The 144179-nt window shown below is 45.4% G+C and overlaps 1 protein-coding gene across 1 annotated transcript; it reads right to left on the minus strand.

The window, feature by feature from the left end:
* Positions 1-18395: 18395 nt before the first annotated feature.
* On the minus strand, positions 18396-55783 carry DLD (dihydrolipoamide dehydrogenase). Its single transcript, XM_073573547.1, has 14 exons — positions 55634-55783; positions 52430-52508; positions 48394-48473; positions 46960-47028; positions 46490-46559; positions 46276-46376; positions 29713-29856; positions 29526-29627; positions 28863-29053; positions 28484-28654; positions 27674-27863; positions 19128-19265; positions 18832-18921; positions 18396-18753 (listed from the first exon to the last, which is right to left on the minus strand). Exons 1-14 carry the CDS (start codon positions 55664-55666, stop codon positions 18688-18690), a joined length of 1524 nt encoding a protein of 507 aa, XP_073429648.1. The 5' UTR covers positions 55667-55783; the 3' UTR covers positions 18396-18687.
* Positions 55784-144179: the final 88396 nt, after the last annotated feature.

Below are 144179 nucleotides of genomic sequence, written 5' to 3' on the forward strand. Positions count from 1 at the left end.
AGTATGGATTGCACGTCATTGCACAAAGGTTAGAAGGGGTACCGTATCCCCGGATAACATGTATGGATAGCGTACACATTCAAAATATATGTCTATACAGCATGAGGCAGGCTCAGACGGTGTTAGGCCCAGTATGGATTGCACGTGATTGCACAAAGGTTAGAAAGGGTACCGTATCCCTGGATAACATGTATGGATAGCGTACACATTCAAAATATATGTCTCAGGAGGCAGGCTCAGACGGTGTCAGGCACAGTATGGATTTGACGGCCCAGATTACACAGCGGAGGAGCAGGGAGAGGTAAAGATTGCAAATGCTGGGGCCCTGGCCAAGCAAGGGGGGCCCACTCGTGGGCGTCGGTACTGGCACTGGGCCCCTCATAGTACAGCGGTGTGTCTGACGGCGGGTGTGCACCACCACCGTCAGAGACACTTGATTGCACTATGAGGGACCCTGTGCCAGTGCCCGCGCCCAAGAGTCAGCCTACCCACCTGTCCAGGGCAACGGCACTCGCACGGTGTCGTGCGCTAGGTGGTGACCCCGGCCATGGGGGGGGAGGCAGCACAGTTAGGGAGTTTTAGAAAGTGGCATATGTTGATGTTGGACATTCAACTGATGCAAAAGGCGAAATAGGTGAAGTACCAGGAAGAGGTGGACCAAAGCAAGCCATTTTTCTGTCACCCTATGTGTCATCAGGGGAAGGTGGGACAAAATCCTTGGAAACCCATGCGTGGTTCATTTTAATGAAGGTTAGATCATCCACATTTTGGGTTGACAGACGGGTCCTTTTTTCTGTCAGGATTGATCCAGCTGCACTGAAGACTCTTTCCGATAGCACACTTGCAGCTGGGCAAGCGAGCTCCTGTAAGGCATATTGTGCCAATTCAGGCCAGGTGTCCAGTTTAGCTGCCCAATAGTCAAAGGGGAATGACCTGTGTGGGAGAACATCGATATGGGAGGAAAAGTAGTTTGTAACCATAGTTGACAACTGCTGTCTCCTGTCACTTTCCATCGATGCAGTATTACCAGTTGTGTGAGCGGTATTTGAAAAATCAGTCCACAACATTGTCATGAAACCCCTGTCTCCAACGCCACTTCTGCTGTGTGCACCACGAACACCTCTGCCAAGCTGCCCCCGGCCCGTACGGCTCGTGTGAGAACCATCACCGCTGCTGTGTGCTGGGAATGCCTCAAGCAACCGATTTACCAGAGTTACTTGTTTATTAGCCAATATTAGGTCAAGGTTCTCCTGTGGCATGATGTTTTGTAATTTGCCTTTATAGCGTGGATCCAGGATGCTGGCCAACCAGTAGTCGTCATCGTTCATCATTTTGGCAATGCGGGGGTCCCTTTTTAGGATCCGCAAGGCATAATCTGACATGTGGGCCAATGTTCCCGGTGTCAATGATGCACTGCGAGTGCTGGGTGGAGGAGCACTTTCTGGCAAATCCACATCCCTCCAGTCATGCACAAACCCTGTACCAGACCTTGCCACGCCAACATTTTCACTTGCCCCACGAGATGCATCCTCCTCCCCTAAGTAATCATCCCCATCATCCTCCTCCTCCTCCTCCTCTTCTTCCTCCACCTTGTCCAGGAGCGGTCCCTGAGCAGACAATGGCTGAATGTCATCAAGGATTCCCTCCTCCTCTTCCTCCTCATCAACATTGGCTGCAGACGCCTGCTCCTTAAGGTGCGTCAAAGTTTGCATGCGCAGACGCATAAGTGGGATGCTCATGCTTAGGATGGCGTCGTCTGCGCTTACCAGCCGTGTGCATTCCTCAAAACACTGAAGGACTTTACAAAGGTCTTTCAGCTTCGACCACTGCACGCCTGTCAACTCCATGTCTGCTCTCAAAGTGCCTGGCCGTGTATCCTCCCACAAATGCATTATGGCCTGCCTCTGCTCGCACAGCCGCTCCACCATGTGCAGGGTGGAGTTCCACCTTGTTGCAATGTCGATAATGAGGCGGTGGTTGGGAAGGTGGAGCAATCGCTGCAGCTTCTGCATACGAACGGAGTGTACAGGCGACCGGCGGATGTGCGCGCACAGTCTTCGCACCTTCTGGAGCAGGGCTGTTAACTCCGGATAATTTTTGAGGAAGCACTGCACCACCAGGTTCAAGGTGTGAGCCAAGCAAGGTATGTGGCTGAGTTTTGAAAGGGCTATGGCTGCCACAAAATTACGGCCGTTATCACTAACTACCTTGCCTGCCTCAAGATGTACACTGCCCAGCCATGACTCAGTTTGTCGCTTCAAGTACTCGGCCAGCACCTCGGCGGTGTGTCTGTCGCCCAAACACATCATCTGCAACACAGCCTGCTGACGCTTTCCACTAGCTGCTCGATAGGGGGACACATCGTGTGCAACAGTGGCAGCTGCAGATGGAGTGCTCGTACGACTGCGCTCTGTGGACGAGCTGTCGCTTCTGGAGGAGGAGGGTCGAACGCCTACAGCCAACTGTTTCCTATACCGTGGGCTAGGCAGCACTGTCCCACCACCGCTGTCCCCTGTGGACCCTGCATCCACCACATTAACCCAGTGCACAGTGATGGACACGTAATGGCCCTGGCCATGCCGACTGGACCATGCATCAGTTGTGAGGTGCACCTTTCCGCTCACTGACTGCTTGAGTGCATGGACAATGCGGTCTTTCACATGATGGTGGAGGGCTGGGATGGCTTTGCGAGAGAAGTGGCGACTGGGTAGGTCATAGCGTGGTACTGCATAGGCCATGAGTTCGCGGAAAGCTGTGCTTTCCACCAACCGAAAGGGCATCATCTCAAACGAGATTAGTTTGGCAATGTGGGCGTTCAAACCCAGTGTACGCGGATGAGAGACTGAGTACTTTCTTGACCTACTCAGTGTCTGGGAGGGTGAGCTGGACTTGAGAGCTGCATATGGTGGAAGTAGCGGTGGACAGGGCGGACTGAGAGAGGGTTGATGATGGTGATGGAGTTGTTGTTCTTTCTGATGGCCTAGAATCAGTCTTTCGTTGATATAACAGTGGGATTCCCTGACTGCTGTGGCCTTGCAACGACACCTCAACATTTGCTGCTGTGCTAACCGGTGGGCTTACAGTGGGGGAAACAATGTAGCGTTGCTGACTACCTTCGTTGTGATCAGTTGCACATGTGGCACTTGAGGTTTGGTGTTGTGTCCACGCTTGCAAGTGCATGCTGGTTAAATGTCTAAGCTTGCAACTGGTATTCACATTTTTCAGATTTTCCCCTCGGCTAAAGGTCTTTCCGCACTTCTTACAGATAACCTTGGCCTGATCATGAGGATTTTGTTCAAAAAACTGCCACACTGCACTCTTCCTACTTTGGCAGACATTTTGCGGCCTAGCACGCTGTGATCTTTTGACCCTCTGGACAAGCTGTCCAGCAACTCTTTTGATGTTTGGAACCTGTCTTTGGAGTGCTCCGGGCCTGCCAGATAACAGCTGTTGCGATGTCGATGTCTGCTGTGGATGCTCCTCATCTGAGCTATTGGAAGCAGCACCCTCTTCCCCCAATGGATGCCAATCTGGGTCAACAACTGGGTCATCCATCACCTCCTCTTCTATGTCATGTGCACCTTTCTCTGTGTCACCGTGTATGGTGGTATAGTGTGCGGGAAGGGGCACCTGAGTCTCATCAGGGTCAAAATCTGGCTCTGTACACTGCGAGGACAATGTAGTGCTCTGAGTGAATGTACCAGCAGAATCATCCATCAGCGGCTGTGCATCAGTGCACTCCATGTCAGATTCATCTTGGCCTGGGTAATTCACCATTTGACTTGATAATCCAGGCATGGTATGTGAAAACAGCTCCATGGAGTAATCAGTAGTATGGCCTGCGTCATCCTTCAATCTTGGTTGGGGTGAAGGACACAAGGAAAGGTGTGGTTCATGAACATGAGCCTCCAATGACGACTCAGTGCTTTTACTTTTTACAACTGAAGAAGAGGAGGCGATAGAGCTGGAGGCTGAGTCAGCAATGTAAGACAAAACTTTTTCCTGATGCTCTGCCTTTAAAAGCGGTTTGCCAACTCCTAGAAAACTAAGCGTTCGAGGCCTTATGTAGACAGACGATGACGCAGGGTCAGCACCTCCTGCATTCGGTCCTATTTTGCTCTTGCCACTACCATCAGATCCACCACCAACACCATCATTACCAGCTGCCAACCCCCGCCCAATTCCACGGCCTCTTCCACCAGCCTTCCTCATTTTTGGTAGAAATGTAGACAAAATCCAACAAACTATATAGTAATGTAAAACAAGGTACAAGGTGTCTATAGGACAGGGGAGTTTTAGAATTTCTGCACACACTTGTGGACAGTGGACACTTGTGGATTGTGTGCGGCCCACTGACATCTGAGCGCTATGTGACACGCTCGATGGCACAGCTGCCTGTGACCAAAGTGACGAGAGGATAATGGAGATTTTGAATCTCTGCGTACACTTTTGGACACTGGACACTTGTGGATTGTGTGCGGCCCACTGATATCTGAGCGCTATGTGACACGCTCGATGGCACAGCTGCCTGTGACCAAAGTGACGAGAGGATAATGGAGATTTTGAATCTCTGCGTACACTTGTGGACAGTGGACACTTGTGGATTGTGTGCGGCCCACTGATATCTGAGCGCTATGTGACACGCTCGATGGCACAGCTGCCTGTGACCAAAGTGACGAGAGGATAATGGAGATTTTGAATCTCTGCGTACACTTTTGAACACTGGACACTTGTGGATTGTGTGCGGCCCACTGATATCTGAGCGCTATGTGACACGCTCGATGGCACAGCTGCCTGTGACCAAAGTGACGAGAGGATAATGGAGATTTTGAATCTCTGCGTACACTTTTGAACACTGGACACTTGTGGATTGTGTGCGGCCCACTGATATCTGAGCGCTATGTGACACGCTCGATGGCACAGCTGCCTGTGACCAAAGTGACGAGAGGATAATGGAGATTTTGAATCTCTGCGTACACTTTTGAACACTGGACACTTGTGGATTGTGTGCGGCCCACTGATATCTGAGCGCTATGTGACACGCTCGATGGCACAGCTGCCTGTGACCAAAGTGACGAGAGGATAATGGAGATTTTGAATCTCTGCGTACACTTGTGGACAGTGGACACTTGTGGATTGTGTGCGGCCCACTGATATCTGAGCGCTATGTGACACGCTCGATGGCACAGCTGCCTGTGACCAAAGTGACGAGAGGATAATGGAGATTTTGAATCTCTGCGTACACTTTTCGACACTGGACACTTGTGGATTGTGCACGGCCCACTGATATCTGAGCGCTATGTGACACGCTCGATGGCACAGCTGCCTGTGACCAAAGTGACGAGAGGATAAGGGAGATTGGATTGCTTTTAAAAAAGCAGTTTGTGGAGCAGTGGGTAAACAGCAATGCCAGCGTGTCAGGAAGCCTTAAAAGGCAGCCCAACAACCAACACCACTGATACACCACAATATAGCCTCCCCTTGCACTGCACACACAGTGACTTGTGTGTTGTGCAGGCCAAATCGCTAGCAGCAGAAGCAGTTTTTTTGTCTTCTTCCCTGCCTAACGCTCTCCCTACAGAATCAGCAGCAACCTCTCCCTATACTAAGATCGGCAGAAGTAAGATGGCGGTCGGCGTGCACGCCCTTTTATACCCCCTGTGACGCCCACCAAAGCAAGCCAATCACTTGCATGCCCTTCTGAAAGATGGTGGTGACCCGTGCCTATGTCATCACGTTGCCCACAGTGTCCGTGGATCCTGATTGGCTGAAAAAGAGCGCAAAACAAACTTTTGAAACGCGACTTTGGCGCGTAAGTCGCCGACCTCGTGGCCGACCTCAGCCTAGGGTCGGGTTTCGTTTCATGAAACCCGACTTTGCCAAAAGTCGGCGACTTTTGAATTTTTTCGACCCGTTTCGCTCAACTCTATTCCTGACGTATTCATTTAATTTTTTCAAATTTATAATCGTCCAAAAGGTGCTGTCTGGTATGGTTACCAGAAAGAGAGGGGAGTAGAACCCTCTGCCCATTTCCTGCAGGGGAACCTCCTGGAGGGCTCCTTTTTTTTACTAGGCCTAGGACCTCGCTTTCTAGAGCTTCCTGCTCTTGCGTACTGGATCTCAGTGGCGTTATTACATACTTCTGAGGTGGGAGAGAGAGAAAGTCTATCCTTAGGCCCTCCTGGATTGGGTTTATTATCCATGGGTTGTTTGAGATTCTCCTCCAGGCTGGAAGGAAAAGGGTTACCCTTCCCCCCCACCCTGGGCGAACTGTCACTTAGAGGGCTTTTTGTCTCAGGATGAGTTACCAAAGAAGAACCCTCTATCTCTTCTTTGGTCATCCCACTTTTGTTCCCTCGGTGGTCTCCTTTGAAAAAACCTCCTATTCCGAAAGGGCCTCTTAAATGCTGCCGGCCCCAAATATGGGAACCCTTTCTTCTTGTCCCCTGCTTTCTGGAGGATGTCATCTAATGTCTCCCCAAAAAGGAATTTCCCCTCACAGGGGATTGAACACAATTTCATTTTGGTTTTTAGGTCCCCTGGCCAACTTTTACGCCATAGTGTTCTTCAGGCTGCGTTGAAAGTGCCGCTGTTTTGGACGATAACCGGACTGAATCGGCCGATGAGTCCGCTAAGAAGGCAGTCGCTCCCCTTATTACTGGGATAGAGTCTAAGATCTTGTCCCTTGGTGTCCCTTCCCTCAGTTGTTTTTCAAGTTGTTTCACCCATACCATTAGGGCTCTTGAAGTACATGTCGCCGCTATGGCTGGCCTGAGGTTGCCTCCTGCTGACTCCCATGCCCCTTTTAGAAAGGTATCTGCCTTTTTATCTAGGGGATCACTGAGGGTGTCCATGTCCTCAAAGGGAAGGGCGAATTTCTTTGAGGCCTTTGCGACTGCTACGTCGAGCTTCGGGGCTTTATCCCAAGATGTAGATGCCTCCTCCTCAAAGGGATATTTTCTTTTAAGGGAAGGGACTGTAGTGTTTTTCCTGTCCGGCTTGTCCCATTCTTTTTTGATTAGGCCCTTAACAATTTCGTTTAGCGGGAATACTCTGTTTTTTTCTGGCCTAGTCCCCCGAACATTATGTCCTGGACTGTTTTATCAGGCCTCGGGTCCAACACCCCCATGGTAGACCTAACAGCGTTCACTAGTTTGTCTACCTCTTCTAGGGGAAAGCAGTGACGTCCTCCCATTTCCTCGTCTGAGGATGAGGAACCGGATTCCGAGGTTTTAGACGTGATTTCTCCCGACGTCGAAGAGTCCGACTGGGAAGTCACTATCATGTCTTTCTTCCTCGTATCTCTTAAGCATAGAGACAAAACAAGGGCACTCTGAACCTCCGATTTAATTGCGGCCCTTAGGTCGGATGCGAAATCCAGAGGCTCCTGACAGATATTTTCTTTTGTGCAAGACTCGCATAACTTTTTCTCCCACGATATAGGTAGGGGACTAGTGCAAGTGGGGCATTCCCTGTTCTTTTTCCCCCTCTTCTTTCCCTAATAAGGGAAAGGAATTGTATTACAATGGAGAACATTCACGCAGATCACTTACCCCAAAAGTACGCGGATGCAGGTACCAATTCGGGAGATGAGTCAGGTTCTGTATAGGCTGATCTCCTGGTGGCGATTTGCTCCTTGCCGCTGGCGTACTGCGCCGCGTGGAGTGACTGCTGGAACAGCCATCCCTGTTTCGTTCCTTTTGTCTGTGTTGGTGGCGGTGCTGCTGCTGCTTAAGCTGCTGCCTGGCATGCTGCTCCTGTTGCTGGTTGCTATCCCCCATTGCTCAGGATCGCTTCCAGCCAGGAGCGTTTCTGAGTCCACCATTTTAAATTCTGTGACATCACCGCTCCTATCCTGCACCTCGTCTGCCCAGGGAGAGCGCTCCTGCGCATGCGCCGGTTCTAGGGACCCGGAAGCCGGGCCTCACTTCCGGGGCAGCGGCCATCTTGGTACACCTCTGTACCCTGGCGCTGCCCCACATTTACCGGGTCCCCGTGAGCTCCGATCACCTTTCCGGAGCGGCGGCTCCGATGTCTCTCTCCCTCCGCTCACCCGACAGCCCGCATTAGCCCCAGCTTCGGGCACCGCACCCGCCGCGACAGGGGCCTCCCCGCTGCCATGTACCGGTCGTCGGCCCCGGACTTCATGGATGCACACAGGTACCGCCGTACTGTGGGTCCCCCGTCAGGGACAGGAACCCAACTGAAGGCGGAGGAGAGGTACCGCCCTTTTTATCTGTAGGTTCCTGTCCCTGAAGGGCGGATCCCCTCTCTCCATGGTGCTGTCATGGGTGAGAGAGAAATACACTATATACATTGTTAATGTGGTAAATGACTATTCTAGCTGCAAACGTCTGGATTGTAATGCAAGATGTTCATAGGTGTATAGAGGCCCACTGCCAACAAGCATCACTCCAGTGTTCTTATGGTACTTTGTGTTTGCTGTGTAAGAAGGCTAATGGATGGTTAGAATGCCCTTGTGCAAGTATGCTAGCACAGCTGAAAACAGTTTAGCTGATTAGAGAACCTTCCTTTGAGCTAGTTGAGAATCTGGAGCATTACATTTGTTGCTTCCATTAAACTCTCAATGGTCAGAAAAAAAAAATGTCATGTGAAACTCTACAGTCTATCCTTATTCTTAGAAATGAAGGCAAATCCATGCGAGAAATTGCCAAGAAACTGAAGATTTCCTACAACGGAGTGTACTACTCCCTTCAGAGGAGAGCACAAACAGGCTCTAACCAGAATAGAAAGAGAAGTTGGAGAGTGCCCACTGCACAACTGAGCAACAAGTACATTAGAGTCTGTAGTTTGAGAAATCAAAACCTCACAGGTCCTCAACTGGCAGCTTCATTAAATAGTACACGCAAAATTCCAGTGTCAAGGTCTACAGTGAAGAGGCGACTCCGGGATGCTGGTAATCAGGGCAGAGTGGCAAAGAAAAAGCCATATCTGAGACTGGCTAACAAAAGGAAAAGATTAATACTTGTAGATTGAGCCCTCACAAGCAGGGTCCTCTCTCATCCTGTACCAGTCGTGACTTGTATTGTTTAAGATTACATGTGAGGAGGGGTATACATAAATACAAGTACAGTAAAGCGCCATGGAATAAATGGCGCTATAACAATAAATATAGGCAAAAGAACACAGACATTGGACAGAGGAAGATTGGAAAAAAGTGTTATGGACAGATGAATCCAAGTTTGAGGTGTTTGGATCACACAGAACATTTGAGACACGCAGAACAACTGAAAAGATGCTGGAAGAGTGCCTGACGCCATCTGTCAAGCATGGGAGAGGTAATGTGATGGTCTGGGGTTGCTTTGGTGCTGGTAAAATGGGAGATTTGTACAAGGTAAAAGGGATTTTGCCTGTCTAAGGCTAGTTTCACACTAGCGCTTTTGAGCGCAGCGACGGCCTGCGCACGGCCGCCGCTAAGCCCCGCCCCCTGCCGCACCTCCGCCGGTAGCTCCGCCTACCGGCGCATAACGCTGCATGCGCCCTGCGTCCCCTATCTTTATCACTGGGGGCGCAGGCCGTGCGCAGTATGCGTTTGGCGGCGCATGCGCCTTTTTGACGGTGCGCCGGCGAAACCAAACTGCAGCAGGTTGCATTTGGCGCAGGTCGGCGCACCGTCAAAAGGACGCATGCGCCGCCAAACGCATACTGCGCACGGCCTGCGCCCCCAGTGATAAAGAAAGGGGACGCAGGGCGCATGCAGCGTTATGCGCCGGTAGGCGGAGCTACCGGCGGAGGTGCGGCAGGGGGCGGGGCTTAGCGGCGGCCGTGCGCAGGCCGTCGCTGCGCTCAAAAGCGCTAGTGTGAAACTAGCCTTAGACAGGCTGATTACATGTGAGGAATGCCTGTTTGTTAGGGAATTCCCACATGTATTCAGCTTGTCCAGCAGCCATAAATCATACAGTTGAGACGATGAAAACAATCTCCGAGCACGCCAAAATACTCGGAGACCACCCAAGCATGCTTGGAGGAAACCCAAGCAACGAGTATACTCGCTCATCACTAAAGGCTATCACTTCATTTTGCAACGCCATGCCATACCCCTGTGGACAGCGCTTGATTGGAACCAATTTCATCCTACAACAGGACAATGACCCAAAGCACACCTCCAAATTATGCAAGAACTATTTAGGGAAGAAGCAGGCAGCTGGTATTCTATCTGTAATGGAGTGGACAGCGCAGTCACCAGATCTCAACCCCATTGAGCTGTTGTAGGAGCTTGACCGTATGGTATGCAAAAAGTGCCCATCAAGCCAAACCAACTTGTGAGAGGGGCTTCTGGAAGCATGGGGTGAAATTTCTCCAGATTACCTCAGAAAATTAACTGCTAGAATGCCAAAGGTCTGCAATGCTGTAATTGCTGCAAAGGGAACATTCTTTGACGAAAGCAAAGTTTGAAGGAGAAAATTTCAAATAAAAACCTTTGTTTTGAACCTTGTCAATGTCTGGACTAGATTTTAAATTCATTTGGCAAATCATTTGATTAATAAAAGTATGTGTTTTCATGGAAGCCAAAATTATCTGCGTGACCCCAAACTTTTGAACGGTAGTGTATACCAGGGTTCCCCAACTCCAGTCCTCAAGGCCCACCAACAGGTCATGTTTTCAGTATTGCACAGGTGATAATTGTTTCACCTGTGCAATACAAAGGAGATCCTGAAAACATGACCTGTTGGTGGGCCTTGAGGACTGGAGTTGGGGAACCCTGGTGTATACCATAGATACTGGCATGTTAACAGCATCCAATAAAAAGACAGCCAACACAATTTGATCTCAATCAGAGGAGACATCTATTCAGTACTTCCCCTGTCTTGGGGCAAGGTGATATCAAAGAGTCAGTAATAATTAGCACCTCCCGACACGTTTCATCCACAGAGGAATCATCAGGGGACTGTAAAAAAACAAACAAAAAAAAAAAACAAAACAATTTTCGCTTGCTGCGGTCTGCAGACTAACCCGCCTATCAGATTTAAAAAGACCCAGAGGCGCATCATCTTATCTCCGCCCCCAGCGTGTGATGCGCTTCCGCTCCTTGGACCACATTTCTGGCATGTGGCGTGCACATCCGGCCACTAGAGCACAAAGCTGCCGGCGGTGACACTCAAGCATACACCCCAGAAACCACGCTGCACAGACCTGGATCATTAATCTATTAACTCCATTCCGGATACATGAAGGGAGTAAGAATTACTACCCTCTGTAAGTAAAGACCAAATACATTCGGTATCTAGTGTGTTATACATTTAATTCCATCTGAAAAAGTATAACAGATTCTGGAACATGAATGAGACACACTTAGCAAAGACAGCTTCAATTTTCTCATGGCCGGCTTATTCTCCATACGGTATGGTACAGTTTTCAAACCGACAATATGATTGTACAGCCATACGTATCTGAAGACAAGGTATAGACATCCCCTCCCCCCTCCAAAAAGGATACACGCATGAAACACTTTCAAAGAGATGGAGTGGCATAGATGAATAATGAATAGATGGTGAAACAGAGGATGGCAACTGACAGGGGATAAATGCAACATTACAGGAAAGTACATGATACCACCAATCACCCATCTGTCCCTGCATTCTCTCCCCAAGCTAAAAAACAATCAAATAAATAAATGATAATGTAGGGTGAAAGTAAGTGGACATAATTGTTAGATAACTTTTAAGTATCCATTACCTGAATTGAAGGAGGGCCCTTTAAGATGTACAGGCTGCCACCTCTAGTTTTGCAAATGCTATCCATATCACGTTACCCTAAAATTATAGAAATGAGCTATAGGACAGTTGTTCATTCAGCCCTAGGGGATGTACCGTTTTTAAATTAAAAATCCATTGGCTCTTCGGCTCTCCCTTTGAAGAATCTGTTACACCTCTTACTGGGGGTGTAATTCTATCCATTCCCACAAAAACAATCTTTTTTGTGTCAAGTTGATGAACATTGTTTGTGTTTAGCCACCGGTGTATCTCTCGTTGATAATGTCCCGTAGGTGTTCACCCACCCTTTTCCGGAATGCTTCTGGTTTTTCCCCCATGTACTCCATCCCGCACTCACATGTAGCCTTATATATTACCCCTTTCGTGCGGCAATTGATGAGTCACTTTAAGCAAGGGATTATAATAATCTTCCAAACTAATAGTGTAGGGCAGAATTACAAACCGCTGCCAGTAACATCCCAAAGAACACAAGGTAGCCTTGCAGCATCACATCTTATGATCGCTGATCAGTTGTACAGTTACCTGTGAACCAGCATAACTAATGTGGTATTTACAAAAATCCAGTCATGTCAAATTTTGTTTGCAGGCTGCACAAAAGCTTGCCATCAAAGTCCGCAGAGCAAGGACGTGGCTGTTTATTTTAGAACTACAGTGTTGCTGTAAATTGTCATGTAGCTGTAGCCTTTTTTGTTGAACCTGCTTAAGAATTAAGAGTCCCGTTTGAACATATGTGAGTACACAGCATGTCTTAATTATGCCAGACGTAAAGTCAGTAGGCCCAGAGACAGACTATTGTCTGAATGTTGACTATGGCAGCTAATTTGGGCTTTTCTTTCCTCGGCTGATCATGAAACATGGACTATTTTCATATTGTCTGAATGTTGACACGAGTTGATTTTTGCAGTAACTTATTGTCTTATCTCTGCACGACAGGAACAAGAGGATTGTTAACATGTTGATTACACATTATACCAGCCTATCTAGTTTGTTGACCTACAAAACAGAGGATTAACTATGCAGACTGAGTATTTAATCAAACAATGAGAGTTACTCATCCCACCTCCCCCCTGACCTGTGGATGATGACCTGAACCACAGATATGAGTATAAAAAAGGATTTCTATCGTTCTGCACGGAGAATTAGAGAGACTTTAGAAAACCACAGCCAGGAAGATTTTACAGGATGTCGGCTAAGGGGACCATGGACCCTGCTCAAAGAGCACAGATCTGCTCTATTGACCATCGCTGAACCCTCAGGAGCAGTCTAGAAGAATCCATGTTGGGACAATCAGGACCAAGGGAATGCAGTGGACGTGGTGTACATGGACTTTTCAAAAGCTTTTGATACGGTGCCACACAAAAGGTTGATACATAAAATGAGAACAATGGGGATAAGGGAAAATATGTGTAAGTGGGTTAAGAGCTGGCTCAGGGATAGGAAACAAAGGGTGGTTATTAATGGAGCACACTCGGACTGGGTCACGGTAAGCAGTGGTGTACCACAGGGGTCAGTATTGGGCCCGCTTCTTTTTAACATTTTTTTAATGGCCTTGTAGAATTTCAATATTTGAAGATGACAGTAAACTCTGCAGAGTAATCAATACAGAGGAGGACAACTTTATATTACAGGAGGATTTATGTAAACTAGAAGCTTGGGCTGCTAAATGGCAAATGAGCTTTAATGGGATAAATGTAAGGTCATGCACTTGGGTAGAATGAACAAGATGTATAATTATGTGCTTAATTGTAAAACACTGGGCAAAACTGTCACTGAAAAAGACCTGGGTGTATGGGTGGACGACAACCTCACATTTAGTGGCCAGTGTCAGGCAGCTGCTGCAAAGGCAAATAAAATAATGGGATGCATTAAAAGAGGCATAGATGCTCAAGAGGAGAACATAATTTTACCTCTATACAAGTCACTAGTGCGACCACACTTAGAATACTGTGTACAGTTCTGGTCTCCGGTGTATAAGAAAGACATAGCTGAACTGGAGCGGGTGCAGAGAAGAGCGACCAAGGTTATTAGGGAACTGAGGGGTCTGCAATACACCAAGACAGGTTATTACACTTGGGGTTTAGTTTGGAAAAATCGAAGGCTTAGGGGTGATCTTAATACAATGTATAAATATGTGGGGACAGTACAAAGACCTTTCTAATGATCTTTTAACTCTTAGACCTGTGACGGGGACAAGAGGGCATCCTCTACGTCTGGAGGAAAGAAGGTTTAAGCACACTCACAGACGCGGATTCTTTACTATAAGAGCAGTGAGACTATGGAACTCTCTGCTATATGATGTTGTAATTAGTGATTCCCTACTAAAATTTAAGAAGGGTCTGGATGCCTTTCTTGAAAAGTATAATATTACAGGGTATATACACTAGTTTCCTTAATATTGCGTTAATCCAGGGAGCTAGTCTGATTGCCGTATGTGGAGTCGGGAAGAAATTTTTTCCCCCCCAATATGAAGCTTACCGTTTGCCACATGGGTTTTTTTTGGCCTTCCTCTGGATCAACATGTTAGGGCAAGTTAGGATAGGATATGGGTTGAACTAGATGGACTTAAAGTCTTCTTTCAACCTTAATAACTGTTACTATGTTACCTGGACACATACCTCACTGCTTTCAGTCAGCTTTCCCAAGCTTATCGTTACCTCCTCTTTGTGGGTGACCGCCAAAAGCAGGTTGCTCTTGGTGGGGGTAGTCTGCCCTGGAAGCCCTAGCCGCTCTAATCCTGGCGAGTCAGTGGAAGTGTGAGACTCTAATTTGTACCACCTTGGGTATTTGCTGGGACTGTTGGTGGTACAATAATTTATTGCTACACTGGTTTACCCTCACCCTGTGTTGTCCGAGTAATGTTCTGCCCACGGGAAAAGAGGGGGCTGTCAATGGAATGAGCCCTGGTCCATGGAGTCTTTCTAAAGACAGCCGAGCCAGCGGACAAGAGCAACCACTGACCCCTAAGTCTCCACAACATGCAAGAATAGTTATTTACTTGTTTTACAGTGTTACAGCCAAACTACAACATTTCTCATCGCATGTATTATCTGAAGCCAAATAATTATAGCGTGAGGAAGAAATTGAATTCAAATCTTGTGCTTGGTTTAGGTTACACACAAAAAAAAAAAAAAAAATTCCATCCCAATTCCACATATGGTCATCAAAACTACTTTCCTGGATCAGAGGACAGTAACCAAAACCTGCAATATATTTTTCAAAAATGGCATCAATGCCCTCCTTGAACTTTTTTTTTCCCCATTTAATCGAGCATTACTACCAAAGCGCTGCATAGTCTACTGCTCTTACAGTAAAGAATCTGTACAACTGTGAATAAACCTTTTTCCAAAGTCGCAGTACATTATGATGACCCCTTGTCATTGTTGCTGGGTCATAAGGGAAAAAAAACAAACAAAAAAAAAAAAAAAAAAAAACACATCTAAGGCTAGTTTCACACTTGCTTTTTTTTTGCAGCGCGTTTTTCCCGCAAAAAAACGCATTGAAAAAACGCATACATAAGCATACAACTGCTGCGTTTTTTTCCAACATTTTTATGAGCATGCATGAAAAAAACGCAGCGTTTTTATGCGTTTGTATGCGTTTTTAGTGCGTTTTTACCGCGTTTGCGTTTTTTTCCAACATTTTTAGGTGGCCCCTCACACTACCCAAACCATGACTTTACTAACCCTAACCCTGACCCTGACCCTTAACCAAACCATACTTAACCCTAATCCTGACCCTAACCCTGACCCTAACCCTTAACAATACCATACTTAACCCTAATCCTGACCCTAACCCTGACCCTAATCCTTAACAAAACCATACTTAACCCTAACCCTGACCCTGACCCTAACCCTTAACAAAACCATACTTAACCCTAATCCTGACCCTAACCCTGACCCTAACCCTTAACAAAACCATACTTAACCCTAACCCTGACCCTTAACAAAACCATACTTAACCCTAATCCTGACCCTAACCCTGACCCTAACCCTTAACAAAACCATACTTAACCGTGACCCTAACCCTAACCCTGACCCCAACCCTAATCCTGACCCTAACCCTGACCCTAACCCTTAACAAAACCATACTTAACCCTAACCCTGACCCAAACCCCAACCCTAACCCTGACCCTGACCATAACCCTAACCCTAAACCCCCTTAACTAACCCTAACTCTAACCCAAACCCCTAAATTCCATGGTTAAAAAAAAAAAACGCATATGCAAAAAAACGCATACATGAGCATGCCAGTGCGCACATATGCGCATCCATAGGCTATAATGGCCATTTTTAGCGCAAAACGTGCGCATGCGCTTTTTTGCAGGGCCAAAAAATGCAACATGCTGCGTCTGGAAAATACCAACGCACACCCCAAAAAACCGCAGCGCATGAAAATCGCATACATGCGCTTACCAGCGCGCAGGTATGCGCACCCATGTTAAATATAGGGGAAAAAACGCATGCGCAGGTATGCGTTTTTTTCCAGCGCTAAAAAACGCAAATGTGAAACCAGCCTTAGGCTAGTTTCACACTTGCTTTTTTTTGCAGCGCGTTTTTCCCGCAAAAAAACGCATTGAAAAAACGCATACAAAAGCATACAACTGCTGTGTTTTTTTCAAGCATTTTTATGAGCATGCATGAAAAAAACGCAGCGTTTTTATGCGTTTGTATGCGTTTTTACCGCGTTTGCGTTTTTTTCCAACATTAGGTGGCCCCTCACACTAACCCAAACCATGACTTTACTAACCCTAACCATGACTTTACTAACCCTAACCCTGACCCTAACCCTGACCCTAACCAAACCATACTTAACCCTAACCCAAACCCTAACTAACCCTAACCCTGACCCTGACCCTAACCCTTAACCAAACCATACTTAACCCTAACCCTTAACCAAACCATACTTAACCCTAACCCAAACCCTAACTAACCCTAACCCTGACCCTAACCCTTAACCAAACCATACTTAACCCTGACCCTAACCCTGACCCTAACCCTTAACCAAACCATACTTAACCCTAACCCAAACCCTAACTAACCTTAACCCTAACCCTGACCCTAACCCTTAACCAAACCATACTTAACCCTAACCCTGACCCTAACCCTTAACCAAACCATACTTAACCCTAACCCTGACCCTAACCCCAACCCTAACCCTGACCCTAACCCTAAACCCCCTTAACTAACCCTAACTCTTACCCAAACCCCTAAATTCCATGGTTAACAAAAAAAACGCATGTGCAAAAAAACGCATACATGAGCATGCCAGTGCGCACGTATGCGCATCCATAGGCTATAATGGCAATTTTTAGCGCAAAACGTGCGCATATATGCGCATGCGCTTTTTTGCAGGGCCAAAAAATGCAACATGCTGCGTCTGGAAAATACAAACGCACACCCCAAAAAAACGCAGCGCATGAAAATCGCATACGTGCGCTTACCAGCGCGCAGGTATGCGCACCCATGTTAAATATAGGGGAAAAAACGCATGCGCACGTATGCGTTTTTTTCCAGCGCAAAAAAACGCAAATGTGAAACCAGCCTTAGGGGGCGTTTTCTTTACAAACTAAATGACCTCCAAGTGTGATAATCTGTATTGGTACCCATTCTCTTATTAACCTTGGTCGCCCTTCTCTGCATCCACTCTAGAATATATCTATATATAATTGCCTGTCATCCACTTCCGTCTGGATGTCCCCTGATATGGCACACAGAATGCATGTGTCGCCATCTTAATTGTCTGCTTTCAAATTGAATGTGGGGTCTTACGGCCGGAGAAATCGGGACAAATGCCAGCAATTGTCTTTCAAATGATTTCTGATTTATTTCCAGAAGTGTACAACATTTTATAGCAAAAATCGAGCTGTCTCATGGCATTACATCATAAATTCTTTCCAAATTACTGATTACCCCAAATAGCAAATTATTATTGATCTTATATGATCTCATATGTCCTATATCTACTATATAATCATTACACACATTTATTGTTTCTCTCCTAATCCACCCTAGTCCACCCAGTTTCGATGAAGCTAGGTAGGTTCTACAATACAGAAATAAGTCTTAGAAAATCAGAAATATCTTAAAGCTACATGATTCTATTATTCAGCAAAGTGTCCAAATAGGGGTATAATTTTTGATTCTTGTATATAGTCATATGCCATATGTTCTCCCCTTAACAGTCCCCCCTTGGAGATATGCAAAATCAAAAACCCTAATCTCGTCGAGCCCATCGATCTGTCCTCCGCCGGGAACCTCCACCACCGCCGGCCCCCGCTGTCGACGGACCCCCCCCCCGCCGGTCCCGCCGCTGCCTGGCCACCCACCTCAGTCACAGCCGGCAGGAAAGACCGCAAGCCGCGGTCTTTCCTGCCGGCTGGCGGCCGCCGCCAGGACCCCCACCGCCGCCTGCCCACCATGTACACACACATACACACACGTACGTACGTACTCTGACACGTACTCCCATCTCCAGCACAGGCCGCAAACCACCCCCTTTCCTGCCGGCTGTGAGTGCACGGAGGTGGGTGGACAGGGAGCTGCGGGACACACACACACACAAACTTCCCTCCTGCAGCGGGCACACCTCTAGTCTACTATAAGCACTTTATTTTGTGTATTTTTTTTTTAAACAAAGAATAAAAAAGACACAGACGCTGTATGAAGTATGAATGTAAATTCATTAGACAGATGAAACAACTAGTTCACAGATCTTTCGCATCAAACAATCACCTTAGACTTAGTGTATCAGGTTCTCAGTATAAACCAACATTTATATTAAGTGCTTTGTACACGGGCCTTAGTCATGTATATTTCTAATTCCAAACATTGTCCAATGGGCGCTTGTCAGATCCAAGTATTGAACAGAGTATGAAACATTGACCGATATCTAAATCGCCTGCCTCTGACCCTTATAAGAAACCTATGTACACACAACCGCTTTCTTCAGCCACTTAAAAATTAATGGCTTTTCCAAATGACGCAGCTAGGTTTGCTTCTCTGAAGGCTTCTGATACCGTCTGCAAGGAAGAGACAACTTATGTATTATTTGGGAAGAGAATGAAACTTTAAAAGAAAACACAATGCTGAACACTTACTGGATGGGCATGGCATACTCTGGCTACATCTTCACATGAGGCGCCATATTCCATGGCAAGTGTGGCTTCATTAATCATCTCACCGGCACCCTGTAATCAGCGAGAATTAATAGCCACATTCACAACACAACTATTTTTTTTCCTTTATAACACTTTGATTTTAAACAAGAACACGTCATTGAACAACATTGGACCTAGTGCTGTCCACATCATTTTGTTTCGATCATTGACAGCACATGGGCCAAGTTCACATGACCATATTTTCAGCCCATGTTATATGATTGAAACAAACTTACTGATCCCAGAATATGTGCTCCCAGCAATCTGTCAGTTGTCTTGTTACTTAGGATTTTCACCAAGCCGTCTGTGTCTGCATTTGTTTTTGCCCGGCTGTTGGCAGCAAATGGAAACTTCCCAACTTTGTACTCCACACCCTGTGGAGAAACTCTTATTAGCCGACAATGAAAGATCCCGCCATTTTTTTTTTTTTTTTTTTTTTTTTAATAATGCTTGTTTTCTTTAAAAGATGGCCACCACCAAGAGTCTACCCTTCCTCCTAATCTGGTGTGCACTGAGTGTCTGGCCAGATTAACGCACCCATGTGTCACGGTTCAAGTGCGGAGCACGATTTATGGGGTGTCCGTGGGTCTCAGGATCTGAAAGACCGCTTCATATGCCTATGAAGTGGTCGAGTTTGGATCAAGAGACACAGCGAGTGTATTAATAATGGACCACAACACATGTTTGAATGCAACATTAGGACATATCAGTCTTTGGCAACAGATACAGAGGCAAGTCTATCTGCACTAGAGGGAGCATCCAATCAGTTCATGGGAAACCTGCTAGCAAACAAAGGCCACTGATCACTGTCAGCCTGTAAAGAAACAGCACTGTAAAGATTGCAGGCCAGGAGCGATGTAACCCATCACCTGCCTCTCTACCAAGAGATGCAATGACCATAGGAGGAACTGGAGAAGAAGTCAGGAAGGTGCAGTACAAGCAGATTCTAAAAGACTGCACATGATCCCCTTTAAGGGCAGAGGCAATGGGGTTCCAAAAGCAAAAAAGATCCTGTGACAGAAGAGGGCCCATCATAGTTGCATATTTTACCCCCTACACTTAAAGAGCATGGAGACCTTTTTTGGAGCAGAAGCTCTCCAAATCCTCCCAAGGCACTAAACCCGAGCGTCTGTGCCGAAAACTCAGCAAAAGGACTTAATACAAACAAAGTAGCTTCTACACTTTGTCAAATTTTGAATGAAAAGACATATACACAAAGAAATTCAGTGGGTGACCTTGTTAATGTTAGAAAGCTCCCCAGTGACAAGCTCATCACAGATGCTCCAGATTCTGACATATGATACAGTGGGTACGGAAAGTATTCAGACCCCTTTAAATTTTTTCACTATGTTTCATTGCAGCCATTTGGTAAATTTGAAAAAGTTCATTTTTTTTGCTCATTAATGTACACTCAGCAAAAATTCTACATTTGTTTTTTTTGTCAAGATGGGGTGCAAATTTATTAAAAAAGAAAAGGTAATTAGACCTACCGGTAATTGTGTTTCCAGGAATCCATCCTGACAGCACATTGGAGGACGTCCTTCTCATCCGTAGTGGGACAGGAAACCACGAGAGTTTAAAAGGATCCTCCCCTTCCCATCCCTCAGTGATTTCACAAAGTAACACCTCTGGATGGATGCAAACAGATTTTATTTAAACCAACATTCTCCATACACATGTTACATCACAGTTGTATGAAAAGTATTATCGGGAGGGATCTAACAGTGCTGTCAGGATGGATTCCTGGAAACACAATTACCGGTAGGTCTAATTACCGTTTTCCAGGTCACCACCTGACAGCACATTGGAGTAGTACCAAAGAATATTGGTCCTAGGGCGGGACTACTGCATGGAGTACCTTTCTCCCAAATGCCAGCTGTGTGGATGCTATGTCTAGTTTATAATGTTTGGAGAAAGTACTAAGACTAGACCAAGATGCTGCCCTGCAAATCTGCTCTGCCGAGGCGCCCCCCCCTTTCTGCCCATGAAGCGGCCATGGCCCTGGTTGAGTGGGCTCTAAGGTTCCCTGGGGATTTTGACCCTGTGATTTGTAGGCTATGCTAATAGTGGACCTAATCCACCTTGCTATTGTCGATTTTGATGCTTTTTTCCCTTTATTAGGACCTCTAAACTGGACAAAAAGATTACTATCCTGTCTCCAGGGTCTGGTTGCATCCAGGTACGTGAGCACAGTTTCCTTTACGTCCAAGCTATGGTAGCTTTTTTCCCTGCTATTTTTGGGAGACTGGAAGGAAGTACTACTTCCTGATTCATGTTGGAGTTTGAGACGACTTTGGGTAGGAAGGCCGGGTCAAGTCTTAACACTAACCGGTCACTGAACACCTGTAAGTAGGGCTCCTGGGTTGATAAGGCCTGCAGTTCTCCTAACCTCTTGGCTGAGGTAACTGCCACTAAGAAGGCTGTTTTAAGAGAGAGATTACGAATATTTATCTCCGTCCCTATCTGATATGGCCGTTTGCAAAGCGTATTGAGGACTAGGTTAAGGTCCCAAGGTGGTATGCTGTTCCTAATTAGGGGTTTAAGCCTTTGCACCGCTCTCGAGAACCGGGCTACCCATGGGTGTGATGATAGGGCTGTGTCATAGAATACACTCAAGGCTGATATTTGTACTCTCAGAGTACTGGGTCTAAGGCCTTTCCTGAACCCTTCCTGTAAGAAGTCGAGTATTTTCGGGATGTCAGGCTGGTCAGTTCAGACTGTCTCCTCCCCACAAAAGCTGCAGAATTTTTTCCAGATTTTATTATATATTGCCGCGGTCACGGGCTTTCTACTTGCTTGTAGAGTAGAAATGACTTCGTCCGATAGACCTCTTGCCCTTAGGACCTGCCGCTCAGGATCCAGGCTGACAACTGGAAAGCTTCCGGTTTTTGATGGAGGACCGGACCCTGATGGAGGAGGTCTTTCCCTTCTTGGTAGAAAAATGGGTTCCTCGCCCGCTAGCTTCCTGAGTAGGGGAAACCAGCTTCTTCTTGGCCAGTAGGGAACTATCAATATAACGCTGGCTCTGTCCTCGCAGATTTTTCTGAGGACCCGTGGAACGAGGGCTAGGGGCGGGAAGGCATACAACAGACCCCTGCTCCAAGACTGTGATAGGGCATCTATTCCTGCCGGATTTCCCAGGGGGTTCAGGGAGTAGAAGGTCGTAAGCTTTGCGTTCTTTGTCCGCGAACAGGTCTACCGCTGGTTGTCCCCAACGAGCGCACAGGCTGCTGAACACATCGTCGTTGAGCTCCCAGTCCGTTGCTGTTACCCTTCTCCTGCTGAGGAAGTCTGCGATCTGGTTCCGAGAGCCCTCCAGATGTACGGCCGAGATTGAGAGGACTTCCCTCTCTGCCCATCCGAAAATCTGATCTGCTAAGGCCTGAAGTGTGGGATGTCTTGGTCCGCCTTGATGGCGGAGAAAGGCTACTGTTGTGGTGTTGTCTGACAGGAGTTTGACGTGTTTGTTTCTCACGTGGGGCCTGGCGACAAGCAGCACCTTCCAGACCGCATGTAGTTCTCTGACGTTGGAGGATCTTCTGCTGTCCTCTGGACTCCATTGCCCCTGGTAATACTTTCCTGCGACGTGTCCGCCCCAGCCGAATAGACTTGCGTCCGTCACTACAACCTCCAGGGACTGGACCCATGAGACACCCCTTTTTAGGTTTCTCGGAATGGTCCACCATAGAAGCGATCTTCTGGCTCGGAGGGTTAACCGTATCTTCCTGTCCAGAGAAGTCTGCCTTCTGTCCCAGGATGTTAGAATTGCGTGTTGGAGGTCGCGGGAGTGGAACTGACTCCATCTGACACAGGAAATGCAAGAAGTCATCAGCCCCAGGATCCTCATTGCATCTCTGACCGATACCTGATTTCTCGAGAACTGACAAATTTTCTTCGGCATTGAAGTCTGTTTCTCGGCTGGTAGATACGGCATCCTTTTTTCTGAGTCTAACATGACCCCCAGGAATTTTACTCTGGGTTTGGGTATGAGATCTGATTTTGCCCAATTTATTATCCATCCTAAACTCTGCAGCGTGGAGATTGAGGATTGACAGTCGATCCTGAGCTGGGCTGCTGAATCGGCTATAAATAGGAAGTCGTCTAAGTATGGGACCACCGTGAAATTTCGGGCCCTTAGGTAGGCCACCACCTCTATTATTACTTTTGTAAAGACCCTCGGGGCCGATGCTAGGCCGAAGGGCAGGCAATGAAACTGATAGTGGTATATTGTGCCATCTTTTTCGACCGCAAACCTGAGGTATCTCTGGTGATCCGGGTGGATAGGGACATGATAATATGCGTTTTTTAGATCCAAAGTGCACATTACCACATCCCTTCCCAGAAGGGGAATCATGGATCTTATAGATTCCATTTTGAAGCACCTGTAAGACACCCATTTGTTCAGAGGTTTTAGGTTTATTATTGTTCGGGTTTCCCCCGAGGGTTTTTTTATTGCAAAGAGACTCGAGTAGTGTCCTCTGCCTTCCTCCTGGGCGGGGACCGGAGTAATTGCTTCCATGTCTAGATCTTGGATGTCCAACCACATTGGGGAAGCTGCACTGAGGCGTGAACTGGTAACCAGAAACCTGTTCGGGGGTAGGGAGCTGAATTCTATTTTGTACCCCTTTGAGATGACTTGTAATACCCAGGGGCTGGAGGTGACCTTTTGCCACTCTCCCGGGAACTTGAGTAATCGCCCCCCTACTCTGGTGGCGTCATTTCCTCCGGGAGCTGGACCCTGGGCCGGAAAAGATGTTATCTCTATTCCTATTTCTACCTTCGCCTCCTTTGGGGTAGCTCCATCTACCCGTTTTACCTTTCCCCCTGTAGTCCGCTCTCTGGTTGTAACGGGGCCTACGAAAGGGCTGGTATCTTTTACGTTTCTCCTCAGGGAAACCCTTTTTTTCATCCGACGCTTTCTCTAAAATGTCGTCGAGCACGGGCCCGAAGACCCTGCCTCCCGAGAAAGGAATTGAGCAGAGTTTATTTTTTGACTGCATGTTGCCTGTCCAATTCTTCAACCAGATAGCTCTTCTGGCTGTGTTGGACAGGGTCTGGCTTCTGGCCGAGAACCTAACTGATTCTGCTGAGGTGTCGGCCAAGAATCCCGTAGCCAACTTAAGCAAGGGGAGTGATTTTAGGATTGTTTCCCTCGGGGTTCTGTCTGACAGATGCTCCTCTAGGTCATCTATCCACAGATGCATGGAGCGTGCTACCGATGTCGTGGCTATATTTGTCTTTATGACCGCTGCTGAGCTTTCCCAGGCCCTATTTAAGAGCCCGTCTGCCTTCCGATCTAGGGGTTCCTTCAAGCTTGAGGAATCCTCAAACGGAATTGCCGTTTTCTTTGATACTTTAGCTACTGGAATATCAATTTTAGGGATCTCTTCCCAGATTTTAACCTCCTCAGGGTCGAATGGTAGACGCGACCTAAAGTCCCTGGGAATAGTTAATCTCTTCTCTGCCTCCTCCCACTCCTCCAGTATCATTGCCCGTATGTGGGTGTTTACTGGGAAGACCATCGAAGTCTGGGAGCGTAATCCCCCAAACATTTCGTCCTGTATTGAGAGGGAAGGAGGGGGTTCCTCAATCTGCATAGTCTGCCGCACCGCTCCCAATAGTTCGTCGTCCGTATCCCCAGACGAAAACAAGTATTTTCTCCCCCTTTCTGGGTGTTCTCTAGTCTCCTCTTCCTCTGCGTCAGAGTCGGACAGAATGCCTTCCGATGACGTATCAGACTCCCTCTGTCTTTTCCTGGATGGCTGGGGGTTCGCCTGCGGGGCCTGGGAGGTGGCTAGGCCGGATACCGAGGCCTGCACTTCCTCCCTAATTATTGCTCTCATATTAGACATAAACGTAGCCTGCTCCTCCCCCATTATACGCTTTGTACATGCGTCACAAAGGGTCTTCTGCCACGTGTCCTTTAGCTTTTTAGAGCAGACCGGACACTTCTTATCCTTCCGTTTAGTCTCCTTTTTCTCAGAGGTAGAGGTTCCCCCCTAGAACATATAAAATACGGGTTCTATGGGGTTTATTCTTACGGGGCCCTCCAGTGACCTCTTCAGAGGTTACTCACGTGACCCTGGCACTCTGCTCCTGCTTCCGTCTTTGCCTGGTCCTCCATGCTGGTGGTGATGGAAGTCGCTGACTGCTGAGGAGACACATACATGTGAGTGGTGACGGGCTCCCCCTGCCACCTGCCTTGTGGAGCAGAGCTGCATACCGCCTCTATTGTCGCTGCCGTTCCAATCTCCGGACGCCTGCCCTTCTCCTGATGGGACGATGCCGCCGCGGTGTGCTCAGTACCGGGTGGTCACTGCCTGAGGTGTCCTGACAGCGGCGCGGCCGGAAGTACTGCGTCCGGTCGGCAGTGACGCGCCCGTGACTCGCGCGCCGGAAATGACGTGCCCCCGGCCTCTGGCCTGTCCTCCGGTGGGGCGGGCGGCTGATGAGCGCCTGCTACAGCGCGCTCCCGCCCTCCGGACACAACGGCGTCACCCGGCGGTAGTCTGTTGTAGATGGACCGCTTGCGGGCTCTGGAACCCCAGTGGCGGTCTGCGGTGGTGGCGTCCAGGGTCGAGAGCCCCCGTCAGGGGGAAGCGACCCTGCGTCCGGGAGCAGCGCTACACCGGAGAAGCTGAGGGACCCTACATCGGGTTTCAGACGCAGATCTTATCAGGTAGGAAGGGTGAGGCTGAGCCCCCCCGATCCTGACCATCTGCATGGAACGGCCCGGATCCTCTCTCGTCGTTCCCATCCGCAGTGGGACAGGAAAAACACTGAGGGATGGGAAGGGGAGGATCCTTTTAAACTCTCGTGGTTTCCTGTCCCACTACGGATGAGAAGGACGTCCTCCAATGTGCTGTCAGGTGGTGACCTGGAAAAACAAATATCACATGGTCATAAGTATTCAGACCCTTTGCTCAGACACGCATATTTAAGTCACATGCTGTCCATTTCCTTGTGATCCTCCTTGAGATGGTTCTGCTCCTTCACTGGAGTCCAGCTGTGTTTAACTAAACTGTTAGGACTTGATTTGGAAAGACTTGATTTGGAAAGACACCCGTCTATACAAGACCTCACAGCTCACAGTGCATGTCAGACCAAATGAGAATCATGAGGACAAAGTAAATGGCTTAAAGAGCTCAGAGACAGACTTGTGGCAAGGCACACATCTGGCCAAGATTACAAAAGCATTTCTGCAGTACTCAAGGTTCCTAAGAGCAAAGTGGCCTCCATAATCCTTAAATGGAAGAAGTTTGGGACCATCAGGAGTCTTCCTAGACCTGGCCGTCCATCCAAACTGAGCAATCATGGGAGAAAAGCCTTGATGAGAGAGGTAAAGGATAACCCCAAAATCACTGTGACCGAGCTCCACAGATGCAGTAGGGAGATGGGAGAAAGTTCCACAAAGTCAACTATCACTGCAGCCCTCCACCAGTCGGGCCTTTACGGCAGAGTGGCCCAAGGGAAGCCTCTTCTCAGTGCAAGACATATGCAAGCCTGCATAGAGTTTTCTGAAAAACACATGAAGGACTCCCAGACTATGAGAAATAAGATTCTCTGGTCTCATGAGATAAACATAGAACTTTTTGGTGATAATTCTAAGTGGTATGTGTGGAGAAAACCAGGCACTGCTCATCACCTGCCCAATACAATCCCAACAGTGGGATGAAAGTCTCTTCCAGAGTGCTCTGGTCCTCAGACTTGGCCAAAGGTTCACCTTGCAACAAGACAATTACCCTAAGCACTCAGCTAAAATGACAAAGGAGTGGCTTCAGAACAACTCTGACTATTCTTGACTGGCCCAGCCACAGCCCTGACCTAAACACAGTTGAGCATCTCTGGAAAGACCAGAAAATGGCTTTCCATCAGCGTTCACCATCCAACCTGACGGAAGTGGAGAGGATCTGCAAGGAAGAATGGCAGAGGATCCCCAAATCCAGGTGTGAAAAACTTGTTGCATCATTTCCAAGAAGACTCATGGCTGTACTAGCTCAAAAGGGTGCTTCTATTCAATACATACTGAGCAAAGGGTCTGAATACTCATGACCATGTGATATTTCAGTTTTTCTTTTTTAATAAATTTGAAAAAAAAAACAAAAAACATTTCTACATTTTTGTTTTTTTCAGTCAAGATGGAGTGCAGAGTATACATTAATGAGAAAAAAAGTTAAACTTTTTTGAATTCACCAAATGGCTGCAATGAAACAAAGAGTGAAAAATTTAAAGGGGTCTGAATACTTTCTGTACCCACTGTATATGATCTGTGGAGGATACCTTGTGAAGTTACCTTCCCTGCAGCTTTGAAAGAGGAAATTAAAGAGAACCTGTGATATACAGAAGTTCCATTTATCTGCAGGTAAAGAGGATAAAATCCTGTTATGCTGGGCAGGGAACGGTGAAAGTTAGTGTACTCACCGTGTAGTGACCGACAGTCTGCTCTGCATTTATGTATACAAAACAGGTTGTCAATGCACCGGGGAGGGATTACAGCACGTCATGACTGGAAGCGAATAGCTGCAGGGAGGGCACAAGTTTGTCTCCCAGTAGCCACTGCTCTAGTAAAGCAGGCGAACATGATTTTAACGCCATTTACCTGCCGATTAACCCTACATCTGCAGGTAGATAGCCTTTCTGATTCCCTTTAACCTTTATATGCTTTTGCTGCCTCTAATGTAACAAGTCAGAATTTCTAATGGGAAAACAGTCTTTTTAAAGCAGAGAACAAGTCGAAAAACGTGAAATCTTAAAGACTAATTTTATGTAAATACAGCAATACCTCTTCTTTTAACTGCTCTTCTGATTTTCCAACCCAAGCCACCTCAGGGTGAGTATAGATCACCGATGGCACACAGTTGTAGTCAATGTGGACTGCTCCACCGGCCATGCCTTCAACACAAATTATACCTTCATCTTCAGCTTTATGGGCCAACATTGGTCCAGCTACGACATCACCAATTGCATATATGCTGTGCAAAGTAGAAAGAAAGAACTGAGAGATAGCTCAAAACAAGCTAAGCTTGGGGTTCCAATCAGTAGACACTAAGCTCATGATTGTGTTATAGAATAGTAAGATTTAAAAAGAGCACCCATGACTGTCTTAAGTGGCGAGTTTTTGCCCCTTTATTTCCACTGCCCCCCTGAATTTCTATAATCTTTGGTAATCTCAGTGGCGCTGCTCACAGGGCAGTACAACAAAAGCAAAAACTGGACATTTTTGACCCAGTGACATGTGCTCAAAGTTACAGCTGAAACTCAGAAACCAGCAGACTAAGAGAGGTGTTCCAATCAAACCTTCTAGTCTTTTTGGTTTTAATTCTGCACACAGCTGATTGTGTTAAAGTGATGTGCAGAAACCTGGCCCCATTCTCTACTAATTTTCAGTTCCATTATTTACCGGAATCATATGTTTCAGATGCAAACCATATAAGCTAGCAATCAAAGCCGTGATTTCTATATAGCCTCAAAGAACAGCTGGATATAACACAATCCTAGAACCCGCATCCGGCTGCTAGCAATATTTTCTATGCACAGTGTCCACTGCATGGAAGTAATTGAATAACGGAACTAAAAATAATGTTTTCCTTACTTTGGGATTTTTGTCTGGAATCTACTGTTGATTGGGATCCTCCCCCTGTTATCTAGATCAATTCCAAGCTCTTGTACGCCAAGGTTTTGTGTGAAGGGACGACGACCAATGCACACAAGCAAAACATCGCAGGTTATTACTTCGGCCTTCCCACCAGCTGCTGCTTCAATGCTGTTAACAGAAATGAGAATGAGGTTTTGTTATAGAGCAGAAATAAAAGGACCAGCTTTCCCCCTGCATTTCATTGCATAAGCCAATCCCTCCTTCACGCTGTGCATCACACACATCCCTCAATCTCTCTCCATTATGAACATTCCTGTTTAATATCACATTACATAGTGCCAGGGATGGCATGTTATAGGAAGCATGCCACACTTACAAAACATCAATTTTCCCATCTGCTCTTCTAGTCGCACCAGTGACCTTTGTGTTCAGCTTGAATTTGAGACCCTGCTTTTGTAGAATCCTTTGGAAGTTTTTGGAGATTTCCATGTCAATTCCTATTCCACCAACATGTCCCAAAAATTCAACTGCTGTAACATCTGCTCCCAATCGCTGCCACACAGATCCCTGAAAAAGATGATTAGCCAAAAATATCAGGTAGAGGTAATTGTACATTAGAATAATTACATCATTCTGCAGTACTGCACGATAGGCAAACGTGACCTGCAACAGTAGTTTGGATTTTACAAAGTTTCTTTGTAATAGTTTCAGTCTGTGCTAAACTTTAAAGAGGTTGTCCACTATTAAGACAACCATTTCTCACTCTGAAAGTTTGCCTGTTAAAATAAGGACACCTATACTCCCCTCCCATGCCGATGCTGTTCCAGGAAGGAGGAGACCGACACCAGCGCTGATTGGGTGCAGGGTTCAAGTGACAAAAACAAGCCCGTGTTAGCACCTAGTACGCGAGCGTGGACACCGCTGGAATTTTAACAGGGCATACAGTCAGACAGAGAAGGGGGTTCTCTTAGTAGTGGACAACCTCTTTAATGATACTTGTTACCAAATTGTAAGAGTCAATATGTGTGTGTCATCTTACCAATTCAACACCAATTACTCCACCACCAATGACCACCATCTTCTCTGGCACTTTCTTCAGGGATAATGCACCAGTGGAGGATACTACGGTCTCTTCATCAATCTGTAACGTGACAACTAGATTACTAATGTGTAAAAAAAAAAAGCATTAAATACTTTATCAGATCTGCATTATAACAATGCAATACCTCAATTCCTGGAAAGGGAGTAACCTCGGATCCCGTCGCAATAAGGATGTTCTTAGTGTTGATAACTTGTGTGCTGCCATCTGCTTTTGTTGCAGTCACTTGGTTTTTCCCTGTGACTTTTCCAAAGCCTTGAACATGTGTAACCTGCACAAGATACACTGCAAATGAGTACGGAAATGTGCATGTATACACACAATTATCATGCAAGCCATGTTGTAGCAGTATAAAGCCACTGTATCAATAGTTAAATAGAAAACAACTAAATCAGTGGCTCTCCTGGACCATCACAGCAGCCACTTGCCTAAAAGTTGTGTGGACTTCTACAATAACATGGAGAATGTAGATGCCGCTAACAAAAACTATGTGGGCTTTTTCTCATAGTGAAAAATGTAGTAGATTTTCCATTTTATTATTTTAAAATCTGCAGTGTTTCAGAGTAGCAGAGTTGTCAGATTTTAAGAAATCTCATGCAAATGCTGCAAAAAAAAGTCTACAGCGGAAAGTTGACCAGCCCTGCAGATCATCAATTTCCGCTGCAGATGGCAGTTTAAAATGCATTTTTCACATTGTATTTACTGCTGCGAGTTACAGGGCAATATTCACCCTGTAGATCAATAGAGAAAAAAATAGGAGATTTTTGTGTACTCACCGTAAAATCTCTCTTAGCCTCTAATTGGGGGACACAGAATCATGGGTGTTATGCTGCTGTCCACTAGGAGGCGACACTATGCATAATCTGAAAAAGATTAACTATGGCTCCTCCTCTGCAGTGTACACCCCTGGACGGCGTCAGCCTTCTCCAGTTTTGTGCAAAAGCATTAGGAGAAAGTTAACAGAAATAACATAACCATGCCTGTAATAAGGCCACCATGTACGAGCTCAAAGAACAATATGAGAGCTCAACTGTAACAACGGCCCGTAAGGGCAACAGGGTGGGAGCTGTGTCCCCCAATTAGAGGCTAAGAGAAAGAGATTTTACGGTGAGTACACAAAAATCTCCTTTACTCTGTCGCCTCATTGGGGGACACAGAACCATGGGACGTCCTAAAGCAGTCCCTGGGTGGGAAGCAATGGACGAATATTGTGCAGACAGGTCCCTAAACTTGTGGCACTGCCGCCTGCAGAACCCGTCTACCCAGGCTCGTATCCTCTGAGTACTAGGTATGAACTCTGTAGTGCTTCGTAAACGTGTGTAAGCTAGTCCAAGTGGCTGCCTTACACACCTGTTGTACCGAAGCCTGGTGCCGAATGGCCCAGGAGGCCCCTACCGCCCGTGTAGAGTGTGCCGTGATACCGGCCGGAAGAGAATTGTTAAGGCGGTAAGCCTCTTGAATGGTGGACTTGATCCACCTGGCAAGGGTAGCTTTGGAAGCCGGCAGACCCTTGCGAACGCCTTCCGGAAGAAGGAAAAGGGAATCAGACTTCCGGAAGGGTGCAGTCCTAGACACGTATATACGCAATGCCCTGACGAGGTCAAGCGTATGCAGACCCTTCTCCACTCTATGAACCGGAACTGGGCAAAGAGATGGCAGTGAAATTTCCTCATTGAGGTGGAAGTTGGACACAACCTTCGGAAGGAAGGATGGGACTCTACGGAGAACCACCTTGTCCTGGTGAAAGGCTAGGAAGGGCCGTCTGCAGGAGAGTGCTGACAATTCAGACACCCTGCGAAGCGAGGTGATTGCCACCAGAAAAACCACCTTCTGTGATAGAATGCGGAGTGGGACTTCCTTAAGGGGTTTGAAAGGTGGTGCCTGCAATGCTGTCAGGACCAGGTTGAGGTCCCACGTTTCCAGTGGACGTCTGTAGGGGGGAACCAATCGGGAAACCCCCTGGAGAAAGGTCCTTACTTGCGGCTTGTTAGCGATGCACCTCTGAAAAAGCACAGAGCGCTGTCACCTGGCTCTTAAGCGAGCCCAGGGATAGCCTGGCATCCAGGCCCGATTGGAGAAAGCCAAGGACTTTTGGGAGCGAATAAGGGAGTGGAATCTGGCCGCGAGATTCGCACCAGGTGAAGAAAGCTCTCCAGGTACGGTAATAAATCTTGGCGGAGGCTGGCTTCCGTGCCCTGATCATGGTTCTAATGACGTCCGTTGAAAGTCCTGCCTGGGTTAGAACCCAGGTCTCAAGGGCCACGCCGTCAAATTGAGAGCCCCTGAGTTCTGGTGGTAGAACGGGCCTTGTGACAGAAGATCGGGACGGTCGGGGAGACGCCAGGGGACGTCTGCTGTAAGTTGTACGACGTCGGCGTACCATGTACAGTGGGGCAAAAAAGTATTTAGTCAGTCAGCAATAGTGCAAGTTCCACCACTTAAAAAGATGAGAGGCGTCTGTAATTTACATCATAGGTAGACCTCAACTATGGGAGACAAACTGAGAAAAAAAAAATCCAGAAAATCACATTGTCTGTTTTTTTTTCATTTTATTTGCATATTATGGTGGAAAATAAGTATTTGGTCAGAAACAAAATTTCATCTCAATACTTTGTGATATATCCTTTGTTGGCAATGACAGAGGTCAAGTCTTCACAAGGTTGCCACACACTGTTGTTGGTATGTTGGCCCATTCCTCCATGCAGATCTCCTCTAGAGCAGTGATGTTTTTGGCTTTTCGCTTGGCAACACGGACTTTCAACTCCCTCCAAAGGTTTTCTATAGGGTTGAGATCTGGAGACTGGCTAGGCCACTCCAGGACCTTGAAATGCTTCTTACGAAGCCACTCCTTCGTTGCCCTGGCGGTGTGCTTTGGATCATTGTCATGTTGAAAGACCCAGCCACGTTTCATCTTCAATGCCCTTGCTGATGGAAGGAGGTTTGCACTCAAAATCTCACGATACATGGCCCCATTCATTCTTTCATGTACCCAGATCAGTCGTCCTGGCCCCTTTGCAGAGAAACAGCCCCAAAGCATGATGTTTCCACCACCATGCTTTACAGTAGGTATGGCGTTTGATGGATGCAACTCAGTATTCTTTTTCCTCCAAACACGACAAGTTGTGTTTCTACTAAACAGTTCCAGTTTGGTTTCATCAGACCATAGGACATTCTCCCAAAACTCCTCTGGATCATCCAAATGCTCTCTAGCAAACTTCAGACGGGCCCGGACATGTACAGGCTTAAGCAGTGGGACACGTCTGGCACTGCAGGATCTGAGTCCATGGTGGCGTAGTGTGTTACTTATGGTAGGCCTTGTTACATTGGTCCCAGCTCTCTGCAGTTCATTCACTAGGTCCCCCCGCGTGGTTCTGGGATTTTTGTTCACCGTTCTTGTGATCATTCTGACCCCACGGGGTGGGATTTTGCGTGGAGCACCAGATCGAGGGAGATTATCAGTGGTCTTGTATGTCTTCCATTTTCTAATTATTGCTCCCACAGTTGATTTCTTCACTCCAAGCTGGTTGGCTATTGCAGATTCAGTCTTCCCAGCCTGGTGCAGGGCTTCAATTTTGTTTCTGGTGTCCTTTGACAGCTCTTTGGTCTTCACCATAGTGGAGTTTGGAATCAGACTGTTTGAGGGTGTGCACAGGTGTCTTTTTATACTGATAACAAGTTTAAACAGGTGCCATTACTACAGGTAATGAGTGGAGGAAAGAGGAGACTCTTAAAGAAGAAGTTACAGGTCTGTGAGAGCCAGAAATCTTGATTGCTTGTTTCTGACCAAATACTTATTTTCCACCATAATATGCAAATAAAATGAAAAAAAAACAGACAATGTGATTTTCTGGATTTTTTTTTCTCAGTTTGTCTCCCATAGTTGAGGTCTACCTATGATGTAAATTACAGACGACTCTCATCTTTTTAAGTGGTGGAACTTGCACTATTGCTGACTGACTAAATACTTTTTTGCCCCACTGTACGTCTGGGCCAGTCTGGAGCGATCAGGATTTTTGGAACTCCCTCGTGTTTGATCTTCCCCACGAGTCTGGATATCAGGGGGGAGAGGTGGAAAGATGTACAGAAGCTGGAACTGGGTACAGTCCTGAACCAGATAATAAGAGTCAGTGATAAGCGGTCATAGAGGAGCGCTTAGGAAGCAACCCAGGGGCAGACAAAAATGTCAGGTCTCCACCGCAGCTCCAGCCGAAAACCTCCAATGGAGGATGGGAGCAATGAGAAAATCGAAATGGTCTTAGGAGCGCAGGAAAGAGACTCAGACAAGAGATGGGGTTAAACCACCACGCGTTTTGACGGAGAATCCGTCTTCATCAGGTGGAAGTTTATTAATGACATAGGGGATGGGGTATTTAAATGGGAGGCAGCCAATCACAACAGTCAAAACAGTCACATGTTACGACAAGATGAAATATTATAAAAAAAAAAAAAAAAAAAGAAATAAAAACAACTTTTTTTATGTAAGTTGTTTTTATTTCCTTTTTATTTTTTAGAATATATGATGTCATCTTGTCGTAACATGTGACTATCATAACCATCACCTGATGAAGACGGATTCTCCGTCGAAACGCGTTGTGGTTTAACCCCATCTCTTGTCGGAGTCTCTTTCCTGCGCTCCTAAGACCGTTTCCATTTTCTCATCAGTCCTGAACCAGGGCATCTGCTCCGAGCGACCGCGGATCGAGTGTCCTGGCCATGAAGTTGGAGACCTTGGCATTGAGATGGGATGCCATTAGGTCCACGTTCGGGGTCCCCCAGCGATGGCAGATCTGTCGAAAGATTTCGGGATGGAGAGACCACTCTCCCGAGTCCATTCCTTGTCTGCTTAGGAAGTCGGCTTCCCAGTTGTCCACACCCAGAATGTGGACCGCAGAGAGTACCAACCTTGTGTCTTCCACCCAATGGAGGATATGTGCCACTTCTCTCATCACCTGGGTACTGCGGGTCCCGCGTTGGTGGTTCACATATGCCCCTGCCGTGGCATTGTCCGACTGTACTCGGATATGAGAGGCTGCCAGTAAGTGACGAAAGGCTCTCAATGCCAGGAAGATGGCCCGAATTTCCAAGACGTTGATGGGCATGTTCGCTTCCACTGGTGACCACTTGCCCTGTGATGTAGGTGCACCGCACCCCAACCTGTCAGTCTCACGTTGGTGGTCAGGACCTTCCATTGACCTGAGAGAAAGGATTTTCCCGTTGCCAGTGAGGTTGGCTTGAGCCACCAGTGCAGGGACCTCCTGGTTGCCGATGTTAGCCGGAACTCCCTGTCGAGGGAGAAAGGATTCCTGTCCCAGGACTTGAGGATGGCTAGTTGAAGAGGCCTGAGGTGAAACTGAGAAAATGGTACCACCTCCATTGCTGCTGCCATCCTGCCGAGGACTCTCATGGCAAACCGGAGATCGGGGGGGGGGGATTGCGGAGGAGTATGCGAACTCCTAGACGGAGAGCCAGTGCCTTGTCTCTGGGAAGGAGCACCAGACCCCAGGAGGTGTCGAATAGCATCCCCAGGAAGGTCAGAGACTGACTCGGGGTAGTCGATGACTTCTGTAGGTTGACTAACCAGCCCAGGCGACTCAGTGTCGATTGTGATTGAGACGCTGACCTCGCAGTCCTTGAAGGTGGAAGCCTTGATGAGAAGGTCGTCCAGATATGGAACGACTACTACGCCTCTGGAGTGTAGAACGTCCATGGTGGCAGCCATGACCTTGGTGAATGTTCTGGGAGCCGTGGCGAGTCCGAACGGGAGAGCCACAAACTGGTAGTGGTCCTGGTCGATTGCCAACCTGAGAAATCTCTGATGGGCGGGAGCAATCGGTATATGCAGGTATGTGTCCTGTATGTCTATGGAGGCGAGATATTGTCCTTGCTCCATGGACGCAATGATGGACCGAAGGGACTCCATCCGAAAATGCCGAACTCGTACATACTTGTCGAGTTGTTTTAGGTCTAGTATGGGCCGGACGCTGCCTCCTTTCTTGGGGACTACGAATAGATTGGAGTAGAACCCTCGGAAACGTTCGGCCGCGGGAACCGGTACTATGTCTCCTGTTCGAAGGAGAGGAAACCGCTTGGTGGAAAGCATGAGCCTTTTCTGGCGGTTTTGGTGGAACAGAGAGGAAGAATCGGTTCGGTGGACTGGAAGTGAACTATCTTCTATCCGGAAGACACTATTTCCCTGACCCACCTGTCTTCTGTAATAGGCAGCCAGACTTGCTGAAAGAGTAGAAGTCGTCCGCCTACGGGTGGGGTGTCTTCCGGAGTTCGTGAGTCATGATGAGGAGAAATTCTGAGGTTTTCCTCCTTTGGGCTTCGCCTAGCCTGTTTTCGACTGCCAGTTCCTGTCTGGCCTCTGCGCCGCCCGTGGGTTGTCCCTGCGTGGAGAGCGGTTACAATTTTGTGCTGGACGCGAGGCGGACCAGCCCGAAGAATTCCGAAAGGATCGGAAACGTGTTTGGTTACGCCGTTTGAACGTGCGTTTAGGTTTTAGTTGAGGGAGAGAGGTACTCTTACCCCCAGTGGCATTGGATATCATTGTGTCCAACTTTTCACCGAAAAGCCGTCCACTGAGGTACGGAAGATGCGTGAGGGACTTCGAGGCCGCATCCACTTTCCATTCCCGCAGCCAGAGGATACGCCGAATCGTGATGGCGTTTGATGCTATCCCCGCTACACCTCTTGCGGAATCCAGGGCTGCATAAAGCATGTAATCTGCTACCACTGCTATTTGAACCACTTGGTTCGACAGCTCAGGATTTGAAGCTTGGAGGCCAGTTTGCAATTTTTTGGCCCAAGCCAGAATGGCCTTGGCCGCCCATACTGAAGCAAACGCGGGAGCCAGGGAGGCCCCTGCCGCTTTGAAAACTGAACGAGCCATGCGTTCTACCTGCCGATCTGCAGCGTCCCTGAGGGTTGAGCTATCTGGCAGTGATAGGAGGGTCTGTGCTGCTAGCCTAGAGACTGGGGGGTCCACTTCGGGCAGATCTGTCCACTCCTTGGTGTCCTTTTGTGGGAAGGGGTACCTAGCCTCCAAATATTTGCGATTGGTGAATTTCTCAGGCTGCAAAAACTGCTTAGTAAGGATCGCCTGAAATTCCGGGTGGTTGGAGAAGACCATAGGTGGTTTCAGAATACCTTCAAAGCAAATCTTGTGTTCTGGGGCTTCCGGGGTTGGATCGGAAATGTCCAGCACCCGATGGATGGAAGAGATTATGTCCTCAACTAGCGCTGTATTGCTAGGGGGGACAAGGGACTAGAGACCGCTCCGTTTCGTTGTCTGAGTCGGAGTCACAGATGCCTTGCGAATCCTGCGTATTGCTGAGGCGTTCCCTGGTGGGCGAGCTGGGGCGAAGGCCTTCTGTCGTCGGGGGATCGCTGTGTAGATCTGCGTTGTCTGTCTCTGGTAGGGGACGGTCTAGGTGACCTGGAACTACGGTGTCTCTCCCTAGAGGGGGATGACCGTGTGCTATGGGATGATGCAGAGGAACGCGACGTTTGGGTGTGCTTACGTCTAGGAGAGCCAGACACGGCCTGTCCCTGAGTGGAGCTGTCCCTTTGCTGGGTAACGCTCATAGCCGAGACATGACCCTGCAGAGCCTGGAGCAATGTGGAGGTTAGGTTATCTATGGACTGCGTCATAGACTGCGACATCTGAGTAGCCCATTCCGGCGTGGTAGCAGCCGCTGAAGCATTGGTAGGAGCCTCTTGGGGTTCTGACCCAGTATTCTGGATTCGAATATATTCAAAAGTGCGGGTACGTGCTGCCACTGGGGAGAGTGGTTTTGCAGGCTGTGCAGAATGCATAAAAGCAGTCCTGCCTGGTTCTCTTTTAGCCCGGCATAGTGCACAGAGTGCGGAAGGGCTGGCTTTGAGAGGGCCCTACAGGGGTGGCTATGCAGGGAAAAACCTATAGGAGAGCCTTACAGGGAATCCGGATTTACAGCCGAGTAAAAAACCCGAGCTGTGATCTTACCCCACCAGCGTGCACCTAGGTCCAGCGCTGAAGATCCACAGTCCTGTGCCCCCCGGAGACTGGCTGGCGTGGTGCTGCTGATGCCTGCAACAGAAATGGCCGCCGAGGGGATGAGGAGGGAGAAGGGGGCGGAGAGCTGAGAGAGCGCACAGAGATATGTAAAAACGCGCCCTTTGTCTCGATCCGCCCCCTTCTATGACACTGTAGAGTGTCATATTTGTCATCCGGGGGTGGGCCGGGGGGGCGGAGAGAAGGCGGCGACCTCAGCTAGGCCAAAGCTGCGGCCTAAATTAGTTACCGATGCCCAGAAAGGGCTCCAGGCTGGCGCGGAAGTCCGGGAGGGGGGTCAGATCTGAACCGGACCCCCCGGATTGAAAAGCAGGATAGCGGTGGGGCCACAATCGGAAGCAGGGCCCTGTGATGGGTCCCACTGAGGCGCTATGGTGCTGCCGCAGAGACAGGGGCGCAGGGAGCCCTGTGTCTGTATGTGCCATGCCTGCCCGCACTCCCCCCCCCCCCCCCGGCCCCGACAGGAGCCCGCAGCTGGGCTGGGGTCCCTGGATACTGTGAGCTGCAGATTGCCATGGTACAGACCCTACCTGAGGCGTCTCAACCTAATTCCCCCAGAGGGGGATTAGGGAGGGTGCTGCTGTCACCATCAGGGGGCTTCCTCCTCGCCTCGACCTCAACCCAAGACCAAAAGGAATTGGGGAAGGAGGGGGGGGGTCTCGACTCAGAACCAGCACCCGCAGGACTGGGGAAGGGACATGGGGAACAGCCATCTCAACTTCAACCGGGCACCCCATAATAGGGGGCCGAGGAAGGAGCCATGCCGTGAGTCTCACAGGAGACCCACTTTTCTTCATCTGTCATCCGGAAAAATAAAAACGGAGTGAAAAAGAGAAAAAAAATTCTTTAGGAGTGCCTCCTATGCGACACTAAGCAAAAACTGGAGAAGGCTGACGCGGTCCAGGGGTGTATACTGCAGAGGAGGAGCCATAGTTAATCTTTTTCAGATTATGCATAGTGTCGCCTCCTAGTGGACAGCAACATAACACCCATGGTTCTGTGTCCCCCAATGAGGCGACAAAGTAAAAGTCGTACTTACCGGTAACGGGATTTCTCAGAGCCCTTGACAGCACCACGGAGAGAGGGGATTCGACCTCCGGGGCAGGGAACCTACAGATAAAGAGTGGTACCTCTCCCTCGCATCAGTTGCTAACAGAGCATCGGAGGACCTCCAGGTTAATGACAGCAAATGATACACATTATCGTACTGCTTATCAAAAGATAAACACACTACAAAGTGAAAAAAACATGCTCACCACACACGTGATGGGAGGGAATAAACGGGTGCTGTCATGGACTCTGAGAAATCCCATTACCGGTAAGGTAAGTAACTACGCCTTTCTCTATCCCCCATGACAGCACCACGGAGTGAATTACAGAGATTTGTAACTTAGGGAGGGACCACAGCCTGAAGACTCCTCCCGAAGGTCAAGTCAGAAGAAGAGGCTAGGTCCAGCCGATAGTGCCTAAAAAAGGTTGACTGTGATGACCAGGTGGCCGCCTTACAGATTTGTTCCATTGATACCGCCGACCTTTCTGCCCAGTAGGTTGCCATTGCTCTTGTGAAATGCACTTTCAGACCCACTGGGACGACAATTCCACAGGATGAGTAGGTTAAACCTATAGCATTTCTTATCTACCTCGCCAGGGTACTTTTGGAAGCCTTGAGTCCCTTTCTAGGCCCCTCAAAACACACAAAAAGAGAACCTTCCACCACCTCTGGGTGGATTCTAGGTACTGAACCAGACATCTAACATCTAAGGTGTGGAATCTTTGTTCTTCCCTATTCCTTCCTAGGGTAAGAGCAAAAGGAAGGAAGGATTACCTCTTGAGACCTATGGAAACGAGATGCTACCTTTGGTAAGTAGGCCGGGTCAGGTTTTAGACTAACCCTGTCATCCAGTACTCTGGTGAAGGGAGGACCTGCAGATAAGGCCTGTATGTTGCTTACCCTCCAGGCTGATGTTAAGGCCACAAGGGGAACCGTTTTGAGTGAGAGGATCTTGAGGGACCGAGTCTAGAGGCTCAAACGGAGGACCCATTAGAGCTGAAAGGACGAGATTTAAGTTCTAAGGTGGTAGTTTCTGACTGACTCTTGCTCTAGATCTTGCACAGGCTCTAAAAAAATGTGCTACCCACGGGTCGCCGGCTATATCCCGATTATAAAGTGCTCCCAGGGCTGCTACCTGTACCTTTAAGGTGCTGACTGCCAGGCCCCATTCCAGTCCCTTCTGTAAAAACTTCAAGAACCGCAGTGATTGAGACCCCATCCTGAACTCTTACCCCTGTGGTGGACAGGAATTTTCTCCACCATAAGCTTTTGTGGTGACAGTTTTCCTACTCTAATAGTGTAGAAACCAAATATTCCGAAAAACCTCTTTCCCTCAACAGCACCCCCTTAAATTCCACACTGTTAAATGAAGGTTCGCTGCCTGAAAGCAGAACCCCGATCCCCGAGAAAGAAGGTCCGGAAGTTCCACCAGAACCCAAGGATCGGTGATCGATAGCATCCTCAGCCAGGAAAACCAACTTTTTTTTGGCCAGAATGGGGCTATTAATATTAGTCTTGTCCTGTTCTCCATGACCTTCCTTCTGGAATGAGGACTGTTGGGGGAAAAGCATATGCCAGGCTGAGTCAATGGAATCATGAAAGAGTCTATGACCTGAGGACTCCCCCGGATCTAGAGGACAAAAAGCTTCCACCTTTCTGTTGTTGAAGTTGGCAAACAGATCTATTACCAGGCCCCCCCACATTTTCACAATCTGCTCGAAAATGGACTGTTTCAGAACCCATTCGCCCTGTCTCAATTGAGTGTGGCTCAGAAAGTCTGCCTTCTGATTTTTCCACCCCCCAAATGTGCAATGCGGATAGGGACAGAAGACTGTTCTCTGCTAATCTGAATATTATTATTATTATGCATTTATATAGTGCCATTTATTCCCTGGCGTTTTACATGTGAAAAGGGGAAATATAGACAAGTATAGTAAATATGTGTAAGACAAGTGACACACAAGTACATAAGGAGAGGGGACCCTGCCCGCGAGGGCTCACAGTCTACAGGGATGGGTGAGGATACAGTAGGAGAGGGTAGAGCAGGTCATGCTGTGGTTCAGTAGACCGAGGATCATTGCAGGCTGTAGGCTTGTCAGAACAGGTGGGTCTTCAGGTTCTTCTTGAAGGTTTCCGTTGATGAGAGTCTGATGTGTTGCGGCAGGGAGTTCCAGAGTATGGGGGAAGCACGGGAGAAGTCTTGTATGCGGTTGTGGGAATAAGAGAAAAGGGGGGAGTAGAGAAGGAGATCTTGAGATGATTGAAGGTTGCGTGCGGGTAGGTACCTAGAGACCATGTCACAGATGTATAGAGGAGACAGGTTGTGGATGGCTTTGTATGTCATGGTTAGGGTTTTGAATTGGAGCCTCTGGGCGATAGGAAGCCAGTGAAGGGCCTGGCATAGAGGGGAGGCTGGGGAATAGCGGGGAGACAGGCGGATTAGTCGGGCAGCAGAGTGTAGGATGGACTGGAGCGGAGCCAGAGTGCTAGAGGGGAGGCCAGAGAGTAGGAGGTTGCAGGTTGCAGTTGTCGAGGCGGGAGATAAGAGCATGCACTAGTGTTTTTGTGGTTTCATGGTTGAGGAATGAGCGGATCCGGGAAATATTTTTGAGTTTGAGGCGGCAGGAGGAGGTGAGGCTTGGATATGTGGTTTGAAAGAGAGCACAGAGTCGAGGATCACCCCAAGGCACCGAGCGTATGGGACTGGGGAAAGAGCAGCCGTTGACATTGATGGATAGGACTGGTGGAGGGGTAGAGTGAGATGGGGGAAAGATGATGAATTCTGTTTTGTCCATGTTCAGTTTGAGAAAGCGAACAGAGAAGAAGGCTGAGATAGCAGACAGACATTGTGGGATTTCAGTCAGTAAGGAGGCGAGGTCGGGTCCAGATAGGTAGATCTGCGTGTCATCGGCATAGAGGTGATACTGCAAACCGTGGGATTCTATGAGCTGTCCCAAGCCGAAGGTATAGATGGAGAATAGTAGGGGTCCTAGGACAGAGCCTTGGGGAACACCGACAGACAGGGGGCGAGGTGAGGAGGTGGTGTGTGAGAGGGAGACACTAAATGTTCGGTCTGTTAGGTATGATGAGATGCAGGTCTGTGATGCCAAGAGATGAGAGAGTCTGTAGCAGGAGGGAATGGTCTACGGTGTCGAAGGCAGAGGACAGGTCCAGGAGAAGGAGGACAGAGTAGTGTCGCTTGCTCTTGGCGGTTAGTAAGTCGTTAGTGACTTTAGATAGGGCAGTTTCAGTTGAGTGATACGGTCGGAAGCCAGATTGTAACCGGTCAAAGAGGGAACAGGAGGAGAGGTGGGAGGACAGTTCAAGATATACATGCTGTTCCAGTAGTTTTGAGGCGTAAGGGAGAAGAGATATTGGGCGATAGTTAGACACAGAGGATTGGTCAAGGAAGGGCTTTTTGAGGATGGGTGTGATTGAGGCATGTTTGAAAGACGAGGGAAAGACGCCATTTGTAAGTGAAAGGTCTGGGAAGTTGCGTCCATTAGGGTCTGGGACCTGGTTGACTCCTGATTGTTCGAAAACACCCGAACATGATGACCCTGTAGAATATGTAGGTGCGTGACCCACTGCCCAAAGCTCTTTCTGATTTGAGGATGCCTCGAGCTCTCTGCCTCACCTCACCCCGAGTAATCCTGTCACCCAGGTGAGCCCCCCCCATCCTGTGGGGCTTGCGTCAGTTGTAACCACCCGGGACACTTCTATTACCCAGGAGACCCCTTTGGACAGGTTGTTGACGCCTTTCCACCAATTTAGGGAACGAATAGTGGTTAAAGGTAGAGTCATGTGGCCTGGTTCTTTAGTATGTCCCACTGGAGATCTCTGGTGTGGATTTGTGCCCACTGAACTGCTGTAAACAAGCGGAAAGGGATCCCAGTAGCGACATGGCCTTCCTCAAAGTCATAGAGGGGTTTTGTGAGGCTCGACACCAGGTCTACGACCTTCCCTTTTTCCTGTATTGGGAGACGGCGTTCCTGTTTCCGAGAGTCCAATATTAACCCCAGGAATTCCTGCACCGTACTTGACTCTAGCCTTGATTTTTTTAGGTTTAGAACCCTGCCCAGATCTACTAAGGTATTCATTACTCTGTCCAGCTGCTCCCTGCAGTGTCGAGCCGATTCGCTTGTTCTCAACAAACCGTCCAAATAGGGGACTATCAAAAGGTCCTGTTCCCTCAGATGAGCCATCATTTCTACCACTAATTTGGTAAACACCCGAGGGGATATTGATAACCCGAAGGGGAGGACTCTGTACTGAAATTCCCTTATCTCCCCATTTATGGAAACAGCTAGCCTGAGGAACCTTTGGGATGCTTTGTGAATGGAGACATGATAGCAAGCATCGCCGAGATCCAGAAGAGTCATGAAACAATTTGGAAACAGAACTTTGATGGTCGATTTTATTGATTCCATCTTGAATTTCTGTACTCTCACATAGCCATTTAGTTATCGTAAGTTTAGGATTTCCTCGCAAGGTCCATAACCTCGCATTCCAGGGCCATTTGTTCCTGTGGAGAGGACCTCAAGTGAGTTACTACAAAGTCGTGGGGAGGGAATGGAAGTGTATCCGAAGGCCTGTCCTGACCAGATTTAGTATCCAGGGGCTGTTCGAGATTTTATCCCAGGCCAGAAGGAAATAGGATAATCTCCCCCCCAACCTGGGAAAAACCGTCACTTTGGAAATTCTTCCAGAGATAAAAAGTCCTCAAAGAGGAACCCCCCTATCCTTCCTTTTCCCATCTTCCCATCTACTCTGTTCCCTCAGGGGCTTTCTATGGAAGAATTTTTTGTTCCAAAAGGATCGTTTAAGTGATGGAGGGCAGACCAGATTAGGGAATCCCTTCTTTTTATCCCCTGCTTTTTGAAGCATATTGTCCAGTGTTTCCCCAAATAAAAATTTTCCCTCACATGGGAAAAAAACTTTATGCATCTTGTGCTCTAACCTCCCAAACATTATGTCCTGCACCGTTTTGTTAGGGAGAAGGTCCATCAACCCCATGGTAGATCTCACCACTTTTACCAGGGTATCTACATCGTCTAAGGGAAAGCAGTGACACCCCCCCTTTTCATCGTCCACGGATGAGGAGTCTGATATACCTGAGCCTATTCCCCCAGAGCTAGAGGAATCAGACTGGGAGTATACGGTGGTTTCCCTCCTCCTAACATTGTCCCCCTGTGTGAGGGACTTAGAGACACTTTCGACCTCAGCTCACAGGCAAAGTCTGGGGTTTCCTTGCATAGCACTTGTCCTATGCAAGAATGACAAAGCTTCCTATCCCAGGACTCAGGTAATGCTTTGTCGTACATGGGGTAGCATCTGCGCTTCGTCTTTTCCAATGTCTTCCTTCGTGGAAAAAAAAAAAAAAAGGGGGTAGAGAAGGGAACCCCAATTACATTGGTGAACTTTCATGAAGATTACTCACCCATCAGACGCAGCCGCAGGTACCGGGTAGGATCTAGTAAAGGGCTTTTTGGTGTCTTGTCCGTCGTGCCAGAATTTCTGCAGCGCTGCGTAGAGTGGTACTGGACCGTCCATGTCACTTGTCTGCAGAAGGGTGTCTCTAAGGCTGGTTTCACATTAGCGTTGAAACAACGCTGCGCACTGCGTCGGTAAGCCCCGCCCCGGCTCCCTGCCCGCCCCATCCGGGATCACCGCCTACTATCGCATTTGCACGCATGCGATCGGCGCACCCTATCTTAAGCATAGGGTGCACAGATCATGCGCTGCCAGAGTGAAAGTAGCGTGCTGCGCACTTTTGACGGTGCGCCGTGCACGCCAAAATGCAACATGTTGCATTTCGGCGCGCACGGCGCACCGTCAAAAGTGCGCAGCACGCTACTTTCACACTGGCAGCGCATGATCTGCGCACCCTATGCTAAAGATAGGGTGCGCCGATCGCATGCGTGCAAATGCGATAGTAGGCGGTGATCCCGGATGGGGCGAGCAGGGAGCCGGATCGGGGCGGGGCTTACCGACGCAGTGCGCAGCGTTGTTTCAACGCTAATGTGAAACCAGCCTTAGCCTGCGTCTTTGGTTGTTGCTGTCCTCCATGATTCACAAGCAGTGCATGCAGCAGGGAGCGTCTGCACACTTTTCCCCCCAGTGTCCTGCGCTCATTTCAGGTCCATCCCTCCTGCTGCGGCCGCATCACCGGGGAGCGCCTCAGCTGCGGGGCTTCCGGACGGCGCTTTACTTCTGGAGCAGCGGCCATCTTTCTTCATATTCAGAGTGCACGCTGCCCACGCGTGCACCCCCTGGGAACCCTGAAGCCCGCTTCCCCCCCGCTCACCCTGCAAGACCTCTCGGTCTCAGTGGTGGCAGCCTCAGGCACTGCACCAGCCGTGGCAGGGGCCTCCCCGCTGCCGGATCCCCGAACTAGCTGGCTCTGGATTTTCATACTGCATCTTCCAGGTACCGCAGAAACTGAAAGTTCACAGTCAGGGACAGGAAACCAACTGTTCCCTGTCCCTGAAGGGCGGATCCCCTCTCTCCGTGGTGCCGTCATGGGGAATAGAGAAAGTTGAACCCACTCATTGTCATGAAAGTTATGTATGCCTGCAGCAAAAGTGCAACATGGGAACATACCCTTAGGGATATCCATGCCCCCCCATACCCCAAAGCAAAGTATACATTGTTTCTTTGGCTGCCAGGAAACCAGTTAGTTAAAAGGGGCTGTCCACTACTCAACAACCCCTTGTCAATAGTTATACTCCCCTGTATAAAAATAGCAGGCTATATTCCCCTCCGGTGCCATTCCTGCAACATTGGTGCCTGTCTCCTGTGATATTATTCCACATGAGCCCTGCAGACAACTTGTGAATGCTAAAGGGAATCTTTACTTTCACTTTTTTTGGATGAAAATGACAGCCAAAAGTAGTGAAAGACCAAAGAAGTGAGTGAAATGGCTGCTGATATGCAATGTGAACCCTACAGTGCCACATGATCCCAGGGAGAACCGACATTGAAGTCACAGGAATGGACCGGTAGACAGTATAGCCAGTTTTTATTTTATACTGCGGAAATAACAAATAAGATGGGGTTGCCCCAGTACTGTAAAGCCCCTTTAAAGGGGTCTTGATAATCTATCCTGAGGATGGGTCATCAATATCAGGTCAGTGAGGGTGCAACACCCGTCCACCCCACTGATCAGCTGTTACAATTCTCTTGAATAGGCAGCATCTGCTACACAGTGAATGGAACTGTAAGGCCAAGTTCACTCATTCAGTATTTGTAAGTCAAAAGCAGGAGCTGAATGAACAATCAAAGGAAAAGTATAATAGAAACACGTCACCACATCTGCATTTTTAACCCACCAATTTAAAATACTCAACGTGTGAACGTGGCCTAAGATAAATGCCGATCAATGCAATTACATCTGTTAGCGCAAATAGCTGATCAACAGAGTAACAGGTATCAGACCACAAATTATCTGATACTAGTGATCCATCCTAACAATGGGTCAAATATCACTTGCCAGGAAAACGCCTTTCATGCTGACAATATTAAATTTATACTCAAAGAATAAATGCATATATTATGGTTTCATACAAGTATTATAATCAGACCTTATTCTGTTTGAACAGATGTGCAATGCCACCTGTAAGTGACTTCACGGCTCCACTTTTCTGTTCCATCATCTTCTCTAGATTTAAACTGATGCCAGTAACTAAAATAAAAAATTAGTGTCTTACAGCAAAAAGACAACAAACAAGTCATAATGACAAGACACGTGACAGGAGAACAACATGCAAAAAACAGTGACGTAAATATTTAACCTACCTTCAATTCCTCTGCTCGCAAAATCTTTTCCATGAGCTAAATGATACAGGTAGGAGTTATTCAGCAAGGCCTGGGACAAGACATTGGAGAAGATTCATTATTGGCTTAAATTCAGGCAAAGAGCACAATACATCCCAGCGGTGTATGCTGTACGAGAAGTCAGGTGGATCTTCAGTTTACCATTGAAAACAATGGTACTGTACAACGCAGCTAAATCTGCTGTGGACCCGTCGGAAACGCTGCAGATCCGCAGCAGAATCCGCAACGGGTGCACATAGCCTCACAGAGGAGAGATTGTAGCAGCACCTTCACTTCTCACCTACGATGTGGAATGGAGCGGTATTGGACATGGCCGGATAATACTTTTAAAGCTGCAGCCAGATATAGGTAATTCTATACGGCAGAGTCTAAGGCAAAATCTGCACGTGTCATTTGTTATACGAGCAACCAGCAGAGCCATTCAGACCTACCTTAGAAGGAATGCACCCAACGTTCAGACAGGTTCCACCAAGAGTTTCATTCTTCTCCACACAAACCGTCTAAAATAAGTTGAATAGATGTCAGTTACTTTGGACATGCCAGGCTTATCAGCCAGCAAAGCCACCAATGATCTCCATTAAATATATCCACTGTACATTGCAAGCCAAGAACGGGCCCACAGGCTGAACCTGCCCCATACCCAGCTGATAATGGTTGTGTGGGGGCTCACTCACACAACCATATAAATTGGATGAGTGCACTATATAATTTTTTTTTGTTCATCCTCAGATGATATTGAGCATGTTTGGAAGTGGTTATTCCTGAAAGTTATATGACTAGCAAAATAGCATGACTTAATTTAAAAACACAAAAAAATTGGACAGGCAGGGAAAGGGTTCCCACAAGTGATGAGCAAACGTGCTTGGATAAGGTGTCATATGAGCATGCTTGGGTGCTAACCTAGTGTCTTCGGTGTGCTGGAAAAATATGTTGTTCGAATCCCGGCGGCTGCATGTGTCGCCACTGTTCGACAGCCACAACACATGCTGGGATTGCCTGTCACACAGGCGCGAAGACACTCAGTAAGTACCCAAGCATGCTCAGATAACACCTTATTTGAGCACACTTGCTCATCACTAATTGCTACCTCTTTTCAAAAGTTGCCATAGTAAAGCAAAGACTGATGTAAAGAACTAACTTATTCACCTCTCAAACTGCCACTACTTCAGCGGCTGTCACCATGAAGTATTGTTTGTGCTGGCCATAAAGTCTACTGACTACTAAGGCCACTGACTGGGTGCAACACCAAGTGGGCCAACATCACTCCTGGCAGAGGCAAGAATTTTTTTATATAAACTTTTCCCTTTGGCCAGTTTTGAAGGACAAAATACCCCATTTAATAAAAGCTCTGGGGAATAACCCTCATTCCATATAGTAAAATCAGACATGTAAAATACAATAAAATATACTACAAGTGTAACATCCCAAACTTATTTTCTGCATTGATGCCTTTTGCTTTGCTGCAACCCCCACCGATCCTGAAAACGGGGCTCTAACACGCCATATTAGAATGCAGCAAAGTCCGTGAATCAGCGCTATCACTTCATTCATTGCCTAAGGAACTGCTAAACACAGATGGGAGCACTTGGTTGTGTTTCCATCCCACAGACAAGTTGTGTTCCAATTTGAAAACGCCATATCACTGGAAACTGCGGAAATCAGCAAGTTGGCACCTATTCATTTGCCAAGTGATAAAGCGTTTTTTTCCCCATTTTAGCAAGTTATCGTCGGTGGGTTTATACTGCTGTGGAGGAGACAACTCTTTTTTGTCTAGTGTCAGCCTCCTAGTGACAGAAGCATACACCCATGGTTACCAGTGTCCCCCAATGAAGCGATAAATATGTATTGGTGCACAACACACTCACCTGGAAGCCCAGCTGGGCGGCTTTGATTGCGGCAACATAACCTCCGGGACCAGAACCGATGACCGTGACATCAGCATCCACTTAAAGACAAAATTTGTACCAAAGGATTATTAATTTAAAAGCAAATAAGTCAATCCAAATGGTTTGACATTCTTTCAGGAAATTAATACGACTCACAGTGAGGGTTAACCTTCTCCTGGATATAGTGGTCTGTCCCTACATCGTCACTGATTGGACACTATACTGACACATCCAACTTTCTGCTTATTCAACGTGGTCTAACAGAAACAACAATACTGACAGTTCTAAGAAAGAAGTGTTCTAGAGTTACTGAGATGTCATATTTAGGCGGGCTGTGCCGCGGGAATAAAGAGCCTTGGAATTCCAAACTGGTTTTTAGAGTTGTCATCAATAAAAACAGATTTGGACTCCCAAGGCTCCTCATTCCTGCAGAGCAGCCCCCATGACAGCTCCATTTCTGCCATTAAATCTCAGTGTTTCTCAACTCCATTCCTCAAGACCCACCAACAGGTCAAGTTTTCAGGATATCCTTACTATTGCACAGGTGATAATTTCACCACCTGCTCAAGCATTAATTCCATCACTCATGCAATAAGGAAATCCTGACCTGTTAGTGGGTCTTGAGGACTGGAGTTAAACACTGTACTAGAAGAACCTTTCCACCAGCCATAAGGCAGCAGCTTTCCTGCTTTTATAGGTGTTGCAGACAACACTTTCAGGTGAGCACCACCATCACTTATACTCATCCTCTACCAGACAATATTGTCCCATGTTGTGTGCGCTTCTGTCCCCCTCCAGAGCTTCTCAAAGTAATAAAATATACATCAATATTTAGGAAAGACCACAAGAGTTGCCAATGGAAGCACCACCATATTACAGTACATATCTGCATCACAACACCAGATGGAAAGAAGTCACAATGCAGTGTATTTGATGAAGAAGTATTTGGTCATTAACAAAAGTTCATCTCAATATTTTGTTATATATCCTTTGTTGGCAATGACAGAGGTCAAATGTTTTCTGTAAATAGTTAAAAAAAAAAAACTTGCACTCAACTTGTGCCTTAATCTGTAAGTTTTTATTCTGCAGTCCGTAAAGAAACGTTTCGGTCCAACATGGACTTTCTTCAGTCTGACTGCTTGAAATAGAAGAAGCAAGGATGGGAACAAAGATGAAAAGACAAACTGGTAGAAAATATTCAATTGCCTTCTAATTATCAAGCCAAAAAAACAGGCAGGTGTGTATTAAATGGAGATGAAATGCCTTTGCTTGGTTAGTTTTTTTGCTAGGTGAAGAGAATGGGGCATCAGACTGCTCTGCTCGCTTGTCAGGATGATGTACCAGAGGAGTCCAATTGTATGTAATAGAAAATAGACTTTATTTCTATGCGTTTCGTGGTGATCACACCACTTCCTCAGGACAGTCTATCCTGACAGGCGAGCAGCGCAGTCTGATGCCACATTCTCTTCACCTAGCAAAAAAACTAACCAAGCAAAGGCATTTCATCTCCATTTAATACACACCTGCCTGTTTTTTTGGCTTGATAATTAGAAGGCAATTGAATATTTTCTACCAGTTTGTCTTTTCATCTTTGTTCCCATCCTTGCTTCTTCTATTTCAAGCAGTCAGACTGAAGAAGGTCCGTGTTAGACCGAAACGTTGCTTTACGGACTGCAGAATAAATTTACAGATTAAGACACAAGTCAAGTGCCAAGTTTTTCTTACTATTTATCAGGTTTGGGTAACCTACTTGAGCACCTACACAGTAGTGCCATGATATATATTGAAACGTTTTCTGTAAGTCTTCACAAGGTTGTTGGAGGTATGTTGGCCCATTCCTCCATGCAGATCTCCTCTAGATCAGTGATGCTTTTCACCTGTCGTAGGGCAACATGGACTTTCAAATCCCTCCAAAGGTCTTCTATGGGGTTGAGATCTGGAGACTGGCTAGGCCACTCCAGGACCTTCATATTCTTCTTATGAAGCCACTCCTCCGTTGCCCTGGTGGGGTGCTTGGGATCATTATCATACTGAAAGACCCATCCACGTTTCATCTTCAATGCCCTTGCTGATGGAAGGAGGTTTGCACTCAAAATCTAACAATACATGGATCGATTCATTCTTTCATTTACACGGATCAGTCGTCCTGGTCCTTTTGCAGAGAAACAGCCGCAAAGCATGATGTTACCACCCCCATGCTTCACACTAGGAATGGTGTTTTTTGGATGCAATTCAGCATTCTGTCTCCTGCAAACACGATGAGTTTTGTTTCCACCAAACAGTTCTACTTTGGTTTCATCAGACCATATGACATTCTCCCAATACTCTTCTGGATAATCTAAATGCTCTCTAGCAAACTTCAGACGGGCCTAGACATGTACTGGTTAAGCAGGGGGACACGTCTGGCACTGCAGGATCTGAGTCCCTGGCGGCGTAGTGTTACTAATGGTAACCTTTGTTACTGTGGTCCCAGTTCTATGCAGGTCATTCACTAGACCCCTCTGTGTGGTTCTGGGGTTTTTGCGCACCGCTCTTGTTATCATTTTGACCCCGCAGGGTGAGATCTTGCGTGGAGCCTCAGATCGAGGGAGATCATCAGTGGTCTTGTATGTCTTCCATTTTCTTATTATTGCTCCCACAGTTGATTTCATCACACCAAGCTGCTTGCCTATAGGCGATTTCAGTCTTCCCAGACTGGTGCAGGGCTACAATTTTGTTTCTGGTGTCCTTCGACAGCTCATTGGTCTTCACCATAGTGGAGTTTGGAGTGACTGTTTGAGGTTGTGGACAGGTGTCTTTTATACTGATAAGTTCAAACAGGTGCCATTACTACAGGCAATGAGTGGAGGACAGAGGAGCCTCTTAAACAAGAAGTTACAGGTCTGTGAGAGCCAGAAATCTTGCATGCTTTTAGGTGACCAAATACTTATTTTCCACCTTAATTTGCAAAATAAATCTTGCCAAATCAGACAAGGTGATTTTCTGGATTTGTTTTCTCATTTTGACTCTCATAGTTGTGGTCTACCTATGATGTCAATTACAGGCCTATCATCTTTTTAAGTGGGAGAACTTGCACAATTGGTGACTGACTAAATACTTTTTTTACCCACTGTACCCTCTAACAGAAACCCGAGTGACATTAAAGTGCTGTGAGCCCTTTAGAAAATGTGAATGGTGAACCTAACCAGTGGTCTTCCTTTACTTATAACATAACTACAAAAATAAACCCACGAATAAAGTTAGAAGGCACATGAACTAAATCAGATACACAAACAATAGAGAGCTACAGTATATACTGCCAGTAAAAAACAAATTTTATTTTGAATTAGATTAAAATTGTATATGTTACACATTAGGGGCTCTATTTACACTGCATTGTGCAGGCACCTATATTATCTGATTACACAAAGTGTGTTGGTCCTCCCCGCTTGGTATGCAGTTACCTTGTGTTCATTAGTGTTATATACAATCTTTATTTATAACATGCTGACAAAGAAAGTGTTACTATATAATGAACATTTACTGAATTATAGTTCTAAATACCCCAACAATAAATCACATAAAACATTAAGAGAATCTGTCACCAGGTTTTGTTCCCCCGTCTGAGAGGAGCATGATGTAGGGGGCAAAGACCCGGTTTCCAGAGATGTGTCACTTACTGGGCTGTGTGTTGCCGTTTTGATACAATGCTTGTGTTTCAGCTGCAGATCTAGCAGTTCTCAGAATGTTAAGCTCTGTATAACCGCCCCCACCACTGATGGGCAGTACACAGAAGGTAGCTAAAGCAGAAAGCTGCCAATCACAGGTGGGAACGTGTTATACAGAGCCTCGAAAGTTAGAAATCTACTTCACATTTTTCTACTCTTATCTGCCTGACAAGAAAAGTTAGTGACGTGACAGACCTTATTGATGCTACTTCCCAATTATTCCCCACAGGCAGGTTTAACAGGAACATTAGTTATTTACTAGATCACTGATCAAGATGACAGCACCGCCACAATTCCACAGAACTCACATGGTTGGTCTGCGTAGGACCGGAGCGGAACAGCGCATATTCTTTTCAACCCAGGGGTGATGTGACTTAGGTGGGTCTTCTAAATACAAAGATACAAGAACATCAGTATCTAACACATACATATTACATTGTGTGTCCTCTCTTTGAACACATGTAACACAAACCTAACTTACAACCAGGGCTGTGGAGTCGGAGTCGGTATAAAATGGACCGACTCCTAAAATATATAATAAATTGGGTACAGTAGTACAATGCAGAATGTGCTGAATATTTTTTCATAGGAATTTGGGAAAGTTATGAAATGTCCTATAAATGGCTGTTCTATTCCTGATCTAAGGCTACATTCACACACAGCGCTTTTCCTGCATTTTTTGAGGATACGTTTTTCAGGTGCAAAAGCAGATCAACTTTTTAAAAAACCGCATCACCTGAAAGGTTTTTGAGCTCATAGATGTTTTCAATAGCAAAAGCAGATTAGAAATCTGCTCTATCCATCCATTTATCCTTATCTGTCTATCCATATCTTATCTGTACCAAAAAGAATGAAAGCCCGGATATCACATAGACTAACACTCCTTTTTTTTTTTTTTTTTTTTTGCACTAGTCAGGTACACCTCATAGCTGCCCAAAAGGACGCCCAGGACAGGCATTGCTCGTCTTCAGTAACATCAACATCAACTGATAGTTGGAATAAATAGACTGCATTCACCACATCTTAAGGTGCAGGCTATATTTTCAAGTGTAGGGGTGTGCAGTATAAGGTTCTGCAGCAGCTGAGGTGTGCAGTATGAGATTCTGCCGCCTCTAGTTTTGATCCTGGCTAAAACCGTTTCTTATAGATATGGCGAACCCTCAGGTAACCCTAAATGAAGGTCAACGGACACAGGTGGCTGAATTGAAGGAATTGCTTTATCACCTATTTACCGTGACTAAAAAATTACAAGCTGAGGATTTAACTCCTGGCATTTTCAAAAGGGAGTGGAAGAACTTGCTATTTTGCCTGTCCCAAAGAGGAGATTTAATCACAGATGGCATTTCTGCTTCAATGAAACGGAGAGAGACACAGCTATTGGAAAATAAAATTTTTCTGACAGCTGTTTATGTGGACCCAAGTCATCGTATATTGCTTGATGATCAACAGCTTACTAAAGGAAAAGAAGCTCTGACTGATGTAGCAGTTAGGATGAGTGGCCTACAGGAGGACTGCCAGGCGCAAGAGGACTTGGGTCCTGACAGTGCTACTGCTGCCATATCGTCATCCTCATCAGATGAGGAGTTTGACTTTGACAAGTATTTGAATGATATGGAGCAGGCAAAGCGTTGCTGCAAGGAAAAAGATTTCACTCCGTCTCCTATAGCAAGCAGATTGACCATATTTCAGCAAAATGTTTCACTTGCTCTCAAAGAAAAAGAAAAATTCAACCGTTCATCAAAACCGACTGTGCATGAGGCAATTCCTTTATACCCGGAAATTGTTAGAGATGTTGCCCATGTTACGACTTTGCCTCCAACCCAAGTTACTGTAGAGAGGTTGTTCTCTGGCCTTAAAATTATTAGGTCAGATTTGAGGTCATCTATGAAGGAGGATCTGATGGAGGAAATTCTATTTCTTAGAACAAATTCATAGACCGCACAAATGTTATTTAGTATGTTTTTGTTAAACTGTTTTTTGTCACTTACATAGTTTATTACATAGTGAGATATATATATATATATATATATATATATATATATATATATATATAAAATCGATATTACATAGTGTATTATGGAAGGGAAATCGCTGGTGCATCGCTAAATGATCGCTAGTGAGCTTCCACACAGGAAGATCTCACAGTGATGCAGCAGCGACGCAGCGCACGATACTCACCTTTCACACACAGCGATGAAGACATCCTCCCACCCGCGTCCAGGCGTCGCTCGTCGTCACAGCAGGAAGCAGACGACGAGAAATGGAGCCGGACATTCTCACGCGATCAGCGATGGACAGCGGGGGAGCCGGTCAGAGGTAAGTATCACACATAGCGATATCGCTATGTGTAAAACCCCTTTAAGGCTTCCTTATAGATAACACAAAATACACAAGTGATGGAGATGTATCAGAGTATTGTGATGAACGACACGTATGACTCTAACACAAGCAGTTGTCCCAGCAGAGTCCAGCCTCCAGCAGTCATCACCGAGAGCCGCAATGGTAAAGGGGCTGCTCTAAGCGAGAACGCCTTTAGGCCATGTGCACACGTTGCGGATTCTGCTGCGGATCCGCAGCGTTTCAGGCTCTGCGGGTCCGCAGCAGATTTAGCTGCATTGTACAGTACCATTGTTTTCATTGGTAATCTGAAAAAACCTGTGCACATGCTGTGGATTTTTCCGCACGGTTTTTCCGCGGGTTCAAATCCGCAGCATGTCCATTCTTTGTGCGGAATCCGCAGCGGTTTTACACCTTCTCCATTGTAGAGGTGTGAAACCGCAGGGCTAATCCGCAGGTCTTTTGACCTGAGATTTTACCTGCAGATTTTTCAAAATCCGCAGGACCTAAATCTACGTGTGCACATAGCCTTAAGCAGTTTCCCTCCACAAGCCAGAGTAGATTTTGTGACCCCCGTGGGATTGTGTGATGGAAGGACAGAAAATCTGTCGACTCTGCGGGACATCAGACTTCATAGACAGAAGCTCAGCCACAGAAATGCTCTGAATGTGTACAGGATGCCGTAGTGGGCACGTGGGGGTGCAGGGGTCTCATCACCAACCTGCCCCTGTCCATGAACTAATGTGTAACCTGCAGCGGGTATCCAGCTATACACTCCCAGATGTAAGAGGCTGAAGAGAACATGAAGACCCCCATATTACAGGAGGCTGGGCCCCTGTTGCCAGTCTGCGCCCCACACTACAGTAATTAGCTAATGGAGCAGATGGCTGATTATTCCCTTTGGGGCCCTATAGATGAAGTATTGCAGGGTTCCCCTTTAACAATTGCAGAGCTACAGGGGGTACACGACCAGCTCCTTACTCTTGGGGGCGCCACACCACTGACTCCACCAAGCAGTGGCGACTGCAGACTATAGGGGAACTCTGCACTGAAGGTCAGCGGCCAGGCAGCACCAGTACTGAGGCCCAGCTGTCACACACACTGGCCGGAGGAAGCACTGGCACTGCTGTACGGACAGGGTGGCCCGACAGTGGCTGCCTCCAGTCTAGCGTTACCTTGCTGAGGGTGCAATAAACGCGGCTGTGCATTTTGCTTTGGTAAATGTGACCCACTCCGCTCCCTGTCTGAGCTTCCTGCGATCAAGGACTCCACGAGCTGCGCAGGCGCAAGGGGAAGTGTCAGCCGCAGTGCAGCCTGGGAAATGTAGTCTTAAATTGCTCACGCGTTTCGCACGTGATAATTGGTTACTGTACTACAGAGACAGTGTTGAACGCTCACGCTGGGGGTTTACTGTGAGGTTTTGTGTGTAGACCAGAAGTTCCTTTTGATTCCAGGCTACCATGGCAACAGGGGAGATACCTAAAGGCCCCTTTACATTTAGCGCTGCACCAGTGATCCTGACCAGCGATATGACGCGGTCAGGATCGCTGGTGCATCGCTAAATGGTCGCTAGTGAGCTGCCACACAGGCAGATCTCACAGCGATGCAGCGATACCGCGGTCGTTACTTACCTGTCCTTTCGTCCGCGTCCACGCGTCGCTCATCGGCGCCAGCAGGAAGCCCAGCAGGTAGTGGCCGACAAGAAATGGAGCTGCGCGTTCTCGTGCGATCAGCGATAACCAGCGGGGGAGCCGGTCGGAGGGAAGTATCACACATAGCGATATTGCTGCTGCGTCACCAAATCAGTGATGCTTTAGCGATATTGCTGGCGATATCGCTATGTGTAAAACCCCCTTAAAAGGTAGAGCTGTAAAGTGTGAGCTCCCAAGAGCAAACACATGTTGTGTAAAGAAGCCCTCCCACTATGTTTTGTTTTTTATATACAAAACCTGTGTATATGTGTATGGTTTGCAGTGTGTGTAAATAGTCTCTTCAGAGAGGAAGAGGACTAGAACACTAGTGCCACCTACTGGAAGTAGCAGTCCTAAGGGTGTGTGCACACGCTGCGGATTCTGCTGCGGAATTTTCCGTGGGGATTTTGCAAAATCCACAGGTAAATCCTATCTGCGGATTAGCCTGCGGTTTTCCCCTGCGGTTTGACACCTGGACAATGGAGTAGGTGTAAAATCGCTGCGGATTCCGCACAAAGAAGCGACATGCTGCGGTTTTGAAACCGCAGCAAATCCGCGTGGAAAATTCCTCACCGTGTGCACTGCGGTTTTTGTTTTCCATTGGTTATAATTTTACTATACACCGCAGCACAAACTGCTGCAGATCCGCAGGACCAAAACCGCTGCTGATCCACAGCACAATCCGCAGCATGTGCACACACCCTAAAAGTCAATGTTGACCCTTTAAGGCTGTGTGCACACGCTGCGGATTTTGCTGCGGTTCCGCGGATTATCTGCGGTTTTCAATCCGCAGAAAGAATTGACATGTGTGCCTGCGCAGGAGCCGTGCCAGGAAGCAAAGAAGAGGATGTCATCGCTAGAAGATGGGAGGCGCCGGACCGGCCCGCAACACCCTCCGGACCCAGACCGCCCCTGGGTGAGTATAATGTAACTCATTTTTCTTATCTTTCAGGTTACATCAGGGGCTTATCTACAGCATTACAGAATTCTGTACATAAGCCCCTGATGGCTGTGGCCGCAGCTTATAGTCGAAAAAAGGGGTGACAGATTCCCTTTAAATCACAGAGATATGTCACACAAAATACTTAATAAGTAACATTTCCCACATGTTTACTTTACCTCAACACAATTTTAGAACCCAAATTTTTTTTGTTAGGAAGTTATAAGGGTTAAAAGTTGACCAGCGATTTCTCATTTTTACAACACCATTTTTTTCTTAGGGACCACATCGCATTTGACGTCACTTTGAGGGGTCTATATGATAGAAAGTACCCAAAGTGACACCATTCTAAAAACTGCACCCCTCAAGGTGCTCAAAACCACATTCAAGAAGTATATTAACCCTTCAGGTGCTTCACAGGAATTTTTGGAATGATTACAAAAAATGAACATTTAACTTTTTTTTCACAAAAAATTTACTTCAGATCCATTTTATTTTATTTTTATTTTCCCAAGGGTAACAGAAATTGGACCCCAAAAGTTGTTGAAAAATTTGTCGTGAGTACGCTGATACCCCATATATGCAGGTAAACCACTGTTTCAGCGCATTGGCAGAGCTCAGAAGGGAAGGAGCGCCGTTTGACTTTTCAATGCAAAATTGGCTGGAATTGAGATTGGACGCCATGTCACGTTTGGAGAGCCCCTGATGTGCCTAAACAGTGGAAACCCCCCACAAGTGACACCATTTTGGAAAGTAGACCCCCTAAGGAACTTATCTAGATGTGTGGTGAGCACTTTGAACCCCCCAAGTGCTTCACAGAAGTTTATAATGTAGAGCCGTAAAAATAAAAAATCGTATTTTTTTTCCCAAAAATGAGCTTTTCACCCCCAATTTTTTATTTTCCCAAGGGTAAAAGGAGAAATTGGACCCCAAAAGTTGTTGTGCAATTTGACCTAAGTAGGCTGATACCCCATATGTGGGGCTAAACCACTGTTTGGGCGCATGGCAGCGCTCGGAAGGGAAGGAGCACCGTTTGACTTACTCTGTCGCCTTATTGGGGGACACAGAACCGTGGGTGTTATGCTGCTGTCCACTAGGAGGCGACACTATGCAAAATCTGAAAAAGATTAACTTTGGCTCCTCCTCTGCAGTATACACCCCTGGACGGCGTCAGCCTTCTCCAGTTTTTGCTTAGTGTCGTAGGAGGCACACCTAAGAATTTTTTTTTTACTCCGTCTTTTTCCTGGATTTTTTTCCAAAGGACTACAGATGAAGAAAAGCGGGTCTCCAGCGAGACTCCCGGCATGGCTCCTTCCTCGGTCCCCCATTAGGGGTACCCGGTTGAGGTCGAGGTGGCTATTCCCCATGTTGCTCCCTCCCCAGTCCCTCGGGTACTGGTTCGAGGACGAGACCCCCCTCCTTCCTCAGTTCCGTTCGGCTCAGGGTCGAGGTCGAGGCGACGATGAAGCCCCCTGACGGTGACAGCAGCACCCTCCCTAATCCCCCTCTGGGGGTATTAGGTTGAGACACTGCAGGTAGGGCCTGTACCAGGCACCAGGGACCCCAGTACACCTGTGGGCTCCTTTTGGGACCGGGGGAGGTGCAGAAAGGTACGGCACTTATCAGAGACCGGGCTCCCTGCTCCCCGGTCTCTGCCGCAGCAGTAGCTTTATAGCGCCCCAAAGGGACCCTCCACAGGGCCCCAGTCACGCGCATGGCCCCACCGCCAGCCTTCCTTTCATTCTGGGGGGGGTCTGGTTTAAATCCGACCCCCTCCCCGGACGACCGCGCCGTCCTGGAGCCCTGCTGTCGCCGCCCCATTCCCGCCCCCCGGCCCGCTCCCCGGATGACGAAAATGACACTGCAGGGGCGGATCGAGGCAGGAAGGGCGCGCTTTTACATAGTGCAGCGCGCCCTTTTCCAGCTCTCCGCCCCCTTCCCTCTCCACCTCAGAATCCGGTGGCCATCTTGCTGCACCTGAAGGAAGGCAGCACAGCAGTCTCTGGGGGGCACAGGACGTGGGACTTATCAGCGCTGGACCTAAGGGGGAGCACCTGTGGGGTAAGATCACAGCTGGGTTCTTTGTACTCAGCTGTGAATTCCTATGACCTATAGCGCTCTCCTTCTCCTTTCCTCTGCGTAGATACCCCTGTAGGGCCTCCACTAATCAGCCTAGGTACTATGTCAGGCTCAAGGAAAAGAACCAGGCAAGACTGCTTTTATGCAGTCTGCACAGCCTGCAAGGCCACTCTCCCCAGCGGTAGCACGTACCCGCACTGCCGGGATTGTACCCAAAAAACAGGATCAGAACCCCAAGAAGTCCCTACCAACGCTTCTGCGATCGCTACTGCGCCGGAATGGGCGACTCAGATGTCGCAGTCTATGACACAGTCTATAGATAACCTGACCTCCACATTACTGCAGGCTCTGCAGGGTCATGTCTCGGCTATGAACGTTACCCAGCAAAAGGATGTCCGGTCTCATGAACAGGGCGCTTCCGACAGTTCGAGGCGTAAGCCGTCCCACAGGTCGCGTTCATCTGCGTCCTCACATAGCAATAAGTCTTCCCCCTCCAGGGAAAGACACAGTGGCCTCAGGTCTCCGAGGCCGTCCCCTGATAGAGAAAGACAATGCGGACATCCACAATGATCCCAGACCACGGGAAACCTCCGCTCTAGTTCACCCGCTAAGGAGCTCCTTAGCGATGCGCAAGACTCAGAGGGCATATGTGACTCCAATTCAGATAACGAAACAGAGAACGTTTTGCTCCCTTGTCCCCCTAGCAATACTGCGATAGTTGAGGATATCGTCTCTTCCATCCTTCGGGTGCTGGACATTTCAGATCCAACCCCGGAAGCACCAGAACACAAGATTTCCTTTGAAAGTGTTCAGAAACCATCGAAGGTCTTCCCTAATCACCTGGAATTTCAAAAAATCCTTTCTAAGCATTTTTCGCAGCCTGAGAAAAAATTCGCCAATCGCAAGTATTTGGAAGCAAGGTACCCCTTTCCACAGAAAGACACCAAGGATTGGACAGATCCGCCTGAAGTGGACCCTCCAGTCTCTAGACTAGCAGCACAAACGCTTCTCTCGCTGCCGGACAGTTCAACCCTCAAGGACACAGCAGACAGACAAGTAGAACGCATGGCTCGTTCAATCTTTGAAGCGGCAGGTGCCTCTCTGGCTCCCGCATTGGCTTCAGTTTGGGCAGCCAAGGCCATCATGGCCTGGGCTGATCTATTGCAAAAGGGCCTTCAAGCTTCAAATCCTCAGCTGGCGGACTAGGCGGTGCAAATTGCAGTAGTGGCAGATTACATGGTCCATGCAGCGTTGGACTCTGCAAGAGGGATAGCGGGAATAGCATCAAATGCCATCACAATCCGGTGTATTCTCTGGCTAAGGGAATGGAAAGCGGATGCGGCCTCAAAAAAGTCCCTAACAAATCTCCCGTACTTCAGTGGCCGTCTTTTCGGTGAAAAGCTGGATACAATGATATCCAATGCTACCGGGGGCAAAAGTACTTCCCTCCCTCAACTAAGACCAAAACGCACGTTTAAAAAACGTAATCAATCTCGTTTCCGATCCTTTCGGAATTCTTCAGGCTGGTCCGTCTCACGCCCAGCACAAAACCGTAGTCGTTCCCCCCGCAGGGACAACACACGTGTGGCACAGAGGCCAGACAGGAACTGGCAGTCAAAGGCAAAATCTAAAGGAGGAAAACCTCAGACTTTTCCCTCATCTTGACTCATGCCCTCTGGAAGACACCCCACTTGTAGGCGGACGACTGCTACTCTTTCAGCAGGTCTGGCTGCCTATTACAGAAGACAAGTGGGTCAAGGAAATTCTGTCTTCAGGATACAAATTCGAGTTTACTACCAGCCCACCGCCCAGGTTTTTTCCCTCTGTCCCTCCAAAATCCCCGCTCAAAGCTCAGGCCTTCCGTCAAGCGGTTTCTTCCCTCCTGCAAGCAGGAGTCATAGTGCCAGTCCCAGCAGAAAAGCGCTTCCGAGGGTTCTACTCCAACCTGTTCGTGGTGCCCAAGAAGGGAGGCAGCGTCTGACCCATACTAGACCTCAAGCAACTCAACAAGTATGTTCGAGTTCGTCACTTCCGCATGGAATCCCTCCGGTCAATCGTTGCGTCCATGGAAAAAGGAGAATATCTCGCCTCCATAGACATACAGGACGCATACCTGCATATACCGATTGCTCCCGCCCATCAGAGGTTTCTCAGATTCGCAATCAACCAAGACCATTACCAGTTTGTGGCCCTCCCGTTCGGTCTCGCCACGGCTCCCAGAACATTTACAAAGGTCATGGCAGCTACCATGGACATTCTGCACTCCAGAGGCATAGTGGTCGTTCCATACCTGGACGACCTTCTCATCAAGGCCCCCACCCTCAAGGACTGCGAGGTCAACGTTTCGATCACGATCGACACTCTGAGGCGCCTGGGATGGTTAGTCAATTTACGGAAGTCCTCGACTACCCCGAGTCAGTCTCTGACCTTCCTGGGGATGCTATTCGACACCTCCAAGGGTCTGGTGATTCTCCCCAGGGACAAGGCACTGGCTCTCCGTCTGGGAGTTCACACACTCCTCCGCAAGTCCCCCAGATCGCTCCGGTATGCCATGAGAGTACTTGGCAGGATGGCAGCAGCAATGGAGGCGGTACCATTTGCCCAGTTTCACCTCAGACCCCTTCAACTGGCCATCCTCAAGTCCTGGGACAGGAATCCATTCTCCCTCGACAGGGAGTTCCGGTTATCAGCAAACACCAGGAGGTCCCTGCACTGGTGGCTCGAGCCAACCTCGCTTGCAAGGGGAAAATCCTTTCTCTCCGGTCAATGGAAGGTTTTGACTACCGACGCAAGCCTTATGGGTTGGGGCGCGGTGCACCTACATCACAGAGCGCAAGGCAGGTGGTCACCAAGGGAATCGACCATGCCCATCAACATCCTGGAAATTCGGGCCATCTTCCTGGCATTGAAAGCCTTCCATCACTTGCTAGCAGACTCTCATATCAGAGTACAGTCGGACAATGCCACGGCAGTGGCATACGTGAACCATCAAGGTGGCACCCGCAGCATCCAGGCGATGACCGAAGTAACACGTATCCTACAATGGGCGGAGGCTGCAAGGTCGGTACTCTCCGCGGTCCACATTCCGGGTGTGGACAACTGGGAAGCCGACTATCTCAGCCGACAAGGAATGGACTCAGGGGAGTGGTCTCTCCATCCCGAAGTCTTCTGTCAGATCTGTCATCGTTGGGGGACCCCGGACGTGGATCTGATGGCATCCCATCTCGATGCCAAGGTTCCCAATTTCATGGCCAGGACGCGCGATCCGCGGTCGCTCGGAGCAGATGCCCTGGTTCAGGACTGGACCCAGTTCCAGCTTCTGTACATTTTTCCACCCCTCCCCCTGATCTCCAGAGTCCTGAGGAAGATCAAACAAGAGGGTGTTCCCACCATTCTGATCGCTCCAGACTGGCCCAGGCGTACATGGTACGCCGATGTCGTGCAACTCACAGCAGACGCTCCCTGGCGTCTCCCCACACGTCCCGACCTCCTGTCACAAGGCCCGTTCTTCCACCAGAACTCGGGGGCTCTCAATTTGATGGCGTGGCCATTGAGACCTGGGTTTTGACCCAAGCAGGTTTTTCACCGGATGTCGTTAAAACCATGATCAGGGCTCGAAAGCCAACTTCAGCCAGGATTTACTATCGTACCTGGAAGGTTTTCTTCACATGGTGCGAATCTCGTGGGCAGATCCCACTTCCTTATTCTCTTCCAAAGGTCCTCGGTTTCCTTCAGTCAGGCCTGGACGCCGGGCTATCCCTGGGCTCGCTGAAGAGCCAGGTGTCAGCGCTTTCAGTGCTCTTTCAGAGGTGTATTGCTAACAAGCCGCAAGTGAAGACTTTTCTCCAAGGGGTTTCCCGATTGGTTCCCCCCTACAAACGTCCGTTGGAGACGTGGGACCTCAACCTGGTCTTGACAGCACTACAGTCACCTCCTTTTGAACCCCTTAGGATGGTCTCACTCCGCTTTCTATCACAGAAAGTGGTTTTCCTGGTGGCAATCACCTCGCTACGCAGGGTGTCTGAACTTTCAGCTCTTTCCTGCAGACAACCCTTCCTGGTTTTTCATCAGGACAAGGTGGTTCTCCATACAGTACCATCCTTCCTTCCGAAGGTCGTGTCCAGCTTCCACCTCAATGAGGAAATATCACTACTGTCTCTTTGCCCGGCTCCCGTTCATAGGGTAGAGAAGGCCCTGCATACGCTTGACTTTGTCAGGGCATTGCGTATTTACGTGTCTGGGACTGCTCCCTTCCGGAAGTCTGATTCACTTTTCCTTCTTCCAGAAGGCGTTCGCAAGGGCCTACCGGCTTCCAAAGCCACCCTTGCTAGGTGGATCAAGTCCACCATTCAAGAGGCTTACTGCCTCAACAATTCTCCCCTTCCGGCCAGTATCACGGCACACTCTACGCGGGCGGTAGGGGCCTCTTGGGCCATACGGCATCAAGCCTCGGCACATCAAGTGTGTAAGGCAGCCACTTGGACTAGCCTGCACACATTTACAAAACACTACAGAGTGCATACCCAGTCCTCAGCGGATGCGAGCCTGGGTAGACGGGTCCTGCAGGTGGCAGTATCCCAAGTCTAGGGGACTGTCAGCACAATATTCGTCCACTGCTTCCCACCCAGGGACTGCTTTGGGACGTCCCACGGTTCTGTGTCCCCCAATAAGGCGACAGAGTAAAGGAGATTTTTGTGCACTCACCGTAAAATCTCTTTCTCTTAGCCTTTAATTGGGAGACACAGCTCCCACCCTGTTGCCCTTGCGGGCCGTTGTTACGGTTGGGTTCTCATATTGTTGTTTGAGCTTGTTTATAGTAGCCTTTTTTACAGGCATGGTTATGTTTCTGGTATATTCCTCCTAATGCTTTTGGACAAAACTGGAGAAGGCTGACGCCGTCCAGGGGTGTATTCTGCAGAGGAGGAGCCAAAGTTAATCTTTTTCAGATTATGCATAGTGTCGCCTCCTAGTGGACAGCAGCATAACACCCACGGTTCTGTGTCCCCCAATTAAAGGCTAAGAGAAAGAGATTTTATGGTGAGTACACAAAAATCTCCTTTTTTCAATGCAGAATTGGCTGGAATTGAGATCAAATGCATGTCCCATTTGGAGAGCCCCTGATGTGCCTAAACAAAAGTTTATAATGTAGAGCCGTAAAAATAAAAAATTATATTTTTTTCACAAACATTATCTTTTCGCCCACAATTTTTTATTTTCCCAAGGGTAACAGGAGAAATTGGACCCCAAAAGTTGTTGTACAATTTGTCCTGAGTACGCTGACACACCATATATGCAGGTAAACCACTGTTTGGGTGCATGGCAGATCTCGAAGGGAATGAGCACCGACTTTTTCAATGCAGAATTGGCTGGAATTGAGATCAGATGCATGTCGCGTTTGGAGAGGCCGTGATGTGCCTAAACATTGGAAACCTCCCCAATTCTAACTCCAACCTTAACCCCAACACACTGCTAACCCTAATCCCAACACTAACCATAACCCTAACCACAAACCTAACCCTAACACCCCCCTAACCCTAATCCCAACCCTAACTTTAGCCCCAACCCTAACCTTAACCCTAATGGGAAAATGGAAATAAATACTTTTGTTTTATTTTATTATTTTTCCCTAACTAAGCGAGTGATAAAAGGAGGTTTGATTTACTATTTATAGCGGGTTTTTATGTTTGGCAGCTGTCACACACTAAAAAACGCTTTTTATTGCAAAAAATAGTTTTTGCATCACCACATTTTGAGAGCTATAATTTTTCCATATTTTGGCCCACAGAGTCATGTGAGGTCTTGTTTTTGCAGGACGAGTTGACGTTTTTATTGCTACCATTTGTGGGCACATGATTTTTTTGATCGCTTTTTATTCTGATTTTTGGGAGGCAGAATGAACAAAAACCAGCAATTCATTAATTTCTTTTTTGGGGGGGGGCATTTATACCGTTCTGCGTGTGGTAAAATTGATAAAGCAGTTTTATTCTTCGGGTCAGTATGATGACAGCGATACCTCATTTATATCATTTTTTTAAATGTTTTTTATGTTTTGGCGCTTTTATACAATAAAAACTATTTTATAGAAAAAATAATTATTTTTGCATCGCTTTATTCTGAGAGCTATAACTTTTTTATTTTTCTGGTGATGGAGCTATATTGTGGCTTGTTTTTTGCGGGAAAATATGACGTTTTCAGTGGTACCATGTTTATTTATATCCGTATTTTTGATCGCCTGTTATTCCTCTTTTTGTTCGGCGGTATGATGATAACGCATTGTTTTTTTGCCTTGTTTTTTTTTTAATTGTGTTCACTAAAGGGGTTAACTAGTGGGACAGTGTCAGCTGTGAGAATCAGTGCAAGGTGTCAGCTGTGAGAATCAGTTGACACCCAGCCACTATCAGCCGCGCTTCCCCCATGAGTGCGGCTGATCCTGTATGACGTACTATCCCGTCCATGGGCATTAAGGTCCAGGGCACGTGGATGGGATAGTACGTCATATGTCAGAAAGGGGTTAAGAAAATGAGTCACATACTTTTTTTATCCTCTTTCCGACATCGGGCGTAAATGTACACCGATGTCGGCCTCCCCCTGCTTGGTGCAGGCTCCGGCGCTGAGTCCGCACCTTTCCGGGCACATGTCAGCTGATCTATACAGCTGCCTTGTGCCCACATCAGCCGTGGGTGAAATCGTGACAGCGGCATTTAACTTGCCCTCCCGACGCGGGTCACCAATGAGTTGGCATTACAACCAGAGGTCTCTTGCAGACCTCTGTGGTTGTCACTGCCGGATTGCTATAAGCAATTCATCGCATGTATGTAGCAGAGCCTATCAGGCAACTGCAGCTTCTACTCTCCCATGGAGACTATTAAAGCATGCAAAAAGTAGCAAAATATATTTTTAAAAATATTAAAAAATAAAAGTTCAAATCACCCCCTTTTCGCCTCATTCAAAATGAAACAATAAAAAAAATCAAACATACACATATTTGGCATCACCGCATTCAGAATTACCCAGTTAATATAAAAAAAGAATTTACGAGATCGCTAAATGGTGTAACGAGAAAAAAAGTAAAAAAAGCCAGAATTTAGTTTTTTTAGTCGCCACAACATTGCAATAATGGGCGATCAAAATATTGTATCTACATTAAAATGGTATCAATAAAAACATCAGCTCAGCGTGCAAAAAATACGTTCTTACTCAACCCGAGATCACGAAAACTGAAGACGCTACGGAAATCGGAAAATGGCGCATTTTTTTTAACGTTGAATTTTTTTTTCACCACTTAAATAAAAAACCTACAATGTTTGGTGTCTAGGAACTCGTAATGACCTGGAGAATCATAATGGCAGGTCAGTTTTAGCATTTAGTGAACATGGTGAAAAAAAAAAAACAATGTTGGATTGCACTTTTTTTGCAATTTCACAGCACTTGGAATTTTTTTCCCCGTTTTCGAGTGCACAACATGGTAAAACCAATGGTGTTGTTCAAAAGTACAACTCAACCCGCAAAAAAGCAAGCCCTAACATGGCAATAATGACCAAAAAATAAAAAAGTTATTGGGAGGGTCAGGGTAGATCTTTTATAGTAAATCAGAAAGAGGAAATGAACAAATATGGATACTTCCGTAATGTTGTGTAACAATTCAAAATGGTGGATAACTTGGCAAAAATAATAGTTATATAACAGAAATGTCAAAGTATATTAATGGGAGTACGTGGGTTTTATGGCATTTCCCTTATGTCAGTTTAACGATTCGTGGAACCATTTCCGCTAGTACTTTTGGCCAGATAACTATTTGGCCTTGACATTCTGAGAATAAGAGGGGAATTTGGAACTGACCACTTGGCAGAATTATCTAACCACGTAGACAGATGATAACAATTAAATGGTGTCATGGGTTACAAGTTGTTTTTCTAGAGTTTAGAGAACTAGGATTAACCATTTCTTTGACAGGCTCTGGGAAGAAGGGGAGCAAAAAATGAAAATGCAAAACCAAAAATACCTCTCGTCATTAAGGGTTAAAATTACCAATAATACTACATACAAGCGACAACATTACCACACCATGGCCAGACCACATATTACCACCACATAGTGACTGAATAATACCACATATAGGGGACAAATACCACCACACTATGACCAAATCACTTATTACCATCAAATAGTGACTGAATAATACCACATACAGGGAAAAATACCACCACACTGTGACTAGATCACAAATTGCCACCATATAGTGACCGAATAATACCACATACAGGGGACAAATGCTGCCACACGATGACCGGAGCACATATTACCACCTCATAGTGACCAAATACTACAATACTGATCATTGACTAAAAAAAACCCACAATACTAATTATTACTATAAGTGGCATTATACACAGGAGCTCTGCACATAGAATACAGTGTATAGCGTAAGTGTATAGGTAATACAGGGATCACCAGTGACATTATACACAGGAGCTCTGTATATAGGATACAGTGTACAGGTAATATATTGATCTACAGTGACATGATACACAGAAGCTCTCTATATGGTATTTAGCATACAGGTAATACAGTGATCATCAGTGACATTTTACCTAGGAGCTCTGCATGTGTCTCATTCCTGGCCTCCTTGTCTCATTGCCCTCTTGTGTCTCATTCCTAACACTGTTGTGTCTCATTCCTGGACCTCCTGTGTCTCATTCCTGGGCCCTTGTGTCTTATTCCTGGCCCCATATGTTCTCCCATCCTGGCCCCATATGTCCTCCCATCCTGGTCCCATATGTCCTCCCATCCTGACCTCATTTATGTCCGCACCCTGCCCCATGCCCTATTTTTTCTCCCATTCTGGCCCCATGTCCTTCCAGCCTGCCCCTGGCCCCATACGATCTTGCATCCTGCCCCCATGTGTCTCCAACTTGCCCCAAGGCTACATATATCTTCCCATCCTGCCACCAGGTCCCATATAATCGCCCATCCTGTCCCCATTCAAAAAAAAAAAAAAATTTTTTACCTGACCGCGGTCCAGTGGCATCCTCTTCCTCATCCATTTGAGGTGTGGACGTTCCGGCGTATGGCAGTGACACCAAATGCCACCGCCCTCTGATTGGCTGTCAGCTGTTAACTATTGCCGTACAGGAAGCCACCGGCAAAAGATTTTAACTGAACGTGCATCCAAGGACGCGCCTTCAGTTACTGACCTGGCTGAATCCTGCCCCTGGGAACCAGTGAACAGAAGCAAAATGACAGGGGCCCATTTACCATTTCTTTCTGCCCTTGCAGTTTCAAATACGGTACTTATTTTCCACCATAATTTGCTAAATAAATCTTGCCAAATCAGACAAAGTGATTTTCTGGATTTGTTTTCTCATTTTGACTCTCATAGTTGTAGTCTACCTATGATGTCAGTTACAGGCCTCTCTTATCTTTTTAAGTGGGAGAACTTGCACAATTGATGGCTGACTAAATACTTTTTTCCCCACTGTATACTGTGTATGGAGAGATAAGGGTCAGTGGCTGCTATCGTCTCCTGACATGGCTGTCTTTACAAAGACCGCAAGGACCAGGCCTCCTCCTACTGAACACCCATACTCCTTTCCCATGGATAGAATACTACGCAGACAACACAGGGTGAGGAAAACACAATGTGGCAATACTTAAACCACCAATAGACAATAACATATACTACAGATCCAGCAGGTACATGGTGGAAATTACAGAGTCTCAGTCTTCCATTGGTCCACCAGGATTAGAGCAACTGTAACTTCGGGGCTTCCAGGGCCAACTGCCCCAAACATTGGCACCCCGCTTTTGGCACGCACCCACAGAGAGGAAGTAGTGGCAAGCTTTGGAAGCTGACAGTTCATATATGTATATGTGTTATGAATGGGTCACCGAGGAGGATAGCAGGCCCAGGCTAAGCCACAGAAAACCAGAGAGGTTGGTAACTAAGTGGATTGCAGACCCCTGATCGTATTCACACAACTAGCAGTAGCCGTGGAGCATACCTATGATGATCCTAGACACCTCAGCACAGCCGGAGAGCTAACTAAGCCTAAAGCAAGAAAGGGGAAATCTAAACTGCCCCGGAGCAGACCCCAAAGGAATAGATAGCCCCCAAACATATATTATCGGTGAGACAAGATGAAATCACAAACACAGGCAGGAAAATAGACTGAGCAAATGATGGGGCCCACACTGACTAGACAGGACAGGAAAGGAAAGACACTGTCTGCAATCACGCAAAAAAACCTGCAAAAGGTCCTACAAGTCTGATGCACAAAAAACACTGACGTCACATGACTTCGCCCCCACTATATCAGCACTCTGGTATATTCTGAAAGCAAAGCAAAGAGAGACCAATATAACAGGGGACAAAACAAACTGGCACAAGCAGTCCCATATGGGCGGTGATTCAGTACAGCCCCAGCCGGAGCTGGCTGCCCGCACAAAGCAGAGATAGACAAAACCAGATCAAATGCAAACAGAATAGCAAATGAACCACTTAGCTGAACCATGCAGGGACAGAGCAGGAGACATCAGACCTCAGGAAGCACAGGAAGAAAATCACCAGCAGGGATAGAGGGAGTCGGCTGTCTTAAATCCCAATCTGAAACCCCAGATCTCCAATCGCCATCCTCATTATCAGGTGGCCAGCCTCTGTCAATCAGATCAGCTCCACTACCTCCAGTAACCACCAGAGGGAGCCCAGAAGGAACTCGAAACCCCTCTATCAATCTGACCAGCTCCACCACCTTCAGTAATAACCAGAGGGAGGCCACAAAGAGAATTCACAACATATATGGTTAGGTGACCTGATTGTCCCAACCTGGGTGTTCCAAACGTCTCCATGGGCTCAGTGATGGACAGTAGATCAAATCTATCTTCCTCCAGTTGTATCCATAGTGCTGGCTGATGTTCTGTAAAGCCTTTCTGCAGAAGGATAGAGGTCTCTTTTTATTCCCACAGCTTTCCTCCAGGCCATCATCCACAGGTCAGGGGAAAGATGGGATGAGGTCAACTATCATTGTTCAATGAATCTGCATAGTTTGTTATTCATTGTTTGCAGGTCAACAAGCTGCATGGACTAATACAATGGGAATTAACATATTAGCAAGCATTATTCAATTACCCTGTCTGCCTGTCTTCCAAGGATAACAGCACAATAAGTTGCAACAAATGACCCACCGAAGAAAAGCATGTCTGGCCCAATCAAGAACAAATGCTGTTTTATCACACTGTGTTTTTTGTTTCCTGCACCAAACTACACAATGTCAATCGTCTATGATTATTGCTGCATTTGTTTGAGGCCTTTTCCCCTTTATTTGAAGCATTTTTGGTGCAGATGTGAAGAAGCATTTTAAATATGTTTTTTATAATACAGGAAACTTTTCATTCTGCACTTAATAAAGTAACTGCAGTTTTAACATGCATTTTTTTTAAGGTTCCACATAGAAGCCTTCAGAGAAAATAAAACACCAAAACCGCACAGTTGAGCAGTATTCATGAAAATCACATCCACTTTGGTTAGACAGTTAAACACAGCAAAATTTCAGTGCAAAAAAATTACAAATTTACAAAAAAAATGACATTTTTGTAATTGTTTCTTGTTATTTTTAATTAGATTTATAGCAACAAAAAATATGTCTTTTCTTCACCTTAGTATACAAGCATAAAGAAATACAATGTACATGTCATGTAAAGCTGAATCTAGGTTCACTGCATGCAGTACAGGTCAAAATCTATTTATCATAATGAGCTGTAGCTCATAGATAAATCTGAATAATAATAATCTTTATTTTTATACAGTGCTAACATATTCCACAGTGCTTTACAGTTTGCACACATTATCATCACTGTCCCCGATGGGGCTCACAATCTAAATTCCCTATCAGTATTGTCTTTGGTATGTGGGAGGAAACCAGAGTACACCAACGCAAACACGGAGAACATACAAACTCCTTGCAGATGTTGTCCTTGGTGGGATTCGAACCCAGGACTCCAGCACTGCAAGGTTGCACTGCTATCCACTGAGCCACCGTGCTGCCCCGGAGCTGTAGCTCGTAGATAAAGCTGAAAATAGAAAAGCACGTTTGAGACCTGATGGCAGGAGAAGTGAATGAATTTAATTTATGCAGGGAGCAGAGAACCAGCCCTGCCCCCGAGGAGGAGCTATGGGAGTGATGAAGACCTCGGAGAGGTGAGTATAGAAGCTGGGACAAAATCAATGATGTGTCGGGATGCGGGACAGTCCCACTGAATCCGGTAATGAGTCATGTTAATGCACTGATGGTGTTATCACCCTTTTTGATATTCCTTTCCTGGCCGCATACATTATTGTGCCCCCAAAATACCCCATACACTGTATAACACACTGCATGATAACCCACAGTGATTTCCCCCACATGCACATCATGATACCTCAATATTGCCGCAAACACCGCATGATGCCTGCACAGTGCGCAACACAGAATGATGACCGCAAAGTGACCTTCCCACAATATGAGGCACCAAATTAAATCCACAGATCATACACATAAAATCACTATTTATTGGTATTCATTAAAAGTACCAAAAAATTCAAAAATCCCCTCAAAAAAGTGACCATAGTCAAAGTGATGATAAAAGACCAGATTGTTCAAAACAAAGGGACCATTACCCTATGCTGTCCACTAACCTTGTCCCTACCTGTCAGCGGAGGTTGGCACCCTCTAGAAACGTAAATGGTGCCCCCGGTCCCAACGGCTCTCCTCAGAGGTCGCTATGAGACCCTATTTGGATAACATACCAGGGAAAGTGAAGAAAACTTAAAAAACAAAAATAATGAATATCTCCACACCGCCTGCAGCTAGTGTTGCATTGTTACATGGGGATGGTAAATTGCCAAACACTTATTCTGGACAATGATCCAAACAGACTCAAATTCGGAGACATTTTCAGTGCATGTGATTTGTCCTAGAGAAGCTGAAGGAGTAGGTAAGGGAGCAGCCTTAGCTCCTGTATATAAGAAACCCCAGCCTCAGCTTCAGGACAGCTGTGTGATCAAGACTGTGTATACATAAGCAGAAGTTGGTGCTCAGAAATCTCTGCACTATTTATATATCTGCATTACTATATTGGAAAGTAACTGATTGCTGTATAGACATTGCATCTCTCTATTCAGTCATCGTTTATCTAAATGTACCTGTATATTCATGCCACAAGTGTGAACTGCGCTGCATACAGACTTTTTTGTGCATCAATATGTCAAACAACTGCCCCTCCATGAATTGGCAGGCTGTGAGTGGTTGTCTCATCGGCATTTTTGCACCTGTGTTAACCTTCGTCAGGCTGCATAATTTTACAACGTTAACAGGCTGCAGAGGTACAATTGTACCTTCATATATACAGTACCTCCACTGTGGGAAGACTTTCTCCTTTACTTGGTTTCAGAAACTAAAGTTCATTCAGCTACAAATGTTATGCTGATATCTATTGGCCAGTGTTGTTACTGCTCACTTATGTTGCTGTCAATTAAGTTGATTCAAACTGGGAGTGGCTTCTACTTCTCTTCCTGCCTCCCTCCTCTCAGTAGCCATTTTGCTGTTCATCTCATTGCTGTGAGCACACACATTTCTAGGCTTGTGAAGTCTTCAATTTCTTGGATACGAAGGTAGGAAAGTCTCACAGCATCTAACAGACAGTTATACCTTCATTCGCCTTATGTGGGGACAGAACAGTCAGAAATTGTCTTTGAGCCTGGACGTGGCTTAGGCTAGTTTCACACTTGCTTTTTTTTGCAGCGCGTTTTTCCCGCAAAAAAACGCATTGAAAAAACGCATACATAAGCATACAACTGCTGCGTTTTTTTCAAGCATTTTTATGAGCATGCATGAAAAAAACGCAGCGTTTTTATGCGTTTGTATGCGTTTTTAGCGCGTTTTTACCGCGTTTGCGTTTTTTTCCAACATTTTTAGGTGGCCCCTCACACTACCCAAACCATGACTTTACTAACCCTAACCCTGACCCTAACCCTAACCCTAACCCTGACCCTAACCCTAACCCTAACCCTGACCCTAACCCTTAACCAAATCATACTTAACCCTAACCCAAACCCTAAACCCTAACTAACCCTAACCCTAACCCTAACCCTGACCCTAACCCTAACCCTGACCCTAACCCTGACCCTAACCCTAACCCTAACCCTAACCCTGACCCTAACCCTAACCCTAACCCTGACCCTAACCCTTAACAAAACCATACTTAACCCTAATCCTGACCCTAACCCTGACCCTAACCCTTAACCAAACCATACTAAACCCTAACCCTGACCCAAAACCCAACCCTAACCCTGACCCTGACCCTAACCCTAACCCTAAACCCCCTTAACTAACCCTAACTCTAACTCAAACCCCTAAATTCCATGGTTAAAAAAAAAAAACGCATATGCAAAAAAACGCTTACATGAGCATGCCAGTGCGCACATATGCGCATCCATAGGCTATAATGGCCCTTTTTAGCGCAAAACGTGCGCATATGTGCGCATGCGCTTTTTTGCAGGGCCAAAAAATGCAACATGATGCGTCTGGAAAATCCAATCGCACACCCCAAAAAAACGCAGCGCATGAAAATCGCATACATGCGCTTACAAGTGCGCAAGTATGCGCACCCATGTTAAAGATAGGGGAAAAAACGCATGCGCAGGTTAGCGTTTTTTTCCAGCGCTAAAAAACGCAAATGTGAAACCAGCCTTAGATATATTTTGTATGAAAGTTATCACTATAGGTATGATTTTTATACGAAAAATGGATAATAATTAGTATCTACATATTGTTTTACGATGTTTTACTTATATTCAGCACAAAATAAAGATGGTGGCTCTGTTACAATTTTCCTGTTGGTGAAAAAAACAGTCGAGGATGGAGTGAAAATTCTGAAACCGTATACGGTTTACATAATATATAAATGACATTTATAAATAATTATCACTAGAAATAATTTACTTTTTTATCTGCACTTTAGAATCGAGTTTCATTCTACTTGCCACGTGTTACTGAACTAAATTACGAAGCCAAAATTCATCTACCAAGTCATCATGAGTGATAGTGATGCTGGATCTAGTTTCCGCCATAATCCAAGAAAACGTGTTTGCAGGTTAGTATCATTTTGTGAAAAGCCAATAATGTAGTATTGTGTAGTATTTCGGAAAATTATTTATTTTTCATTTTTTCATATTTACAGATTTACGTCTGACGCAATAATGCGAATACTAGAAGAATCTGATTCTGAGCATGGAAGAACCATATGTTGCATCTGATGATGAAAACTATGTACCACAAGTGGATGTTACTGAAGAAGATTCAGACATTGAACAAGAAATGGTTATAGAGCAGGAAAAAGAATACGACTCAGACGAAAGTGTTGAGGATGAGTCTGTGCCTCAAAGTGCAGCCGACATTTGGACTGATAAGGATAAAACTCAATGGTGTAGTGATCCACTGCCAAATGCACAAACAAAATCTCATAATGTCCTACGACAAAGAGGTGGCCCTGCAGCAATCAGCAACCTGTATACAGCAAAAGAGATATTCAAGTCAATCATGACTCCCGAGATGTGTGACATCATATTACGAGAAACGAATCGAAAGGCCAAGAGAGTTTGTGATGCTTACAACAACGAACTGGTACAACGTTTTCCTGATTCTTCGGAATGGCCACCGCAAAAAACATTCAAGCAATTTACTGAAACTGAACTCCATGCATTTTTGGGCATACTGATTGCTGCTGGTGTGCACAGAGACAACAAAGACAATCTGGAGGAAATGTGGAATGTTGATGCTCTGCCTCTTATACGTGCAGCCATGTCTCGTGACCGCTTCAAGATGATACTCAGATTTATCAGATTTGACAACGAAAATACATATGCAGAACGTGTGCAAACAGATAAAGCTGCACCAATACGGGACATCTGGACAATGCTGAACAGAAATCTGAAGAGAGCCTACAAGCCATATAATTGTATCACCGTTGACGAGCAGCCATATAATTGTATCACCGTTGACGAGTAATTATTTCCATTTAGAGGCCATACTAAATTTACCCAGTATATACCTTCAAAACCAGCTAAATATGGCATAAAGATTTTCTGGGCTTGTGACTCGTCAAACGCCTACCCATTACAAGGTCAGCTCTACACTGGGAAACCAACTGATGGTCCTCGACAAGTAAACATTGGTGAACGAACAGTATTGGACCCAGTCAGCTCATATAAAGGCTCTGGAAGAAATGTCACCACCGATAACTTCTTTACAACCATGGAACTAGCTAAGGTGTTGAACTCCTGGAACATGACACTAGTTGGTACAGTGAGAAAAAACAAAAGGTTCCTACCTAGCAACATACAGCCTGCCAAAGAAAGGCCTGTAAACTCGACAAATTTTGCCTACAATCATGATGCAACAGTCTGTTCATATGTACCAAAGAAGAACAAATCAGTCGTGCTTCTATCATCTATGCACATGACGGGAGAAGTTGAAGAGACACTAGCAGCCAAGCCAGAGATAATAAAATACTACAACAAAACAAAAGGCGGAGTTGATGTTATGGATAAACTGTTGGGAGAGTACACTGTGAAACGACGAACATTACGTTGGCCTCTGGCATTTTTCTACAATATGATTGACGTCACTGGGTTTGCATCCTACATCATCTACAGAGAACACAATCCAAGCTTCAGGACAAAGGATCAACGAAGAAAGTTCCTGAAAGATCTCGCAAATCAGCTGTGTATGCCTGCAATTGAAGATCGTAGTACAAACCGAATGATGATGAGAAACCATTTTCTTTGAGGTGCAGTAGAAATGGTGCTTGGACGATGCATTCTGGTAGCATCGCAAGCAGCTGCTGGCCCTCAAATACCTCATGGTAGTCGTGGACCCTCCCCTGTTGTTGGTAGTTGCTATGTCTGCCGAGACCTGAGGCGAAAACAACGTAAGACTAGAAAGTCTTGTGTTGTTTGTGTGACACTCATTTGCGATGAACACTCGGTAGCAAAGACAACATGCATTACTTGCGAAGAAAATCAATAAAAAAGTTTCTTACATTTTCTTTTATAATGTAAATGAACAGTTTTTTTACTTGTTTATAATAATAAAATAGCATTATCATTAAAAAAAAATTATTCTTTTTTCCTTGCATTATCTTCATTCAAAATGTATGAGGGTACATTTGTACCTATGCAGCTTGTTATGGATGCAAAAATATCTCGACCCCTTATCTCGGAAGGGGGTGGAGATATTTTATTGAAATTTGGCCAATATATTCTGGACCAAAACTGCAGAGATGTCACGAAATTTCAGCCCTCTACGGCTTTTCGAAAAAAAGTTATTGCAATTTTAAAACGTAATAGGTACAATTGTACCTACTCAGCCGGACAAAGGTTAAATGGGTCCACTGCATCCTGTGAATGCATTTGTTTGGAGATTTGGGCAGGTAAACATCTCTGCCTTTTCTCTGATGGTTTTTCAACAAGTAAAGATTATCAACAGCCCCTCTGGCCTCTCTGTTTTCTGGACTATTTGGAGTGCACCACGTTACATCACATTACCAGGAAGCAGGTGTTAATTAAATGCACCCTGTCATCACAAACTTTCATTTCATTTATTTTCTTTGTCACTGCTATGGCAGAGCAGAAACTTTCATACACCACGTGGCATATTGTATGACACATGTCCCTGTCCCTGCCTTTTAACATTGTATCAGATCAGCGGGGGGTGTCAATGTCAGACCACCACTAATCTGATACTGATGACCTATCCTAAACTGTATTCAATTGTAGCCAGATGCAAACAGTCATCAGAGCTGGAATAGCAAAGCACTATACACTGTGTGCTGCCTGTCAGACCTTAACCCATGTGATAAGGGGGTTTTACACTAAGCAATATCGCTAGCAATATCGCTAAAACGTCACTGGTTTTGTGACATTATAGCGATATTGCTAGCGATATCGCTATGTGTGATACTTACCAGCGACCGGCTCCCCCGCTGTCCATCGCTGATCGCGCGAGAATGTCCGGCTCCATTTCTCGGCGGGCGCTTCCTGCTGAGACTTCCTGCTGTGACGTCCAGCGACGCGTGGAGCCGGGCGGGAGGACGTCTGGATCGCTGTGTGTGAAAGGAAAGTATCGTGCGCTGCGTCGCTGCTGCATCGCCGTGAGATCTTTCTGTATGAAAGCTCACTAGCGATCATTTAGCGATGCACCAGCGATCCTGACCGGGTCGGATCGCTGGTTGGATCGCTGGTGCATCGCTAAATGTAAAAGGGCCTATACTGATGACCTCTCTGAAGGGAACAATCCCCTTGTAGGTTAATGATTAGTCCAAAAGGAGTAAGAGAAATATTACTGTAGAAAGAGCTATGACAAAGTCTCATATTTTCACTTGTACTGTACTATTCATTACTGACGATAAAGTAATATAATGGTTACTGGTTACTCTGAAGAGTCATTGATTAGAAAATAGTTTTACAGATTATACCTGTTGTTCTTAAGAGAGGTGTGGTTACTCTTCTTGTTTTCCTCATGATTTCCATAGATAGCAGCTGATACAAACAAACCCTATTCAGTTGTAAGGAGGACTGCCATATTATGCAGGAGCCGTCCATTGTTTTGCTGGAATCTTCAATGCAAATATTTAGAAAGCCTTATCTGGTAATAACCACCATGGTAACTAGGTTTATGGTGGTTGTTTGGGGCTGGAGTGTCACAGTTCCACCACTCAGGGTGTCTGGGATGCAGTTATTGACAGCTTGGCCGTCCAATCCAGAACAGGGGTGTGCTGAAGCTGTCAGTACTGTGATTGACAGCACGGCCATCTAGTCTGATTCAGGGGTGTGCTGAGCTGTTGGTGTGTTTATTGACAGCTCAGCTAGCCAATCTGTGACTGCGGGGCGTCAGCTGTCTCGTATGTTCATTATTCCTATTAATGGCCATGCTTCTTAACTGAGCCGAGTTTCCCAGAACACTGCTTGATGTACATTCATCTTGTGAGGTTTGTGCTTTGTGCTCCTCTGTGTCTTGAGTTCTATATGCTTGATCTGTTGCCTGACTTTGGACTTTGTTCTGACAATCCACCTGTTTAACCCCTTCAGCTCTGATCTGTTATTCTAACGGTATTCTGACCTCGGAATGTTACTTGACTACGCTTTTGTCTCTTCCTTTTGTTTATGACATACCCTCCTGGCTTCTGACCTTGGACTCCTTGACCACTCTGACTCACGGCTAGGCCGTGAGAAGTGACTATTGTCACATTGAGAAAGTCTACTTTAATCAATAGATCTTGGAGCTTCCACAATTGGATATTATTAAATAAAATGTTCCTGTGCTGAGAAAATCTTATAAATGTGCCCCTGCTGTGTATTGTGTAATGGATGTGTCTGACTGAGCAGTTGCAGTGATGGCATTAAATTTCCAGTGATATCTTACCTCAGGATACATGACGGCGGCGTCCCGTTGGGTGACGACACTCCCCCACAACTGTGATCGCTGTGATTGTCTCTTCAATTCTGAGCAACCGATCACAGCGTTTCTCAGTGTTTCAGGCAATGAGATTTCCTGAAACCCTGATGTCTAGCATAGGATCGGTGCTGTAAGAGCATCGATCTTTGGGTGGTGCCTCACAATGCCAGGATCACCGACGATGACATTTATCCCACCAATCAGAGCGCACAGACGCATTGTGTCCTACAAGTGACCGCCCTGTACTTTCTCGTCTCACCTTCCTTTATATTTCCTCCATATATCCTCAAATGAAGCTGAACCACCAAGCTCTCGCCCCAGGACAGAAACTGAACCAGTGCGCACTGTTACTGCCCCATATGGACCTCACTCCTCGGAGATTATGAGCCACTAATTCCTGGTTTTGTAGCACAATCATGAACTAAATTTGACACGACCAGCCTCACAGAAATGAACTTTTTCAAATACTCTGCATGGATGACTTCTTAATCCATTTCAAGAGGAGTCTCAATTTCTGACAAGAAAAAAAAGTTGTTCGATCACAAAGCTGAATAACAAAAAGCAATTCTTTATTTCACACCATCATAAAAACGTGTAGATATATCCACAAATAGATAAAAAAAGAGTCACATTCTTACGTGTTTCTGGCTATCAGCCCTTAGTCATAGAATGTATCCTAAAATTCTGACAGTACCTGCCAAATAAGGCCTGTTTCACACTTCCGTTTGATTCCATCAGTCAAAATCCGCCTTTTTGAAAAAAAAACGGATCCGTTTTTTTTCCCATTGACTTGCATTATCGGCGGATTTTGACGGATGGTCATCCGTTGGATCCGTTTTTTGACGGAAACGCCAAAATTTTGGCATCCGCCTACTTGAGTGGATGGTCAATGAAACGTTTTTTGTCTGCACGGATCCGCTTTTTTACACTGAGCATGCCCGGAAGAATTTCCTTTCCAGAAATGTAACCCCAAATCCCGTTCTGGCGGCTGGAAAAATTCTCTCTCTCTCTTCTTTTCCAGGCAGCGGTTCCTTTAAATTTCCGACTTCAGCGGAACCGTGTCACAACGGAAACGGAACCGTCTTTGCATTTTTTCATGGATTGCAACTGACCAAAAAACGGAAGTGTGAAAGAGGCCTAAGAGGGCCAGTAACGGAATTAAGCTGTACAAACTGTGAAAGTACCTCAGGGTACACTGACAAGTTTAGGACTTATGAAGGGAAGGACTCCTGGATTGAACCCCCTGAATGCCCCCCCTCTCCTGGAAGTGAGTGGGAAAATTGTGTGGGATGTGGTGCACGCACTGCTGATTCAAGGTGCGTAGATAACTTTTATACCAGCATCCAACGCTTCAGTTCCCTTGCTACCACAGTCTGTGGTACTGTCTGCAAAAATCAGAGAGGCCTCCCTAAGATGCTAAGTGGGCAGCTGCTCAGAGGGAGCAGAGCCCAATGTAGCGACAACATGCTAGTGGGCAAGTACAAGGAAAAGAGGGATGTCCTTTTCTTGACTACCAAAGATGGTAACGGCAGCACCCCCAGCACTGTGTGATGTACCTCTACACAGGTCCACAAATCACACTATGTACTGGGGTACAGATTGCAATGCACAACGCTTTTGTGCTATCACAATGTGCAGGCCAGACTGTTATGCTTCACCTTCAGTTCCAGGAGGTAGTGGTCAAGGCCTTAATCTTTGGAGATCAGGAATTGAAGGTGCTCGTATCGTACCAGGCCAAGTTTAGACTGTACCACACATCCATGGATTACTAAATTCATTTATGTCATACACAATTCACTTATGCCAACCTGACAAACACTACACAACTCACATTTGAGGTCTATTTTCATCTGTTACCCTTGTGAAAATAATTTTTTTTAGCTCAAATAACATTTTTGTGGAAATACTGTGATTTTTTTTATTTTGGCGTTTTCTCTCAATTCCAGACAATTCTTCATTGAAAAAGTCAAAAGGTGTTTGTTCCCTTGCGAGTTCTGCCGTGCACCAAAACAGTGGTTTTCCCCACATATGGGGTATCAGCGTATTCAGGAAAAATTTCACAACAAATTTTGGGGTCCAATTTCCCCTGTTACTCTTGTGAATATAAAGCATTGGGGCTAAAAGATCATTTTTGTGGAAAAAAAATGATTTTTTATTTTCATGGCTCTACGATATAAACTTTTGCAAAGCACTTGGGGGTTCAAAGTGCTCACCTGACATCTAGATAAGTTCCTTGAGGGGTCTAGTTTCTAAAATGGGGGGTTCCACTGTATAGGCACGTCAGGGGCTCTCCAAATCAGACATGTCATCCGCTAATTATTCCAGCAAATTTTGCATTCAAAAAGTCAAGTGGCACTCCTTCCCTTCCAAGCCCTGCCGTGCGGCAAAACAGTAGTTTCCTTTCACATATGGGGTCCAATTTCTCGTGTTACCCTTGTCAAAATAAGAAAATTGGGGCTAAAAGATAATTTTTGTAGAAACTTGAGTGTTCAAAGTGTTCGCCACACATATAGGTAAGTTCCTTGAGCAGGCTACTTTCCAAAATGCTGCCACTTGTAGAATCATAGAATCATGGAATTGTAGAGTTGGAAGGGACCTCCTGGGCCATCTGGTCCAACCCCCTGCTCAAAGAAGGATTCGTTAAATCATCCCAGACAGATGTCTGTCTAGCCTCTGTTTGAAGACTTCTATTGAAGGAGAACTCACCACCTCTCGTGGCAGCCTGTTCCACTCATTGATCACTCTGTCAAAAAGTTTTTTCTAATATCTAATCTGTGTCTCCTCCCATTCAGTTTCATCCCATTGCTTCTAGTCTTTTCTTCTGCAAATGAGAATAAAGATGATCCTTCTACAATGTGACAGCCCTTGAGATATTTGTAGACCGCTAATTAAGTCTCCTCTCAGTCTTCTCTTCTGCAAGCTAAACATTCCCAAATCCTGCAACCTTTCCTCATAAGACAGGGTTTGCAGACCGGTCACCATTCTGGTCGCTCTTTTCTGAACTTGCTCCAGTTTGTCGATGTCTTTTTTAAAATGTGGTGCCCAAAACTGGACACAGTATTCCAGATGAGGTCTGACCAAAGAGGAGTAGAGGGCAATTATGACTTCACGTGATCTAGACTGTATGCTTCTGTTAATACAACCTAGAATTGCATTTGCCTTTTTTGCTGCTGCATCACACTGTTGCCTCATATTCAGTCTGTGATCTATTAGTATACCCAAGTCTTTTTCACATGTGCTGTTGCTTAGTCCTATTCCTCCCATTCTGTATATGCTTTTTTCATTTTTATTGCCCAGATGTAGTACTTTGCATTTTTCCTTGTTAAAAATCATTCTGTTAGTTGCTGCCCACTGCTCCAGTTTATTTATATCTTTTTGAATCCTCTCTCTCTTCTCTAGTATTAGCTATCCCTCCTAGCTTTGTGTCATCAGCAAATTTAATCAGTTTACCCTCAATTCCTTCATCTAAATCGTTGATAAAGATGTTGAACAATACAGGGCCCAGGACAGAGCCCTGTGGTACCCCACTTGAGACATTCTTCCAACTGGATGTGCAGCCATTTACGACCACTCTTTGGGTCCGATGTTGTGAGTTCATTTTTCCCTTCACTATTGAGGTCTGATGAACTCCCTCCTCTGGTGAAGGAAGGTAGTGAGGCTGATTATCAGACACCTGGGCAGCTAGATGATGACTGGGTGGCTGGAATTGAGGACTGGATATAAGACTGCTGACGCCCTTCTTCCTGGCTGGTGATTTTCCTGCTGGATTCTTGGAGACCAGTCTGAATCCTGCATCTCAAAGCTAAGTTTTTATGCTCTGCTTTGTACTCTTCTGTTTTGTTTTTGTGTTTTGCCTTGTTTTTTGGGAGTTCTGCCATCCCCGGCCGGGGGTGAGCTGAATTCCATTTTTGTCTCTGATCTGTTGATCTTTTGCTCTGTCTTCAGAATATACCTGAGTGCTGATATAGTGTTTTGAAGCCTAGCGACTTCAGGGCCTGTTTTTCCTATCAGTCGGTTGGCTCATTTTGATAGGGTTTTTGCGGATGGCAGACAGCAGCTTTCCTATCCTGTCCTATGTAGTTAGCTTGGGCCCCATCGTTTGCTCAGCCTATCTTTCTATCTGTGTTGGTGTTTTCATCTTGCTTCACCGTCATTATATGTTGGGGGCTGCCTATTGCTTTGGGGTCTTCTCTGGGGCAGTTAGTTTTTCCCCTTTCTGTCTTTAGGCTATCTAGTTCTCCGGCTGTGATCGAGGGGTCTAGGGCACCGTAGGAACACCCCACGGCTATTGCTAGTTGTTGTGGATAGGTCCAGGGGTCTGCAATCCGATAGCTGCCAACCTCTCTGGTTTTTCTGGACTTAGCTGGTATTTTGTTTTTTCCTCCTTCGGTGACTCATCATAACAGAATCACCAGCCATACTGCAGATCCTATGGTACTCAATAGCAGGAGAGAATTGTAAAAAAGAAAGGGGAAAAAGAAAAAAAAGAGTCAGAATTTTTTTTTTTTTGTCTGCATATTTTTTCCTCTATATCTCTGAGGCCGTAGGGGGAATTTTTCTCTCAATGGAGATGATGCAATTGTCTGATCGTGTGGAGCAGCTCGCTGCTGAAGTGCGGGGAATTTCCGCCTATCTTGCTCGTTCACATGCAGCTGAACCAAAGATTCCCACTCCGGATGTGTTTTTTGGGGATCGGTCTAAATTCTTGAATTTCAAGAATAATTGTAAATTATTTTTGCCTTGAAGCCTAACTCGTCGGGGAACTCCGCGCAGCAGGTTAAAATTGTCATCTCTTTGCTGCGCGGCGATCCCCAGGATTGGGCGTTTTCTTTGAAACCTGATGATCCTATTCTGAATAATGTGAACGCATTTTTTCAGGCCTTGGGGTTGTTGTATGATGAACCTAATGCTATTGATCAGGCTGAAAAGACCCTGTTGGCATTAAGCCAGGGTCGGGATTCGGCAGAGTTGTACTGTCAAAAATTCCGAAAGTGGGCGGTCCTTACTACCTGGAATGATGGTGCCTTGGCAGCCCTCTTTCGGAAGGGTTTGTCAGAAACTGTAAAAGATACTATGGTGGGATTTCCTGTTCCCTCTGGTCTTGACGATTCTATGTCATTAGCCATTCAGGTGGATCGGCGTTTACGTGAACGCAAAACTACACGAGAGATGTTGCCACCTGTTGAACAAATGTCTGAACCTATGCAATGTGATAGAGGTTTGTCTAAGGTGCAACGTCAGGAGTTCAGAAGGCATAATAAGCTGTGTTTTTTTTGTGGAGATGCCTCGCATAGTATTTCTGTCTGCCCTAAACGAGAGAAACGTTGTGCACACACGTTTTCTGTGGGTGGTGTTCAACCTATGTTTCTTCTGGCAATTACTCTGATTTGCTCCCTGTCCACATTTTCTGCCAAGGCTTTTATGGATTCAGGAGCAGCACTTAACCTGATGGACTTGGATTTTGCTAAACGTGGATTTCCTATGACACCTCTGCGGAAGCCTATCCCTTTGAGGGGTATTGATGCTACTCCTTTGGCGAAGAATAAACCTCAGTTTTGGACCCAGGTGGTAATGCGGGTCGCCCCAGACCATCAAGAAAATTGCAGATTTTTGGTGTTGCATAATTTGCATGATACCATTGTTCTGGGGTTTCCCTGGTTGCAAATCCATAATCCAGTTCTGGATTGGAAATCTTTGTCTGTGGTGAGTTGGGGTTGTCGGTGTGCCCTTAGTGATGCTCCTGTTTTCTCCACCTCTCCCCAGTCGCATGATGTTCCTGACTATTTGGCTGACTTTTATGATGTATTTAGTGAGAATGAGTCTGCGTCCTTGCCTCCTCATAGGAGTTATGACTGTGCAATTGAGCTGAACCCAGGGTGTAAATTCCCCAAGGGTCGGCTTTTCAATTTATCTGTACCCGAGCACGAGGCTATGCGATCCTATATTAAGGAGGCATTGGAGAAGGGTCATATTAGACCATCCTCTTCACCCTTAGGTGCTGTTTTTTTTTTCGTGGCTAAAAAGGATGGTTCATTAAGGCCTTGTATTGACTATCGTGCCCTCAACAAAATTACTGTTAAATATCAGTATCCGTTACCCCTGATTTCTGATCTATTCTCCAGAGTTAAAGGTGCTTGCTGGTTTACCAAGCTTGACCTCAGGGGGCGTATAATCTTATTCGCATTAAGCATGGGGATGAATGGAAGATGGCGTTTAATACTCCGGAGGGACATTTTGAGTACCTGGTGATGCCTTTTGGGCTCACTAATGCCCCTTCTGTCTCCCAGTGCTTCATGAACGATATATTCCGAGACTTTGTGGATAAATTTTTGATTATCTATCTGGATGATATTTTGATCTTCTCCAAGAATTGGGACACTCATGTGGAACATGTTCGGACTGTGTTCCAGATTTTGAGGGAGAATTCCCTGTATGTCAAGGGATCGAAATGCCTTTTTGGGGTACAGAGGATTTCATTTTTGGGATTTATTTTGTCTCCGTCAACTATTGAAATGGACCCGGCCAAGGTACAGGCCATTTATGATTGGGTTTAGCCCACTTCTTTGAAGGCCCTCCAGAAGTTTTTGGGTTTTGCTAATTTTTATCGGAAATTTATAGCTAGTTTTTCTGGTATTGCCAAGCCATTGACGGATTTGACTAGGAAGGGTGCTGATGTGCTGAATTGGTCTCCGGAGGCTGTTTCTTCCTTTCAGGAGCTGAAGCGAAGATTCACTTCTGCTCCGGTTTTGCGGCAACCTGATGTCTCACTCCCGTTTCAGGTGGAGGTGGACACTTCTGAGATTGGTGCAGGAGCGGTGTTGTCCCAAAAAGATCCTGTGACATCTAAAATGAATCCTTGTGCTTTCTTTTCCCGAAAGTTCTCCCCATCTGAACGTAACTATGATGTGGGGAATCGGGAACTGTTAGCCATGAAATGGGCATTTGAGGAGTGGAGACATTGGTTGGAGGTAGCCAAACACCAAGTCGTGGTCCTTACTGACCACAAGAATTTGATTTACCTGGAGTCGGCCAAGCGCTTGAATCCTAGACTGGCTAGGTGGGCCTTGTTTTTCACACGTTTTGATTTTGTGGTCTCTTTTCTTCCGGGCACTAAGAATGTCAAGGCAGACGCCCTCTCTAGGAGTTTCCTTGCTGATTCTCCTGTTGTGACTAAGCCTGCTACCATCTTAGGCGAGGGGGTAGTTCTTTCTGCCATTTCGCCCGATTTGAGATGTGCTCTGGAAGAGGTTCAGGAGGACAAACCTGAGCATTGTCCCAGTGGAAAGTTGTATGTTCCTGACCAGTGGAGGAAGAGAGTGATGTCTGAAGTTCATTGCTCTGCATTGGCTGGTCATCCAGGTATTTTTGGTACTAGAGATCTGGTGAGTCGGTCTTTTTGGTGGCCCGCCTTGTCTCGTGATGTCAGGAATTTTGTGCAGTCCTGTGGGACTTGCTCCAGGACTAAACCTTGTTCTCGCTCTAGTGGCTTGTTGATGCCTTTGCCGGTGCCCAGGAGGCCATGGACCCATATTTCAATGGATTTTATCTCTGATATGCCTGTCTCTCAGAGAATGACTGTTATTTGGGTGATTTGTGATAGATTCTCTAAGATGGTCCATCTTGTACCACTCCCTAAGTTGCCATCTTCCTCTGAGTTGGTGCCCTTGTTTTTGCAACAGGTGGTTCGCTTGCACGGGATTCCTGAGAACATTGTATCTGACAGAGGAGTTCAGTTTGTGTCTAGATTTTGGAGGACTTTCTGTTCCAAGCTGGGAATTCAGTTGTCCTTCTCCTCTGCGTTTCACCCTCAGACCAATGGGCAGACGGAGAGAACAAACCAGACTTTGGAGTTGTATTTGAGATGTTTTATTTCTGCCGATCAGGATGATTGGGTTTCATTTTTACCCTTGGCCGAATTTGCTTTAAATAATAGAGCTAGTTCTGCCACTTTGATGTCACCTTTTTTTTGTAACTTTGGTTTTCACCCTCGATTTTCTTCAGGGCAGGTGGAGCCTTCTGCCTGCCCAGGTGTTGACACTGTGGTGGAGAGAATGCACCAGATCTGGGACCAAGTAGTGGATAAATTGTCTCTCTCCCAAGAAAATGCCCAGCGGTTTTCCAACCGGCGTAGGACCGTTGGTCCCCAGTTTAAGGTGGGTGATCTGGTTTGGTTGTCATCAAAAAATATCGCTATGAAGGTGGCTTCTCCTAAGTTTAAGCCTAGATTTATTGGACCTTACAAGATTTTGGAGATTATTAATCCGGTCTCTTTTCGGTTGGCTCTTCCTGTCACATTTAAAATTCATAATGTGTTTCATAAATCCTTGTTGAAGAGGTTTGTTGAACCAGTAGTTCCTGTGGTGGCACCTCCTGACCCTATATTGGTTGAAGGTAACATGGAATATGAGGTAGAGAAGATACTGGATTCCCGTCTGGCTAGACGGAGACTCCAGTATTTGGTTAAGTGGAAGGGTTATGGTCAGGAGGATAATTCCTGGGTCTCTGCCTCTGATATTCATGCCGAAAGATTGGTGCATGCCTTTCATCGTGCTCACCCGGATCGCCCTGGTGGCATGGATGAGGGTTTGGTGACCCCTCCTCAAGGGGGAGGTACTGTTGTGAGTTCATTTTTCCCTTCACTATTGAGGTCTGATGAACTCCCTCCTCTGGTGAAGGAAGGTAGTGAGGCTGATTATCAGACACCTGGGCAGCTAGATGATGACTGGGTGGCTGGAATTGAGGACTGGATATAAGACTGCCAACGCCCTTTTTCCTGGCTGGTGATTTTCCTGCTGGATTCTTGGAGACCAGTCTGATTCCTGCATCTCAAAGCTAAGTTTTTGTGCTCTGCTTTGTACTCTTCTGTTTTGTTTTTGTGTTTTGCCTTGTTTTTTGGGAGTTCTGCCATCCCCGGCCGGGGGTGAGCTGAATTCCATTTTTGTCTCTGATCTGTTGATCTTTTGCTCTGTCTTCAGAATATACCTGAGTGCTGATATAGTGTTTTGAAGCCTAGCGACTTCAGGGCCTGTTTTTCCTATCAGTCGGTTGGCTCATTTTGATAGGGTTTTTGCGGATGGCAGACAGCAGCTTTCCTATCCTGTCCTATGTAGTTAGCTTGGGCCCCATTGTTTGCTCAGCCTATCTTTCTATCTGTGTTGGTGTTTTCATCTTGCTTCACCGTCAGTATATATGTTGGGGGCTGCCTATTGCTTTGAGGTCGGCTCTGGGGCAGTTAGTTTTTCCCCTTTCTGTCTTTAGGCTATCTAGTTCTCCGGTTGTGATCGAGGGGTCTAGGGCACCGTAGGAACCCCCCCACGGCTACTGCTAGTTGTTGTGGATAGGTCCAGGGGTCTGCAATCCGATAGCTGCCAACCTCTCTGGTTTTTCTGGACTTAGCTGGTATTTTGTTTTTTCCTCCTTCGGTGACTCATCATAACAGTCCGATCACTAAGCCAGTTATGAATCCACCTAACAGTTGCCTTGTCCATTCCATACTTAGCCATTTTTTCAATAAGGATTTTGTGGGATACTTTGTCAAATGCTTTGCTGAAGTCAAGACATACTATATCTACAGCATTTCCCTGATCCACCCAATCAGTGATTCTGTCATAGAAGGAAATTAAGTTAGTCTGACATGACTTATTAGTTACAACCCATTCTGACTCTGTTTAATCACTTCATTCTTATCCAGGTACTTACTTACATGTTGTTTAATAAATTGTTCAAAGATCTTTCCTGGTATAGAAGTCAGACTCACTGGCCTATAGTTGCCTGGGTCCACCTTCTTCCCCTTTTTGAAGATAGGAACAACATTTGCTCTTCTCCAGTCTTCTGGGACTTCTCCTGTTCTCCAAGAATTTTCAAAGATTATGGAGAGGGGTTCAAAAATTTCTTCTGCTATCTCCTTTAGCACTCTGGGGTGTAATTCATCTGGACCTGGAGACTTGAATTCATTTAGGTTAGCTAAGTGTTTCCTCACTAGCTTTCTGTTTACAGATATCCTGGATTCTTCTGTTCCCTTAATAGGACAGTGAAGAACAGTTGATGTTACATTTCCTTTCTGAGAGAAAACAGATGCAAAATAGGAATTTAAAAGTTCTGCCGTCTCAACATCCTGTCTTACCATTTCATCATTTTCATCCTGTAAAAATCCTATAGCATCTTTGACTTTTCTTTTACTTTTGACATATCCCCAAAATCCTTTATTATTGCTTTTGACGTCTCTTGCAAGCATCAGTTCATTGTCAGCTTTAGATAATCTGATTTGTCTGTTATGAATGAGTCACCGTAGGAGGCAAAAACAGAAATGCTAGCTAAGTCCAGAAAACCAGAGAAGTTGACAGCTATCGGATTGCAGACCCCTGAACCTATCAACAACAACTAGCAGTAGCCGTGGGGGGTTCCTACGAGCCCTAGACCCCTCGATCACAGCCGGAGAACTGCCTAGCCTAAAGACAGAAAGGGAAATCTAAACTGCCCCAGAGCAGACCCCAAAGCAATAGGCAGCCCCAAACATATAATGACAGTGAAGCAAGAAGAAAAAACACTAACACAGATAGAAAGATAGACTGAGCAAATGATGGGGCCCAAGCTAACTAGATAGGACAGGATAGGAAGGCTGCTGTCTGCAATCCGCGAAAAACCCTATCAAAATAAGAGCCAACAGACTGACAGGGAAAAAGGCCCTGAGGACGCTAGGCTTCAAAAAGACTATTGACAAAATACAATGACCAAGGTGTATATGAGCATGTTAAGTATAAAATCATAACACACTGGTGCCCAAATATAGAACCGTCATGGATCAGTCGCTAATATACATTAAACATGGATGTGGAAACCACAAAAACACGACCAAAAGATCCTTTATCTTAATATAAATGTTTCTTTATTAGAAAGGACATGAAGGACAAGAAGGCAGACATGTGCAAAATGCAAACAAAAGTGCAAGTAGTGCCTGAAGACCACCTGGACCAACACCAGACACAGAGGAAAGGTAGAGAGATATACAAATCTAATATACAAGAGGCATATAATGTGTTTGAGGGCAGATGGAGGCCAGAAATTTAAAGTATATCACAGAATTGCCCAGGAAACCTATATCACCTCAAAAGAGGCGCCAAATATAAGTAAGTATCCATAATTAAATGGATACTCACCTGGACCACCTGGGCATTTGAGGACTGCATTGAGGTATGTTGGGGGTAGTTTCCTCCCCTATGGATGTGTAACAGTTTAGCCTGGTATGAGAAGGATTTCCTTCTCGGCTCAGTCTACATGGGGGCCCACGGCAATAGTGGATAGGAGGTTAGTTGTGTACTCCACAGGATATAGGTAGTGATTCCCCCTATATATACATTTAATTATGGATACTTACTTATATTTGGCGCCTCTTTTGAGGTGATATAGGTTTCCTGGGCAATTCTGTGATATACTTTAAATTTCTGGCCTCCATCTGCCCTCAAACACATTATATGCCTCTTGTATATTAGATTTGTATATCTCTCTACCTTTCCTCTGTGTCTGGTGTTGGTCCAGGTGGTCTTCAGGCACTACTTGCACTTTTGTTTGCATTTTGCACATGTCTGCCTTCTTGTCCTTCATGTCCTTTCTAATAAAGAAACATTTATATTAAGATAAAGGATCTTTTGGTCGTGTTTTTGTGGTTTCCACATCCATGTTCAAAAAGACTATGTCAGTACTCAGGTATTTTCTGAAGACAGAGCAAACCGACAAAAAGGAATTCAGCTCACCCCAGCAGGGAATGGCAGAATCCAGAAAAGCAAGGCAAACTAAAACCAAAACACAAATGTAAAAAGGCAAAGCAGAAAACTTAGCTTTTGAGGAGCAGGAATCAGACTGGTCTCCTAGAATTCCACAGAGAAATCACCAGCGAGGTAGAAGGGCGTCGGCTGCCTTATATCCTGTCAGAGATCCCCGTCGCCCAGTCATTCTCTCCCAGCTCAGGTGCTTGGTAATCAGCCTCACTACCTTCCTTCACCAGAAGAGGGAGTTCATCAGACCTCAATGGTGAAGGGGAAAATGAACTCATAACATTGTTCCCTGCAAGTTCTGTAGACAGCATTATATTCTTCTTTAGATATGCCTCCCTCTTTCCATTTTATAAACATTTCTTTCTTCTTTTTTTAGCATGTGCTTAAGTTCTGTGTTTTTTCTACTGTTTTGGCACATCAGGGCCTCTCCAAATGTGACATGGCCTTCGCTAATTATTACAGCAAATTTTGCATTCAAAAAGTCAATTGGCGTTCCTTCCCGTCTAAGCCCTGCCATGCGGCCAAAAAGTGGTTTTCCCCCATGTTCAGGAGAAATTGCCCTACATACTTTTAGGTTAATTTTTTCCTGTTACCCTTGTGAAAATAAAAAAATGGGTCCTAAATTAAAATTTTAGTGAAAAAAAGTAAAATGTTAATTTTTTTAATTTCACATTCCATTAATTCCTGTGAAGCACCTGAAGGGTTAATAAACTTCTTGAATGTGGTTTTGAGCACCTTGAGGGGTGCAGTTTTTAGAATGGTGTCACTTTTGGGTATTCTCTATCATATAGACCCCTCAAAGTCACTTCAAATGTGAGGTGTCCCTAAAAAAATGGTTTTGTAAATTTTGTTGGAAAAAGGGGAAATCGCTGGTCAACATTTAACCCTTATAACTTCTTAACAAAAAAAGTTGTTTAAAAAATTGTGCTGATGTGAAGTAGACATGTGGGAAATGTTATTTATTAACTATTCTGTGTGACTTATCTCTATGGTTTAAGGGGATTAGAATTCAAAGTTTGAAAATTGCAAAATGTTCTAATTCTTTGCCAAATTTCTGTTTTTTTTCCAAATAAACGCAAGTTATATCGAAGAAATTTTACCACTATCATGAAGCACAATATGTGAAGAAAAAACTTTCTTAGAATTGGTGTGATCCGTTGAAGTGTTCTAGAGTTATTACCTCATAAAATGACACTGGACAGAATTGTAAAAAATTACCGGGTCATTAACGTGCAAACCACCTTGAGGGTTAAGGAGTTAATTATATGACCAAATATAGTAGGTTAATTTTGAAGTCCATAATTTTGTGTGGCCCCCGAATGATAGTAGAAATTTCCATATGGCCCTTGGCAGGAAAAAGGTTCCCCATCTCTGCTCTATAAGCGTACATTGTAAAAGCCACTTCCAGAGCACACATAGAGTGCAGTGAACCTGAGAGTCTGAGTCGCCGTCAAGTGACTCAAAGGAGGAGCAGGAATGTAAAATACTGTGGTAAGGGTAACACTCAACTAAAATTTACACAGGTTTAGTGGAAAAAAGATACCAGGAGTGCTTTAGTATTTGCATAAAAATCTACTTTTATTATGCACCCTCCTATTTGCATATTAAAGCCAATCCATTGTCTTGATTGACAGCACACTTTTGGTAAGAGTGAGCACTGTCTAAAATCAGCTTGTGAATCTGTGTTTGCACACTTAAGCCCCCATCTCACATAGCGAGATCACTAGCGAGATCGCTGAAGCGTCACCGATTTTGTGACGCAACAGTGACCTCGCCAGCGATCTCGCTACATGTGACACATAGGGGTGACCGACCCCCGGCTGGATATCGCTGATCGAGCTCGAATGTCCTGGGCCATTTTTTCATCGTCGGTGTCCCGCTGGTCAGCATGCATCGCTATGTTTGACCCTGATGAGCAACCTCATTGGCGACGCAGAACTCAGGGACGCAGGCGGGAATCGACAGAAAAGCTGCTGTCTGACAAGGTACCAACGACCACCGAGGTCGTTATATGGATCGCCTGATCGTTGCTGCGTCGCTGAAGAGATCTGCCTGTTTGGCAGCTTACTAGCGACCATTTAGCGACTCACCAGCGATCCTTACCTGGTCGTATCATTGTCGGGATCGCTGGGGCGTCGCTAAGTGAAACGGGACCCTTACACTGGAGAAGAAAAGAATCATGCTTGTGTCAGTGTTGGCGCATATAGTTGGGTCGCCCTCCCAGGGCCGTGGTACTCGGTACGGGGCCGGTATCAGTGGGATGTGTCATAGCAGCGGTGACCCGGACCGTGGCCCTGGGCGCCCAAGTAATAGGGAGATGTTGTGAATGGTGGAATGTAGTTAGATGAATAGCTCGTGACGCCACCTGTGGTGTTCGGCAAGGGAGGTGTTAAGCCAACGCTGCATGCAGATCCTCTGGGACAGATGGTGTGGTGCAGCAATGGTGGTATAGCCCTCCACAGGCAGGGCTGATGTCCCAGGGCAGTGTAGATGTGGAGACACTTAGATGGCATAGTGTCTGGCGCAGGGGAGGTAGCAGTGTCAGGCGGACGGACGCAGGAAGGAATGGAGGACACCAGGGCATGAAGTTCCAAAGCTTTACTCACAGTCTGTAGTGCCCGCTTCTGTGCCGTGTCCTCCGGGTCAGGGACTCAGTCAACCCCCAGGCAAGATGGTAAGCTCCCCTCTACACTCCGCCAACTTATGTGCCTTTCCTGAAAGTCTCCACTATAGCGCCCTTAAGTGTGAAGATCTCCAGTACCGTGGTACTCTGGAGTGCCTCCTGACAGATGTTCCCAAGAACCTTGTCACGGGGTCACGTGTGTCTGGATGCAGCGAGCACCACAATGCGAACCCATAAGACACCCGTGACCCTGGATACAGCGCCTCCAGTGGGGCGAATTTAAATAATAAACACGTGCAGCTGGATACACCGCCTCCAACTGGCGAATTTAGACATTACACGTATATACAAGTCTGGAAACCCCGCCTCCAGTAAGGCAAATTTAAATAATAAAGGGGAACCTGGGTAACATTAACAATGGTGGGCCCTGCGATAGGGAATAGGGAAGTGGAGACGTCCTGAGCTCCCCTGAGCCAGTGTCCCTGCACTCCTAATGTTCCCTATGCCGGTTCCGCACCGGGCGCGCAACAGGAACCTAAAAACCCTAGCTCGTCCTGACCTAAACCCTCACTAGGGAATTGGTCTGTGCGGAAACTAATCCCACCACTGCACTAAAACACACATGAGGAAAAATTACAATACAGGGGAAACACCACATAGCTTTTCTCTGTTGCGTACGCTCCTAGCAACAGAGCCCACCACCTGTGTGCATTTTCTCCTCCACCCGGATCCATCACCATAACTGGATCCTTCACCATAGTGCAGCCTTGGAGCAGAGTCCACCACCAATTGCAGAAGTCCAGTAACAGAGTCCCAAAGATGAGTTCAGCTTCTGCCCAAAAAGTCAAGCATGCTTGAGTCCAGCTCTCTGCAACCAAGTCCCGCATGCTGAGTGCAACTCTCTCCATAGTCGTCACTCCACCAAGCCATGCAAGCACTTCCTGCCAACACCATAAACTGTGACTCCACCACGCCATGACAGCCCTTCTTGCAGACCACCTAGCTGCCACTCGTCCCCTCTGGCTGGGCTGCGCAGGACTCATGTTCAGCTCCTTCTTTCACCCAGGCTTCCTTGTGAATGACTAACACACAATCAATATCACCAACAGTGATTGAACCCACCTGGCTCCCTTTTATAGAGCCTAACACCTGATTTGTAATTGCGTGCACATTAACTCTAAAACTAAGGTGCGATATCACTCCCCACCACCGGGGCAACTTAGAATGAACGACACCACGTGTAATAATTCTAATGGCCACCAGGGGCAATCAACCCACTTTGGCACCAAGCCAAAGGAAAAAAAGTTCACTTTGTCCATTTAACTTGTCAGATCCAGCCTGGATCATGACAACCTTACTTGCACGGCAGACAGCTATAGCCTGCTTCGGGGACTCTCTACTCCTAAGTCCCGGCTCTCTATCCGTATTGCTGTTGTGCCCTCAAGTCTTAGATGGGAGTAGTGCATTTACAGCCCACTACTCCACCGGTGTCTGCTGCAGAACCATTAGTGTTCATACAACCTCGGGGACCGGGCCCCGGCCTTGCGCTTAGAACTTCTAGGCAGGGTTCTTCCTCTAACCCACGTCCTCTGTGTTCCCTTTTACTCCTTCGTTCCGTACTTGTCCTTTCCCTTCTATGGAAGCTCAGGCTTCAGGTCAACGTCCTTCTCCTTCTTTCCTTTCCTTTTCCGTGCCAGCTGGCTCAGGTCACTGAGGCAGCTGCAGCACTCCTTCCTCCATCCCTTCTTCCAGTGATCCCCACTCCTCCTGAGTGGCTTCCTTCCTCACTGATCTCCCTTCAGACTAACTTCCTGTCAGACTAACCTGTCATCCTAAACCATTCCGCTCATATATATATTCTGAACTCCACCCACCTCCCAGCACGTCTAGTGTTCCAAGCATGGAACCACCAAAGGTGCTCTGCTTCTCTCTAAGCAAGGAGCCGCAATATGGTTGTGCTGAACTACCCTATTGTGTGGGGTGCGAGTGTTGGAGCGTGGTCAGGAGCCTCCAACTTACCTGGATGGTGGGGCACCACACCTTAGGAGAAGGTGCAGTACTTCTGTGGCGACTGAGCCCCAGGGGCGCCACACAGTCAGTGTGTGGTGGCAGGTGCTTTCTGACGACTGCTCTGTTTCGCTCCCATTTCGCTCTTGGTGTGCTGCTAATGAGTTGGTGATTGTTGCCTAGTTCTTGTTTGTCTTTAGCTGCCACTTGAGCAGCTTCAGTGAAGATGAGAGGTGTTGAAGTGAGCACACAGCATGCATGTGTTGCAGGACCCTTTCCTCCTCACTGAAGCCATTTGCTTGCAACACTTCCAGGAGCATCCAGTGGTGGCCTCGGACAGGCAGCAACCCTGTGCTAGAACGCGCCCACAGCCACATTGTGAGCATCCGCACTGACACTTGAAGCACAATTCTAATCGCAAGTTAGAACACAAACTGATTTTAGTCTTTGCTTTCTCTTACCAAGCAATCACTGTCAATCAAGACAAGTGACTGGCTTTAACATGCAAATATTAAAGCAACGAGGTATAGGCAACACTAATGGTGCACTGAAGCACCCTCATTTGCATATTAAAATATTTTTCAGAAAATTTTAAGCCAAACTGTATACAACTGGTATGATTTATATGGGAGCTACATTCCATATGTAAATGTTTATGCAGTTTAATTGGAATCTTAGGGGTGACAGATTCCCTTTAGGTAAGTGTGACAACACAGCATTTCTTCTAAATTATGTTAGGGTGTGTGCTCACACTGCGGATTCTGATGCGGATCCGCAGCGGTTTTGGTCCTGCGGATCCTCAGCAGTTTCTGCTGCGGTGTACAGTACCATAATATCCTATGGGAAATGGAAACCGCTGTGTAGACGGTGCGGATTTTTCAGCGCGGATTTGCTGTGGTTTCTAATCCGCAGAAAGAATTGACATGTCAATTCTTTCTGCGGATTCCGCTGCAGTTTACCATCTCCTCCATTGTAGAGGTGATAAACCGCAGGTCAAAGGATTTACCTGCAGATTTTGCTAAATCTGTGCGGATCAATCCACAGCAGATTCCGCAAAGTGTGCACATACCCTTAGATGTAAATTCAATAGGCCCAGAATCATAAAATGTTGTCTGAAGTATTGACTCTTCTTGTAGATTAAACTGTTATTTCTAAATGGATGAACTGCTAATATTTTGCATTTAATATATCTGCTCCTACAACTTATTGTCTGCTGTCTTTGCGAGACAGTAATACAGGGTCATTGAACACCTTCCTCTGGTGCACACAGACGAAAAGACATTCTGAATAATTTTGTAGGCCCGAGTACTGCTGGAAGAATGGTGATGCCAGAACAAATAAAGATGGTTTTAGATTGCATGGCTGAGAGTGCCTTCAGTTCCTTTGCTTAGTCTTCCACCTAGTCCCCTTCAGAAAGTGCAGATTTTGCATCTGCAGCCCATGAGCATCTGTCCTCCCCCTCACCTCATTGCAAACAGTGTGAGCCCCAATTCAGTCACTTCCTCTTTCTGCTGACTCTGCTGACTGTGGGTTTGTGGGCCATCCACCTGACGCTGCCCCACAAATGGAAGAGATTGAGTGCACTGATGCCCAACCGTTTGTTCAGTTTGAGGATGAGCACGTTAAAGGGGTAGGGCAAATGGTCAACAGACCTCCACAACACTTCTCTTATGATATGATGATGATGATGATGCATAGGTGCCAACTGCTGCTGCTTTCTGCTGTGTGTGTAGACCAGAAGGGCAGGGGTGAGGACTGGATGGAACATCATGTGTAGGATTATTATTAGTCATTTATGTTTAGAGCACCATTGATTCCATGGTGCTGTACATGAGGAGGGGTTACATACAAAACACAAATAGAAATTACAATGAACAAACTAATAGTGACAGGTACAGAGAGGAGGGGACCCTACCTTTGTGGCTTTATATTCTACAAGATAATGGGAAAGGAGAACGTAGGTGCAAAGCCCTAGCAGTGGAGGGCTTTCTGTTCGCTGCTATCCACCCCCACGCGGCGTCCAAGATAATGACCACAGACACAGGTTTCGGGATAACAGTTGCCTTAACTTTCGCTGGAATGGGAAAATATGACATGGAGAAAATGCTTCACAGCTCATGGGGTTAAACCACAGCAAATACAGTACAGAATTAGATTCTGACATGGAATTGAGGCTTCGGAGCTTTAAGAACCTGCTTCTTTAGATGTAATGCTTGTAAGTTGCTATAGAGAGATTCGACATCTTTTTGTAGCTTTACATAGGAAGAGGTTTTTTTACCGACGTTGGAGTCCAGGGGTACTTTCTAAGCTTGTCAAACCTTCCAGAGGGTCTTGGAGAGAGGGAGCCTCCACATGTGCTCTGCTCCTAGAGACAGCTTGTCCCAGACTTGGGTTTTCCCAGCTCTTCTAGTCTAGACAGTGCGGAAACTAGAATAGCCCCTCCTGTTGAAACCTCAGTTCTCATGTCAAAACTTAACAGTGTATACATTTCACCAGCAGATGGTGCTGGAACACACCAAATAAGAAAATACCTGGAAAAGTAGATGAATCCAATGAAAGCACATGTCTAACACCAGTAAAAAGGGGAGCTAGAATGTAATCTGTAGTGTACAGGATTACGCATGGTCCTGGGGTATTTAAAGGAACAGTCATAACCTGAACCAGGTCACTACACAGGTGTTGGTCCGGCGGCAACTCTGGTAATAGTGAGATGGCAAGGGGTCATTGCAGGCTGTAAACTGTTCTAAAGAGATGGGTCTTCAATAGAGATGAGCGACTTTGCCTTTTTTCGGGTCGAGTCGGGTTTCATGAAAAGTCGAAGGCCGACTGAAACACAAAACCCAATGCAAGTCAACGAGGAAGCAAAGTCGGCAGGGAGTGGAAGACATTAAACACACCTACAGTGCCCATTTGAATGGCAAAAACATCAATTTTTATTACTGAAGCTTGTCTACCTTAATTTACTTCATAATAATAGTTACGCCCTGAAAACTGGGGGTTATTTGGCTAAAGTTGTGGAGGGGTAGGGCTGGCTCCAGGATTTCATGTGCCCTGGGCCAAAGAGCGCCCCTTTAACCCCTTCACTACCAAGGGTGGTTTGCACGTTAACTACCGGGCCAATTTTTACAATTCTGACCACTGTCCCTTTATGAGGTAATAACTCTGGAACGCTTCCATGGATCCCAGTGATTCTGACAAGGTTTTCTCGTGACATATTGTACTTCATGTTAGTGGCAAAATTTCATTCATATAACTTGCGTTTATTTGTGAGAAAAACGGAAATTTGGCGAAAATGTTGAAAATTCCGCAATTTTCCAACTTTGAATTTTTATGCCCTTAAATCACAGAGATATGGCACACAAAAAAGTTAATAAGTAACATTTGCCACATGTTTACTTTACATCAGCACAATTTTGGAACCAAAATTTTTATTTGTTAGTAAGATATAAGGGTTAAAAGTTGACCAGCGATCTCTCATTTTTGCAACACCATTTTATTTTTACAGACCACATCACGTTTGAAGCCACTTTGAGGGGTCTATATGATAGAAAATACCCAAAAGTGACACCATTCTAAAAACTGCACCCCTTAAGGTGCTTAAAACCACATTCAAGGAGTTTATTAACCCTTCAGGTGCGTCACAGGAATTTTTTGAATATTTAAAAAAAATTAACATTTAACTTTTTTTCACAAAAAAAATTACTTCAGGTTCAATTTTTTTTATTTTACCAAGTGTAACAGGAGAAATTGGACTGCAAAAATTATTATGCAATTTGTCCTGAGCACGCTGATACCTGATATGTGGGGGGGAACCACTGTTTCGGCGCATGGCAGAGCTCAGAAGGGAAGGAGCGCCGTTTGACTTTTTCAATGCAAAATTGGCTGGAATTCTGATCGGACGCCATGTCGCGTTTAGAGAGCCCCTGATGTACCTAAACAGTGGAAAACCCCCACAAGTGACCCCATTTTTGAAACTAGACCCCCTAAGGAACTTATCTAGATATGTGGTGAGAACTTTGAACCCACAAGGGCTTCACAGATGTTTATAATGTACAGCAGTACAATTAAAAAATCATATTTTTTCCACAAAATGATCTTTTCACCCCCAATTTTTATTTTCCCAATGGTAACAGGACCCTAAAAGTTATTGGGCAATTTTGTCCTGAGTACGCTGATACCCCATATGTGGGTGCAAATGACTATTTGGGCACATGGCAGAGCTCGGAAGGCAAGCAGCGCCATTTGACTTTTTTGGCTGGAATTGAGATCGGACACCATGTCGCGTTTGGAAAGCCCCTGATGTACCAAAACAGTGGAAACCCCACACAAATGACACCATTTTGGAAACTAGACCCCCCCAAGGAACTTATCTAGATGTGTGGTGAGAACGTTGAACCCCCAAGTGCTTCACAGAAGTTTATAACGCCCAGGCATGAAAATAACAAAAAAAATTTTTTCCACAAAAATGATATTTTTGCCCCAAAATTTTTATTTTCCTAAGGGCAACAGGAGAAATAGGACCCCAAAAGTTGTTTTGCAAATTGTCCTGAGTAGACTGATACCCCATATGAGGGGGTAAAACACTGTTTGGGTGCATGGCAGAGCTTGGAAGGGAAGGAGCACCATTTGACTTTTTCAACGCAGAATTGGCTGGAATTGAGATCAGACGCCATGTTGCGTTTGGAGAGCACCTGATGCGCGCAAATAGTGGAAACCCCCAATTCTAACCCTAGCCCTAACCCTAACCCTAGCCCTAACCCTAACCCTAGCCCTAGCCCTAACCCTAATGGGAAAATGGAAATAAATACATTTTTTTAATTTTATTATTTTTCCCTAAGGGGGTGATAACGGGGGGTTTGATTTACTATTTATGGCGGTTTTTATGTTTGGCAGCTGTCGCACGCTAAAAGACGCTTTTTATTGTAAAAATAGTTTTTGCATCACCACATATTGAGAGCTATAATTTTTCCATATTTTGACCCACCGAGTCATGTGAGGTCTTATTTTTTGCGGGACGAGTTGACGCTTTTATTGGTATCATGTTCGGGCATGTGACATTTTTTGATCGCTTTTTATTCCGTTTTTTGGGACGCAGAATGAACAAAAACCAGCGTTTCATAAATTTCTTTTGGGTGGTGCGTTTACGCCGTTCCGGATGCGGTAACATTTATAAGGCGGTATTATTCTTCGGGTCAGTATGGTTACAGCGATACCTCATTTAGGTCGTTTTTTTATGTTTTGGCGCTTTTATGCAATGAAAACAATTTTATATAAAAAATAATTATTTTTGCATCACTTTATTCTGCGAGCTATAACTTTTTTACTTTTTCACTGATGATGCTGTATGGTGGCTTGATTTTTTGCGGGACAAGATGACGTTTTCAGCGGTACCATGGATATTTATATGCGTCTTTTTGATCGCGCGTTATTGCACTTTTTGTTCGGGGGTAGGATAACAAATCATTATTTTTTGCTTCGTTTTTTATTTTTATTTTTTAAGGGGTTCACTTAAGGGGTTAACTATTGGGACAGTTTTATAGGGCGGGTCGTTACGGACGCGGCGATACCAAATATGTGTACTTTTATTGTTTTGTTTTGTTTTTATTTCCAAAATATGAATTTATTGGGGAATATTTTTTTTTTTTTTTTTTAATTTATTTAGCGATTTTTTTAAAATTATTTTTACACTTTTTTTTAATTTTTTTTTACTTTATTACAATGTCCCAGGGGGGACATAACTGTCCTGTGACAGATTGCTGATCTGTCACATCACAGATCACTGTGACAGATCAGCGATCTGTCACAGGCACTGCACAGGCTTCCTCATGCCTGCGCTTTGCAGGCAGTGAGGAAGTCAGCTTCCTGCAGGCCCCCGGAGGTCCCCGTCGCCATATTGGATCCGGGGACCTGCAGGAAAGGAGCCCCCTGCAGCAGCGCTGCACATTGCGCTGCCGTGGGGGGCTCAGGGAAGCACGGAGGGAGCCCCCTCCCTGCCGATGCTTCCCTTTAACCCCCGGTACACCGCGATCGTGTTTGATCGCGGTGTGCAAGGGGTTAACGTGTTGGGGGCGGTCCGTGACCGCCCCTGACACATTGTGCCGGGTGTCAGCTATGATATTTAGCTGACACTCGGCCGTGATCAGCGGCGCTCACCACGTGGGCGCCGCTGATTGCGATGACGTAATATTCCGTCCATGGTAATTAGGTCCATGATCACATGGACGGAATATTACGTCAATTGTAGGTAAGGGGTTAACACATACCACAACTCATGATACTCCGATACGGTAGAGAAATAGCGGTATAGTACAATGAAAAATACTTCACTTTTTACATCTCATGACTGATATCGATTTTAAATTCTCCAATAGCTCCAAAAACGGACAGTATATTGCTCCATACAGTATTATGGGCACCGCATAGTGCGCTATACAGAGTAATGAGGCCCATATATTTCTCCATACAGAATCATTGGTCCCATATAATGTTTGAAACAGTATATGATGAGCTCCACATAATGCTACAGTATATGTTGGTCCCCATGGATGAAGCTCCACTGTCTTATGGGCCCAAATAATGCTCCATATATAATGGGCCACATTTCTAATGCTCCAGTGTATAATGGGCCCTGTAAATGCTGCTCCAGTGTCTGATGTCCACCTTTGGAATGCTCCAGTGTATGGTGGGCCCCATATATCATTCTCCAGAGTATAGTGCTCCCCAAAAATTGCTGTCCCAACATTGAAAGCAATTAAATAAGTCTCCTCGCTAGGGAATCCCTGTACTAGTCTGGACTCCTCGTCGTCCCCATCTTCCATCTCACTGCACTTGGCTGTTTAGGCAGAGGGCGTACAGAAGTGATGTCATTGCGCTCTCTGATCAGAATATCACTGTCAGGACACGCGGAAGACGTCATGGCGGTGGAGCAGGGCGAGGTAAGTATTTCAACGTTGCAAGTGCTGTGATCCGGAGCAAGCAGGGGGGCCCACTCGTTGGCGACTGCACTGGCATAGGGCCCCTCATAGTACGGCGGTGTATGGCGGTGTGTCTGACGGCGGGTGGGGTGGGCGTCTGACAGTGGGTGGGTGTCCTCCCACCAGCAGAGACACTTTTCCCACCAGCAGAGACACTTTTGCGTACTATGAGGGGCCCTGTGCCAGTGCCATCGCCCATGAGTATGCTCCCCACCTGCTCAAGGAACCTGCACTTTCATCTGCACCTTCCTCTTTGTCACCTTGTAAGGTGGTATAGTATTTGGGAAGGGGAACCTGAGTTTCCTCAGGGTCACATTCTGGCTGTGTAGAGTGTGAGGGGAATGTAGTGGTCTGGGTCAATGTACCAGCAGAATCACCTAGCAGTGGCTGGACATCAGTGCACTTGTTGCGTCCCCAGGAGTACGGTCGCCACAGTGGCATTACCTTCCTCCTAGGGAGTGTGATGTCATGCTTGGGAGCAACGAAGGATCTCTCTAGCAGTTCAACCAACACACAACACATTTCCCACTCCAGGCCAGCAGGGAGACCTCTGAACCTGACTGCTGAGTAGCTGCTCTATGCGGTCGGGAGGATGTAAGTTAGAGCACTCTGTGCAGGGAAGGGGAAGTGTGAGGACGTGAGAAGGGTAGCTGGAGGATGAGCAGAGTTAAGGCTCACTCCTAGCTGGAGCGCATGGTCTGGATTCCGGTCTCCGAGTTTGTAGGGACACTGACGTTCCTGCAGCCGAAACCGGAGGAAGTAGCAGTTGTAAATGATCTGTACCCAACTAAGGCTCTGAGGCCCCAGCATCGACGTGTGGGAGCCAGAAGGAAAAGGCTATGGCTGCCTGCCATACGAGAAAGTTCCAAAAGAGAGTCAACAGGGGGAACTTCATTGAACTCAGCACTGCGAATACCTCAGATAAGCGCTAGAATGGAGGCCACACTACCTATCTGCAGAGAGAGAATTCCAAATTGGCTTCCAGGCTGACCAACTCCTTCTCCATCTGTACTCTGGGTCCTGGACGGCACTTACCAAGTACAGGTAAAGGAACTGCATGACTGTGTCTGTCATCTTTCTCCTGCGCCTGGTGCACGGCTCTGCTACATCCTGCACAGCACACCATCTACCAACTCTTTCATCTGCCCTGCGACTACGGCCCTACTTGTGCAGGGCTTCTACATCTTAGCTGCACCACAACATCTGTCCCAGAGAAGCGACACTGCAGCGCTGGTCAATCTAATCAGAAACGACAGGTGGCGTCATGTAACATTCACCTATAAGCGTAATTCACCCCTTTGCATGGACACCCAGGGCCATGGAACGGGTCACCACCACCATGACACATCCCTGTGAGACACCGGCCGGTACCAATTAACCCCACTTGCCTTGCTGGCCACCCACACTCCATGTCTGATTCATCTTGGACTTGGAAATTCATGATTTGACTTGATAACCCATGCATGGTATGATAGAAAGAGCTACATGGACTAATGTGAAGTGTGGCCTGCTGCATCATTCACTTTTGGTGGGGGTGAAGGACAAAAGGAAAGGGGTTCTTCCTGACCAGGAGCCAGCACTTGACAATTCAGTGCTTGCATTTTTTTGAAACTTCAGAAGAGGAGGGCATATTTGCTGGAGTCTGTTTCGGCAATGTAAGCCAAAACCAGTTCCTCATGCTCCGCCTTTAAAAGCGGTTAACCTACTCCCAGAAAAGGTAGCCTTCCAGGCGTTCCGGAGCCAGACCATGACGCAGGCTCAACACCTCCTGCCTTAGCTGCTATTGTGCTTTTGCCACTACCAGCAGATGCACCACCACCATCAGCACCAGCTGACCCCCCCACGTCCACGGCCTCTTCCACCAAACTTCAAAATTTTGCAGAAAATAAACCCAAAATAACATCATAACATCAGATATATGGCACTTTATCAGAAGTGTACAGCTCTATTCAGTCAAAGGATAATTGTCAATCTCCCTATATATTCCATCAGTCACACAGAGACGCTCATAGGCTCACTATGGATTAGACAAGAATATAAAAATTAGACAAAGTGTACAGTATCATCAGATAGCCAGTATATATAGTATAGTTTAAACATTCTAAATCTCCGTAGATATTTGAGGAGGCACACACAGACACTCTCAGGCTCAGTATTGGATTACAACACAATCTAAAAAGCCGTAAAACGGTAATGGATCTCAAGAGTACAGCTGTACACAGTGTAGGCGTCATTGTTGTCAATTTCAGTATTAATTTCCACAGTCAGAAAATAACTCTCACTTGGTCAGTTTGGATTAGACCAGAATATAACAAGCAGTAAATGGGTAATGTATCCCAAGCGTAGAGCTGTATATAGTGTTGGGGTAATTTTTAAGTGTACATCTAAATTGCAGGAGTAACCGATAGACACTCACAAGCTCAGGATGGATCACACCACAATATAAAAAAGATCCGCAAGAAATAATTACACATGTGGGACAATGTTCCAGGTGTCAATGATACACTTAGAGTGTTCGTTGGAGGAGGACTTCCTGGCAGAAAGGGTACAGTATCACCAGATACCAGGTATATATAGCATAGTTTAAACATTAGCAATGTACTTTGATATATCAGGAGTAGTGTTGAGCCACCCCGCTAGTGTTTTGGTTCGTCGCACAGGAGGCAAGTTCGTCGAATGTTCGTCGAACGTTTGAAGAACACCGTCGAACCCCATTCAAAACAATGGCAGGCAAACACAAACACATACAAACACATAGAAAATAATTACGAAACACCTTTAAAGGTGTCCCAAAGCAGACAAAATGTTCAGAACACAAAAATAACATATGGAAAAGGGCAACTACATTTAGAAAAGAGGTGGAGGAGTAAAAGGAGGAGGTGGAGGAGACACAGATATAGGCTTGTCATGCCCTTATAAAGTCAAGAAAGGCTGGAATAAAAATGTAAAATACAAACCAAAAAAAAAAAAAAATTCTGAAATCGAACACGATCATATACCGTCGGACTGCCCACCAATAAATTATGGCAACTGCCGATGGGGCGGCGTTATTCCCACAAACCTCCAAACTGCGTCCATGAAGGCAAAGTGTTTGGTTTCCGGGGGCTGTATGATTGCAAAGCTGGACGTTAAAGGAATGTCCAAAAGGAGTGGAGCCTGTGGCTTAATTGGACTCCACCCGGGAAACCACAACCATACAAGCTACAGAAAAGATGGACAGATTGCAAGCTTTGTCGTTTCTGTGTGTGGTGTGGTATGTCTGTTTGTAGTTGTGCTAGCGATTTCTCAGCTTTATTCCGTTAACAACCGAGACTCCGGCATACCCCCGCGGTACGCGTCAAGCTTACTAGAGGGATACGTGAGGCTCTGGCACGCGAGATCGAGCAATAACAGGTCTATCATGCCCTTACATGTCCGGTGCTGCATGCTCGCTACACTGAAAGGACCAGCTTTTGTAGCTTACAGGTGCTGATAACCCACTGAACACCGTTAGTGATGGGGATCTGGGATTCCAATTATTCCCCGCGAACGATGATTTCCCAGTAAGTGCAGGTCAACTGCAATTACGGAATTAGGCCTAACCGGCATTCCTGACAAGATGAAAAAATTACGTGTCCAAACCACAGGTGCTGTAGCTTGCTTAACAGCTCGGCAGCCGTTCTCAGGCCCAGTATGGATTCGACAACATTGTAGAAAGTTGATAAAGGGTACAGTTTCACCGGATAACATGTATATATGTAGCATAGTTTACACATTAAAAACCTATGTCTATAGATCAGGAGGCAGGCTCAGACGGTCTCAGGCCTAGTATGGATTAGACGTGATTGGACAAAGGTGAGAAAGAGTAACATATCACCGGATTACAGGTATGTATAGCATATATAGCATAGTTTACACATTAAAAACCTATGTCTATAGATCAGGAGGCAGGCTCAGACGGTTTCAGTCCCAGTATGGATTAGACGTGATTGGACAAAGGTGAGAAAGGGTAACGTATCACCGGATTACAGGTATGTATAGCATAGTTTACACATTAAAAACCTATGTCTATAGATCAGGAGGCAGGCTCAGACGGTCTCAGGCCCAGTATGGATTAGACGTGATTGGACAAAGGTGAGAAAGGGTAACGTATCACCAGATTACAGGTATGTATAGCCTAGTTTACACATTAAAAATCTATGTCTATAGATCAGGAGGCAGGCTCAGACGGTCTCAGGCCCAGTATGGATTAGACGTGATTGGACAAAGGTGAGAAATGGTACATTATCACTGGATAGCAGGTATATATAGCATAGTTTAAACATTTAAAATCTCCGTGTTCTCAGTATGGATTAGACAACAATCTAAAAAGTAGAAAAAAGGAAATGTTTTTGAAGCCTACACCAGTATACACTTTTGGTGGTATTTTTAAATCTTCATATATATTTCTGTCTCAGTAAGACAGTCCAGCCTCTCCGACATAGGAAATGAGATGCATACAATTACTGACATAAAGTCTAGAGATTGCAGAAATCTAGGAATTAACAATCACGGGAAAAACTGCCGTCACAATTCTCTGAGGCGATGCTGACCCTCAATTAATTTGTGTGTGGAGACAGCGAAAACATAACTTTGTGAAGAAAGTGTTGCTGTATCACATTACCGTTGATCCCATCAGCGTTACTCATCTCCATCAAATTTTAATCACAGGGAGAGATGTAAACATGTTGCTCACTGCCTATCATGATCTGTCATGTAACTTTGGAGTGCAAAAGACAGAAGCCACAGGCCGTAGGCGATTCTATGGGATTGGCATGAGAGGGCACATTTAAAAATGTGCGCCGGAATGTCACGCGTCTGTGAGTAGGAAAACTGTGAAAGCTGATGATAAACCACCACTGCATGTCATTGTGAGTCGACGTCCATAAGAAATGGAAGCCATTGATCATCTGAAGCTAGAGCCCGGCCAGCGGGACAAGGCATAGCTAAGTCTTAACCATCATCTATCAGTTTAACAAATTTGTAGTGGCAGTCCCAGTGAAGGATTTGACAGCCCAGACTACACAGCGGAGGAGCAGGGAGAGGTAAACATTGCAAATGCTGTGGCCCTGCCCAAGCAAGGGGGGCACACTCGTGGGTGTCGGTACTGGCACTGGGCCCCTCATAGTACGGCGGTGTGTCTGACGGCGGGTGTGTACCCCCACCATCAGAGACACTTGATTGCACTATGAAGGACCCTGTGCCAGCCAGTGCCCACGCCCAAGAGTCGGCCCACCCAACTGTCCAGGGCAATGGCACTCGCACGGTTGGGTGTGCTAGGTGGTGACCCCGGCCATGGGGGCGGGGCAGCCCAGTTAGGGAGGTTTACAAAATGGCATATGTTGATGTTAGACATTCAGCTGCTGCAAAAGGCGAAATTGGGCAAGTGCGAGGCAGAGGAGGACCAAAGCAAGTCATTTTTCTGGCAACCTAGGTGTCATCAGGGGAAGGTGGGACAAAATCCTTGGAAACCCATGCATGGTTCATTTTAATGAAGGTTAGATCATCCACATTTTGGGTCGACAGATGGGTCCTTTTTTCTGTCAGGATTGATCTAGCTGCACTGAAGACTCTTTCTGATAGCACACTTGCAGCTGGGCAAGCGAGCTCCTGTAAGGCATATTGTGCCAATTCAGGCCAGGTGTCCAGTTTAGCAGCCCAATAGTCAAATGGGAATGACCTGTGCAGGAGAACATCGATATGGGACGAGAAGTAGTTTGTAACCATAGTTGACAACTGCTGTCTCCTGTCACTTTCAATCGATGCAGTATTACCAGTCGTGTGAGCGGGACTTGAAGAATCAGTCCACAACATGGTCATGAAACCCCTGTCTCCAACGCCACTTCTGATGTGTGCACCACGAACACCTCTTCCAAGCTGCCCCCGGCCCCTACGGCTCGTATGAGAACCATCACCGCTGCTGTGTGCTGGGAATGCCTCAACCAACCGGTTTACCAGAGTTGCTTGTTTGTTAGCCAATATTAGGGCAAGGTTCTCCTGTGGCATTATGTTTTGGAATTTGCCTTTATAGCGTGGATCCAGGATGCTGGCAAGGTAGTCGTCATCGTTCATCATTTTGGCAATGCGGGGGTCCCTTTTTAGGATCTGCAAGGCATAATCTGACATGTGGGCCAATGTTCCCGGTATCAATGATGCACTGCGAGTGCTGGGTGGAGGAGCACTTTCTGGCAAATCCACATCCCTCCAGTCACGCACAAACCCTGTACCAGACCTTGCCACGCCAACATTTTCTCTTGCCCCACGAGAAGCATCCTCCTCCCCTAAATAATCATCCCCATCATCATCCTCCTCTTCCTCTTCTTCCTCCACCTCGTCCAGGAGAGGTCCCGGAGCAGACCATGGCTGACTGTCATCAAAGCTTCCCTCCTCCTCTTCTTCCTCATCTACCTCGGCTGCAGACGCCTGCTCCTTAATGTGCGTCAAAGTTTGCACGAGCGGACGCATAAGTGGGATGCTCATGCTTATGATGGCATCGTCTGTGCTTACCAGCCGTGTGCATTGCTCAAAACACTGAAGGACTTTACAGAGGTCTTTCAGCTTCGACCACTGCACACCTGTCAACTCCATGTCTGCCCTCAAAGTGCCTGCCCGTGTATCCTCCCACAAATGCATTATGGCCTGCCTCTGTTCGCACAGCCGCTCAATCATGTGCAGGGTGGAGTTCCACCTTGTTGCAACATTGATAATTAGGCGGTGCTTGGGAAGGTGGAGCAATCGCTGCAGCTTCTGCATACGACTGGAGTGTACCGGCGACCGCCGGATGTGCGAGCACAGTCTTCGAACATTATGGAGCAGGCCTGTTAACTCCGGATAATTATTGAGGAAGCACTTCACCACCAGGTTCAAGGTGTGAGCCAAGCAAGGTATGTGTCTGAGTTTTGAAAGGGCTATGGCTGCAACAAAATTCCGGCCATTATCACTAACTACCTTGCCTGCCTCAAGATGTAGACTGCCCAGCCATGACTCAGTTTGTCGCTGAAAGTAGTCGGCCAGTACCTCTGCGGTGTGTCTGTCGCCCAAACACATCATCTGCAACACGGCCTGCTGACGCTTTCCACTAGCTGATCGATAGGGGGACACCTCGTGTGCAAAACTGGCAGCTGTGGATGGAGTGCTCGTGCGACTGCGCTCTGTGGATGAGCTTTCGCTTCTGGAGGAGGAGGAGGGTCGAACGCCTACAGCCAACTGTTTCCTATACCGTGGGCTAGGCAGCACTGTCCCACCACCGCTGTCCCCTGTGGACCCTGCATCCACCACATTAACCCAGTGTGCAGTGATGGAAAGATAACGCCCTGGCCATGCCTACTGGACCATGCATCAGTTGTGAGGTGCACCTTTCCACTCACTGATTGCTTGAGTGCATGGACAATGCGGTCTTTCACATGAAGGTGGAGGGCTGGGATGGCTTTGCGAGAAAAGAAGTGGCGACTGGGTAGGTCATAGCGTGGTACTGCGTAGGCCATGAGTTTGTGGAAAGCTGCGCTTTCAACCAACCGGTAGGGCATCATCTCTAACGAGATTAGTTTGGCAATGTGGGCGTTCAAACCCAGTGTACGCGGATGAGAGGATGAGTACTTTCTTGTCCTACTCATAGTCTCTGGTAAGGTGAGCTGGACTTGAGAGCTGCATATGGTGGAACTAGCGGTGGACATGGTGGGCTGAGAGAGGGTTGATGATGGTGATGGAGTTGGTGTTCTTTCTGATGGCCTAGATTCAGTCTTTCGTTGATATAACATTGTGATTCCCTGACTGCTTTGGCCTTGCGACGACACCTCAACATTTGCTGCTGGTGGTGTGCTAAACGGTGGGCTTACAGTGGGGGAAACAATGTAGCGTTGCTGACTACCTTCTTTGGGAGCAGTTGCACAAGTGGTACGTGAGGTTTGGTAGTCCGTCCACGCTTGCAAGTGCATGGTGGTTAAATGTCTAAGCATGCAACTGGTATTCAAATTTCTCAGATTTTTCCCTCGGCTAAAGGTCTTTGCGCACTTCTTACAGATAGCCTTTGCCTGATCATTAGGATTTTGTTCAAAAAAGTGCCACACTGCACTCTTCCTACTATGGAAGACATTTTGAGGCCTTGCACGCTGAGCTATTTTGACCGTCTGGCCAAGCTGTCCTGCAACTCTTTTGGTTTTTGTAACCCGTTTTGGACTGCTCCGGGCCTGCCAGATATCAGCTGTTGTGATGTCGATGCATGCTGTGGATACTCCTCCTCCTCTTCTGAGCTATTGGCAGTGGCACCCTCTTCACCCAATGGATGCCAATCTGGGTCAACAACTGAGTCATCCATCACTTCCTCTTCAATGTCATGTGCACTTTCCTCTGTGTCACCGTGTATGGTGGTATAGTATGCGGGAAGGGGCACCTGAGTTTCATCAGGGTCAGATTCTGGCTCAGTACACTGCGAGGACAATGTAGTGCTCTGAGTGAATGTACCAGCAGATAAATCTAGCAGTGGCTGTGCATCAGTGCACTCCATGTCAGATTCATCTTGGACTGGGGAATTCACGATTTGACTTGATATCCCATGCATGGTATGAGAAAAGAGCTCCATGGAGTAATCTGTAGTGTGGCCTGCAGCATCCTTCACTTTTGGTAGAGGTGAAGGACAAAAGGAAAGGTGTTGTTCCTGGCCAGGAGCCTCCACTGACGACGCAGTGCTTTTATTTTTTGAAAATTCAGAAGAGGAGGCGATAGAGCTGGAGGCAGTGTCAGCAATGTAAGCCAAAACTTGTTCCTGAAGCTCCGGCTTTAAAAGCGGTTTACCTACTCCCAGAAAAGGGAGCCTGCAAGGCCTTGTAGAGCCAGACAATGATGCCGGCTCACCACCTCCTGCCTTAGGTGCTATTGTGCATTGGCACAACCAGCATAAGCACCACCACCAACACCACCATCAGGACCAGCTGGCAACCCCCTCCCACTTCCATGGCCTCTTCCACCATACTTCTTCATTTTTTTGAAAAAGGTACCCAAAATAACAACAGCTATATGGTACTGTAAAACAAGGTAAAGGGTCTATAGAGTATTGGTGAGAATTTGAATCTCACTGTAGATTGGAGGACGCTGAACTATTGTCTCAGGCCCAGTATAGATTACACCGCTATGTGCCAGGCAGAAATTGTCTGGTGTATGAGAAGGCAGAAACTGTATAGAGTATTGGTGAGAATTTTAATCTCACTGTAGAGAGGAGGACGCTGAACTATTGTCTCAGGCACAGTATAGATTACACCGCTATGTGACAGGCAGAAATTGTCTGGTGTATGAGAAGGCAGAAACTGTATAGAGTATTGGTGAGAATTTTAATCTCACTGTAGAGTGGAGGACGCTGAACTATTGTCTCAGGCCCAGTATAGATTACACCGCAATGTGACAGGCAGAAATTGGCTGGTGTATGAGAAGGCTAAAGCTGTATAGAGTAATGGTGAGAATTTGAATCTCAATGTAGATTGGAGGACGCTGAACTATTGTCTCAGACCCAGTATAGATTACACCGCTATGTGACAGGCAGAAATTGGCTGGTGTATGAGAAGGCAAAAGCTGTATAGAGTATTGGTGAGAATTTGAATCTCAATGTAGATTGGAGGACGCTGAACTATTGTCTCAGGCCCAGTATAGATTACACCGCAATGTGACAGGCAGAAATTGGCTGGTGTATGAGAAGGCAAAAGCTGTATAGAGTATTGGTGAGAATTTTAATCTCACTGTAGATTGGAGGACGCTGCACTATTGTCTCAGGCCCAGTATAGATTACACTGCTATGTGACAGGCAGAAATTGGCTGGTGTATGAGAAGGCAAAAGCTGTATAGAGTATTGGTGAGAATTTGAATCTCAATGTAGATTGGAGGACGCTGAACTATTGTCTCAGGCCCAGTATAGATTACACCGCAATGTGACAGGCAGAAATTGGCTGGTGTATGAGAAGGCAGAAGCTGTATAGAGTATTGGTGAGAATTTTAATCTCACTGTAGATTGGAGGACGCTGAACTATTGTCTCAGGCCCAGTATAGATTACACCGCAATGTGACAGGCAGAAATTGGCTGGTGTATGAGAAGGCAGAAGCTGTATAGAGTATTGGTGAGAATTTGAATCTCAATGTAGATTGGAGGACGCTGAACTATTGTCTCAGGCCCAGTATAGATTACACTGCTATGTGACAGGCAGAAATTGGCTGGTGTATGAGAAGGCAAAAGCTGTATAGAGTATTGGTGAGAATTTTAATCTCACTGTAGAGAGGAGGACGCTGAACTATTGTCTCAGGCCCAGTATAGATTACACCGCTATGTGACAGGCAGAAATTGGATGGTGTATGAGAAGGCAAAAGCTGTATAGAGTATTGGTGAGAATTTGAATCTCAATGTAGATTGGAGGACGCTGAACTATTGTCTCAGGCCCAGTATAGATTACACCGCAATGTGACAGGCAGAAATTGGCTGGTGTATGAGAAGGCAGAAGCTGTATAGAGTATTGGTGAGAATTTTAATCTCACTATAGATTGGAGGACGCTGAACTATTGTCTCAGGCCCAGGACAGATTACACCGCAATGTGACAGGCAGAAATTGCCTAGGGTATGACTAACTACAAGGTGTATATAGAATTGGGCAGAATTGGAATCTCCCTAGAGTGTAGGTCTGTAAGAAGGGACAAACTCCTCGACTTTTCCTTACAGAGTCACACACGTAGATAGCTTCAATTTGGCCGTGATAACAACCGTTACACGGTACTGAGAGAGGAGCGTGCACGTACACCGCTATACGGTGTATGTAAAATTGTCAAGCTCCGTGTTTTTGTATACAGACTGACACACGCTGTCTCTCTCTAGTTTTGAATGTAATCAAACAGCAAATATACTAAACTGTTTGAAAAACAGACAAAACTATAAGGTGTAGGTCTGTAAGAACGGACAAACTCCTCGACTTTTCCTTACAGAGTCACACACGTAGATAGCTTCAATTTGGCCGTGATAACAGCCGTTACACGGTACTGAGAGAGGAGTTTGAACGTACACCGCTGTACGGTGTATGTAAAATTGTCAAGCTTCATGTTTTTGTATACAGACGGACACACACTGTCTCTCTCTAGTTTTGAATGTAATCAAACAGCAAATATACTAAACTGTTTGAAAAACGGACAAAACTATAAGGTGTAGGTCTGTAAGAACGAACAAACTCCTCGACTTTTCCTTACAGAGTCACACACGTAGATAGCTTCAATTTGGCCATGATAACAGTCGGTACACGGTACTGTGTGAGGAGCGTACACTGCTGTACTGTGTGTGAAAAAATGAACGCTCAGTAACTCACCAGGACAAAACAATAAAATTTGGATTGCTTTGAAAAAAGCAGTTTGCTCAGCAGTGTGAAAACAGCAATGCAGCTATCATGGAGCCTTAAAAGGCAGCCTAATAACCAACAGAGCTGATGCACCGAAATATAGCCTCCCCTTGCACTGCACAGTAACTGGTGTGTTGTACAGGCAAAACCGCTAGCAGCAGAAGTAGTTTTTGGTATCTTCTTCCCTGCCTAACGCTCTCCCTACAGAATCAGCAGCAGCAGCAGCTCTCCCTATTCTGAGATCAGCATAAGTAACATGGCGGTCGGCGTCCCCGCCCTTTTATACCCCCTGTGACGCCACACAAAGCAAGCCAATCACTTGCATGCCCTTCACAAACATGGTGGTAACCTCTGCCTATGTCATCACGTTGCCCACAGTGTCCGTTCTTCCTGATTGGCTGAAAAAGGGCGCAAAAGCATCTTTTGAAACGCGACTTTGGCGCGATGGTCGCCGACCTTGTGGCCGACCTTACGCTAAGGTCGGGTTTCGTTTCATGAAACCCGACTTTGGCGAAAGTCGGCGACTTTTGAATTTTTTCGACCCGTTTCGCTCAACTCTAGTCTTCAAGTTTCACTTGAAATCTCTGAATGTATGTGGAGCTCCCGCCAGGGCTATCGGGGTACTCGGCACTGGGCCCGTTGATCTCAATGGGAGTTGTCACGGAAGCTGTGACCCGGTCCGTGGGCCTGGGGCTCCATGGCAAAAGGGGGTGAAAGAACAATGAAATAGAATTGACGATTAGTTAGTGACGCGACCTGTGGTGTTCGGCAAGGGAGATGTTAAGCCGACGCTGCATGCAGATCCTCTGGGACTGGTGGTGTGTTGCAGCCAAGATGGTGAAGCTCCCCACAGGTAGAGCTGTAGTCCCAGGGCAGTGTAGATGAAGGGGTAGCTGAGAGGCACAGGCAGTGTAGAAGCTGGTACCCAGATGTAGCGGTACCAGGTGTGTTGGCGCAGGAATGAATGGAGGACACCAGTGCTTGTAGTTTAAAAGCTTTACTCACAGTCTGTAGTACACAAAGGTGCCTGCCTCCGTGCTGTGTCCCCCGGGTCAGGGACTCAGTTGACCTCCAGGCAAGATAGGACGCTCCTTTCCATCACTCCGCCAACATGTGCCTTTCTGAACATCTCCTCTATAGCGCCTTTAAGTGTGAAGATCTCCTAGTACTGAGTTACACTGGAGTTCCTCCTGACAGATGTTCCCAAGAACTCTACTTGTATGGCAGACAGCTGTAGCCTGCTTCGGGGACTCCTTACTCCTGAATCCCGGCTCACTATCAATGTTGCTGTTGTGCCCCCAAGTCTTAGATGGGAGTAGTGCATTTACAGCCCACTACTCCACCGGTGTCTGCTGCAGAACCATTAGTGTCCATACAACCTCGGGGACCGGGCCCCGGCCTTGCGCTTAGAACTTCTAGGCAGGGATCTTCCTCTAACCCATGTCCTCTGTTCCCTTTTACTCCTACGTTCCGTACTAGTCTTTCCTTCTTATGGAAGATCAGGTTTCTATTCATTGTCTTTCTCTTTCTTTCCTTTCCCGTGCCAGCAGACCCAGGTCACTGAGATCTGCTGGAGCACCTCCTTTCTCCATCCCTCTCCCAGGGATCTTCTTTCCTCACTCCTCTCTGAGTGACTGACCTCGAACTCACTGAAATTTTAAACCTTCCCATTCTTTTATGTATTCTAACTCCACCCGCCTCCCAGCACGTTTCGTGCTCCAAGCCGGGAGCCACCAAAGGTGCTCTGCAACACTCTAAGCAGGGAGCCGCAATGTGGCTTTGCTGAACTACCGTGTTGTGTGGGATGCGAGTGTTGGAGCATGGTTAGGAGCCTCCAACTCACCTGGATGGTGGGGCACCACACTTCAGGAGGAGGTGCAGTACCTCTGTAGCAATTGAACCCTCAGGGGCGCCATACTCCCCCCGTTAAACACAGCACATCCGCGGGCTGCAAGTTAAGCAGAGTTAACAATAGAGTAACATACAAAATTTTGTAATGCTGAATAAACATGTCTTATGCTAAACTTCCTAATATAGGAGGCACGGTTTCTTGAACGTTACAAACAAATTAACTGTCTAAAGTTTAAATTATGCTACCTAATTTAAAGTGCTATATAAGCAAACTCAATATCAATTCACATTTGCTAGCAACACATCTCCTTTCCGCTATCTTTCACATTTTCCTCTTTCTACTGTCTCTTCTAGATGTAGGATGACAACCGTGGATACCTGGCTCGTCACCTGTACTTTCGACTCTATATTCACATCCTTAACATCTTTATTCAAAGTTCTGTAAACATTCACTATGTCTTTTTCTCAAGATACTTCGATAAAATCTGTCATCAGGATTTTCATCATATACTTTCTAATTTCTATTCAGGAAATAACATTAAAGCATTATCATTAAGTGCAAAAGTAGACACTGGTCCGGCCATCGTGCCTGGAAATGTCCCTATGACAAGGTAGGTCTTCTTTTATGAAGAGAGTCCTATGTAAAACCAAGAGAGAGCACCTAAAGAGGTGCAAACTATGTACAATAACAGTTCTGGACCATTCAACGTTCATGATCTCCACAGTTCAAGTGTGAAGGCTGCCAATACAACTGGGCAACACTGGAAAAACAAAACTAGAGCATGATAGCCAAAAAATAGAAAACTGGTACAAAAAATAGGAAAACAAAGCACAACTACACACTACTGTGTTGTGTGGGATGCGAGTGGTGGAGCGTGGCTAGGAACCTCCAACTCACCTGGATGGTGGGGCACCACACCTCAGGAGGAGGTGCAGTACCTCTGTGGCAACTGAACCCTCAGGGGCACCACATATCGGATAATTGGACACATTGGGCCACAGAATTCTAGAGAATGAGGAATACTCAGAAGACGTTTTGCAGGCGATTGGATGAGGAACGTACGATTGTGCAGGAGAGAAGGAGATCTTGGGAGGACCAGCAATTATGTGGTGGGAGCTATTGGGAGGTTATTTAAAAGATATATGAGGGAGACAGATTATGGACAGCTTTGTAGGTCAATGTTAGTAGCTTGAATTGGATACGGTATGAAATTGGGAGCCAATGAAGGGATTTGCAGAGGGGAGAAGCGGAGGAGTAGCGAGAACAGAGGTGGATTAGTTGGCCAGCAGAGATAAGGACAGACTGGAGAAGTGCGATGGTGCAATGGGGGATAATTAGGTCCTAGACCTCACATGGACTGAAAGCCATTCAAATGACATGAGTAGTTCAGAGGAAGAGGTGGTGGTCATGCTGGCACAGCTGCAAAGCAAGGTGGAAAAGCACTGCCTCTGGCCCCTAGCCAGTATGTCGGCTGCTACTGGCCATCGCACCAACGAACTGAGCACACCGAAGCCAACTCAAAGGTGCTCCCTGACAAGACATGGGTGGTTTGCTTGTTGTGCCTTCAGAGATTGAAGCGAGGCATAAATGTTCTTAACCTGAGCACCACCTGCATGATGAAGCATCTTAATGCAAAGCACAAGCTGCAGCAGAGTACACATCTTAAAATGCATGACAGATCTGAACCCCTTCTTCTGCTGCAGTCTTGACATCTTCCTCCTGCTCCCGAGCGACAGGGTCACCTGGCTCCTCGCAAAGAGAAGATGTGACAACACCACCACCAGCAGTGTCACAGAGCATCTCCACACCATCCCATTGAAGAATTCAGCTGTACATCACCCAAACAATGGATCCCCTGTGGCACCCCAGGACTCCGTTTGACATAATGGCAGTGCTTCCCTCACAGGGGGTGATGACATGCCTGGAAGCAAGGAGGGGTTCCCTGACCAGAAAACACATACATCCAACACTTTTCCTGACTCCAGACCAGAAGGGGGAGCTCTAAACCCGGTTTCAGGGGAACTTCTCTAATAGTTCTGGCCTGGAGAAGGGGTCAGTCAGTCAGTGTCTGGGACTGAGAGAGACAGAGTCTGAGAGAAGAGAGGAGAAGTAAAAGGGAACCTGGGGAATGGAGCTGTGACCAAGCTCACTTCCGAACAGAGCGCTAGAAGCCGGACGCCGGAGTCCGTGGTGTTGTGAGTTCACACTTGATTTTGTTGGTCTATTCAGTTTTTTGGTGTGGTCAGCCAGCCCCTGCTGGGGGCTGTGCTGAATTTCCACTCTTATTTATCAGTATTTTGCCAATTGGCTTTTTGTCCCTTACTAGTTCGGTCTCTTTTTGCTCTGTCTCAGAATATTTCAGAGCGCTGATATAGTGGAAGAAGTCTAGTGACTTCAGGGTTAATTTTGCTATCAGAAGTGTTGGACATGATTTTTGTAGGGTTTTTTGCAGGTTGCAGACAGTGTCTTTCCTGTCTAGTTAGTTTGGGCCCCATCATTTGCTCAGCCTATTTTCCTGCCTGTGTTTGTGCCTTCATCTTGTTTCACCGTCAATACATGTGTGGGGGCTATCTATTCCTTTTGGGTCTGTGTTGTGAGTTCATTCTCTGGTTCGGGAGGTGGTGCGGCTGGTTTGATCGGTGGAGATCTGCCACCTGAGAATGAGGATGACGATTGGATCTCAGGATTCTCAGATTGGATTTAAGACTGCCGACGCCGTATTCAGTTGCTGGTGATTCCTTCTGGCTTGTCAGCTCTTGGTTTTCAGCTCTGTTCCAGTCATCTAAAGCTAGGTTTTTCTGCTAATGTTCACAATTGATTTTGTTGGTCTATTCAGTTTTTTGTGTGGTCTGCCAGCCCTGGCTGGGGGCTGAGCTGAATTTCCACTCTTATTTATCAGTATTTTGCCAATTGGCTTTTTGTCCCTTACTAGTTCAGTCTCTTTTTGCTCTGTCTCTGAATATTCCAGAGTGCTGATATAGTGGGAGAAGTCTAGTGACTTCAGGGTTAATTTGCTATCAGAAGTGTTGGACATTATTTTTGTAGGGTTTTTTGCAGGTTGCAGACAGTGACTTGCCTTTCCTTTCCTGTCTAGTTAGTTTGGGCCCCATCATTTGCTCAGCCTATTTTCCTACCTTTGTTTGTGCCTTCATCTTGTTTCACCGTCAATACATGTGTGGGGGCTATCTATTCCCTTGGGGTCTGCTCTGGGGCAGTTAGTTTTCCCTTTTCTTGCTTTAGGATTACTTAGTCCTCCTGCCATGACGAGGCATCTAGGAACATCGTAGGCACGCTCCACGGCTACTGCTAGTTGTGTGGTAAGATCAGGGATCTGCAATCTGCATAGTTACCAACTTCTCTGGTTTTCTGTGGCTTAGCTTGTTTTGTTTTTTTTCTCCTCGGTGACCCATTCATAACAGGTCTGCTCTGGGGCAGTTAGTTTTCCCTTTTCTTGCTTTAGGATTATTTAGTCCTCCTGCCGTGACGAGGCATCTAGGCACATCGTAGGCACGCTCCACGGCTTCTGCTAGTTGTGTGGTAAGATCAGGGATCTGCAATCTGCATAGTTACCAACCTCTCTGGTTTTCTGTGACTTAGCTTGTTTTGCTTTTTTTCTCCTCGGTGACCCATTCATAACAGTATCACCAGCCATACCGCAGATTCTAGGGTACTCAAAAGCAGGAAAAAGTTGTTAAGAAAAAAAAAAAAGGGTCAGAATTTTTTTTTTTCCTCTTTTTTCTCTGGGGCCGTAGGAGGATTTTTTTTTCTTTTTCCTAATGGAGATTAAGCAATTGTCTGATTGTGTGGAGCAGCTGGCTGCTGAAGTGCAGGGAATTTCCACCTATCTCATTCAGTCACATGCTGCTGAACCTAAGATCCCTACTCCTGATGTGTTTTCTGGGGATCGGTCTAAATTTCTGAATTTTAATAATAATTGTAAATTATTTCTGGCCTTGAAGCCTAACTCATCGGGGAGCTCTGTGCAGCAGGTTAAAATTGTCATCTCCTTGCTGCGCGGCGATCTCCAGGATGGGGCTTTTTCTCTGACACCTGAAAATCCTATTCTGACTAATGTGGATTCATTTTTTCAAGCCTTGAGGTTGTTGTATGATGAGCCTAATGCTGTTGATCAAGCTGAGAGAACCCTGTTGGCATTAAACCAGGGTCAGGATTCTGCAGAGTTATACTGTCAAAAATTCCGAAAGTGGACGGTCCTGAGGAACCGTGTTCACAGCAGGGTGGCACTTAATGCAGCCAATAAGCATCACTGGAGCGTGGCTGGGGGGATAAAGAGGACAAACACGATACACCTGCCATCAAGGACAGTTTTTCGTTGCCTCTAGGCAGCCTGGCACACATGAGCCAATACATGCTGCTGTGCATGCGCTATGATATCTGAGTTGCCTAGATTGTTAAAAGTGCTGATTACTGGGTGGCCACCCTGTTGGATCCCTGCTACAAGCACAAAGTGCCATCCTTACTTCCATCACTGGATCTTGATTGGAAAATGTGGGAATACAAGCGCACGCTGGTAAACACAATACTGATGGCGTCCTCACCTGAGAGGGGGGGCTCAGTGGAATCACAAGGCAGAAGAAAAGGAAATTGCCAACGCAGCTAGGGTACCAACACCACCTTGGAAGAGAAGGTTAGCATGGCTGAAATGTGGAAAACCTTCCTCAACACTCCACAACATCCAGCACCACCATCTGATATGTTCCGTATTAGCAGGAGACATCATTTCTGTTATGCCTGTGTAGCAACTCACTCAGGGTTAATAGGTTATACACTAAAAAAACACAACTAACCCTGCCGGTTCCTGTAGTGACTATCCTGACTCCACAGTTGCTAGTGGTGCCTGCAGGTACAGAGATTGCCCTCACCACAGAACTATGAGATGGCAACTCGGACCTAAACGATCATTGAGTTGCTCAGCAGTGGTTTTTGTCTTGGAACTCTGCCATGCAGGCCATTTTTGCCCAGTCTCTTTCTTATGGTGAAGTCATGAACACAGACCTTAACTGAGGCAAATGAGGCCTGCAATTCTTTAGATGTTGCTGTGGGGTCTTTTGGGACCACTTGGATGAGTCGTCACTGTGCTCTTGGGGTAATTTTGGTAGGCTGGCCACTCCTGGGAAGGTTCACCAATGTAATATGTTTTTGCCATTTGTGAATAATGGCTCTCACTGTGGTTTGCTGGCGTCTCAAAGCTTGAGAAATGGCTTCATAAGATTTTACAGACTGATAGTGCTAAATTACTTTCTTTTTCATTTGTTCCAGATTTTGTTTGGATCTCTGCATGATGTCTAGCTTTTGAGGTTCTTTTGATCTGCTTCACTTTGTCATGCAGGTCCTATTTAAGTGATTTCTTGATTGAGAACAGGTGTGGCAGTAATCACACCTGCGTGTGGCTGGGGGATTTGAACTCAGATTCCCAAAGATGTGATAAACCAGAGTTAATTTATGTTTTAAGGTAATCACTTTTTGACACAACATCTTCCCATCTAACTGAAAGTTACTCTTTTTTTTATTACAAAAGCCTATGTGCTATGTCTGTTAGAGGCCACAGGCTCAAAAAAGCTACCTCTGACAGACTTGGCAGGAACCAGTTTCTCTCCTAGATTCCGGAGGCAGACAGTTGCTCTTAAAATGTGTTAGGCGTTGGGTTCCTGCAGCTGCACAGCAGGAATCCAGAGCCATGCAGCCAGCGGTCTTCCATTTCCCTCTGACCTCTCAGGGACCTGCACAGCAATCTCGGCGATCCAGACGCCCTGCTCAGACCAGTTCTCTGGGTCTGGTTGTTGCTGCCACCTCTGGACCAGCAATAGTAGCGCAGCCTGCTCTGCAGCAAACCACTCCAGAAGCTAAGTCCTCTCGTCCCGCTACTGGGCATGCTCACGAGACGATCTCCCAGTGGAGATCGGGAGTCACGCGCTCAGGTCCTTCTCCTGATCTGATTGGTCCATCTCAGAGATCTGGAAGGTCCCGGAAGCGCACGGCTATAAAAGGCCCGCATGGCCGAGCGGCCATGCGCTAGTATAGACTCTACTTGCTACCTGTGTGAATGATGACAGATGCATGTGCCTGCGAATGACTCATTAAGACTCCCCTCCCTCTGATATTACATGTGTGAATAGGGACTTAGTATTAGAGTCAGCAACAGGCTCAGTATTTACGTTTAAGTTCTAAGCGTCTCTGTGGAGATAACAGAGTATGCTCAGTGCACACCGGGTGACGTTCAACCTGTGTGCGATATACCGCCATATTGTGCGTCTGCCATTATCTAGCAGCGGTGTAACACCTACTGCACGGTGGACCCCGGGCGGCGAATGCACTTATTATTTATTTATTGGTGCGTTCCGCCGTCTCTAACAAAATGGGTGTCCATGACCTTCCAAACGGGCAGGGAATTAGAGCCCTAAGCAGGAAACAACCTTTCTCCCTTTAAACCTTGTACCGGGATGGTCTTATAACTGGATTGGTTTCATGGAAGGGCTGCTGGTCGGAGTAGCAAACCAAAGGCAAAAGGGGTTGTCACGCAGGGTCAATGCCAAGAGGTCACATCAGGGACTAAAATCAGAAAACAAGCAGTTGGTCAAAATACAAGCCAAGATCAGGAAACGGTATACAGAAATTAACTAAATAACTGACAGCTAGAGACTGTTGCGGTTTACAGTAAAAAGCTCCATCCATGGCTCCCAGCAGAGAGCTAATTACATTACCAGCTCACTACAGCAAAACACAAGTATATAGGAAAGACTAGAGAACTAGCCTCAGCAATCTAAAAGCCAAAACGTCAAACGCTGCTAACATTCAACAGAACACTTGGTATTAGTGCTGCGTGGCTTAACGACCAGGGTAAGAGTAGCTGCAGTATATTCAGACACATATGTAACATTAGGTTACTAAACAATGTTCTTCAAAATCACCCCCTTCAAAAAAAAGTCAATGTCTCTAAAGGAGGTTTTACACATAGCGATATCGCGAGCAATATCGCTATAACGTCACCGATTTTGTGACGTTATAGCGATATCTCTAGTGATATCGCTATGTGTGATACTTACCTCCGACCGGCTCCCCCGCTGTCCATCGCTGATCAGCTCCATTTCTTGTCGGGCGCTTCCTGCTGGGCTTCCTGTGGCACCGACGAGTGACGTGTGGAGGCGGGCGGGAGGACGTCAGGATCGCCGCGTCTGAAAGGTAAGTATCATCCGCTGTATCGCTGCTGCATCGCTGGTGAGATCTGCCTGTGTGGCAGCTCACTAGTGATCATTTACCGATGCACCAGCGATCCTGGCCGGGTCACATCGTTGTCGCGATCGCTGGTGCATCGCTAAATGTAAAAGGGCCTTAAATCAAAGCTAAATTTACTTGATAAGGTTTACTGTAATGAGTGCAAGTAAGGTTATGTAGACTCTGTATTAATGTATTTTCTGTATATAAAAGGTATGTTGTGAGCTGTTTATTAATCAGTTTTCCATATTTCACAATGCTCTGTCTGAAAGACAATAGCGTTTATGGAGGAAGTAACACAAAAAATTCCTAGCTCTCGATAATACATGTAAAATCGAAGATATTCTGTAAGCGCCAGATATGCAAACATGATGATTGTGTTTGCACAGTAACAGTCATGCAGGAACCAGGAAGAAATGAATATGGTGCTATGTTACAGCTTGCATTAAAGGCAATCTGTCAGTAAGATCAACCTACCAAAACCATATACATGGACATGCAGGTCTTTAAATGTAAATCTCTAAACACTTTTATATCTTTTATATGTTGCTGAAATCCCAAGTAATTATCATTTTCATGTGCAAATGAGGTCTTAAGGGTAGTCTGTAAGCAGGTTGCTGTTCTGTAATCTGAGAGCAACATGATTTAGTGGCAGAGACCAGGAGATTATCACTACAAGACTAGTGTCTGGTGCATTCTAGTCAACAGTTCTGAAATTGATTATTTCATTCTGATTTTTATTATTTTTTCAGATACTGACCAGTTCCAATATATGTAGTGCCTTTGCATGATTTTTCATTTTTATATATGTGGTTACAACTATTTATCCATTATTTTTAATGGCACTGAGGTTTAATTACGCTTACTTCTCCAGCCACACTAGATTCTCATATCAATATTCTATATTTTTCTCAATTTTTTTCTCTATTTGATCCTCATTGTGCCCATACTATGTGTCATGTGCTGTGCGCATGCGCCCCCTGCGTTCCGGCTCACACAGCTTCACTACAAAAACTGTTTGATTCCACATAGCTGACACCCCCTGACGAAGGAAGTAATTCCGAAACGCGAGTCGGGGAATGCGCTGTGCTGGACATCTGATAGGCTACAGGTATATAACGATTTACTTTTGATCTCAGTCATTTAACATATATTGATTTACTCTTGGTCCCATTCTTTGTTATTTGGCTCCATTTAGCATAGCCTTGTATCACCTGGCACCATACTTAATTGTCACATTTACTTATGCAGTATGGCACTTTGCAGTACTTTGTTGAATGATGTTTTTTAGTAGATTATTTACAATTTAATACTTTTTTTGGGGTAATTTTGCACTCCTGGCACTTTGTTTCTGTGTCATTCATTTGATGTAGGCACAATGGCACTTTAATGAATGTTTTTTAAATTATGGGATCTTCTTTTGTGTATTTACAACATATATATATATATATTTTTATTTATTTTGTATTTATTTCCATATATTTAAAAAAAAAAAAAAAATCACATTTTTTTACACATAATTTCTCACGTTGTCTGCAAATCATCATTAACATGGTGACTTGTGTATTTATTTTTCTATTTATTTTCTCTCTGGAACCATACACCTTGATCAATAAGTACTTTATACCTCCTGACCTGTCAGATTTATATAATATTACATTTGTTTAAATTATATTGTTTTTTTGTTATTATTATTCCAGCACAGGCACTTGTTTTTAATATTAATAATCATACTACTTATTGCCACTTGTAAAAATAAAGGCTTTTTTCATTTCAACACCTTGTGATATCATTATTTTACAAATCATTATTATTTTTATGTACTGGTTTGGGTCCTTGTTTTCTTCGGGATATTTTTCCTCTACATGGCTGGTAAACAGGCAGGCATGGCAAGTGCTGGCAGGCATGGCTGGTATACAAGAAGGCACAGAAGCTGCTGGCAGGCACGGCTGATATACAGACAGGCACAACAGGTGCTGGGGGACATGGCTGGTGTACAGGCAGGCTTAGCAGGAGCTGGTAAACATGGCTGATATAGATACAGGTATGGCAGGTGCTGGTAGACATGGCTGGTATACAGACAGGCACGGCAAATGCTGGCAGACACAGCTGGTATACAGGGATACAAGCACAGGGGACCTGACAACTAGCAAGCATGCAGACACACTGAAAGAACCCGTTGCTGAGGCACCTCACAACAGGTGGAAATGCCTTTAATAATTGTCTCCCAGCATACTGCATTTGTAATTGAAAAGATATGAAAGCTAAAAAAACACTTCCAAACCACATTCAGTGGCAGCATTTTAGTCATTGTTTTGTATCAGTGTTTGTAGGCCTAAACCAAAAGTAAACCAGAGAGAAAAAGTATAATTGACAAATTTTCACCTCTTCGATATTGACCAATAAAGGAGGAAAGACCCTGGTAGGAAGAAATTATAGTCTCAAGAAGATAAGTGGAGTGATCATTCATAATTTGTCCAGTTGACTAGCTGTTTATGTGTTTACTGGGAATATAACGCATCACCAGTTACCCAGTCACTATAAAGATGCAATGTTTATAGTGATGCAAAAATGTAGGCAATTTAAGGACTGCACAGTTGAAGAAAGATAGCAATGATCAGGTCAGATTAAACGAAGATAGCAAGTTGTCTCTCAACCACACTTGAGGCAGAATGCTGTAGATAAGCCCTGAAAGACAGTGACCGTACCTCATATCGGCCAAACCTGGTGACAGGTTCCCTTTAAGTATAAAAAATGACAGAATTAAGGTCCACTTCTGAAATTAAGGTAATTTACAATTATCTTGCTGGAATGATCTTTCACCATTGCGTTTATCATGGTGCATGTTACGTGATTGGCCCATCTGTGTTTCATCCTCCTCCTGTTACATTCTGTAACAAGTTCTCTGCACTGTCTTCCGCTCTATGCTACATACAGGATATCATCATAGTCGAGACAGACAATGAGACTGGTAGGAAAGTGTATGGCGTTATATACAAAATTTGGCTTGGATGAGCAGAACAAGCACTGACAAGTAGCCTGTGCTATGTTTGATGGGAACTATTGTTCTTAGAGCCCAAAACTGAAGTAGAAATGCATACTGCGTGTCAGCAACACGTATCTCACCTACAAAAGAACAGAAGCCAACTCATACTTATGATTAAGAATATTCAACTTTATTAAAATACTAGCTGAAGAGCCCGGCGCTGCCCAGGATAGTAACTAACTACGGTTAGTTATAACAAATTATAATGATTATATCTATATATATAAAGCTGAGTGTAGAGCCCCGCCCACTCCGCATAGCCACATTCACTATAATATCCCACATCATCCCGCCAGCCAGATATACCGGACTACTACCCCTAATATCCCACATCGTCCCGTCAGCCAGAGCCACCGGACTACTACCCCTTATATCCCACATCATCCCATCAGAGCCACCGGACTACTGCCTCTAATATTCCACATCATCCCATCAGCCAGAGCTACCGGACTACTACCCCTAATATCCCACATCGTCCCATCAGCCAGAGCCACCGGACTACTACCCCTAATATCCCACATCATCCTGTCAAAGCCACCGGACTACTACCCTAATATCCCACATCATCCCGTCAGCCAGGGCCACCAGACGACTAACACTAAAATCCCACATCATTCCATCACAGACGACGGACTACTCCCCTAATATCCCACATCATCCCGTCAGCCAGAGCCACCGGACTACTAACACTAATATCCCACATCATTCCGTCAGCCAGAGCCACCGGACTACTACCCTTAATATCCCACATCATCCCATCAGCAAGAGCCACCGGACTACTACCCCTAATATCCCACATCATCCCATCACCCTGGGCTCAGAACCAGAGCGCTGAGTGGAATGGTCCTAACTTCCATACCGGGGATCCCTTTAAGAGAGGCCTGGGGTCAGAACCAGAGCGCTGAGTGGATTTGTCCTGACTTCCATACCAATGATCCCTTTAATAGAAGCCTGGGGTGAGAATCAGAGCACTGAGGGATTTACGCTAATTTCCATACCGGAGATCCCTTTAAGAGAGACTGGAATCAGAACCAGAGTGCTGAGTGGATTTGCCGTGACTTGCATACCAATGATCCCTTTAATAGAACCCTGGAGTCAGAATCAGAGCATTGAGGGATTTGCCCTAACTTCCATACAGGAGATCCCTTTAAGAGAGCCTGGGGTCAGATCCAAAGCGCTGGATGGATTTGCCCTGACTTCCATACCAGAGATCCCTTTAAGAAAGGCCTGGGGTCAGTACCAAAGCGCAGAGTGGATTTGCCCTAACTTCCATACCAGGGATCCCTTTAAGAGCCCTGGATGGATTTGTTCTGACTTCCATACCAATGATCCCTTTAAGAGGGAAGATGTGCCTACGGGATGAAGGATGTGTGATGGGGATATGGGCAGGGAGGGGGGATTCATTTCTGATATTTTTAAATTTAGCACCTCTGTTGGAATTAATGAAACCATATCTGTGCATAAAGATCTGATTAAACAATACAAAAATTTGCTTCTTCGTAAAACCAAGATTTGGTGGACAAAAATTTCTCTAGATAATTATTTGGAACGTAAGATAGTACCTAGAGGGCTCCGAATTCAATTGTTTCCTACTTTCCAATTTGATAGTGAGGTATTGATTAAAAAATGGGTGGAAGCGGCTACTTTGTGCTCATTAACTTTTATTCAAATCATTATTGAGCATAATACACAGAGCCTTAAAATATTGGATGATGAAATTGAAAAAATGTTGCTTTCTATTCGTAAAGATATACAAGCGGATGCTTTGGATCGATATTTAAAGGATATTGAAAAGGAATTGGAGAAATGTGAACGGAATATCAGCGAAGGAAAAATTTTCTAGGGACATTGCTGATTATGAAGCCAAAAAAATTTTTCGTTGGCAAAATTTAGACAAAAATAAGACTATCCACACGAAGTGAGTATGTAAATTCTCTCTCTTCATCTGCTGGAGCACAAGGATCTGAGAGTGATAGAGAATCGACTTATAGATTGGGACCTGTCACCAGATATGCTTATCATAAGAGAACTCCACAAGTTTCAAAGAATCAGAGAAGAGAGAGAAATTTCGACAATGATAGAAGCAAGGTAATAAATTTGTCGTCACATGTACTTACTGTGCCACAAATTTAGGTATTGGAGAAAGGGCTAACATTTTCACCATTCCGTTCCATAGATCCGTTTTTAACAATAAAGGATGTCCATTTATTCGCCCGCAAAATTCTCCAGAAAAAATTTCATTTTACAATGTCAGAAAATGTAGACACTAGAGAGGAGCAGGAGGCTTTGCGAGCGTTGGAGTCCTTGGCTGAGGAAAATGAAAATCCAGTTGAGGTAAGTATTTTTCCCAGTAGTTTATTCTGTGGATCCAAAAAATTTCCTTCTTTGAGTATTTGTCCGGCAGTGGATTTTTTTACAAAAATTGTTTCCAGCGACATTGAGAAATTAGCCATGACGAAACATAAAAAATTCAATCTTTCATTTGTTCAACAAAAGGCTCTACAGGAGATGCAGGGTTGGAAGGATGTGGTCTTTAAGGCCGCAGATAAAGGTGGCAACCTGGTAATTTGGCCAAATGAGCTTTATGAAAATCAGGCTTACAAACTTTTGAATGACCACACATGTTACCGTAGGTTACCATTCAATCCATTATTGTCTTATCAGGGTGAACTTGTCTCCATTCTTGAAGAAGCTGTTACTGAAGGTACAATCCCCAAAAAATTGCTGGAAGCCATACAAAAATTGAATCCTAAACTTCCAACTTTCTACCTCATTCCGAAAATCCATAAAGATCCTCTTAATCCCCCAGGAAGACCAATTGTAGCGGGCAATGATGGGTTATGTGAAATCATTTGTGATGTTTTGGATTTCTATTTGAGGCCATTTGTCACTAGCCTGCCATCGTATATAAGGGATACCACGTCTGCCCTACAGAGATTGGATAACATGCATCTTACTGATGACATGATTATGGTCACGGCAGACGTGGAATCTCTATATTCATCTATTAAGCATAAGGACGGTTTGGCATCAGCGTCCTGGTATCTGAAAACCAGTAATTTAGATGCTCATTTGGTTGATTTGCTTTTGGTCCTGTTGGAATTTATCTTGACCCATAATTGTTTTATTTTTGATAAAAAAAAATTCCTACAAAAACAGGGTACTGCTAAGGGGGCTTCCTGTGCACCCTCTTACACAAATTTGTTTTTGGGTGCGTGGGAAAGGGAGATCTTCATTAGCAACCCTGTCCCTGGAATTGAGAACACACATCATTGGATGCGATATATAGATGATGTGTGGTTTATATGGGAGGGCCCTCGACAGGAATTAGATTGTTTGATGGCTAGGCTTAATCAAAATGACTTGAACATTAAGTTAACCTACAAGGTTGGTAGGGAGCTGGATTTTTTGGATGTTAAAATTAAGACGTCATTGAATGGTGGGATAATGACGGATGTATATAGAAAACCCACAGCAACCAACACCTTGTTGCACGCAACATCTTCCCATCCTATATCTACAATTAGGGGGATACCGATGGGTCAGTTTTTAAGAGTTAAACGCATTTGCTCGGATGAGCAATCCTTTGAACAACAGTCAAAAATCTTGAGAAGAAGATTTCATGATAGGGGTTATAGTAAAAAGATGATTTACCGTGGATATCATCGGGCTAAATATACCTCCAGAAATGATTTGCTGTACAGAAATTCTTCCAAAAAAGATACGGACAACCAAGTTCGGTTAATTTCCACATATAATAGTCAGTGGCTTGAGTTCAAGGATATCATCCAAAAACACTGGCCCATTTTGTTATCTGACCCTATATTGAGTAAATGTTTACCAGTTTCACCTCTCATTACGGCAAGAAGATCCAAAAATCTCAAAGATCTTCTTGTACATAGCCATTATGAGACTTCGTCGGGGGTTAGCAACACCTGGTTGGAAATGAAAGGGTTTTATCCTTGCGGACATTGTAAAGGATGTGAGAATATGATTAAAGCTAAAGAATTTTCTAACGCAAGTGGTACCCGTAACTATAATATCAGACATTACATCACATGTTCAACTAAAGGTGTTGTTTACAGTGCACAATGTCCATGTGGAAAAATATATGTTGGGCTTACCACACGTGAGTTGCGCATTCTGATCAGAGAACATATTAGAGACATTGAGAAGGGATGAAGTGTTGAGGATCCGTCCCTTCTCAAAACTATACCGAGACACTTTTTCCATTATCACAACAGTGACTCGAGTCTCTTGGTGGCTAAAGGCATTGATGTGGTTCATATGGGATCAAGGGAAGGTGATTTTGGAAAAAAACTGGCAAAACTGCAATGTAAATGGATCTATAGGTTGGGAACTTTAGTCCCCCATGGGTTAAATGAAAATTTTGGCTTTAGCGCATTTTTATAGTGTGGTTTTGCTTTATCCTTTTTTTATGGGTTTGGGAGTGTTTTTCTTGGGCTATTTTTAATCATCTTATTTTATTCATTGTTTTTTAGAAAGAAATGGAAAATCTGTTTTAATAAGAGTATTGAGTCTGGACACCATGAAGAACTTTATGATTAATATGCACAAAATGACGTTCATCTTCATCAATTTTTCAAGTGGATCTTTATATATTATATGCACTTTAGTATTTTGAAATATTTATTGTTTGTATTGAGAATATATATGCACTGTCACTTTTATATGGATACATTTTTATAATTTTTTCTGTCACTTTTATAATTAGTGCAATTATGAAATTATTGAATATTTGGGTATTTTCACTATATGATAAATATAGTTGTGTTTTTTGTTCATAACTATTTGTATATGAATTTTGCTCATATTTGTTTGTAAACAAAATGACTAATGATGTAGCACGTTGTCACTTTAATATTATTTATATTTTATGCACTGGTAGATTCCTTGTTAAATTTGTATGCATTATTTATTTAATTATTCTCTGCCCTTCATGTGCGCCCTATAGAGTTCTGACTGCTCCTTTTCTTGAAATCCTCCGGTAACATGGAGATGACTTGCCACCCATGCACCTGTTATTTAGGTAGCCTGGAAGTTTGAGCTTCACTAACCGGAGATGACGAGACATTTTAAAGGTAGCGGCTGAATGACATGGCGCGCCGCTACTTAGAAAGGCGGTTAGAATATAATAAGCTTTTGAGCACGTTCCTCTCATTGGTGGAAGGATGATTTAAATACCCGCTCTCCCTCTTCCCCGTTACGGCCCCTGAAGAAGAGGACAAAACGCGCGTCGGGGTGAGGGATGCGGCTTTCATTCCTCACATGCTAGTGGATAGGTGAGATAATTTTATAGCCTTAATTTCATAAGCAGTTTGTATACAATTTATGTCTGATAGCCATTTGCATTTTGACAGTTCAATCTTTGGCTAATAGCCGAGATTGAGTGAATCTGGTTCTCTCCTAAGCGTTATTGTAGGCTATGGCTGATGCTGGGCTTTTATAATTGCGGCTTTGTCCGAGCGCATTAAAGGAGATGGAACTTTGCCTAGTACTATTAATATAATTGTGATCTGCTGTTTGTATGTATTTTTTTCATATTAATGTGTTTAAAGGGGTGATTAGCCTTGCATGCCCCACAATAGAGGTTGCTAGTTTTATAATTATTTTCTTTTGTTATTTTTAATTGTATTCAATAAAAACTATTTTGTTTTATTCCTTTGGTAATTATGCTTTTTCTGTTCACCTTTTCATTATGGTGTAACAGACGGGTTAGTATTGGTTATAGATGGCACATAAAATTATTGGATTGCAAAGTGATTATATTTCTCCCACCATGTCAGTGCCTGCTGAGATGTTGTCAAGTGAGAAAACTTGTTCATAGCAACCAATCACAGCTCAGCTACTTTTAACCAGCTCTGGTGAAATGAGAGATGCTTAGTGATTGGTTGCAAGGAAAACTGTTGCTCATAGCAACCAATCACAGCTCAGCTTCTTTTGAACAGCTCTGGTAAAATGAAAGATGCTACGTGATTGGTTGGTGATACACACACACATACATACATTCACTTTTATATGTAGAGATGTACATGAAAGTCAAATGGAGAGTAAGGACAGCAGACCAAAAGAAGTGGAAGCCAGCCTACTCCAATATGTTAAAGGGTTTTGTCTATTTTTAAATGGGTGCAGTTGTAAAGTGCTTGTAAAAATAAATAAGTCACGGCGAATAAGTCTCCTTACCTTGACAAGCCACAGCTGGCATGTCACTCTCCGCAAGGAGAAACCTTACTTGTTAGACCCTAGTCCAGAGCCTCTCACCTTGCCAAATCAGATCTCATACTTTGCACTGACGAGAGCCAACAGCTCGAAACACCGTGTCTGCAAATTGAGATTCTGATTTGGCTTGTATCCTAAGTCATACTACAAGACTCGTTAAAGGGTTGATTGTGACTTGTAGGATCGCTACTACCAATAGGTGGCGCTGTAGAGTAAAAGTCCTCTTTCTTTCTGAAGAGGCAATTTGCATATTATTTTCCCAGAGGAGCATTGCACGGCGAATAAGTCTCCTTACCTTGACAAGCCACAGCTGGCATGTCACTCTCCGCAAGGAGAAACCTTACTTGTTAGACCCTAGTCCAGAGCCTCTCACCTTGCCAAATCAGATCTCATACTTTGCACTGACGAGAGCCAACAGCTCGAAACACCGTGTCTGCAAATTGAGATTCTGATTTGGCTTGTATCCTAAGTCATACTACAAGACTCGTTAAAGGGTTGATTGTGACTTGTAGGATCGCTACTACCAATAGGTGGCGCTGTAGAGTAAAAGTCCTCTTTCTTTCTGAAGAGGCAATTTGCATGTAAAAATAAACAATTTTTCAACTTAGCTATATAGGATTTTTAATTCCATAATGATGGCTTGATGCCTAGGTTTCTGGCCACTTCTGAAGTATATCAGAGGTGGTTAGTCTCTTAGGCAAGGAACACAGAACTTGTAATTTCTTTTGCTTTTCGGTAGCTTGTTAGTATTGCTCTGAAGCTGGCTGAATTGGAGTTAGCCTGCTTCAGTGTCCCTGCACTCTCCTAACTTCAGAGGCAAAATGTCCTCTGCTTACAGTACTGGAGAGAGCACAGTTCAACAAGTATCACAACAATGACACAGGTCTTAACTGTCAGTCATCAGGAGCGCATGTTCCCCAGCATGGAGTAGGTAGGAGGGTAGTGTGCTCCTGAAGATAGAGCCAGTGAAAACTCCTACCACTGCAGATAGATTTAAAGACTGTTTTTTTCCTCCTCTTCTTCCAAGATGCATATTTTTTTCTATTTCCAGTAGATGCCATGTGCGCAAGGGTCATGTAATATTTGTGTGGCGGTTAAAAGTGGGCCCCCCAAAGTCAATGTTACTGGTGGGCCCTTGGCACCCTAGTCCGACACTGAAGGCAACAGTGATTCCAGTGGTGATAGGAGCACTTGGAGCAGTGACCCCTAAGTTGGAAGAATGGCTACAACAGATCCCAGGAGCAACATCTGAGCTCTCTGTCTAGAAAAGTGCAATGCTAGGGACAACTAAGATCCTGCTCAGAACCCTCAAACTCCCAGGCCTCTGGTATAGGACCCGAGAATGAGAAAGGACAAAAAAGACCACCCTCATTGGGGGTGAGAGGGAAGTTTTATATTGTTTTTATTTAAAGAAGTTTAGGCTTTTTTTTATATTTTTTAAAACTTTTTTTTCATACTTTATGCTTTTTATTTGTCCCTTTATTTAACCCCTTTCCTACATTAGATGTACTATTCCGTCCATGTGACCTGGGACCTAAGTCCCAAGGACGGAATAGTACGTCATAGCGATCAGGGGCGCCCCCCGTGGGGAGCGCCGCTGATCGCAGCCGGGTGTCAGCTTCTTATCACAGCTGACACCCGGCACTATGTGTCAGGGGTGGTCACAGACCACCCCCTGGACGTTAACCCCCGACACACCGCGATCAAACATGGTCACAGTGTGCCGGGGCATAGGAGAGAAGCGCGTAGGGAGGGGGCTCCCTCCATGCTTCCCTGAGACCCCCAGAGCAGCGCGATGTGCTGCGCTGCTCTGGAGGCCTCCTTCCCTTCAGGTCCCCGGATCCAATATGGTGGCGGGGACCTTCGGGGGCCTGCAGGAAGCCGGATTCCTCTCTGAGGAAGCCTGTGCAGCGCCTGTGTCAGATCGGTGATCTGTCACAGCGATTTGTGATGTGTCAGATCAGCGATCTGTCACATGACAGTAATGTCCCCCCTGGGACAGTGTAAGTTTAAAAAAAAAAAAAAAGTGTAAAAATAATTTATAAAAAATCGCTGAATAAATTAAAAAAAAAATATTCCCTAATAAATTCATTTTTTGAAAATAAAAAAAACAATAAAAGTACACATATTTGGTATCACCGCATCCGTAAGGACCCGCCCTATAAAACTGTACCACTAGTTAACCCCTTTATTGAACCCCTTAAAAAATAAAAATAAAAACGAAGCAAAAAATAATGCTTTATCATCATACCGCCGAACAAAAAGTGCAATAACGCGCAATCAAAAAGACGGACATAAATAACCATGGTACTGCTGAAAACGACATCTTGTCCCGCAAAAAATGAGCTGCCACACAGCGTCATCAGCAAAAATAAAAAAGTTATAGCTCGCAGAGTGAAGCGATGCAAAAATAATTATTTTTTATATAAAATTGTTTTCATAGCATAAAAGCGCCAAAACATAAAAAGACATAAATGAGGTATCGCTGTAACCATAATGACCCGAAGAATAAAACCGCCTTATCAATTTAACCGCATGCGGAACGGTGTAAACGCACCCCCCAAAAGAAATTCATGAAATGCTGGTTTTTGTTCATTCTGCGTCCCAAAAATCGGAATAAAAAGCGATCAAAAAATGTCCCGAAAGGGATACCAATCGAAACGTCAACTCGTCCCGCAAAAAATAAGACCTCACATGAGTCGGTGGGTTAAAATATGGAAAAATTATAGCTCTCAAAATGTGGTAATGCATAAACTATTTTTACAATAAAAAGCATCTTTTAGCGTGTGACAGCTGCCAAACATAAAAACCCGCCATAAATAGTAAATCAAACCCCCCGTTATCACCCCCTTAGTTAGGGAGAAATAATATAATTAAAAAAAATGTATTTCCATTTTCCCATTAGGGTTAGGAATAGGGCTAGGGTTAGGGATAAGGTTAGGGCTTAGATTAGGGTTAGGGGTGTGCTGGGGTTAGGGTTGAAGTTAGAATTGGGGGGTTTCCACTGTTTTGCACATCAGAAGCTTTCCAAACTGGACATGGCGTCCAATCTCAATACCAGCCAAAAAAGTCAAATGGCGTTGCTTCCCTTCCGAGTTCTGCCATGCAAACAAATAGTGGTTTACCCCCACATATGGGGTATCAGCGTACTCAGGACAAATTGCACAATAGCTTTTGGGGTCCTGTTACCCTTGGGAAAATAAAAATTGGGGTGAAAATATCATTTTTGTGGAAAAAATATGATCTCTTAATTGTACGGCTGTACGTTATAAACTTCTGTGAAGCCCTTGGGGGTTCAAAGTGCTCACCATATATCTAGATAAGTTCCTTGGGGGGTCTAGTTTCCAAAATGGGGTCACTTGAGGGGGGTTTCCTCTGTTTAGGCACATCAGGAGCTCTCCAAACGTGACATGGCATCCGATCTGAATTCCAGCCAATTTTGCAGTGAAAAAGTCAAACGGCGCTCCTTCCGAGCTCTGCCATGCGCCCAAACAGTGGTTCCCCCCACATATCAGGTATCGGCGTACTCAGGACAAATTGCACAATAACTTTTCCAGTCTAATTTCTCCTGTTACCCTTGGTAAAATAAAAAAAATTAACCTGAAGCAATTTTTTGTGTGAAAAAAAGTTAAATGTTCATTTTTTTTTTTTAAACATTCAAAAAATTCCTGTGAAGCACCTGAAAGGTTAATAAACTTCTTGAATCTGGTTTTGAGCACCTTGAGGGGTGCAGCATTTAGAATGGTGTCACTTTGGGTATTTTCTATCATATAGACCCCTCAAAGTGACTTCAAATGTGATGTGGTCCCTAAAAATAAAATAGTGTTGTAAAAATGTGAAATCGCTGGTCAACTTTTAACCCTTATAACTTCCTAACAAAAAAAAATTTTGGTTCCCAAATTGTGCTGATGTAAAGAAAACATGTGGGAAATGTTATCTATTACATTTTTTGTGTGCCATATCTCTGTGATTTAAGAGCATAAAAATTCAAAGTTGGAAAATTGCAAAATGTTCAAAATTTTTGCCAAATTTTCATTTTTTAACAAATAAGCGCAAGTTATATGAATGAAATTTTACCACTAACATGAAGTACAATATGTCATGAGAAAACAGTGTCAGAATCACCAGGATCCATGGAAGCATTCCAGAGTTATTACCTCATGAACGGACAGTGGTCAGAATTGTAAAAATTGGCCCGGGCATTAACATGCAAACCACCCTTGGGAGTAAAGGGGTTAAACCCTTCAGTTGGGTGAATCATTGTTCTATATATACACTGCAATACACCTTTCACAGTAAGCTATGAAGCCCTGTATATGACTAGGCTTCAAAGAAGTGCCACATGTCATGCACAGGGACCTTTACACCTTGGATCGCGCATCTTAAATTCAGCTGTTATAAATTGCTTCGGAGTTCGGCTCCAATTTTAGGATGTAACAGGCAGATTTTTTTTCTTACTTTTTATTAGTTTTCTTGACTTAAACCTGCAATCAGATCTGATCACTAATATGCAAAAGAGTATATGTCAAATAGTGTGCTTGAATCAATCATGAAAAAACTGTCCAAAAGAAAGTATAGAACACATGAAATACTTATATTTTTATTCAATGAAACTGTATAGAGGCATGATTATAAAATCATATATAAAAGGAAAGTATAAGATCACAAATAAATAACAGCACATGATATGGAATGTGAAAAAAGGAATGCATAGAAATAAAAAGAACAGAGATCAGTACCAGAATTTTGTATATGAATCAAGTCTACATAGGGACATATAAAGTTCAGTATGCATATACATAATGAAACTGGTATAATGGAATATAAGCAAAAACATACCGTAATTATATAAAGTGCAAATTGTAGGCAATATGTCACAGAGAGGCTGATCCATAGAATGAATAAATTATGCAGTATCCCTGTAAAAAGAGAATAATTAGATTGATTAGATTGAAATAAAGACCTTAATATACAGTACATGTGCACTTGCATAAACATAAATATGTTCACATTTTTAAGGAGAAAAATGTGAAAAATAATAATTATATAAAATATAAATATGACATACACTCACTGGCCACTTTATTAGGTACACCATGCTAGTAACGGGTTGGACCCCCTTTTGCCTTCAGAACTGCCTCAATTCTTCGTGGCAGAGATTCAACAAGGTGCTGGAAGCATTCCTCAGAGATTTTGGACCATATTGACATGATGGCATCACACAGTTGGCGCAGATTTGTCGACTGCACATCCCTGATGCGAATCTCCCGTTCCACCACATCCCAAAGATGCTCTATTGGATTGAGATCTGGTGACTGAGGAGGCCATTTGAGTACAGTGAACTCATTGTCATGTTCAAGAAACCAATCTGAGATGATTCGAGCTTTATGACATGGCGCATTATCCTGCTGAAAGTAGCCATCAGATGTTGGGTACATTGTGGTCATAAAGGGATGGACATGGTCAGCAACAATACTCAGGTAGGCTGTGGCGTTGCAACGATGCTCAATTGGTACCAAGGGGCCCAAAGAGTGCCAAGAAAAAATTCCCCACACCATGACACCACCACCACCAGCCTGAACCGTTGATACAAGGCAGGATGGATCCATGCTTTCATGTTGTTTACGCCAAATTCTGACCCTACCATCCGAATGTCGCAGCAGAAATCGAGACTCATCAGACCAGGCAACGTTTTTCCAATCTTCTACTGTCCAATTTCGATGAGCTTGTGCAAATTGTAGCCTCAGTTTCCTGTTCTTAGCTGAGAGGAGTGGTACCCGGTGTGGTCTTCTGCTGCTGTAGCCCATCTGCCTCAAAGTTCGACGCACTGTGCGTTCAGAGATGCTCTTCTGCCTACCTTGGTTGTAACGGGTGGCAATTTGAGTCACTGTTGCCTTTCTATCAGCTCGAACCAGTCTGCCCATTCTCCTCTGACCTCTGGCATCAACAAGGCATTTCCGGCCACAGAACTGCCGCTCACTGGATTTTTTTTCTTTTTCGGACCATTCTCTGTAAACCCTAGAGATGGTTGTGCGTGAAAATCCCAGTAGATCAGCAGTTTCTGAAATACTCAGACCAGCCCTTCTGGCACCAACAATCATGCCACGTTCAAAGGCACTCAAATCACCTTTCTTCCCCATACTGATGCTCGGTTTGAACTGCAGGAGATTGTCTTGACCATGTCTACATGCCTAAATGCACTGAGTTGCCGCCATGTGATTGGCTGATTAGAAATTAAGTCTTAATACACAGTTGGACAGGTGTACCTAATAAAGTGGCCAGTGAGTGTATATCATATATATGTATATTGTATTGTTTAGCGTTCCCTTTATTGTTTTTAAACAGTATATATTGAATAGATGGCATAATAAAGAAAAATGAGTCAATTCCTAATGAAAAACATGTTTCATGAAACAAGTCCCAAATTACAACTGTAAAAAAGAGAAAAAAAATAAAAATACATAAAAGAATCAAATGACAAAGATTAAATAACAGAAAAGTCATAAAAAATAAATGAAACTGATTGATTCATTAAGGCTCTTAGGGGATTTGGTATCAATAGTAGTAATCCAACACACATTGGCACCAAAAGTTTTTTTTCCAGTCACCTGCTCTGTTATTGGTTAATCCTTTATCAATGCCTCTTACTTTTAACAAAGTTTGATCATGGTTGCGGAAAATCTTGAATTGTCTTGGAAATATCTTAAATTTTGCTGACCTTATTTACTGCCTGTAATGCCAACACATGCTGTCTAATTCTCCTTTGTATAGTGCTGTGCAAATTAATTGGGACACAGCATTTTTTTAAGTAAAATGGTAAGTCGGTTACCAGTCAGTGATTCAAACCAGCTTTAACTGCTTTGAACAGATGTGAGTGCCTGTGGTGTGAGTGAATCATAGATTCATAAAATCGTAGAGTTGGAAGCGACTTCCTGGGCCATCTGCCTGTGGTTTGAGTGCCTGTGGTGTGAGTGCCTGTGGTGTGAGTGCCTGTTCAAAGCAGTTAAAACTGGTTTGAATCACTGACTGGTAACCAAATTACGATTTTACTTAAAAAAAAATGCGTTGTCCCAATTAATTTGCACAGCACTGTAGCTCCCATGTGGTGAGACCCACATACATTTTGTCACAATGGCATCTTGTGCTGTGACTCTTACAATTATTGGCATTTTGTGCTGTGACTATACAGTATTGCAAGATATTGTAAGTGTGATCATATATGTATGGGCTTTTGTTGAGTCCAAAAAATAATTAGTGCTTTTATTATTGGGGCATACTAAAACTAGCAGCATGGGCGACAGCCCCACTTTTGGCATCTGGAACCAAAAAATGGTTTGTTTTTTGTATATCTGTCATAGTGGCTCCTAAATAATAAGTCTCCAAAATTTCAAGCTCGTTAGTATATGAAGGTAACATTGTGAGAGATACAGTCCTGATCATCGTTATTGGCACCCATGAAATTTAAGTACATAATGTGGCATATCTCCTGAAACAAAGTATCAAGTGAAACAGTTGTTTTTCATAGAGCACTCGTGTTAAATAGAAAAGAGCAAATGATAAACAATATTTAACAAAAAACAATGGGAGGGAAAAACCTAAAGCTTGCTATGACACTGGTATTCAGTGACGGATCTTAATAGGGGCGGATGGGGCGGTCGCCCCGGGCCCAAGGTTTTTTGGGGGCCCAGGAGCCAATCCGAAGCCGCCGCCGCAGCGCAATTTTGGCTTCCCCCAATAGTCGCGTGTCGCGGCAATTGTCGGCGGCTGCGCTGCGCTGAATGGCTGGCTCAGTCACCTGATCCTCCTCCCCTCTCTCCGCAGCGTCCGCGCTCGTTCCGGCCAGCAACTGGCATCACGTGGCTGCATCAGAGTGACGCTGGCCACTCACACTCTGGCAGCAGCTCCTCTGTTCCCTCCCCTTCGTTGGTGTCCATAGATACAGTGGGGCCCGGCAACTGACAGCCCAGCCGACGCCGTGTATCACAGGAGGAAGAAGAACTCTCTGATGCCTGGTGGACAGTGTTGCAGCAGCAGCACTGCCTGTTCCTCACCTCTCCGAACTTGGGGGTAAGTCGCAGCAGGGTGGGGCGGAGGTATGTTATGACTGACTCATGTGGATGTGGGGAAAAACACTCTTTGTTATACATGTATTTTAGCCCTTGTTGATTGCTCATTAAATATTATAAACTGAATGTACTTTTCCTGCCTATTGATGATTACCCTCTAAGAGTACACCGCATAACATCTGGGCCTCCGTCCTTGATTGCCGGCACACGTGTTTTAGCCCTACCACATCTTTCTCTCACCTACTTTATGTGGATGTGGGGGGCATGGGGGGGTGGGCAGGGGGGGGCCTTGGTCAAGAGGGGTGCCGGGTGCCCAGACTTTAGGAACAGCCTCGGACCAGTGAGCAGTGCATTGCACGCATTATGTAACGTAACCCATTCAGGTCCTCACATCACGTCCCCTATGGCCAGGTTCACATTGGGCGATTTTGTGCGTATTGGCCGTAGGCCTACAGCTTATGTGCAACGTCTTTTTAGGCCATGTCCACACATGGCGGAATGGTGGCGGGTTTTCCGTATGGACCCGCAGCAAACCAAGTGCTGCGGTCTGTACGGCTGTCAATTCCCGCACGGGGACCGCAGCGCTCAGCTAGCTGTATTTATGCATGATGGTTTCAAACTGCACAGGTGAGAGATCCTTTTCAAAACTTAAACGAATTAAAAATGAGTTGAGGAGTCAAATGGGACAAGACAGACTCAATCATCTCTCTTTAATGAGCATTGAACAAGAGCTTTTGAAGAGTCTAGACCTCTCAGAAATCATCAACGACTTTAGCACCAAAAAATCCTGCCGAAAAAGTCTGTGAGCAGTTTATGATCTTCAGTGTCAAAAAAAATCCGAGTTTCTAGTCCATTAAGAAATTGTTGCCTGTGCTCATTGCACTTTTCCTGTTAGGCTACCACCAACACAGATATACATCTGTATAGATAAATAATTATGTTGAATTATTGTTTAATATTATGTTTACATGTTCTTATTTGCACTTACATGTGGTACGGTGAATGTAGCCTTATGTTTACCTTGTATGAAGAAATACAGGCCAGTATATACCACATTATATATTTTGACTGTTGATTTTGAGGAATATTTAATATTATTTATATTGTTTGACCATACAATAAAATTTGTGGTGAGAGAAAAGTAATTTTTCTTTGTTTTTATGGTCTAATAAATGTTACAATTTGTATACCTAAAAATCAGCATATGCAGTGTTTTTGTGAGAAGAGCCACAAAATTTTGACAGAAAATGTTTTCCTGGGAACGGGGTACTGGGGCCCAGGTTTTATGAACAGCCCCGGGCCCATGGTCCACTTAATCCGCCACTGCTGGTATTGGCGCTCTTTACATTAAATTAGAATGGAAATCACAAATGGGAATTAACTATAATTAATTGTCAGTGCCATGTGACATGACATGTGAATCAGCCAATGAATGAGGATTTGAGTGTTTTAAAAAGCCACATGGTTCGCCCTGCTCTTTTGTCATTATGGTGAGGGCAAAGGAGCTGTCGGAGGACATCAGAACTGCTATTATTAGCAAAAACAAGACTTCCAAAAGGTATAAGGCCATCTCTCCAAAGAACTTGGTATCCAAGTTTCAACAGTGTGCAATGTTATTAAGTTTTCCTTGGCATGGTACTGTCAAGAACCATCATGAGACAGCATTGAGAGTAGAATGACTTATGTCTCTCTAGTTATAGCCCTATGGCACTTTACAACAAGTTAGTCCCCTGAAGAGTTTACTTGGATGAAACGCGTTGGGACACCCTCTTAGGGAAAGTGCAGGGCATGTGCAATATAGGGTGAGCTGTGGACTGCCCTTGTCAGGGCGGGAGTTTGGGGATTAGATGACGGTTAGCCCCATAGTTATTTGACAGGGTATTGTCTTCGCTGTTCTCCATTGACTACACAGAGGATCTATGGAGACTCCCGGCCCTTCATCTTTTTTGGTGAGATTGTTCCGTTTCTTTATCTATGTCTCACCTTTTTGCTTACATATGTGGCCACATACAATCTATTTGGCCTTTCTATTATTAAAATATATGTGCAATCAGGCTATGGCATTTATATGTTGAATTGTTATTAATTGCTGTATCCTTCAGATATTTTGTTACCTATGCTACAGATTATTAGGTGGCAATTTACATCCTTTATAATGCATCTAGGTGGTTTTCTTCCCTTTTAGGGACCTCATATTAATTTGGCATTTTTTAACCTTATTCACATTTGAGTGACACACATTCATTAGTTTTTTTAATTAACAGATTAAAAGCTATGTTTTAATTCCACCTATTGCTATATATTCATTAATTTTTGGGTGAGATTTGATTTGTGTCAATTTTTGACAGAAATTGTCCTGTGATTTATTGTCAAAAACAAGACTTCCAAAAGGTATAAGGCCATCTCCAAAGACCTTGGTATCCAAGTTTCAACAGTGTGCAATGTTATTAAGAAATTTTCCTAGCATGGTACTGTCAAGAACCATCATGAGATGTGTTCGAAAGTTGGTGCAAATGGTTGGATAAACACCACGTCAAACATCCAAAGATCTGAAGGCTAACCTGGAACAGTCTTTTGATATTGTTTCAGCAAGTATCATATGCCGCACACTAAACTAAGCAGATATTTATGGACGAAGGCCAAGAAATAAAACATTGCTGAAGAATATACATAAAAAGGAATGACTGATCTTTGCTAAAGAGAACCTTGACAAACCACAATCCTTCTAGGAAAATGTTCTGTTGCTAGATGAAACAAAAATAGAGCTTTTTGGCAATGCAAAACAATCGTATGTTTACAGATGATGCAAAGAAGCTTATAAGGAAAAGAATACTCTACCAACAGTTAAGCATGGTGGAGGATCCATAATACTGTGGGATTGCGTGGCTACGTCTAGTACTGAAGGCCGTGATCATATCACAGGAATCATGAAGTCAGAGAATTATCAAAAGATTTTAGTGAAATGTCCTACCCACTGTAAGAAAACTTGGTTTGAGTCAAATATCATAAGATCATGGGTCCTCCAACAAGACAATGACCCAAAGCACGCACCCAAAAGTACACAGAAAAGCTTTAAAAAGAAAAAAATGGACTGTTTTAAAATGGCCAGAGATGAAAAATTGGAAATCTTTGTATGCAAATTGCCTCTTCAGAGAGAAAGAGGACTTTTACTCTACAGTGCCACCTATTGGTAGTAGCGATCCTACAAGTCACAATCAACCCTTTAATGAGTCTTGTAATATGACTTAGGATAAAAGCCAAATCAGAATCTCAATTTGCAGACACGGTGTTTCGGGCTATTGGCCCTCATCAGTGCAAAGTATGAGATCTGAGTTGGCTAGGTGAGAGGCTCTGGACTGAGGTCTAATGGGTAAGGTTTCTCCTTGTGAAGAGTGACATACCAGCTCTGGCTTGTCAAGGTAAGGAGGCTTATTCGCCGTGCAATGCTCCTCTGGGAAATTTAATATGCAAATTGCCTCTTCAGAGAGAAAGAGGACTTTTACTCTACAGCGCCACCTATTCGCATTGCATGGATATCCTGAGTACACAGGCAAGGGTTAATAGTGCGGTGGAGATATCACGTATCTATTATGTTAGAAATAAGAAATAACTTATAGAAAAGGAACCAAAAAGTCTGGTACTGTACATACAAAATCTAGTATAGGAGATGACTGTGGCTAATGAAATTGTGTAAGGTGGACATAATGGCTATAAGGGACCAGGCTAATGGGTTCATAAATCATCCCATATAAAATCTGCACCTGAATCCACATAAATAAGCCATGGCTGAACGTCACACTAAACAAGTCAGTAATACACCAAATGGAAAGTATAAAGCACCTATAAATACCTGAGCCCATAGACCACAGAACCAGATGGAGTGGATGAAACGGGCGACCCCCTCACCCTGACATATGTTTCGCTCTTAGCTTCTCCGTGGGCCCCCCTTCACTATGCTGTTGTATAGGTGACCCTGTTAACCACATTCTTTGGATAGTATTGGGGTTCTCCCTACTGGGCATTTTGTGGTAACTTGTTTTGTCCTATTTTTTACTTTCTATTACTGTTTTTATAGATTGATAATATAGTTCTAATTTTGATCTTCATACATGGTTCTCTTCTTCCGGCTAGCTATATATACTTATCCGATTTTGGTTATTCATTGCTTGAAGTGCCATAGTTGGTTTATATGGACTCCATTGGATAAATTTAGAAACATTTGAAGGCTGTCATCAATGCCAAAAGGTCTGCAGCTAAGTATTAATTAGGGGTGCCTTTATTGCTGCACATGCTGCTAATTATGATTCTTCTATGAAACTGCAATATGTAAGTTGAAA

This window comes from Dendrobates tinctorius, unplaced genomic scaffold, assembly GCF_039654945.1.
Source record: "Dendrobates tinctorius isolate UK_male_01 unplaced genomic scaffold, ASM3965494v1 ptg000035l, whole genome shotgun sequence".
Classification (NCBI taxonomy): domain Eukaryota; kingdom Metazoa; phylum Chordata; class Amphibia; order Anura; family Dendrobatidae; genus Dendrobates; species Dendrobates tinctorius.

Excerpts from the sequence above, each read along its gene's own strand:
- DLD (XM_073573547.1), bottom strand. The coding sequence starts at position 55,666 with ATGCACAGCCGCGTTTATTGCACCCTCAGCAAG. Across the intron at positions 28,655-28,862 it reads GATGGGAAAATTGATGTTTT|CATTGAAGCAGCAGCTGGTG; the intron begins GTAAGTGTGGCA and ends TTCTGTTAACAG. Across the intron at positions 18,754-18,831 it reads GAGTATGCCATGCCCATCCA|ACGGTATCAGAAGCCTTCAG; the intron begins GTAAGTGTTCAG and ends TCTTCCTTGCAG.